At 52.5% G+C, this 131,416-nt stretch overlaps 3 protein-coding genes across 4 annotated transcripts in view; all 3 read left to right on the top strand.

Moving 5' to 3' along the window:
- Positions 1-4,695: 4,695 nt before the first annotated feature.
- pou2f3 (POU class 2 homeobox 3) lies at positions 4,696-22,667 on the top strand (the record flags this gene model as incomplete). The annotated part of the gene is made up of 12 exons (XM_070894609.1): positions 4,696-4,825; positions 5,224-5,258; positions 8,173-8,280; positions 8,682-8,787; positions 10,668-10,750; positions 11,165-11,359; positions 11,958-12,099; positions 14,278-14,423; positions 18,100-18,261; positions 20,070-20,136; positions 20,506-20,623; positions 21,922-22,667. Coding segments are annotated over 12 exons (1,332 nt in total), but the record flags the coding sequence as incomplete, so codon positions are not given.
- Positions 22,668-38,594: 15,927 nt separating this feature from the next.
- Positions 38,595-50,142, top strand: LOC139276501 (TLC domain-containing protein 5-like). Of its 2 annotated transcripts, none has more exons than XM_070894611.1 (3): positions 38,595-38,716; positions 42,024-42,223; positions 44,454-45,381. In XM_070894611.1, exons 2-3 carry the CDS (start codon positions 42,028-42,030, stop codon positions 44,993-44,995), a joined length of 738 nt encoding a protein of 245 aa, XP_070750712.1. In that variant the 5' UTR covers positions 38,595-38,716; positions 42,024-42,027; the 3' UTR covers positions 44,996-45,381. The 2 variants fall into 2 exon arrangements, 1 of the variants encoding a protein (XP_070750712.1); XR_011595938.1 differs by lacking the exons at positions 38,595-38,716; positions 44,454-45,381 and adding exons at positions 44,249-44,387; positions 48,549-50,142 and having other exon boundaries at positions 42,139-42,223.
- A 67,583-nt stretch (positions 50,143-117,725) lies between these two features.
- LOC139275685 (rho guanine nucleotide exchange factor 12-like) overlaps positions 117,726-131,416 on the top strand; it is a 71,421-nt gene continuing 57,730 nt past the window's right edge. Inside the window, exon 1 of the mRNA XM_070892851.1 lies at positions 117,726-117,779. Coding sequence (XP_070748952.1) covers positions 117,726-117,779 — 54 coding nt within the window. The remainder of the gene's footprint in view (positions 117,780-131,416) is intronic.

Here is a 131,416-nt window from a genome sequence, read left to right on the forward strand (position 1 = left end):
GGAGTGTGTGTGGGGAGGGGGAGAGAAGTGTGTGTGGGGGAGGGGCAGGGGAGTGTGTGTGGGGGAGGGGGAGAGGAGTGTGTGTGGGGGAGGGGGGAGAGAGTGTGTGTGTGTGGGGGGGGAGAGGAGTGTGTGTGGGGGGGGAGGTGTGTGTGTGGGGGGGGGAGGGGTGTGTGTGGGGGGGGGGAGGGAGTGTGTGTGGGGGGGAGGGGTGTGTGTGGGGGGGAGGGGTGTGTGTGGGGGGAGGGGTGTGTGTGGGGGGGGAGGGGTGTGTGTGGGGGGGGGAGGTGTGTGGGGGGGGGAGGGGTGTGTGTTGGGGGGGGAGGGGTGTGTGTGGGGGGGGGAGGTGTGTGTGGGGGGGGAGGGGTGTGTGTGGGGGGGGAGGGTGTGTGTGGGGGGGGGGAGGTGTGTGTGTGTGGGGGGGAGGTGTGTGTGTGGGGGGGGAGGTGTGTGTGTAGGGGGGGGAGGAGGTGTGTGTGTGTGGTGGGGGGGGAGGTGTGTGTGTGTGTGTGTGTGTGTGGGGAGGTGTGTGTGTGTGTGTGTGTTGGGGGGGGGGGGAGGAGGTGTGTGTGTGTGTGTGTGTGTGTGGGGGGGGAGGTGTGTGTGTGGGGGGGGGGAGGTGTGTGTGTGGGGGGGGGAGGTGTGTGTGTGGGGGGGGGGAGGTGTGTGGGGGGGGGAGGTGTGTGTGTGGGGGGGGGAGGTGTGTGTGTGGGGGGGGGGAGGTGTGTGGGGGGGGGGAGGTGTGTGTGTGGGGGGGGGGAGGTGTGTGTGTGGGGGGGGGAGGTGTGTGTGTGGGGGGGGGGAGGTGTGTGGGGGGGGGGAGGTGTGTGTGTGGGGGGGGGGAGGTGTGTGTGTGTGTGTGTGGGGGGGGGAGGTGTGTGTGTGTGTGGGTGGGGGGGGGAGGTGTGTGTGTGTGTGGGGGGGGAGAGGTGTGTGGGCGGAGGGGGGAGGTGTGTGTGTGTGGGGGGGGGCGGTGTGTGTGTGTGTGGGGGGGGAGGTGTGTGTGGGCGGAGGGGGAGGTGTGTGTGTGGGGGGGGGGAGGTGTGTGTGTGTGGGGGGGGGGAGGTGTGTGTGTGGGGGGGGGAGGTGTGTGTGTGGGGGAGGGAGGTGTATGTGTGGGGGGGGGAGGTGTGTGTGTGTGGGGGGGAGGTGTGTGTGTGGGGGGAGGGGTGTGTGTGGGGGGGGAGGTGTGTGGGGGGGGAGGTGTGTGGGGGGGGGAGGTGTGTGGGGGGGGGGGGAGGTGTGTGGGGGGGGGCGGTGTGTGTGGGGGGGGGGAGGTGTGTGTGTGGGGGGGGGCGGTGTGTGTGGGGGGGAGGGGTGTGTGTGGGGGGGGGGAGGGTGTGTGTGGGGGGGGGGAGGTGTGTGTGTGGGGGGGGGGGGTGTGTGTGTGTGGGGGGGGGGAGGTGTGTGTGTGTGTGTGGGGGGGGGGAGGTGTGTGTGTGTGTGGGGGGGGGAGAGGTGTGTGTGGGCGGGAGGGGGAGGTGTGTGTGTGTGGGGGGGGGGAGGTGTGTGTGTGGGGGGGGGGAGGTGTGTGTGTGGGGGGGGGGAGGTGTGTGTGTGGGGGGGGGGAGGTGTGTGTGTGGGGGGGGGAGGTGTGTGTGTGGGGGGGGGGAGGTGTGTGTGTGTGTGGGGGGGGGGAGGTGTGTGTGTGTGTGGGGGGGGAGGTGTGTGTGTGGGGAGGGGGTGTATGTGTGGGGGGGGGAGGTGTGTGTGTGTGGGGGGGAGGTGTGTGTGTGGGGGGGGGTGTGTGTGGGGGGGGGAGGTGTGTGGGGGGGGAGGTGTGTGGGGGGGGGGAGGTGTGTGGGGGGGGGGGAGGTGTGTGGGGGGGGGCGTGTGTGTGGGGGGGGGGAGGTTGTGTGTGGGGGGGAGGTGTGTGTGGGGGGGGAGGGGTGTGTGTGGGGGGGGAGGTGTGTGGGGGGGGGGAGGTGTGTGGGGGGGGGGGGGAGGTGTGTGGGGGGGGGAGGTGTGTGTGGGGGGGGGGAGGTGTGTGTGTGGGGGAGGGAGGTGTATGTGTGGGGGGGGGAGGTGTATGTGTGGGGGGGGGAGGTGTATGTGTGGGGGGGGGAGGTGTGTGTGTGGGGGGGGAGGTGTGTGTGTGTGTGGGGGGGGGGGAGGTGTGTGTGTGTGTGGGGGGGGAGGTGTGTGTGTGTGTGTGGGGGGGGAGGTGTGTGTGTGTGTGTGGGGGGGGAGGTGTGTGTGGGGGGGGAGGGGTGTGTGTGGGGGGGGGGAGGGGTGTGTGGGGGGGGAGGGGTGTGTGTGGGGGGGAGGGGTGTTGTGTGGGGGGGGGAGGTGTGTGGGGGGGGAGGGGTGTGTGTGGGGGGGGAGGTGTGTGTGGGGGGGGAGGGGTGTGTGTGGGGGGGGGAGGGGTGTGTGTGGGGGGGGGGAGGTGTGTGGGGGGGGAGGTGTGTGTGTGGGGGGGGGGAGGTGTGTGTGTGGGGGGGGAGGGTGTGTGTGTGGGGGGGGGAGGTGTGTGTGTGTGGGGGGGGAGGTGTGTGTGTGTGGGGGGGGAGGTGTGTGTGTGTGGGGGGGGAGGTGTGTGTGTGTGGGGGGGGAGGTGTGTGTGTGGGGGGGGGGAGTGTGTGTGTGTGTGGGGGGGGAGGTGTGTGTGTGGGGGGGGAGGTGTGTGTGTGTGTGGGGGGGAGTGTGTGTGTGTGTGTGTGGGGAGGTGTGTGTGTGTGTGTGTTGGGGGGGGGGGGGAGGAGGTGTGTGTGTGTGGGGGGGAAGGTGTGTGTGGGGGGGAAGGTGTGTGTGTGGGGGGGGGGAGGTGTGTGTGTGTGGGGGGGGGAGGTGTGTGTGTGGGGGGGGGAGGTGTGTGTGTGTGTGGGGGGGGGAGGTGTGTGTGTGTGTGGGGGGGTGTGTGTGGGGGGGGGGTGTGTGTTGGGGGGGGGGTGTGTGTGGGTGTGTGTGGGGGGGGGTGTGTGTGTGTGTGGGTGTGTGGGGGGGGGGTGTGTGTGGGTGTGTGTGGGGGGGTGTGTGTGGGTGTGTGTGGGGGGGTGTGTGTGGGTGGGGGGGGTGTGTGTGTGGGGGGGGGGGTGTGTGTGGGTGTGTGTGGGGGGGTGTGTGGGTGTGTGTGGGGGGGTGTGTGTGGGGGGAGGTGTGTGTGGGGAGGGGGGTGTGGGTGGGGGGGGGGTGTGTGTGGGTGTGTGTGGGGGGGGGGTGTGTGTGGGTGTGTGTGGGGGGGTGTGTGTGTGGGGGGGGGTGTGTGTGTGGGGGGAGGTGTGTGTGGGGAGGGGGGTGTGGGTGGGGGGGGGGTGTGTGTGGGGGGGGGGGTGTGTGTGGGGTGTGTGGGGGGGGTGTGTGTGTGGGGGGGGGTGTGTGTGTGGGGGGAGGTGTGTGTGTGGGGGGAGGTGTGTGTGGGGAGGGGGGTGTGTGGGGGGGGGGGGTGTATGTGGGGGGGGGGGGGTGTGTGGGAGGGGTGTATGTGGGGGGGGGGGGGGGTCAGGGTGCGGGGCCCAGGCGGTACTGTGGGGAAGCGGACCCTGAGCGCTGCATATGGTGCCGCCTATATATTATATATTATATTATATATATATACACATTATGTACAATCGCGGGCTGAGCGGCCCCGGGTGAGTTTGTCCGGAGCTGGGTGCCCGGGGTCAGGCTCAGGCCCGGGCCCGGGGTCAGGCTCAGGCCCGGGCCCACAGTGCTCACCTTGCCGCCCGGCGGTCAGTGCGGGGGGGGGGGGGGGCGGGGCCGGTTGCCATGACGCCGCGCGGCGCTGATTTGCATATTGCAGCTCATTTCCCTGAGCCGCATTTGCATAAAGCGGGGGCGCCGCGCGGCGCAGCAGCTCATTTGCCTTTTAAATCCGCCCCCCCCCCCCGGGCCCACATCGGCATCCGGGCCCTGCCCCGTGTGGGGGGGGGGGCAGTAAGTCCCCACATTTGGGGGTATTTAGGGGAGGGTGTGGGGGGGCAGTAAGTCCCCACATTTGGGGGTATTTAGGGGAGGGTGGGGGGGGCAGTAAGTCCCCACATTTGGGGGTATTTAGGGGAGGGTGGGGGGGGCAGTAAGTCCCCACATTTGGGGGTATTTAGGGGAGGGTGGGGGGGGCAGTAAGTCCCCACATTTAGGGGAGGGTGTGGGGGGGCAGTAAGTCCCCACATTTGGGGGTATTTAGGGGAGGGTGGGGGGGGCAGTAAGTCCCCACATTTGGGGGTGTTTAGGGGAGGGTGTGTGGGGGGGGGCAGTAAGTCCCCACATTTGGGGGTATTTAGGGGAGGGTGTGGGGGGGGGGGCAGTAAGTCCCCACATTTGGGGGTGTTTAGGGGAGGGTGTGGGGGGGGGGCAGTAAGTCCCCACATTTGGGGGTATTTAGGGGAGGGTGGGGGGGGCAGTAAGTCCCCACATTTGGGGGTGTTTAGGGGAGGGTGTGGGGGGGGCAGTAAGTCCCCACATTTGGGGGTGTTTAGGGGAGGGTGTGGGGGGGCAGTAAGTCCCCACATTTGGGGGTGTTTAGGGGAGGGTGGGGGGGGCAGTAAGTCCCCACATTTGGGGGTGTTTAGGGGAGGGTGTGGGGGGGGGGCAGTAAGTCCCCACATTTGCAAGTGTTGCTGTGCAATGATGAAAGGACAAGACTCGGCTCAAATGCTTTCCACAGTTGAATAGCCCACCAAACTCTGTCTCTGCTCACTGTGGGAAAACAGCCATTTGAGCGAGGTTCCAGAGGAGATAAAATTATTTAATGGCTAAGTGTTGAGACAGAGGTCATCTCTGGCCACCCAAAGGCTGACCTTTGCATCCTCGTCTGAGGCGTTGACACAGAAGGAGGCCCATTTGATTTTGAGGATCAGTCCAGTGCCTCATCCCTGGAACCATTCCGGTAAATCTCTTCTGCACCCAGTCTTCATGTTCTTCCTAAAGTGCAGTGCCCAGAATTTGACACAATACTCCAGTTGAAACAGAACCTGTGTTTTATAAAGGTTTAGTATAACTTCCTGGCTTTCATACTCTATAACCTCTATTTATAAAGCCTAGGATCCCATATTCTTTATCGAATCCTAGAATCAACTGTTTTGTTACCCTGTCCTGCCACCTTCAAAGATTTGTGCGCACACACCCCTCGGTCTCTGTTCATGCACCCCCCATTAAAATTGTGCAGTAACAGCGTGTGTGCTCTGCTGTGCTGCCTGCTGTCCCTGCCCCTGGAGCAGCAGCCCGTGCTCGCTACAGTAAGCGGCGGTGATCTGGATTTTCATTATGTTTAGTTTTTTCCATCAGGTATTGAACGGAATGGCCTGAACTTCACTCGACAGGTGAGTGTTGGATGTGCAGTCTGTACCAAACTCTTAATATTGAAATATTTCATCTTTTTATTCCAACTCAATTATTGAATCTTTTCTTATTAATCTAACAAGTAACAAACTAAAGGCACAAACACTGGGATATTCATTACTGTTAGTGTTGGGTTTGGTTCTACATTAGGGTTATGGTTAGGTTTGTGTCAGGTTGTGAGTTCGAGGTAGAGCTGGGCTAGATTTAGGTCGGGGTTCGAAGCAGAGATTGAGGTTTAGGCACGAGATTAGCTGATCGAGTGATTACTGAGTGCTGTTTGTTATAGTTAATGGTTAGAGATTTAGGGTTGTTGCTGGGCGACGTTCAATGGACAACAGATACCCTCTGGTACCCCGCCTCCCCTCTGGTACCCCGCCTCCCCTACTTCCCCTGGCCCTTCATCCCATGCAAACCCAGATAGTCTGTTAGCAGCTCCATTATCCATTACTATCACAGCCTAGGCTCAGTAATTTCATCTTTAGTTACCTTTCTGTGCTTGAACGAAGAATCTCTTGACTTGGGAGTTATTGACTACATTGGTCGCTTTTGTCTCTGTGTTTGTATCTTTGCCTTTATTCTGGAAGCACTTTAGATTTCCTATGTTACAACTATAACTACGTTTCAAAAAATACTTCATTGGCTTTGGGACGTCTGGCGGTCATGATGGGCGTTATATAAATGCAAGTCTTTTTTGGGGGGTGGGGGTGGTAAGGATTGATGGTTCAGACAGGCAGGAAGCTAACCCTTGTGTCTATCCTCACTGCTCTGACTTATTGCAATTCCTTATCCCCGAGGTTTTTATCACCAAATTTTAGTTGTTCGATCTCGAGTGGAATTCTGATGTACTGGGCTGGGGTAAGTGTGACAAAGGCAGGCCAGAGTTAGGGGTACCAGAGCCAAGGTTACAGCACTCCGAGTCCGGCCCATTCCGGAAACTCCACTGGGATGTGATACACGGATTCGGGGGTTGTTGGTGGGGGGGGGGTTAGTAAAGAGCGAATCAATAATCTCAACTCTCTATATTCGATCCTCAGCTGAGCCTCAAATCCCACATCCTCACGTGACATTGGCTGCCTTGCCCCAAGTCACCCTCACTGCCACTGAAACCCTCCCCCATGCTCCTTTATCTCCAGACTGGACTCAAACATTCTGCTTTTCGCCCTCCCTTCCTCAAGGTCCAAAACTCTGCTGCACGTATCAGTCCCAGACCAAGGTCAGCCCGAGGCAGGCTTCTGGTCTCCCAACGCTTCACCCGTGCTCATCTAGAAATGAGTTAATGGCTTTGCCCTATCTAAACTTCACAGTCTCTTGCCCTATATTCTCCCGACTACTGCATTCCTCTGACTCTGGCATTTGATGGGACAGTGCAGAGAGAGCTTTACTGTGTATCTAACCCTTGCTGGATCTGCCCTGGGAATGTTTAATGTGACAGTGCAGAGGAAACTTTACTCTGTATCAAACCCCCTGTACCTGCCCTGGGAGTGTTTAATGGGACAGTGTAGAGGGAGCTTTACTCTGTATCTAACCCCCTGTACCTGCCCTGGGAGTGTTTGATGGGACAGTGTAGAGGGAGCTTTACTCTGTATCTAACCCCCTGTACCTGCCCTGGGAGTGTTTGATGGGACAGTGTAGAGGGAGCTTTACTCAGTATCTAACCCATACCGTACCTGGGAGTATTTGATGGGGCAGTGTAGCGGGAGCTTTACTCAGTATCTAACCCATACCGTACCTGGGAGTATTTGATGGGGCAGTGTAGCGGGAGCTTTACTCAGTATCTAACCCATACCGTACCTGGGAGTATTTGATGGGGCAGTGTAGAGGGAGCTTTACTCTGTAACCCCGTGCTGTACCTGGGAGTGTTTGATGGGGGTTGTGTAGACTGCAGATGAAATCACCTAGGCTGTGATAGTGTCTGGGGTAATAAAGGTGCTAACAGACTATCTGGGTTTGGAAGCGGGGGGGAGGGGGGAGTTGAGGAGGAGGAATGGGGAGATAGGGAGGATGGAGGGGGCGGTGGGAGAGCGGGAGGGGGTGGGGAAGGGGGATTTGAGGGGGTGGGGCAGTTGGTGAGGAGGAGGAATGGGGAGATTGGGGGGGTTACCACATGGTATCTCTGGTCCATTGAACTACTTTCAGCAGGAATCGGTACCATTGGGAGAGGTGGGCAGGAAATTGGATTTGTGATAGACTCCATAATCACACCTCTGGTACTGTGTCCAATTAATTCAGATATTACTCTAGGCTTGAGGAAGCAAAGTGACATTTGGAATATGTTTAGTTAGCTCTCTGTGCTGAGGGAAGTCTCTCTCCACAGCGGGGGTTAGTGACTACACTGGTTGTGTTTTCTCTCTGGTGTTTTTGCCCTTATTCTGGAATCACTTGCAATGAGCCGGTCATGGTGGTGGATCTCCGTCAGAGGCTGTGGTTAGTCTCAGGAAATGGGTAGCTGTAGGAACTGGAATTTGCATACCGAGAAAAGGTGGGGCTCGTGCCTACCCAGTCCAACCAGTTTGGTTTCTGAGCCTATGACTGCACACCCATTTAACTCAGCTGGAGGCTCCAACACCTTCACTGTGAAGCAAGTATCGGGCAGCAAGAGGTGGACTCTGAAGGGAGATGGAAACCAATCCCAACCCATTAGCTAATGTATGTGGAGGGTTCAGTGTTTCTAAGGGCATCACATGGCTTGGTTCGCAGCCATACGGACAGGAAGGACACCGGTTACGGCACTGAGTTAGTGAGGCAGCAGTGGTGACCGTATATATAGTTAACCATTGTGGCCCTGGACTAGGCAGGAGATGGGTTCCTGCTGTCTGGAATGGTGCAGCCATTTTGTGCACACGCAGCAGCGTATCTTTTGTCGGTGTCTGACGTCAGTTACCTTCCATTTTCTAGATAAAGACTGAGGAGCGGAGCGATTCTCCTCCACCAGTATCAGCAGAGGTCACTCACCTTCGGTCCTCTGCAGCCCCTTCCATTGTGTCGGGGAGCCAGATGTCAGTGGTGAGTTATCGCACATGTCAAAATGGCCGTCGTGTTGACCATCCGTCCAATGGAACATTTATTGCTGTTCCTTTCCTGAACCAATCACAACTGTTTTCCTGCTAACTATCCACTAAAGAAAGTGAGTGTGTGGATGCTGGTTTTACCCAGTGCAGAACGGAACAGAGAGTGGGTTTGGGTCAGGGGGAAATTGGATTGGATTCAAATCACCCACAAAAGGAAACTGTTCCCTTAAAATTGAGATTTGTCATCGTCAGTGACTTGTGCAAGTGTGAACTTTGCACAACTCTTCACACTTATTGCCAGAAAGTCAAAGCAGGTAACTGGGGAGGGGTACTGACTGGGAGCTGGGACTTTTGAGGGGTGTCATCCTCAGATTGATCAACACTGTACATTTTCAGGACCTGCAGCCAATCCATACCTTGCAACAGCTGGTGGTTGTACCTGGGCATCACCTGCAGACTGCGGCAACATTCCTGCTCCCTCAGACACAGCAGAGCCAACAAGGTAAGGTCTATCGCCTCTGCTCACTGCGACTCTGTTACTAACGGACTGTATTTGTAACTCTGAGCCGCTGCCTGAGCTCCTGCCATTCCAATTTGGGCAGAGCAGCTCTGGAGAATCTCCCTTCACCACCTGCCTCTTCGAGATTTCACACTTTGTATTCCAAATCTTCTGCAGCCCAGGGCAGTAATGGGAACAGGACATTGTGAGGACACACCCTGCTGGTGTTTAAATTCAGGTTTAACAATCGATGTGGGAACACCTGCCGGTGGGGGTGAGGTGTATGAACACTTGACAGGAGTGATGTACCTACTGACAGCACCTCTGCTCCCCTTGGTGGATTCGCGATCGGCTCTGTCTCTCTAAACAAGTTCTGAAATGGAAGCCACCTCTTGTCCCAAATGACCATCGCAAGAATGCTGGTTGATTTTTCCCTTTTCCTGATCCGTGGATCGGGTGAATTATCGCACCCCAATTCTGCCCTGACTGAACGTAGCAGCAGCTGTCGATGGAGCTCACAACCTTCATGCTCCGTGCCTCAGTTACTCAGTGAATAAATTAACTGGATCAGTGTATTGCCGTTTATTGGCTCTGGAATTAACCTCAATTGCAATGTGTAAATGTAATCCACGAAGCGAGCAACATAATGACAGAAATTATAACAGGCCATTGAGACCGTCCATTCAATGTTAGTGTTTACCTTGCACTCGAGCAGCATCCTAATTCCATCTTCCTGTCCTGTTCCTCGATCCCTTGTCCCCTTTCCCTCCAGCCTCCTCTCTAACTCACCGTCTCTGCATTCTGCAGACATATAGTGTAAAGCACTTTGCCCTCTGTCCTAAATCTTTTGCATTTAACCTGATACAATGACCCTCGATCCAGACCCAGCGAACTGTGAAACAGAGATATCAATCGCAAAATGAGAAATTATATTTTGATACCCTCAGTTGGTTATTTTTCACTGGTTTTAATGCTGAATTGTTGATTTATACCTTCTGGGTGTTGAACAGAGTGTCAGCCTCACTTCAACAGGGCGGAGAGATAAGAACATAAGAACATAAGAACATAAGAACAAGGAACAGGCCATCGAGCCCCTCGAGCCTGCTCCGCCATTCAATAAGATCATGGCTGATCTGGCCGTGGACTCAGCTCCACTTCCCCACCCGCTCCCCGTTTGTTGTATTGAATCAGTGAGGACATGGAGCAGGATTCTAAGCGAAGCCACACCTGCTGACCATCAGTGCGCTGAGCGTGGGACCAAGCTGTTTTCGGTCTGGATCGCGATGTGTTCTCTTGTTTCTCGCTGTGCGTATTATGGGGATGAAAAGATTTACTTTGTGCAGAGGTGTGGGAAACTCAGCAAATAAATTGCCTCTGTTCTTGACCCTGCTGTGGCACCTGGGATCAGCATTGGAAGCTTGTGGACAGACTGCCAGGAAGGGAGTGGGTGGGGGTGGGGGGGTGTGCTAGATTGGTGGAAATTGTAGTGCTGATGCCCTTTTGTAATGGGGCCATTTTTAAAAATAAAGAGTGAATTCGAGGCCTTGTAATCCACGATCCCAGTGCGGCCACTAGGGTCTGGCCGCTGGTTTCTTGCCCGCTGAGTGGGAATGGGATGAGAACTGTGGAATCGGAGGGGGATCTTGTCCCAGCAACTCCCTGTTACATCACGGGATCCTCCACCAGCCTCAGGTACCAACAGCAATTGGAGCAGTGCTTCCTGGGGGCAAGACCCCCGCCCACATCCCAAATTCACAGTTGGTGTTTTGCAAATTTCATTTCCCATCGGGTGGTTCACGTTGTCTTTGTTTGACCGCCTCTCTGTGATTGTGTTGTGTATTCCTGTGATGGTGTAATTGTATAATTTGTGAATATATTCACAGGCTCGCTGCAATCTCCAAACCTGCTCCCATTGTCTCAGCAATCACCGAACACCCTCCTGCCTGGCATTGGACTTGCTCCACAGGTCAGTGCGCCATGCAAAATGCTCCCTTACATTTTATCCCAAAGCAACTTCTCTCCGAGTTAAAGGGCAGCTTTTGGCCTGCATTTATAAACAGCTGCTCCAACTGTGCACAGCAGACTCTGTACCAGAGAGTGGAAGGTTATGATCGGAATGTATCAGAAAGCAAGGCACCGATGGCCATTGAGAATCGGAGAATGTTGCGGACCAGACCCAGACCCAGGCCAGGCCAGTCTGTCCATCTGGAATTGATTGTAACAGCTGGAAATTTATTGATTGTTGTGAAAACTGTTTCCCGAGGAGCAAAAATGTTATTTGTTGAGAACAGAATTGAAATGTTCCTCTGCATGCCCTAAGTTCCCTGTAAGTTTCTGTAAGAATCAATTACTGATTGAATTTATTTGAATAATTCCACAGGCAGTCAATCGGCCAGGTCTGATGGGCTCATCCCTGGAGTCTCATCTAGAAGCTCTTGCCCCACTCCAGGTCCCAAAGCACATGTCCCCAAAACATGCCACGTCCGTGCAGTCCGATGAACCCAGAGACCTGGAGGAGCTGGAACAGTTCGCAAAAACATTCAAGCAAAGACGGATTAAACTGGGTTTCACTCAGGTAAGAGGACAGGATTCGGCAATGTGAAGGAGCTGTATGTGTTTATATCCGTGTCTAGCCACAACCCCACAACCTGTGGTGGTCAGCGGAACGCTGGAGTCTCTGTGGATATCCGTACTCACTGAGGAATGCTGGGATTCACCTCGGCCAGGGTGACCTGTTGACCACCCATTGCTCTTCAGGTGGGCAGCCCACACCCACATTGACCAGCACCAGAGCCAGTCCCATTGCATTCTGTAATTAGTAACTGGTGAACCTGTCACTGAGTTGACGATAGATCTGAGCCTGGACTGTGTTGGTGCTGAGTGAATGCAGTAAGCGCACAGTGCTGTTGGCTGAAATCACATCTGTCAGGGCACCTCTCCTACTTGGATCTTGTCAGTAACCTCTTGGCTGCCTTTTACACCGGGTCCCTTTGAGAAGCCCACGGGCATGTGGCTGACAGGTAGTGAATGGTGCAGTAAGAGGATTCGATCCGTGTCTCAACCCACTCACTCACTTTATTCAGTGAGGGAGATGATGGCATATTTAAAGGAAATTGTTGATATTTAAGAAAGTGACAGGTCTGTCTGTCCCTAAATCCTTTGCTTCTTCATAGGGTGACGTGGGATTAGCGATGGGGAAACTCTACGGAAATGATTTTAGTCAAACGACAATTTCCCGTTTCGAGGCTTTGAACCTGAGTTTCAAGAACATGTGTAAACTCAAACCGCTGCTGGAGAAGTGGCTGAGTGACGCAGGTACGCCCCCTCCCGCCCCAGAGACGGTGGTCAGGGCTAAGTGACGTTTTTCTCCAGTTAGATCGACTATGTCACCCCCCAGTCCTGTGATTCAGGTTTCACTCCACTCACTTCCTCCAAATAAAAGGTGTCGCTATGGGAACCGTATGGCTCCTCGTTATGCCTGCCTTTCATAGGATACGTGAAGCATTCTTTGTTGCAGTCCTACTCTGGTCCCCTCCCTCACATCTATAATCTGGTACAGGTACATTGATGACTGTATCAGTGCCATTTCCTGCTCTCACCCCGAACTTAAAACATCTAATCAACTTTGCTTCCGATGTCCACCATTTCCTCACCTTCACATGGTCCATCTCCGACTCTTCCCTGCCTCAACTTTTATATCTCCATTTCTGGGGATAGGCTGTCAACCAATGTCCACCATAAGCCTACTGACTCGCACAGCTACCTTGATTATATCCCGCTTCCTGTAATGACTCTATTCCATTCTCCCAGTTTCTCCATCGCATCTGTTCTGACAATGCCACTTTCCATACCAATGCGTCCAATATGTCTTCCTTTTTCCTCAACCGAGGATTCCCCTCCACCATGGTTGACAGGGCCCTCGACCGTGTCTGTCCAATTTCCAGCACTTCTGTCTTCACCCCTTCCCCTCCCTTGTAGAACCATGACAGGGTTCCCCTTATGCTCACCTTTTACCCCACATTCAATGGATCATCCCCCGCCATTTCCACCACCTCCAGCGTGATCCCAGCACCAAACACATCTTCCCCTCCCTTCCTCTTTCAACATTCTGAAGGGCCGTTCCCACCGAGACACCCTGGGCCACTCTTCCATCACCCCCAACACCCCCAACACCCACTCCCCTGCCCATGGCACCTTCCTGTGCAAGATGCAACATCTGTCGTTTCACCTCTTCCCTTCCCACCGTCCAGAGCCCCAAACACTCCTTCCAGGTGAAGGAGCGATTTACTTGTCATTTGTTCATTTTAATGTCCTGCATGTGCTGCTCACGATGCGGGAGACTAAACGCAAATTGGGTGACCGCTTTGCGGAACACCTCCGTTCAGTCCGTAAGCGGATGGAGCTTCCAGTCGCCTGTCACTTTAATTCTCCACTCCACTCCCACTCTGACCTCTGAACTCGGCCTTCACTGTTCCAATGAAACTCATGGAAGCTCGAGGAACAGCACCTCATCTTTCGATTTGGCACTTTACAACTTTCCGGATTCAGTTCAACAATTTCAGATCATAACCACTGCCCTCATTTTTTGGCCAGCAGCTGTTGGTTATGACGTTCCCATTTATACCTCTTCTAGACCTATCTTTTGTTCCTGTTTTTGTCCAATTGCCATCTCCTTTCATCTTACACCATCATCCCGTTAGTGATTTAATCTCTCCTGCTTTGCCTTCTCTTTTGTTCTTTCCTCCCCTCCCCACTTTCTCTGCTCCTGTACTTGCTTAAACCTGTTGCATCTCCAACCTTTTCCAGTTCTGAGGAAAGGTCATGGACCTGAAACATTAACTCTGTTTCTCTCTCCACAAGTGCTGCCTGACCTGCTGAGTATTTCCAGCATTTTCTGTTTTTAATTTCAGACTTTGCTTTACTATTAAGGTGTTTCTCTTTCATTAATATTTGATATCCCTCATAATATTCCCCCTTAATCCTCTCCTGTACAGATTGTGGATTTGAATTGCCCCAATCATTGCTGAGAGCTCACCCCTTTACACGGGGACCTGTCCTGCACGCTCTCCAGGGCTCGGATATGTTTTGTGATGGATTGATCAGATTTAGCAGGAATATATCCAACTTGTGCTCACCATTTGGCCTGGTGATATGACCAGCAAGTGGGCTACATCTGATTGTGGGTGAATTTACACACAGCCTCTAACATGCCTTCCAGGCGAAGGAGCGAATTTACACATACACTGTCGCGCACTCTCACTCACACAGTCTGACTAAAGTAGCATACACCTTATATATTAGCAATTGGATTGGTTAACGGATAGAAAACAGAGAGTAGGAATAAACTGGTCATTTTTGGGAGGGCAGGCTGTAACTGGTGGAGTACCGCAAGGATCAGTGCTGGGGCCTCAGCTATTTACAATCTATATCAATGACTTCGATGACGGGACCAAGTTCACATGCAGTAATGATTCACATTGTTTCTTTGGTTAGAAAACGTCCCCTCTGATTCCGCACTGAGTAGCCTGGCGTCTCTCGCTCCCCAGCTGATCGGGCTGGAGGGTCTCGGCCGTAAAAGGAAGAAGCGGACAAGCATAGAGACCAACATCCGCATGACCCTGGAGAAGCGTTTCCACGAGGTGAGAGTAGCTCAGCAATGTTGTCTCTCTGGCTCAATCAGCAAATGGGCTCCACCACTTGGCTAACTAATGTCTGGGCCCTGGACTTTCCCCCCCTCTCCTTCCCCGGCCCCTTCCCCCCTCTCCTTCCCCGGCCCCTTCCCTCGCCTTTCAGTATCGTGTCTTCTCTCCTTTCTTCACCTCTCCAACACAACATTAGGAACAAGGGTTGGCCATTTTGCCCCTCGAACCTGTTCCTCCATTCAATGAGATCTTGGCTGATCTGTGACCTAACTCCATATGCCCACTTTTACCCCATATCCTTTTAAAATATATTAGCAATTGGATTGGTTAACGGATAGAAAACAGAGAGTAGGAATAAACTGGTCATTTTTGGGAGGGCAGGCTGTAACTGGTGGAGTACCGCAAGGATCAGTGCTGGGGCCTCAGCTATTTACAATCTATATCAATGACTTCGATGAGGGGACCAAGTATAATATATACAAGTTTGCTGATGATACAAAGCTTGTTGAGACAGTAAGCTGTGAGGGGGATGCAAGGGGATATAAACCGGTTAAGTGATTTGGAAGAAGGTGGTAGATGGGGTGTAATGTGGGGGAAGTGTGAAATTATCTATTTTGGTAGCAAGAATGGAAAAGCAGATTATTTTTGAAAAGATGACACGTTCAGAGGGATTTGGAGGTTCTTCTACATGAAATACTGAAAGTTAACATGTAGGTACAGCAAGCAATTGGGAAGGCAAATGGTATGCGGGCCTTTATTGCAGGGAGTTGGGGTACAAGAATAAGGAAGTCTTGCTGAGGTTTATATCGGGCCCTGGTGAGACCACAGCTGGAGTACTGTGCACAGTTTGGGTCTCCTTACCCGAGGAAGGATACACTTGCCTTCGAGGGGGTGCAGCGGAGGTTCACTAGATTGATTCTGGGATGAGAGGGTTGTCCTATGAGGAGAGATTGAATAAAATATTCTCTGGAGTTTAGAAGAATGAGAGGTAATCCAAGGTATAACATTTTTAGAGGGATTAACAAGGTAGATGCTGAGACTATGCCCCCTGGCTGGAGAGTCGAGAACCAGGGGGCATAGTCTCAGGATAAGGGGTCGGCCATTTAGAACTGTGAGATGAGGAGCAATTTCTTCACTCGGAGGGCTGTGAATCTTTGGAATTCACCTCGGAGGGCTGTGGATGCTGAGTCATCAAGGCTGAGATCGAGAGATTTTTGGGCATTAAGGGAATCGAGGGATAGGGCGTGAAAATGGAGTTGATGGAAAAGTTCAGCCATAATCTTAGGTGGATAGCGGAGCAGGCTTGAGGGGCACATGGCCTACTCCTGCTCCGATTTCTTGATCTTGTGTTCGAATACCTTGCTGTGATTTAAAAATTGACGCAGCATCAACTGTCATCTGCAAGAGTTCCAAATGTCTACCACCCTTTGCATGTAGACGTGTTTCCTAATTTCTCTCCTGAAACGTTCCCTAATCCTGAACTCACCATTGGATCCCCTTAAACTTCGATCAAATCACCCCTGAACCATTTAAATTCCAGGGAATACAACGTTAGTTTGTGTAATCTCTCCTCATAACTATACCTTTGGGGTCCAGGTATCATTCTGGTAAATGTACGCTGCAAGGCTTCCTGAGGTGTGATGCTCAGAACTGAACACAGTACTCGAGGTGGGGTCTAACCAGGGCTTTGTGTAGTTGTACCATGACTTCTACCCCCTTGTATTCTAGTCCTCCAGATATAAAGACCAGCATTCCATTTGCACTTTTGATTATTTAACTACCTTTCTATGACATTTTAACAATCTATGTACATGGAGCCCCAAGTCTCTTTGACCCCCATTGTTTCTAGCTTTTCAACATTAAAACTCTGATCTATCCTTTTTAGGTCCAAAGTGGATGACCTACATTGAAATCCTAACCCTAACCCTAAATCTGTTAATATCGTCAGAGTTTTATGCTTCCATCTACATCCCTTACAATGCCACCTAGCTTGGTGTCATCGGCAAACTTGTCTATGTGGCTCTCCATCCTATCATCTGAGTCATTAAAAAATACAGCGAATAGTTGAGGCTCCAACCCAGATCCCTGTGGGACACTAGTCATCCTGCCAATTAGCGTACCTGCCCATTATCCTGACTCTTTGTCTCCTGCCACTCAGCGAAATTCCTAACCAGGTCAATCATTTGCCTTCAATTCCATGGTAACAGTCTCTTTTTGAGGGACTTTATCGTATGCCTTCTGAAAATCCATATAAATAACATCCATTGATGCCTCTTCAAAAAATTCAATTGGATTTGTCAGGCATAACCGACCCTTTATAATTTCATGCTAGCTCTCTCTGATCAGCTGAAAATGTTCAAGGTGTTCAGTCGCTCTATCCTTAATTAAAGGCTCTAGTAATTTCCTGACAACAGAAGTTGGACTAACTGAGTATCATTCCCCAGTTTCCTCCCCTCCCCATTTAAATTAACAGAATGACGTGCAAGGAGGAGGCCATTCAGCCCCTCGAGCCTGTTCCACCATTAGATCATGGCTGATGTGTATCTTAACTCCACCCGCCTTGGTTCTGTAATACTTAATAACTTTTCCTAACCTGTAATACCTTGCCTAACAAAATTCCTCAATGATGCCCTTTGTCACCCTTGCACACCAATAGCTCCCTTGCAATAAATAAATACAAGTTGTGAGCTGCGAGGAGGATGCTGTGAGGCTGCAGAGCGACTTGGATAGGTTAGGTGAGTGGGCAAATGCATGGCAGATGAAGTATAATGTGGATAAATGTGAGGTTATCCACTTTGGTGGTAAAAACAGAGAGACAGACTATTATCTGAATGGTGACAGATTAGGAAAAGGGGAGGTGCAAAGAGACCTGGGTATCATGGTACATCAATCATTGAAGGTTGGCATGCAGGTGCAGCAGGCGGTTAAGAAAGCAAATGGCATGTTGGCCTTCATAGCAAGGGGATTTGAGTACAGGGGCAGGGAGGGCATTGGTGAGGCCACACCTGGAGTATTGTGTACAGTTTTGGTCTCCTAACCTGAGGAAGGACATTCTTGCTATTGAGGGAGTGCAGCGAAGGTTCACCAGACTGATTCCTGGGATGGCGGGACTGACCTATCAAGAAAGACTGGATCAACTGGGCTTGTATTCACTGGAGTTCAGAAGAATGAGAGGGGACCTCATAGAAACATTTAAAATTCTGACGGGGTTAGACAGGTTAGATGCAGGAAGAATGTTCCCAATGTTGGGGAAGTCCAGAACCAGAGGTCACAGTCTAAGGATAAGGGGTAAGCCATTTAGGACCGAGATGCGGAGGAACTTCTTCACCCAGAGAGTGGTGAACCTGTGGAATTCTCTACCACAGCAAGTTGTTGAGGCCAATTCACTAAATATATTCAAAAAGGAGTGAGATGAAGTCCTTACTACTAGGGGGATCAAGGGGTATGGTGAGAAAGCAGAAATGGGGTACTGAAGTTGAATGTTCAGCCATGAACTCATTGAATGGCGGTGCAGGCTAGAAGGGTCGAATGGCCTACTCCTGCACCTATTTTCTATGTTTCTATGTTGCACACCAATATCTCGTTCCCTCTGACCCTCATGGTTGGATTGCAGTGCAGAATGCAGCAACTTTAATTCTGAATCATCTAATTCCATGGCTCTGTTTCACATCAGAACTCTAAGCCCAGCTCGGAGGAAATTGTGATGATTGCAGAGCAGTTGTCGATGGAGAAAGAAGTTGTTCGCGTTTGGTTCTGTAACAGGCGTCAGAAAGAGAAGAGGATTAATTTCCCCGTCACTCACTCCATCAAACCACCAATGTACAGCTCGCGGCTGGTAAGACTCACTCACTACAGGTGACACTTACCAGCGATTGTTTTGTTGTTTGCCTTGTCCCACCTGCTGCGTACACCACCCTCGACCACCACCTCTGCCGATCTTCCTGTATAAGCCCCGTGAACATCGACAGGCTAATCGTTCCAAAAAACCAGTCAATGAATAGCGCCTGCCGCTAGAGACTTTCCATGCCCGTTTAATCGCTGAGACTTTGCCTGACTAGTTACTGCAAGCGGGAGTTGGAAACGACACAGCGTCCTCTACAGGGCAAGCGACTATGTATCTCCTTAACCAATTAGATTGAAGGATTGTGAAATTAGAGCGCACGGTCTGAACAAGGATGTGTAAGTTAGAATGGGTGAATTCATTGTCAAATCGGGTACACAGGGTAAGAGACAAGAAAAGGTTAATCTGGGAGAGGGAGGTGAAGAGAATCTCAAATATCAATTAAAACCTAAAAGAATGAGACGCCATACTTGTAATAGTTAATTCTCAGTGCCGGAGAGGTTGACTGGCAGACATTATTAACACATCACACCATTAAAAGGGGACAAGGCTGAGGGGACACTTAATTGAGGTGTATAAAATTATGAGGAGCCTAGATATAGTGGATAGGAAGGGCCTATTTCCACTAGTAGAAGGGTCAACAACTATGGGGAATAAATTTAAAGTAATTTGTAAGAGGTTTAGAGGGGATTTGAGGGGAAATTTCTTCACCCAGAGGGTGGTGAGGGGTCTGGAACTCACGGCCTGAAAGGGTGGTAGAGACAGAAACCCTCATAGCATTTAAAAAATACTTGGATATGCTCCTGAAGTGCCGTAACCTACAGGGCTACGGACCCAGAGCTGCAAAGTGGGATAGCTCTTTGGCGGCTGCATGGATGTGATGGGCCGAAATGGCCTCCTTCCAAGCTATAAATTTCTATAATTCTGTGAAGGGTACATAGACTTAGAAGGTACTAAGGGTAATTAAGACAAGTTTAAGTTCTTCACGCAAATACAAGAGTTTCACGCCGCTGAATACATTTGACTGGGGAGCCAGACAGCAGGAGATTGGTTTCCCAAAGCTAATGAGTGGTGCATCTTGGATATCAAAGTCTTTATCTTCGTGTTTAATTGCCCTTGCCTGAAGTTGCTGTGACATTTGCACATTCATAACCACTAATGCTATTAGATTCACGGTTATATCAGCAGCAATTTTTTGGGCCATCGATGGGCAGCGGAATATCTGCTGAACTCCATCCTGTTCTCGCCCAACACCCCCACAGTCACTGGGCAGTGATGGCGAGCAGGACCCCCAGCTGATTTTCCTTTTGTCTGGGTCTGTTGAAAACTAATTGTTGAGAGATCGTGCTATGATTAGTCCATTATCGTATCCTGCAACTACCCGACTGATCTTTCCTCCAGCAATTCTTGTCTCCCTACAAGACTCACGACAAAGTTTTGCACCGTTGTCCCACACTGAATTGGTAAAATAGGAAATCTGCTACATTGATTATTGGCTCCGTGTTGCTGCTCACTCCGATACCCCGAACAGGACGCTGGTGGCATGTGGAGGGGTGTCTGGGCATTGGGGAGGGGTGTCTGGGCATTGGGGAGGGGTGTCTGGGCATTGGGGAGGGGTGTCTGGCCATTGGGGAGGGGTGTCTGGGCATTGGGGAGGGGTGGGGGGGGTGGCAGACATTGTGTATATACCAGGAACTCTGTCCAATCCACTGAAGAATCATTTGATAAATGTGTTGGTTTTTGTTACTTGGTACACAGCACGTTTGATCTGTGACCTAATCCTCTCACACTTGCTATTCTAGGTTTCCACGTCGGGATCCCTTGACCCTATGATTGTGACACCGATGCACGGCAGTCTAAGTGTGACAGGTAAGCGCTGCCCCAATGTTATCGGTTTATCTCTGGTCAGGAATTCACGGTGTGACGGCATCACAAGTTTATACTGAACAAAATAGGGGACGACATAAAATTTGAGTGAAACAATCTGATGACTGTGGGGGTAATCGATATTTTTCTGGGTCAGCTCCGAGCAATACGCTTCAGTCATCAGATTTTGGTTAACCTGTTCCATTGCTGCTGGCCTCGAGTCTGACTGCTCTCGTCCCTCCCCTCCACCCCCGGGCAGGGGACATTATCCCGGGTAAAGGGGTGCTGTGGGGTACCCCAGGAGACTGCTCTCCCACATTATAGTGCTTGAATCGAGGGCCTTTCTAAACGTTTTGTTCCTTTCCCTCCCAGGGGTGTCTTCCACCAGTTTATCCGGCTGCTCCAGCAGACCACCATCACCAATCACATCGTCTGCTGGGAGTGTCCACACCTCACAAAGCAGCCAGTCCGGCCTCGGCACTGCCCCAGGGTAAGGAACATGGGACAAGGAACTGTTAATCTTCCCCTTTCGGCCCCATCAGCAGCTGGGCTGTGTGTGTGTGTGAGAGCTAAGCAGTGTGTGTGTGTGTGTGAGAGAGAGAGAGAGAGCTGGGCTGTGTGTGTGTGTGAGAGCTGGGCTGTGTGTGTGTGTGAGAGCTGGGCTGTGTGTGTGTGTGAGAGCTGGGCTGTGTGTGTGTGTGAGAGCTGGGCTGTGTGTGTGTGTGAGAGCTGGGCAGTGCGTGTGTGTGAGAGAGAGAGAGAGAGCTGGGCAGTGTGTGTGTGTGAGAGCTGGGCAGTGTGTGTGTGTGAGAGCTGGGCAGTGTGTGTGTGTGAGAGCTGGGCTGTGTGTGTGTGAGAGCTGGGCAGTGTGTGTGTGTGAGAGCTGGGCAGTGTGTGTGTGTGAGAGCTGGGCTGTGTGTGTGTGAGAGCTGGGCTGTGTGTGTGTGTGAGAGCTGGGCTGTGTGTGTGTGTGAGAGCTGGGCTGTGTGTGTGTGAGAGCTGGGCTGTGTGTGTGTGAGAGCTGGGCTGTGTGTGTGTGAGAGCTGGGCTGTGTGTGTGTGAGAGCTGGGCTGTGTGTGTGTGAGAGCTGGGCTGTGTGTGTGTGAGAGCTGGGCTGTGTGTGTGTGAGAGCTGGGCTGTGTGTGTGTGAGAGCTGGGCTGTGTGTGTGTGAGAGCTGGGCTGTGTGTGTGTGAGAGCTGGGCTGTGTGTGTGAGAGAGCTGGGCTGTGTGTGTGAGAGCTGGGCTGTGTGTGTGAGAGAGCTGGGCTGTGTGTGTGTGAGAGCTGGGCTGTGTGTGTGAGAGAGCTGGGCTGTGTGTGTGAGAGCTGGGCTGTGTGTGTGTGTGTGTGAGAGAGCTGGGCTGTGTGTGTGTGTGAGAGCGAGAGCTGGGCAGTGTGTGTGTGTGTGTGAGAGCTGGGCAGTATGTGTGTGTGTGTGTGAGACAAACCAGAGCTCGAACTAATAGTTGTAGAGATTCCTGCTAATTTCTCGAGTCTTTAGGCGTTTGGTGTTTTTTGCTCTGTGTTACAAGCCCTGACACTTGGTGCTGCCTCGCGAGCACACACACTACGCGGTCCACTCTCATCTTCGTAGAGATGCAAAGCTTTGGAATAGTCGGGGCAGCCACTCTCCTCAATCACACAGTACCGTGGTAGGAGGAGCAGCTTCAATACAGATATGTAGGTAGTCTTGGCAGATATCCCCTCGACCTCGACCAATCTGACCTGACTTACGCCCACAGGCAGCCTGCTGCTCAGTTAGAAACTGCTTATTTACTTTGTTTTGCAGCGCTCGGTTCTGGTGGAATGGCCCCTCCTTCCTGCACTGAGGATTTAACATTCTGATGACTCCATTCTATGATGAGCCTTATCTTCAGCCCTCCACACTCAACGTCCAGTAGGCAGTGTCCAGACACAGTGAGGATAGGCCATGCCAAACCTGCATACATCAGTCCATGTTCTATATCAGAGATTTATAACGAGTTTTGTCGAGAGAATGCCTTGTCAGCAATGATGCTCCCATGGATTGATCAATGTGCTGTCGTCACTGCCAATCAAAGCTAATAGACCGCCACCATCTGCCATTGTGAGCTTTCGATTCCACCCAATGGACTGATTGCTGTCTCCTGTCTGTGCGCAAGATACAATAACAATCTTTCACTGTGTACAGGCCCTGACCTGCAGACTTTGTGTATTGTTGGGAAGCATTTACAGGCACATTGTGTTCCAACGAGATGAACTCCATTTTACTTATTTACAGGTAGAATTTAATACTGAGCACATCAGTGTATTTGACTCTGATTGGCTGTTACAGCATCCACCGTGGTAATGAAGGGTTGGTATCAGCAGTCCGGATTGAGAGGGTGTCTGCACCCTCTCTCAGGTTGCTGTTGACACGCTGAACAGTCACACGAGTAATAGATTGAGATTAACATTTGTGTCTAGGGTTTTTGTGTGTTCTGCCTTATATTTGTCTCTTGAATTCTACATAAATCAATTCAATTAAAGAATGTTAGAAGTCAATGATGAATAAGCCATTTGGCCCATCCATATTCAACCCTCTAACTCCCTATTATAATGTCCAGGATTGCAGCTTGCGCTCTGAAGCTGTAAACACATCAGCTGATGGCCCTGCATGGCTCTGGGCTCGGTGCACAGATAGCAATCTTGCAATTATCGCCATGTCTGCTGTGCCCTAGCCTCTAGACCTCTAGAGTGTAAACAAACCTGGCAGCATCACTAGGATGGGTGACCATCCAAATCCTTCCAATGCTTTCCCTATCTCCATAAATTTGTACTGCAATTATCCTCCCTTTGCTGATTGGAAGGTCCGCTGCTATCTGAATCTACTCCCCTCCAGCAGATGTCTCAGCAGCCTTTGAGTAAGCAAGTTCCTTATGAATATTCACTTTGACTTTATTTTTTCACCAATTTCAGTTTGTATCCTGTGGTTCTATTTTCTCCGCTTTCTTTGAATTAGTGTTCGATTTACCCAATCTATATCATTATGTTCTAAAAATCGCCCAACATTCCTGCTGGAAGCATATCCCAACATTGTCAGTTTATCAATTGCTATTGTCCACATGATAAAAGCAATGCGTAGAGTATCATATTCTTTATGCACTCTGCACAATGTGCAACATTTTACATTTATCAATGTTAAATTTAATTTGTAATTTTACTGAAAGTTGAGTAGCTATTTAATTCTTGCCTTCCCGAAAGAGATTAAGAACTGAATGACACTTATGTACAGCCAATAACCACTTTATTATGCTATTTCTATGTTTTGTAGTTGAAGATAAGATGATTGTAAATAGATTAACTTGATTTGGGAATAACATTATGCAGACATCAGACCCTATAGTACAGGTGCGTCACACCAACAGGCAGGACAATATCCTGTGAACAGTTTGATGGAGGGGCGTGTAAAAAAGGTACTGCAATAATCGTGGGCGACTTTAAATCTTCATATAGATTGGACAAATCAAATTGGAAAAGGTAGCCTTGAGGACAAGCTCATGAGAATGTATGCGGGACAGTTTCTTAGAACAATACGTTGTGGAACCAACCAGGGAACAGGCTATTTTAAAGCTGGTAATGTGTAATTATACGGAATTAATTAATGGTCTCATAGTAAAAGATCCTCTAGGGAAGAGTGATCATAACATGTTAGAATTTCACATTCAGTTTGAGGGTGAGAAACTTGGGTCTGAAACTAGTGTCCTAAACCTAAATACAGGCAATTACAAAGGCACAAAGACAGTTGGCTAAAGTGGACTGGGAAAATAGATCAAAAGGTCAGACGGTAGATAAGCAGTGGCAGACATTTAAGGAGATATTTAATCATTCTCAACAAAGATATATTCCATTGAAAAAGAGTCTACGAGAAGGATGAACCATCCGTGGCTAACTAAGGAAGTTAAGGATGGCATCAAATTGAAAGAAAAGGTAGACAATGTTGCGAAGATTAGTGGTAGGCCAGAAAATTCGGAACATTTTAGAAAGCAGCAAAGGATGACTAAAAAAAAAGAGAAAATACATTTCTGAGAGTAAACTATCAAGAAATATAAAAACAGACAGTAAGAGCTTATAAAGGTATATAAAAAGGAAAAGAGTGGCTGAAGTAAATGTTGGTTCCTTAGAGGATGAGACCGGGGAATTAATAATGGGGAATAAAGAAAATGGTAGAGATTTTGAATAAATATTTTGTATCTGTCTTCATGGTAGAAGACACTAATAATAATAGTAGATCCCAATAATAGTAGAAAATCAGGGGGCAAAAGGGAGGGAGGAAATTAAAACTATTATCATCACTGGAGAAAAAGGGCAGACAAGACCCCTGGACCCGATGGCCTGCATCCTAGGGTCTTAAAACAAATGGCTGTAGAAACAGTGGATGCATTGGTTGTAATCTACCAAAATTCCCTGGATTCTGGATAGGTTCCAGCGGATTGAAAAACCCCAAATGTAACGCCCCTATTCAAGAAAGGAGGGAGCTAGAAAGCAGGAAACTATAGACCGGTTAGCCTAATATCTGCCATTGGGAAAATGCTGGAGTACATTATTAAGGAAGTAGTAGCCGGACATTTAGAAAATCATAATACAATCCAGCAGAGTCAACATGGTTTAATGAAAGGGAAATCATGTTTGATAATTTTATTAGAGTTCTTTGAGGATATAACAAGCAGGGTGGATAAGGGGAAACCAGTTGATGTAGTGTATTTGAATTTCCAAAAGGCATTCGATTAGGTGCCACATAAAAGGTTACTACACAAGATAAAAGCTAATGGTGTTGGGGGTAATATATTAGCATGGATTGGCTAACTAACAAAAAACAGTCGGGATAAATAAGTCATTTTCAGGTTGGCAAACTGTAACAAGTGGGGTGCCACAGAGATCCGTGCTGGGGCCTCAACTATATTAATGACTTCGATGAAGGGATCAAGTGTATTGTAGCCAAATTTGCTGACAGTTCAATGATAGGTGGGAAAGCAAGTTCTGAGGAGGATAGAGTCTGCAAAGGGATATAGACAGGCTCAGTGAGTGGGCAAAAATTTGGCAGATATTGCGGGAAAATGTGAGGTTATCGACTTTGGTAGGACAAATAGAAAAGCAAAATATTTAAATGAAGAGAGTCTACAGAATGCTGCAGTACAGAGGGACCTGGGGGTCCTCGTACTGGAAACACAAACAGTGAGTATGCAGGTACAGCAAGTAATCAGGAAGGCAAAAGGAATGTTGGCCTTTATTACCAATGGAGTATAAAAGCAGTGAAGTCTTGCTACAACTGTACAGGGCGTTGGTGAGACCACACCTGGATTTTGGTCTCCTTATTTAAGGAGGTATATACTTGCATTGGAGGCAGTTCAGAGAAGGTTCTCTAGGTTGATTCCTGGAATGAAGGGGTTGTCTTATGAGGAAAGGTTGAGCAGGTTGGGCCTGTACTCATTGGAGTTTAGAAGAATGAGAGGTGATCTTATTGAAACATAAAATTCTGAGGGGGCTTGACAAGGTAGATGTTGAGGAATTTTCCCCTTGTGGGGGAATCTAGAACGAGGGGGCATAGTTTCCGAATAAGAGTTCGCCCATTTAAAATGGAGATGAGAAGGAATTTCTTCGTTCAGGGTTGTGAATCTTTGGAATTCTCTATCCCAGACAGCTGTGGAAGCTGAATCATTGAATATATTTAAGGCTGAAATGGACAGATTCTTGAACGATGGGGGAGTCGAGTGTTATGGGAAACAGGCAAGAGAGTGGAGTTGAAGTCAAGATCAGATCAGCCATGATATTGAATGGCAGAGCAGGCTCGAGGGGCCATACGACCTACTCCTGCTATTTCTCTACGCAGGCTCCTGGATCATCAACCTCTGAACCGACACTCCGATACCAGACCTCGGAGCTCCAACAGCCTGTCCCTCGTTATCCATAAAATGGCTGCACTGCATAGAGCAGCAATAATGAAGGAATTGTTTCTGCCAGTTAAAGGTGTACTTCCTGCCAGTTCATTGAGGGCAATGCCAGCAGTTCCACGTCACAAAATAGAAACTGACAGGGAGCAGATTGTTTTTTAAACTAACGGAAATGGGCTGGATGGGTCAGAGATGTTTCTTACCACACGGTGCCTTAACACAGGATCGCTGGCATCCTCGCAGCGTGAACGTCAATACTTCAGAGAAGAGTGAAAGAATGTGGGAGGAGTGATTTGGTGTGAAGGAGCCTGCCCTGGGCTGGGTGTTACCCACTCCTTCCTCTGTGCTTGTGTGTGGGCGGAGGGTTGAGAACTTGCTGCAATAATCCTGTACAATAACAATGATTGTTAATGGTTTTAAATGTTTGTTTTCCAATTCTTTCAAGAGTTAATTTAATTTATTCTGCCACTGGGATGTTAGGAATGATGCGCGGGAGTAAATTGCTGAATATGAGAGACCATGCCCGGGACTCCTGCTCAACTTTGTACATTGAAGAAATAAACTTTTTACCAAATCGCCACAATAAACACACAGCCTTGGCTCCGGTCAGTGGCAGCACCGCATGCGCTCTGCTTCACCGCCCCCCCCCCGCACCGAGACCCCCCCCCCCCCGTCTCCCTCTGCTCTACTGCCGAGGTTCAAGACCCTCACCGCCATTCCTCGGAGCAGTGGGCCTGGGCACAATGGGCAGGGCTTGGGCACAGTGGGCGGGGCCCTGGCACACACCAACCTGACTCCATCACACACCACTGCCCACCGGTCATCAAAATCCACGGCACAGCCTTCGACAACGTGGACCATTTTCCATACCTTGGGAGCCTACTAGCAGCAAGAGCAGGTATCATTCGCCTGAGGAAAAGAGTGTTTGAAGACCAGGACCTCAAATCTGGCACAAAGCTCATGGTCTACAGGGCAGTCGTGATACCTGCCCTCCGATATGGTCAGAGACGTGGACTATTATGTAGCAAATGCCTGAAATCGCTGGAGAAATACCTGCGCTGCCTCCGCAAGATCCTGCAAATGCAGTGGGAGGACAGGCGCACCAACATTAGCGTTCTCGCTTAGGCTAACATCCCCAGCACTGAAGCACTGACCACACTCCCAAAGCAAGAGCTCGACTCGAAGCACCTTCACGGTAAGCGAGCCAAAGGTGGGCAGAGGAAATGTTACAGGGACACCCTCAAAGCCTCCCTGATAAAGTGCAACATCCCCACCGACACCTGGGAGTCCCTGGCCAAAGACCGTCCTCAGTGGAGGAAGAGCATCCGGGAGGGCGCTGAGCACCTCGAGTCTCGTCGCGAGAGCATGCAGAAACCAAGCGGAAGGAGCGTGCGGCAAACCTGTCCCACCCTCCCCTTCCCTCAACCACTGTCTGTCCCACCCTCCGCTCCCCTCCCCTCCCTTCCCCTCCCCTCAACCACTGTCTGTCCCACCCTCCCCTTCCCTCAACCACTGTCTGTCCCACCCTCCGCTCCCCTCCCCTTCCCTCAACCACTGTCTGTCCCACCCTCCCCTTCCCTCAACCACTGTCTGTCCCACCCTCCCCTTCCCTCAACCACTGTCTGTCCCACCCTCCGCTCCGCTCCCCTCCCCTCCCCTCAACCACTGTCTGTCCCACCCTCCCCTTCCCTCAACCACTGTCTGTCCCACCCGCCCCTCCCCTCCCCTCAACCACTGTCTGTCCCACCCTCCCCTCCCCTCAACCACTGTCTGTCCCACCCTCCCCTTCCCTCAAACACTGTCTGTCCCACCCTCCCCTTCCCTCAACCACTGTCTGTCCCACCCTCCCCTTCCCTCAACCACTGTCTGTCCCACCCTCCCCTCCCCTCAACCACTGTCTGTCCCACCCTCCCCTCCCCTCCCCTCCTCCCCTCCCCTCAACCACTGTCTGTCCCACCCTCCCCTCCCCTCCCCTCCCCTCAACCACTGTCTGTCCCACCCTCCCCTCCCCTCAACCACTGTCTGTCCCACCCTCCCCTCAACCACTGTCTGTCCCACCCTCACCTCCCCTCCCCTCCCCTCAACCACTGTCTGTCCCACCCTCTCCTCGCCTCGCCTCCCCTCACCCACTGTCTGTCCCACCCTCCCTTCGCCTCGCCTCCCCTCCCCTCAACCACTGTCTGTCCCACCCTCCCCTCCCCTCCCCTCAACCACTGTCTGTCCCACCCTCCCCTCCCCTCCCCTCCCCTCAACCACTGTCTGTCCCACCCTCCCCTCCCCTCAACCACTGTCTGTCCCACCATCCCCTCCCCTCAACCACTGTCTGTCCCACCCTCCCCTTCCCTCAACCACTGTCTGTCCCACCCTCCCCTTCCCTCAAACACTGTCTGTCCCACCCTCCCCTTCCCTCAAACACTGTCCCACCCTCCCCTTCCCTCAACCACTGTCTGTCCCACCCTGCCCTCCCCTCAACCACTGTCTGTCCCACCATCCCCTCCCCTCAACCACTGTCTGTCCCACCCTCCCCTCAACCACTGTCTGTCCCACCCGCCCCTCCCCTCCCCTCAACCACTGTCTATCCCACCCTCCCCTCCCCTCCCCTCAACCACTGTCTATCCCACCCTCCCCTCCCCTCCCCTCAACCACTGTCTGTCCCACCCACCCCTTCCCTCAACCACTGTCTGTCCCACCCTCCCCTCCCCTCAACCACTGTCTGTCCCACCCGTCCCTCCCCTCCCCTCAACCACTGTCTATCCCACCCTCCCCTCCCCTCCCCTCAACCACTGTCTATCCCACCCTCCCCTCCACCACGGTCTGTCCCACCCACCCCTCCCCTCAACCACTGTCTGTCCCAGCCACCCCTTCCCTCAACCACTGTCTGTCCCACCCTCCCCTCCCCTTCCCTCAACCACTGTCTGTCCCACCCTCCCCTCCCCTCAACCACTGTCTGTCCCACCCTCCCCTTCCCTCAACCACTGTCTGTCCCACCCTCCCCTCCCCTCAACCACTGTCTGTCCCACCCTCCCCTTCCCTCAACCACTGTCTGTCCCACCCTCCGCTCCCCTCCCCTCCCCTCAACCACTTTCTGTTCCACCCTCCCCTTCCCTCAACCACTGTCTGTCCCACCCTCCCCTTCCCTCAACCACTGTCTGTCCCACCCTCCGCTCCCCTCCCCTCCCCTCCCCTCCCCTCAACCACTGTCTGTCCCACCCTCCCCTTCCCTCAACCACTGTCTGTCCCACCCTCCGCTCCCCTCCCCTCCCCTCAACCACGGTCTGTCCCACCCTCCCCTTCCCTCAACCACTGTCTGTCCCACCCTCCGCTCCCCTCCCCTCCCCTCCCCTCCCCTCCCCTCCCCTCCCCTCAACCACTGTCTGTCCCACCCTCCCCTTCCCTCAACCACTGTCTGTCCCACCCTCCGCTCCCCTCCCCTCCCCTCAACCACTGTCTGTCCCACCCTCCGCTCCCCTCCCCTCCCCTCAACCACTGTCTGTCCCACCCTCCCCTTCCCTCAACCACTGTCTGTCCCACCCTCCCCTTCCCTCAACCACTGTCTGTCCCACCCTCCGCTCCCCTCCCCTCCCCTCAACCACTGTCTGTCCCACCCTCCCCTTCCCTCAACCACTGTCTGTCCCACCCTCCCCTTCCCTCAACCACTGTCTGTCCCACCCTCCGCTCCCCTCAACCACTGTCTGTCCCACCCTCCCCTCCGCTCCCCTCCCCTCCTCCGCTCCCCTCCCCTTCCCTCCCCTCCCCTTCCCACTCCTCCCCTCCTCTTCCCTCCCCTCCCCTCCTCTTCCCTCCCCTCCCCTCCTCTTCCCTCCCCTCCCCTCCTCTTCCCTCCCCTCCCCTCCTCTTCCCTCCCCTCCCCTCCTCTTCCCTCCCCTCCCCTTCCTTCCCCTCCCCTCCCCTCCTCTTCCCTCCCCTCCCCTCCCCTCCTCTTCCCTCCCCTCCCCTTCCCTCAACCACTGTCTGTCCCACCCTCCCCTCCCCTCAACCACTGTCTGTCCCACCCGCCCCTCCCCTCCCCTCAACCACTGTCTATCCCACCCTCCCCTCCCCTCCCCTCAACCACTGTCTATCCCACCCTCCCCTCCCCTCAACCACTGTCTATCCCACCCTCCCCTCCCCTCAACCACTGTCTGTCCCACCCTCCCCTTCCCTCAACCACTGTCTGTCCCACCCTCCCCTTCCCTCAACCACTGTCTGTCCCACCCTCCCCTCCCCTCAACCACTGTCTGTCCCACCCTCCCCTCCCCTCAACCACTGTCTGTCCCACCCTCCCCTCAACCACTGTCTGTCCCACCCGCCCCTCCCCTCAACCACTGTCTGTCCCACCCGCCCCTCCCCTCCCCTCAACCACTGTCTATCCCACCCTCCCCTCCCCTCAACCACTGTCTATCCCACCCTCCCCTCCCCTCAAACACTGTCTGTCCCACCCTCCCCTTCCCTCAACCACTGTCTATCCCACCCTCCCCTCCCCTCAACCACTGTCTATCCCACCCTCCCCTCCCCTCAACCACTGTCTGTCCCACCCTCCCCTTCCCTCAACCACTGTCTGTCCCACCCTCCCCTCCCCTCAACCACTGTCTGTCCCACCCTCCCCTCCCCTCCCCTCCCCTCCCCTCCCCTCAACCACTGTCTGTCCCACCCTCCCCTCCCCTCCCCTCAACCACTGTCTGTCCCACCCTCCCCTCCCCTCAACCACTGTCTGTCCCACCCTCACCTCACCTCCCCTCCCCTCAACCACTGTCTGTCCCACCCTCACCTCCCCTCCCCTCCCCTCAACCACTGTCTGTCCCACCCTCCCCTCGCCTCGCCTCCCCTCACCCACTGTCTGTCCCACCCTCCCCTCGCCTCGCCTCCCCTCAACCACTGTCTGTCCCACCCTCCCCTCCCTCCCCTCCCCTCAACCACTGTCTGTCCCACCCTCCCCTTCCCTCAACCACTGTCTGTCCCACCCTCCCCTTCCCTCAAACACTGTCTGTCCCACCCTCCCCTTCCCTCAACCACTGTCTGTCCCACTCTCCCCTCCCCTCAACCACTGTCTGTCCCACCCTCCCCTCCCCTCAACCACTGTCTGTCCCACCCGCCCCTCCCCTCAACCACTGTCTGTCCCACCCGCCCCTCCCCTCCCCTCAACCACTGTCTATCCCACCCTCCCCTCCCCTCCCCTCAACCACTGTCTATCCCACCCTCCCCTCCCCTCAACCACTGTCTGTCCCACCCACCCCTTCCCTCAACCACTGTCTGTCCCACCCTCCCCTCCCCTCAACCACTGTCTGTCCCACCCTCCCCTCCCCTCAACCACTGTCTGTCCCACCCGCCCCTCCCCTCCCCTCAACCACTGTCTATCCCACCCTCCCCTCCCCTCCCCTCAACCACTGTCTATCCCACCCTCCCCTCAACCACTGTCTGTCCCAGCCACCCCTTCCCTCAACCACTGTCTGTCCCACCCTCCCCTTCCCTCAACCACTGTCTGTCCCACCCTCCCCTCCCCTCCCCTCCCCTCCCCTCCCCTTCCCTCAACCACTGTCTGTCCCACCCTCCCCTTCCCTCAACCACTGTCTGTCCCACCCTCCCCTCCCCTCAACCACTGTCTGTCCCACCCTCCCCTCCCCTCAACCACTGTCTGTCCCACCCTCCCCTTCCCTCAACCACTGTCTGTCCCACTCTCCACTTCCCTCCCCTCCCCTCCCCTCCCCTCAACCACTGTCTGTCCCACCCTCCGCTCCCCTCCCCTCCCCTCAACCACGGTCTGTCCCACCCTCCCCTTCCCTCAACCACTGTCTGTCCCACCCTCCGCTCCCCTCCCCTCCCCTCCCCTCAACCACTGTCTGTCCCACCCTCCCCTTCCCTCAACCACTGTCTGTCCCACCCTCCGCTCCCCTCCCCTCCCCTCAACCACTGTCTGTCCCACCCTCCCCTTCCCTCAACCACTGTCTGTCCCACCCTCCGCTCCCCTCCCCTCAACCACTGTCTGTCCCACCCTCCGCTCCCCTCCCCTCAACCACTGTCTGTCCCACCCTCCCCTTCCCTCAACCACTGTCTGTCCCACCTTCCCCTTCCCTCAACCACTGTCTGTCCCACCCTCCGCTCCCCTCCCCTCCCCTCAACCACTGTCTGTCCCACCCTCCCCTTCCCTCAACCACTGTCTGTCCCACCCTCCGCTCCCCTCAACCACTGTCTGTCCCACCCTCCGCTCCCCTCAACCACTGTCTGTCCCACCCTCCCCTCCGCTCCCCTCCCCTCCTCCGCTCCCCTCCCCTTCCCTCCCCTCCCCTCCCCTCCCCTCCCCTTCCCACTCCTCCCCTCCTCTTCCCTCCCCTCCCCTCCCCTCCCCTTCCCTTCCCTTCCCTCCCCTCCTCTTCCCTCCCCTCCTCTTCCCTCCCCTCCTCTTCCCTCCCCTCCCCTCCCCTCCTCTTCCCTCCCCTCAACCACTGTCTGTCCCACCCTCCCCTCCCCTCAACCACTGTCTGTCCCACCCTCCCCTCCCCTCAACCACTGTCTGTCCCACCCTCCCCTCCCCTCAACCACTGTCTGTCCCACCCGCCCCTCCCCTCCCCTCAACCACTGTCTATCCCACCCTCCCCTCCCCTCCCCTCAACCACTGTCTGTCCCACCCTCCCCTCCCCTCAACCACTGTCTGTCCCACCCTCCTCTCCCCTCAACCACTGTCTGTCCCACCCACCCACCCCTTCCCTCAACCACTGTCTGTCCCACCCTCCCCTTCCCTCAACCACTGTCTGTCCCACCCTCCCCTTCCCTCAACCACTGTCTGTCCCACCCTCCCCTTCCCTCAACCACTGTCTGTCCCACCCTCCCCTCCCCTCCCCTTCCCTCAACCACTGTCTGTCCCACCCTCCCCTCCCCTTCCCTCAACCACTGTCTGTCCCACCCTCCCCTCCGCTCCCCTCCCCTCCCCTCCCCTCAACCACTGTCTGTCCCACCCTCCCCTTCCCTCAACCACTGTCTGTCCCACCCTCCGCTCCCCTCCCCTTCCCTCCCCTCCCCTCAACCACTGTCTGTCCCACCCTCCCCTTCCCTCAACCACTGTCTGTCCCACCCTCCGCTCCCCTCAACCACTGTCTGTCCCACCCTCCCCTCCGCTCCCCTCCCCTCCTCCCCTCCCCTCCTCTTCCCTCCCCTCCCCTCCTCTTCCCTCCCCTCCCCTCCCCTCCTCTTCCCTCCCCTCCCCTCCCCTCCTCTTCCCTCCCCTCCCCTCCTCTTCCCTCCCCTCCCCTCCTCTTCCCTCCCCTCACCTCCTCTTCCCTCCCCTCCCCTCCTCTTCCCTCCCCTCCCCTCCCCTCCCCTCCCCTCCCCTTCCCTCCCCTCCTCTCCTCTCCTCTTCCTTCCCCTCCCCTTCCCTCAACCACTGTCTGTCCCACCCTCCCCTTCCCTCAACCACTGTCTGTCCCACCCTCCCCTCCCCTCAACCACTGTCTGTCCCACCCTCCCCTCCCCTCAACCACTGTCTGTCCCACCCTCCCCTCCCCTCAACCACTGTCTGTCCCACCCTCCCCTCCCCTCAACCACTGTCTGTCCCACCATCCCCTCCCCTCCCCTCCCCTCCCCTCAACCACTGTCTGTCCCACCTGCCCCTCCCCTCCCCTCCCCTCAACCACTGTCTGACCCACCCGCCCCTCCCCTCCCCTCCCCTCAACCACTGTCTATCCCACCCTCCCCTCCCCTCCCCTCAACCACTGTCTATCCCACCCTCCCCTCCCCTCCCCTCAACCACTGTCTGTCCCACCCACCCACCCCTTCCCTCAACCACTGTCTGTCCCACCCACCCACCCCTTTCCCTCAACCACTGTCTGTCCCACCCTCCCCTTCCCTCAACCACTGTCTGTCCCACGCTCCCCTTCCCTCAACCACTGTCTGTCCCACCCTCCCCTTCCCTCAACCACTGTCTGTCCCACCCTCCCCTCCCCTCAACCACTGTCTGTCCCACCCTCCCCTCAACCACTGTCTGTCCCACCCTCCCCTCCCCTCAACCACTGTCTGTCCCACCCTCCCCTCCCCTCCCCTCCCCTCAACCACTGTCTGTCCCACCCTCCCCTTCCCTCAACCACTGTCTGTCCCACCCTCCGCTCCCCTCCCCTCCCCTCCCCTCAACCACTGTCTGTCCCACCCTCCCCTCCCCTCCCCTCAACCACTGTCTGTCCCACCATCCCCTCCCCTCCCCTCAACCACTGTCTGTCCCACCCTCCGCTCCCCTCCCCTCAACCACTGTCTGTCCCACCCTCCCCTTCCCTCAACCACTGTCTGTCCCACCCTCCCCTTCCCTCAACCACTGTCTGTCCCACCCTCCCCTTCCTTCAACCACTGTCTGTCCCACCCTCCGCTCCCCTCCCCTCCCCTCCCCTCCCCTCAACCACTGTCTGTCCCACCCTCCGCTCCCCTCCCCTCCCCTCAACCACGGTCTGTCCCACCCTTTCCTTCCCTCAACCACTGTCTGTCCCACCCTCCCCTTCCCTCAACCACTGTCTGTCCCACCCTCCGCTCCCCTCCCCTCAACCACTGTCTGTCCCACCCTCCCCTTCCCTCAACCACTGTCTGTCCCACCCTCCGCTCCCCTCCCCTCCCCTCAACCACTGTCTGTCCCACCCTCCCCTTCCCTCAACCACTGTCTGTCCCACCCTCCCCTTCCCTCAACCACTGTCTGTCCCACCCTCCGCTCCGCTCCCCTCCCCTCCCCTCAACCACTGTCTGTCCCACCCTCCCCTTCCCCTCAACCACTGTCTGTCCCACCCTCCCCTTCCCTCAACCACTGTCTGTCCCACCCTCCCCTTCCCTCAACCACTTTCTGTCCCACCCTCCCCTCCCCTCCCCTCAACCACTGTCTGTCCCACCCTCCCCTTCCCTCAACCACTGTCTGTCCCACCCTCCGCTCCCCTCCCCTCCCCTCAACCACGGTCTGTCCCACCCTCCCCTTCCCTCAACCACTGTCTGTCCCACCCTCCCCTTCCCTCAACCACTGTCTGTCCCACCCTCCGCTCCCTCCCCTCCCCTCAACCACTGTCTGTCCCACCCTCCCCTTCCCTCAACCACTGTCAATCCCACCCTCCGCTCCCCTCCCCTCCCCTCAACCACTGTCTGTCCCACCCTCCCCTTCCCTCAACCACTGTCTGTCCCACCCTCCCCTTCCCTCAACCACTGTCTGTCCCACCCTCCGCTCCGCTCCCCTCCCCTCCCCTCAACCACTGTCTGTCCCACCCTCCCCTTCCCTCAACCACTGTCTGTCCCACCCTCCCCTCCCCTCCCCTCAACCACTGTCTGTCCCACCCTCCCCTTCCCTCAACCACTGTCTGTCCCAGCCTCCCCTTCCCTCAACCACTGTCTGTCCCACCCTCCGCTCCGCTCCCCTCCCCTCAACCACTGTCTGTCCCACCCTCCCCTTCCCTCAACCACTGTCTGTCCCACCCTCGCTCCCCTCCCCTCCCCTCAACCACTGTCTGTCCCACCCTCCCCTTCCCTCAACCACTGTCTGTCCCACCCTCCGCTCCCCTCCCCTCAACCACTGTCTGTCCCACCCTCCCCTTCCCTCAACCACTGTCTGTCCCACCCTCCCCTTCCCTCAACCACTGTCTGTCCCACCCTCCGCTCCGCTCCCCTCCCCTCCCCTCAACCACTGTCTGTCCCACCCTCCCCTTCCCTCAACCACTGTCTGTCCCACCCTCCCCTTCCCTCAACCACTGTCTGTCCCACCCTCCCCTTCCCTAAACCACTGTCTGTCCCACCCTCCGCTCCGCTCCCCTCCCCTCCCCTCAACCACTGTCTGTCCCACCGTCCCCTTCCCTCAACCACTGTCTGTCCCACCCTCCCCTTCCCTCAACCACTGTCTGTCCCAGCCTCCGCTCCCCTCCCCTCCCCTCAACCACGGTCTGTCCCACCCTCCCCTTCCCTCAACCACTGTCTGTCCCACCCTCCCCCTTCCCTCAACCACTGTCTGTCCCACCCTCCGCTCCCCTCCCCTCCCCTCAACCACTGTCTGTCCCACCCTCCCCTTCCCTCAACCACTGTCTGTCCCACCCTCCGCTCCCCTCCCCTCCCTCAACCACTGTCTGTCCCACCCTCCCCTTCCCTCAACCACTGTCTGTCCCACCCTCCGCTCCCCCTCAACCACTGTCTGTCCCACCCTCCCCTTCCCTCAACCACTGTCTGTCCCACCCTCCCCTTCCCTCAACCACTGTCTGTCCCACCCTCCGCTCCGCTCCCCTCCCCTCCCCTCAACCACTGTCTGTCCCACCCTCCCCTTCCCTCAACCACTGTCTGTCCCACCCTCCACTTCCCTCAACCACTGTCTGTCCCACCCTCCCCCTCCCCTCCCCTCAACCACTGTCGGTCCCACCCTCCCCTTCCCTCAACCACTGTCTGTCCCACCCTCCCCTTCCCTCAACCACTGTCTATCCACCCTCCGCTCCCCTCCCCTCCCCTCAACCACTGTCTGTCCCACCCTCCCCTTCCCTCAACCACTGTCTGTCCCACCCTCCGCTCCCCTCCCCTTCCCTCAACCACTGTCTGTCCCACCCTCCCCTTCCCTCAACCACTGTCTGTCCCACCCTCCCCTTCCCTCAACCACTGTCTGTCCCACCCTCCCCTTCCCTCAACCACTGTCTGTCCCACCCTCCGCTCCGCTCCCCTCCCCTCCCCTCAACCACTATCTGTCCCACCCTCCCCTTCCCTCAACCACTGTCTGTCCCACCCTCCCCTTCCCTCAACCACTGTCTGTCCCACCCTCCCCTCCCCTCCCCTCAACCACTGTCTGTCCCACCCTCCCCTTCCCTCAACCACTGTCTGTCCCACCCTCCCCTCCCCTCCCCTCCCCTCCCCTCAACCACTGTCTGTCCCACCCTCCCCTTCCCTCAACCACTGTCTGTCCCACCCTCCCCCTTCCCTCAACCACTGTCTGTCCCACCCTCCCCTTCCCTCAACCACTGTCTGTCCCACCCTCCGCTCCGCTCCCCTCCCCTCCCCTCAACCACTGTCTGTCCCACCCTCCCCTTCCCTTCCCTCAACCACTGTCTGTCCCACCCTCCCCTTCCCTCAACCACTGTCTGTCCCACCCTCCCCTTCCCTCAACCACTGTCTGTCCCACCCTCCCCTTCCCCTCAACCACTGTCTGTCCCACCCTCCCCTTCCCTCAACCACTGTCTGTCCCACCCTCCCCTTCCCTCAACCACTGTCTGTCCCACCCTCCCCTTCCCTCAACCACTGTCTGTCCCACCCTCCCCTTCCCTCAACCACTGTCTGTCCCACCCTCCCCTTCCCTCAACCACTGTCTGTCCCACCCTCCCTTCCCTCAACCACTGTCTGTCCCACCCTCCCCTTCCCTCAACCACTGTCTGTCCCACCCTCCCCTTCCCTCAACCATTGTCTGTCCCACCCCTCCCCTCCCTTCCCCTTCCCCTCCCTTCCCCTTCCCCTCCCTTCCCCTCCCTTCCCCTCCCCCTCCCTTCCCCTCCCCCTCCCTTCCCCTCCCCCTCCCCTCCCCCTCCCCTTCCCCTTCCCCCCCCCCTCCCCCTCCCCTTCCCCCCCCTCCCCCTCCCCTTCCCCCCCTCCCCCTCCCCTTCCCCCCCCTCCCCCTCCCCTTCCTTCCCCCCCCCTCCCCTTCCCCCCCCCTCCCCCTCCCCTCCCCTCCCCCTCCCCCTCCCCTTCCCCCCCCCTCCCCCTCCCCTCCCCCTCCCCTTCCCCCCCTCCCCTTCCCCCCCCCCTCCCCCTCCCCTTCCCCCCCCTCCCCCTCCCCTTCCCCCCCTCCCCCTCCCCTTCCCCCCCCTCCCCCTCCCCTTCCCCCCCTCCCCCTCCCCTTCCCCCCCCCTCCCCCTCCCCTTCCTTCCCCCCCCCTCCCCTTCCCCCCCCCTCCCCTTCCCCCCCCTTCCCCCCCCCTTCCCCCCCCTTCCCCCCCCCCTTCCCCCCCCTCCCCCCCCTTCCCCCCCCTCCCCCCCCTCCCCCTCCCCCTCCCCCCCTCCCCCCTCCCCTTCCCCTTCCCCTTCCTCCCCCTCCCCTCCCCCCTTCCCCTCCCCCCCCCTCCCCTTCCCCTCCCCCCCTTCCCCTCCCCCTCCCTCCCCTTCCCCTTCCCCTCCCTCCCCTTCCCCTCCCCCCCTTCCCCTCCCCCTCCCTCCCCTTCCCCTTCCCCTCCCTCCCCTTCCCCTCCCTCCCCTTCCCCTCCCTCCCCCACCCCACCCCCTCCCCCTCCCCCTCCCCCTCCCCCTCCCCCTCCCCACCCCACCCCTCCCCTCAACCACTGTCTGTCCCCCTGTGTGTGGGTCTGTGGCTCCCGTGTTGGACTGTTCAGCCACCTCAGGACTCACTGCAGGACTGGAAACAAGTCTTCCTCCATTCCGAGGGGCTGCGTATGGTGATGGCATGGTGGGCGGGGCCCGGGCACGATGGGCGGGGCTCCTGTCAGAGTGGGCGGGGCTCCTGTCAGAGTGGGCGGGGCCCGGGCCCGGTGGGCGGGGGCACCTGTCAGAGTGGGCCGGGCCCGGTGGGCGGGGCTCCTGTCAGAGTGGGCGGGGCTGACAATCATTCCCGGCAGTTTCCATGGAGACGGGGCCCAGCCTTTCCTTGTCCGGGCCGCCGTGATTTCGGGGGCCGCCGCTGGTGTGCCTGGGCCGCGTCTGTCCCCACCCGCGGCCGCACTGTGCCCGGCGCCGGGGGAGGTTTGCTGAGGTAAGGTGGTGCCGACATTCACAGCCGGCCTCCCGCCCGCCCGCCCGCACCGCGTCGACAGAGGGGCCGGGAGTCAGGGGGTGCGGGGGTTAGACTGGGGGTCAGAGGGTGCAGGGGTTAAGCTGGGGGTCCAGGGGTGCGGGGTCAGAGGGTGCGGGGGTTAAGCTGGGGGTCAGAGGGTGCAGGGGTTAAGCTGGGGGTCCAGGGGTGCGGGGTCAGAGGGTGCAGGGGTTAAGCTGGGGGTCCAGGGGTGCGGGGGTTAGACTGGGGGTCCAGGGGTTAGGCTGGGGGTCCAGGGGTTAGGCTGGGGGTCCAGGGGTGCAGGGTCAGAGGGTGCAGGGGTTAAGCTGGGGGTCAGAGGGTGTGTGGGTTAGGCTGGGGGTCCAGGGGTTAGGCTGGGGGTCCAGGGGTGCAGGGTCAGAGGGTGCAGGGGTTAAGCTGGGGGTCTAGAGGTGCGGGGGTTAGGCTGGGGGTCCAGGGGTGCAGGGTCAGAGGGTGCAGGGGTTAAGCTGGGGGTCAGAGGGTGCAGGGGTTAGGCTGGGGGTCTAGAGGTGCGGGGTTAAGCTGGGGGTCCAGGGGTGCGGGGTCAGAGGGTGCGGGGGTTAGACTGGGGTGCAGGTCAGGGGGTCGCGGGCCGGGCCCTCTGATGGGGGGAAGTGATGAATGGGTTGGGCAGAGTAGATGTGGAGAGTATTCCACTTGTGGGAGAATCCACAATTGGGGCCATAAATCCGACAGTTACTAATAAATCCAGTCGAGGAATGAGGAGAAATGCCTTTGCTCAGAGTGGTTAGTTTGTGGAACTCGCCACCACAGGGAGAGGTTGTGGCAAAACCTTTCAATGTTTTCAAAGGGAAATGAGAGATACATGAGGGAAAAGGGAAGAGAGGGAGATGCTGAATGGCTGAGATGAGGCAGAGGGAATGAGAGGAGGCTGGTGTGGAGTATAAACAGTTGGGCCAAATGGCCTGTATATTCGATGTAATCACCCACTTTACTCATCAGCCCAAGGGGCCAGGACTAAGAGAGGAAGAGCGACAGAGACAGGGTAAAATCCCATTCCAGCTTTGGTCAATGTGTTGCCGCTGATGAGCAGGACTGGCCCAGTAAAGGCTGTGAGTTAGAGTAGCTTCTAATCTCAGCTGCAGTGACAGTGATCACTAAATTACTGAGTGTAGCAGATAAACAGGATTAACCTCAGGGCCTGCCTGATTCACACCAACCTGGAGCTGGCCACTAGGCTCAATGTCACCTCTTCTTTTATTGGATCACAGGACACGTGCACTGCAGGCTGTATAGAATCTGTCGTGTGCAGATAATGTATTGACAATAATAAAGAAGTGGGAGTTACACAGACGTAATGAAAGGCTATGAGCTAATTGAGGGTTTCAATTAGCTCATAGCCTTTCAACTGGCAGGAGTTGTCTACAGACTTCCAGAAAGCAGTGCTGCAGAAATACGGAGATCAAAGCAGTTCTAATGGAAGATTTTAATTTTTCCATCGATGGGAGATGCAGAACAGCTCAAGGAGTAAAGGCATTGAATTTCTTGAGTGCATCCAGGGCAGTTTTCTCAAACAATATGTTTTAGAACTAACAAAGCAACAGGCCAGACTGGATTTAATAACAATAATCTTAAGGCTAAGCCATTTGGGAGTGAAATCAGCAAGCACGTTTTCCACAAAGGATAGTAGAAATCTGGAACTCTCCCCTCCCAAAGGCTGTGGATGATGCGGGACAATTGGAGCTTTCAAGACTGAGATCGATAGATATTTGTTAGGAAAAGGTATTGAGGGATATGGAGAAAATGCAGGTAATTGGTGTAGATCAGCCATGATCTAATTGAATGGGGGAAACAGGCTCGAGGGGCTGAATGACCTCACCCTGGTCCTAATGATCCTATCTCCCTTGGTCAAAATCCTGGCTCTTCCTCCCTTCACCACACGGACTGCAGCGGTTCACCACCTTCTCAGGGCAACTCAGAACGGGCAATAAATGCTGGCCTGGCCAGCGATGCCTACATCCTGGGAATACATTTTAAAATGTGGTATAACATAACCGGAAGTAAATTGCAGGCTGGAATCCAATCGAGGGGTTCGGTGGGGGGGGGGGGTGGGTGGTGGTTTATATATAGAATAACAGATACCCGGGAGTGAGTTACAGACTGGAATCTAATCGAGGGGTTCGGGGAGGTTTATATATAGAATAACAGATACCCAGGAGTGAGTTACAGGCTGGAATCTAATCGAGGGGTTTGGTGGGTTTATTTATAGAATAACAGATACCCGGGAGTGAGTTACAGACTGGAATCTAATCGAGGGGTTTGGTGGGTTTATTTATAGAATAACAGATACCCGGGAGTGAGTTACAGACTGGAATCTAATCGAGGGGTTCGGGGGGTTTATATATAGAATAACAGATACCTGGGAGTGAGTTACAGGCTGGAATCTATTCGAGGGGTTTATATATAGAATAACAGATACCTGGGAGTGAATTACAGGCTGGAATCTAATCGAGGGGTTCGGGGGGTTTATATATAGAATAACAGATACCCGGGAGTGAATTACAGGCTGGAATCTAATCGAGGGGTTCGGGGGGTTTATATATAGAATAACAGATACCTGGGAGTGAGTTACAGACTGGAATCTAATCGAGGGGTTTGGGGGGTTTATTTATAGAATAACAGATACCCGGGAGTGAGTTACAGGCTGGAATCTAATCGAGGGGTTCGGGGGGTTTATATACAGAATAACAGATACCCGGGAGTGAGTTACAGGCTGGAATCTAATCGGGGGGTTTATATATAGAATAACAGATACCCGGGAGTGAGTTACAGACTGGAATCTAATCGAGGGGTTCGGGTGATAAAGATAAAGTGGCTGTGTCGGAATTGCCTGGTAATACATTCACCACAGTATGGGGAGACAGGGAGCCAAGGGAGACCTTGGTTGGACTGTTACTGGAGCAGGGATCTCTGTCCTGCATTTTGAATCCTGATCTGATCGGGTTTGGATCAATCTCATCAGCAGCCTGTTGTAGTGGAACTGACTTTATGGATGGTTTGTAGCTGGTGAGACGGGCAGTTTCTGATATTTCTCTGCCCTGTCGACCTTAGCCGAGTGGGAACCCGACTCCCGACCTGGCATCACGTCATTGCTGCCCTGTAATTGGCTGCTGGTTGCTCTGGGTGATCTTTGCTGATGTGTTTATTGGTTCAATGTATGCGACTTGTGAACATGTCTCTTACTTCACAATCCTGCTCTGATCATACCTGCGTACACGTGTTCTCCTGCTTTTATCCTTTCTAGTGAGATGGCTACTTCTGTGCTCCTGGTGATCTGCAGTTTGATGTGCTGGCTCACACTTTACATCGCCTTCTGTCAGCTCTACAGCCATCACCGCTATGAGTGGAATTGTCGCCTGGTAGCCCTCGTACATGGTGTCCTCATTGTCTGTCTCTCTGCATACGTTGGATTTATCGATGGGCCCTGGCCCTTTAGCCATCCAGGTGGGTTTTGGGATAAGCTGGGTTAGGAAAAGATTCATTCATAAATCAACAAGGTGGATGCCGTCAGCAGTCGAGTGTTTCTGGGACTCTGTCAGACTGGCCGTTCTCCAGAGACTCGGGTTGGTGTTGGGCTTACTGCACTATTTTTGTTGCATTTGTGAGACTCCTGAAGCCAGGATTGCAATCACTACCAGACTGTTTCACTCTGTCTCCAGACCCGTGCTCAGCACCTCACTTGGTTATTTGTACGTGCTGACCCTGGCAAGTGAAGGTTACGTTACAGGTAAAACACTCAGTAACCAAGTAATGACACGTTCTGCCCTTCCATTACTGAGGACTGACCCAGTGGATTACATTGCAATAAGTCTTTCAGTCACAAATTAAGGTTACAATTGAGTCGTGGGTAATCCATTTCTTTCTGTCTGCTGCCGTTCACCTAACTGCACAAAAGGATTCATTTTTGTTTGAAGTGTTAGACTTCGCACTGTGATGAATAGCTCGGTCAGTCTCCAGAGCAGAAGGCATACTTGGTATGTGTAATATCACTAGCCAGCACGGATTCCGATCTTGCCCAGGAAGCAAGTATATCAGGCCCTGATACCAGTGCGATGGGATAAAAAGCAGTTCATCATTCATATCGCCTCTCCAGTGCTCATGTTTATCACAAGACATTCTTGGTTGGGACCTGCGCATTTATTTATTTGAGGATGTGATTTACTCTCTTTCGGGGACATGCGCCCGTTCCTCCCTTTTGGTTATCACTTTTGGAGGAGAGACTGGCTAAAGATCAGAGGTCAGTCAGTCCTTTGGTGACCAGGCCAGATGTACGGGGCAGTGTGAGGTGAGAGGTCAGGGTGTACGCGAGCAGTGTGAGGTGAGAGGTCAGAGTGTACGCGAACAGTGTGAGGTGAGAGGTCAGGGTTTACGGGGCAGTGTGAGGTGAGAGGTCAGAGTGTACGCGAGCAGTGAGAGGTCAAGGTGTACGGGACTAGTGTGAGGTAAGAGGTCAAGGTGTATGGGAGCAGTGTGAGGTGAGAGTGTACGCGAGCATTGTGAGGTGAAAGGTCAGGGTGTACGTGAGAGGTCAAGGTGTACGCGAGCAGTAAGAGGTCAGGGTGTACGTGAGAGGTCAAGGTGTACGCGAGCAGTAAGAGGTCAGGGTATACAGGACTAGTGTGAGGTGATAGGTCAGGGTGTATGGGAGCAGTGAGAGGTCAGGGTGTACAGGACTGGTGAGAGGTCAGGGTGTATGGGAGCAGTGTGAGGTGAGAGGTCAGAGTGTATGCGAGCAGTGTGAGGTCAGGGTGTACGGGAGCAGTATGAGGTGAGAGGTCAGAGTGTACGCGAGCAGTGTGAGGTCAGGGTGTACGCGAGCAGTGTGAGGTGAGAGGTCAGAGTGTACGCGAGCAGTGAGAGGTCAGGGTATACGGGACTAGTGTGAGGCGAGAGGTCAGAGTGTATGCGAGCAGTGAGAGGTCAGGGTGTACGGGAGCAGTGTGAGGTGAGAGGTCAGAATGTACGTGAGCAATGTGAGGTGAAAGGTCAGGGTGTACGTGAGAGGTCAAGGTGTACGCGAGCAGTGAGAGGTCAGAGTTACGCGAGCAGTGAGAGGTCAGAGTTACGTGAGCAGTAAGAGGCGACTCTCCCTCTATTTCCCTCCACCCAAGGGGATTAATCTGGCTTTGGTTCAAGCGTCTCCATGTGGCCGCGGATTCCTGGCTGCGTCCCTGTAGGGACAGCTTCTGGCCGTCACACAGCCGCTGTAATTGGGATCTCCATTTCCTTCGCTACGCAGCTCATTGATGCTCCATTGCACATCAGTGCTGGGCTCGTGTGGTCTAATAATATTGGTTACAAAGCTACACCGGTTCTCAGAGGGTTACATGCAACTCGTGCTTGTAATTTTCAGGCTCTCCAAACAATTCCGATGATAGGTCATCGATTTGAAACGTTAACTCTGTTTCTCTCTCCACAGGTGCTGCCTGACCTGATGACTGTTTCAAGCATTTTCTGTTTTTATTTCAGATTTCCAGCATCCGCAGTATTTTGATTTTTGTATCCTAATTATAACTCCAAGTGGTTTAAGGCCAAGAACATTAAGTAACTGTGATGTGATGTCACTGTGACTGTTGGAAATATCGGTTCAGAGCTAGAGAGGGATTTGGTGAGTGAAAATCTATTGGTTTTAAAGCTGCAAGGGTTAAATGCAATTTGTGTTTATATTTTTCAGGCTCTCCGAACACTGAGATCCAGACCCAGGTGCTGTGCCTGTCACTGGGTTATTTTATATTTGATATGTGCTGGTGTATCTATTTCCAAACAGAGGGTCTGGTGATGCTGTGTCACCACAGCCTCAGTATCCTGGGCATCGTCATGGTGCTAGTTTTGGAACGCTCGGCTACCGAGGTCAATGCAGTCATCTTCGGCAGCGAGGTGACCAATCCGTTCCTCCAGACCCGCTGGTTCCTTCGAGAATCTGGGTGTTACCACACCCTGCTGGGAGATGCCGTCGACCTGCTGTTTGTGTTGCTGTTTTGCAGTGTGCGGATCGGGGTTGGGGGCAGGCTGCTGTACTGTGAGCTATCTTCCCCTGTGCCCCTCCCTATTGTGAAGCTGGGAGGAGTCGCCATGTATGTGGTGTCCTGGGTGTTCATGGTGAGCATTGCCAGGTTTGCCTGGAGGAAGAGTAGTCACAAATACAAGGCATGGAGCGAGCGGAGCAGGTGCACGTTACACCCAGAGACCAATGGACACACAAAGAAAGCTTGCTAGCTGGCGGCAGGCAAGGGCAGTGCTGAGAGGCAGCCAGGCACAGTGACATTACTCGAGCTGCATCATCTCGTCCCCCCTTCTGTTTTCTTCTGCAATGGCTCTGTTTTCAAACCAATTTTTCAAATCACGATCCTGGAGTGCCCTCATCAGTGGGGACTGGTCTCTCAGTAAAGCACAAGTTCCGGCAGCTTCTCTCAGTCACTGGGCTTGAAACCTCTCCTGGACTCTGGTGTCTCCAATATTCTCAGTGGTGTCTGAATCACACAGACCGTGTCTCTGCATCATGTATAATGTCTATCTCGTGCCCTGGTGATGTTAGGTGTGGTACACAGCAACTTTAGTTGAATATTGAAAATGCTGGAAATACTCAGCAGGTCAGGCAGCATCTGTGGAGAGAGAAACCGAGTTAACTTTTAGGTCGATAACCGTTCGTCAGTCACAGACCTGAAAAGTTAACTCTGTTTCTTTCTCCACAGATGCTGCCTGACCTGCTGAGTATTTCCAGCATTTTCTGTTTTTATTTCAGATTTCTAGCATCCGCTGTATTTTGCTTTTGTGTCTGGTTGGATATTTACTGACGAACTGGAATTCTCTTTCCCCTCAGTTTATCTCTCCCTCTCTCTCTCCTGAAGGGGCTGATTTATCCTGGGATGCAGTTCCACGGTTATAGTGATCTCGGTCAAGCACCATTTTTCATGTGCAAATCTAGTCAGTGAGTGTAAGCAGGGGTCACTGGACAGTGATCGGGAGCAGGAACCCTGACTGATTTCTCTTAACTCAGCACAGGTCAAGGGTGGAAGCTGGATCTCCGTGGTCAGTGTGGCTCGACCACTGGCTGAGTGACCTTACTGAGCCATCGGGTAGGCATACTTCGGATTTCCTGGATTATCATTGGCTGTAGGAGGGGGCGGGAATCGCAAACTCTCTCCTTTGTTACACTTTCCTGTATCTACTCGCCTCCGTCAGGAAACTGAGTAACTTGAGAGTCACTGATGGTGCAGTTTGCGACTGGTCTGTTGGAAGGAGGGGCTAATTCCATATTTAATGTTCTCATAAGAACATAAGAACATAAGAATTAGGAACAGGATTAGGCCATCTAGCCCCTCGAGCCTGTTCCGCCATTCAACAAGATCAGCTCCACTTACGCGCCCGCTCCCCGTAACTCTTAATTTCCTTATTGGTTAAAAATCTATCTATCTGTGACTTGAATACATTCAATGAGCTAGCCTCAACTGCTTCCTCGGGCAGAGAATTCCACAGATTCACAACCCTCTGGGAGAAGAAATTCCTTCTCAACTCGGTTTTAAATTGGCTCCCCCATATTTTGAGGCTGTGCCCCCTAGTTCTAGTCTCCCCGACCAGTGGAAACAACCTCTCTGCCTCTATCTTGTCTATCCCTTTTCATTATTTTAAATGTTTCTATAAGATCACCCCTCATCCTTCTGAACTCCAACGAGTAAAGACCCAGTCTACTCAATCTATCATCATAAGGTAACCCCCTCATCTCCGGAATCAGCCCAGTGTATCGTATCTGTACCCCCTCCAAAGCTAGTATATCCTTCCTTAAGTAAGGTGACCAAAACTGCATGCAGTACTCCAGGTGCGGCCTCACCAATACCCTGTATAGTTGCAGCATAAATAAAGTCTATCCAACTTGAGGTTGGACTGGATGGAAGGAAACGGGGCTGGAGGGTTGTAGGAACAGGGCGGGTAAATGTGATGGGACTATTTGCTCGTGTGCAGAGTAAAGGCCGACACGGACTGGTTGGGCCGAATGGCCCGTGTGTTGTGTATAATTCCTGTTTCAGTTCAGTTTGAGGACTTGTCGGTCGATGTGACCAGGGGCCATCGCACCGGAGCTGACACTGATTCCACCATTTCAGCAAATGCCATTTCCCTGCTCTGTCCCCTTTCTCATTAATGTTTTTATTCAAGCGTTTATCTGATTCTGCCTTGAATGTCACAAGTGATTCAGCCGCAGTTACCAGCTGTAGTGAAGCTCCATCCTCTAACGACCCATTGCATGGTAAAGATGTTGCTGCCGTTCCTCTTACACTTTTCCTCTTCCATGGCGAGGGAACCAACAACCCATTTCTTCCACTGCTTTTCACATCTAACAGATCGTGCTCTGGGCTCTTTCTGTAACATGTGGACAGGTAGCGAGTCTGACTCGCAAACTAGAGGAACTGGTTCGATACAATGAATGGTGAGGTGGTGGGGTCGAGGGGGGGGTCAGGGTGGGGAGGGGTCACCCATTGCGAGGACCTCACTAGGCACCAGCCCACTTTTCAGAGACAAGAGTTTAAACTTATGGCATTAATCCTAACTTTCTGTTCACTTGTTACTGATTCACCCAGTGGTGGAAATAATCTTTCACTATTTACCCTTGCAAACCCTGTCATCACTTTTAAGCGCTTCTGTTAGATCTCCTCATAACCCTCTCACCCTAAACAAAGCTTACCATCTCTGACAACATTCTAGTGAATCTTGCTGCATCTGATACATACAGGAGGAGGCCCATTCAGCCCCTCGAGCCTGTTACACAGGAACAGGAGGAGGCCCATTCAGCCCCTCGAGCCTGTTACACAGGAACAGGAGGAGGCCCATTCAGCCCCTCGAGCCTGTTACACAGGAACAGGAGGAGGCCCATTCAGCCCCTCGAGCCTGTTACACAGGACAGGAGGAGGCCTACTTAGCCCCTCGAGCCTGTTACACAGGAACAGGAGGAGGCCTATTTAGCCCCTCGAGCCTGTTACACAGGAACAGAAGGAGGCCCATTCAGCCCCTCGAGCCTGTTACACAGGAACAGGAGGAGGCCCATTCAGCCCCTCGAGCCTGTTACACAGGACCAGGAGGAGGCCCATTCAGCCCCTCGAGCCTGTTACACAGGAACAGGAGGAACCCATTCATCCCCTCGAGTCTGTTCCGTGGCTATCGCATCCTTTCTTTAATCGAGTTCCCAAATCGAGTACTACAACTTTGACCTACACAGGGTCTGGGACAGATTCATCATCACACAATTGCCTTTGTATTCTGTGCCCTGTATATAAAACCCACAATTCCTTTTTCCTCTTTTATGGGTTTGTTCACCCTCCAGTGCTACTTTGCAGGGTCTGTGTATCTGCCCCCCTCCGTCCATCTTTTCTTGCACTCTATTGAGAAGTTTTACCATATTGGATTTCATTCTGATCTCTCTTTTTCCCCCATAGAGAAATGTATTTGCATCAAACCTTGCTCCCTAGCCGTAATCTGTGATCCGATCACTGTGTGCCGTTCCCTCCAAATGTGGTGTTAGCAGCAACTTTTGATATTGTTCCTTCAATGCCCATGCTCAAATCATTGCCAAACAACAGAGATGCCAACACTGACCCAAGGGCTCAGCGCCAGTCTTGTCAATCGCAGAAGCATGCATTTACTTCTAGTCTTCCATCCATCCTTCAGCCATCGCTCTATCTGTGCAGTTACTTTATCTTTAACACCGTGAGTCTTAATCTTTGCATCAAGTAACTTCCGTCGTAACTTATCCAATGTTTTTTGATTTCCTTTACGTAAGAACATAACATAAGAAATAGGAGCTGGAGGAGGACATTTGGCCCTTCGAGCCTGCTCTGCCATTCAACAAGATCATGGTTGATCTTCTACCTCACATCTTCCACCTTCCTGCACTATCCCCAAATTCCTTACTTCCCAAAAATGTATCGACTTCTATCTTGAATATACTCAACAACTGCTCCACCTCACTGTCAACAAGCTCCCCGCTGGAGTGGAACTACACTACAGAATCAGTGGGAAGCTGTTTAACCTACGCCGCCTCCAGGCCAGGTCCAAGATCACCCCAACCTCTGGCATTAGCTGCAGTATGCGGACGACGCCTGCGTCTGTGCACTTTCTGAGGCTGAACTCCAGGAAATCATCGATGTATTCACCGAGACATATGAAAGCATGGGCCTTACGCTTAACATCCGTAAGACAAAGGTCCTCCACCAGCCTGTCCTTGCCGCACAGCACTGCCCTCCAATCATCAAGATTCACGGCGCGGCCCTCGACCACGTGGACCACTTCCCATACCTCGGGAGCCTCTTGTCAACAAAGGCAGACATTGATGCGGAGAATCAACATCGCCTCCAGTGCACCAGTGTGGCCTTCGGCCGCCTGAGGAAAAAAGTGTTCGAAGACCAGGCCCCCAAACCTATCACCAAGCTCATAGTCTACAGGGCTGTAGTAATACCCGTCCTCCTCTATGGATCAGAGGCATGGACCATGTACAGAAGACACATGAAGTCGCTGGAGATATATCACCAACGATGTCGCGCAAGATCTTGCGAATCCCCTGGGAGGACAGACGCACCAACATCAGTGTCCTTGCCCAGGCTAACATCCCCAGGTTTGAAGCACTAACCACACTCGATCAGCTTCGCTGGGCAGGCCACTTAGTTCGCATGTCAGATACGAGACTCCCTTAGCAATTGCTCCATGTGGAGTTCCTTCATGGCAAACGAGTTAAAGGTGGGCAGCGGAAACGTTACAAGGACACCTTCAAAGCCTCCCTAGTGAAGTGCGACATCACCACAGACACCTGGGAGACCCTGTCCGAAGACCGCTCTAGGTGGAGAAAGTGCATCCGGGAGGCCGTTGAGCTCTTCGAATCTCAACGCTGCGAGCGTGAAGAGGTCAGGCGCAGGCAGCGGAAGGAGCATGCGTCAAATCAGTCCCACCCCTTCCCCCGACGAATGTCTGTACCACCAGTGACAGGGTCTGTGGCTCTCGTGTTGGACTGTTCAGCCACCAAAGGACTCACTTTAGGAGTGGAAGCAAGTCTTCCTCGATTCTGAGGGACTGACTATAATGATGATGACTCGACGACTGAGCATCCACAGCTCTCGGGTAGAGAATTCCAAAGACTCGCAACCCTTTGAGTGAATCTCAGTCCTAAATGACTGACCCCTTATTCTGAGACTGTGACCCTCTGTTCCAGATTCCCCAGCCAAGGGAAACATTTTCTCAGCATTAACCTTCGTTGCACTCCCTGTAAGACAAGTATGTCAATCGCAGGACTGTACACCAGGTGTGCCCTCACCAGTGCCCTGTATAATTGTAGTAAGACTTCTTTACTCTAATCCCTTGGTAATAAAAGCTAATATACCATTTGCTTTCCTAATTTTTTGCTGTACCTGCAGACAGTAAGAGATTCTACAGGTATATAAAAAGGAAGCGAGTAGCTAAAATAAACGTTGGTCCCTTCGAGGAAGAGACCAGGGAATTAATAATGGGGAAAACTTTGAACAAAGGTTAACTAGATTGGTTCCTGGGATGAAGGGATTGCCCTATGAGGAGAGATTGAGTAGACTAGGCCTATATTCCCTAGAGTTTAAAATAATGAAAGGTGATCTAATTGAAATATATACAATTCTTAAGGGGCTTGACAAGGTTAATGAAAGGGAAATCATGTTTGACAAATTTGCTGGAGTTCTTTGAGGATGTAACGAGCAGGGTGGATAAAGGGGAACCAGTAGATGTGGTGTATTTGGATTTCCAGAAGTCATTTGATAAGGTGCCACATAAAAGGTTACTGCACACGATAAGAGCTCACGGGGTTGGGGGTAATATATTAGCACGGATAGAGAATTAGCTAACTAACAGAAAATAGAGTTGGAATAAATGGGTCAGTGACTAGTGGGGTGCCACAGGGATCGGTGCTGGGGCCTCAACTATTTACAATCTGTATTAATGACTTGGATGAAGGGACCAAGTGTATTGGAGCCACATTTGCTGATGATGCAAAGATAAGTGGGAAAGCTAGTTGTGAGGAGGATGCAAAGAATCTGCCAAGTGATATAGATAGGCTGAGTGAGTGGGCAAAAATTTGGCAGATAGAGTATAATGTGGGGAAATGTGAGGTTATCCACTTTGGTAGGAAAAATAAAAAAGCAAATTATTATTTAAATGCTGTGGTACAGAGGGACCTGGGGGTCCTTGTACATGAAACACAAAAAGTCAGCAAGTAATTAGAAAGGCAAATGGAATGTTGGCCTTTATTGTAAGGGGGATGTAGTATAAAAGCAGAGAAGTCCTGCTACAATTGTACAGGGTATTGTTGAGGCCACACCTGGAGTACTGCATACAGTTTTGGTCTCCTTATTTAAGGAGGATATACTTGCATTGGAGGCTGATCAGAGAAGGTTCAAGACGTTGATTCCTGAGATAAGGGGTTGTCATATGAAGAAAGGTTGGGCCTATACCCATTGGAGTTTAGAAGAATGAGAGGTGATCTTAGTGAAACGTATAAGATTCTGAGGGGGCTAGACAGGGTAGATGCACAGAGGATGTTTCCTCTCGTGGGGGTATCTAGAACTAGGGGGCATAGTTTCGGAATAAGGCCGATTTAAAACGGAGACGAGGAAGAATTTCTTCTCTGAGAGTCGTGAATCTTTGGAATTCTCTGCTCCCATAAAGCTGGGTCATTGAATGTATTTAAGGTGGAGATAAACAGATTTTTGAATGACAAGGGAGACAAGGATTTTGGGGACAGTAGGGAAGTGGAGTTGAGGCCAAGATCAGATCTGCCATGATCTTAGGCTCGAGGGGCCAAATGGCCTACTCCTGCCCTAGTTCTTATGTTCTTATGTTAACTTTCAGTGATTCCTGTACAAGGACACCCAGGTCCCTCTGAACACCAACATTTCCAGTCTCTCACCATTCAAAAAATATTCTGCTTTTTTATTTTTCCTACCAAAGTGGATAACTTCACACTTCCCCACATTGTATTCCATTTGCCATGTTCTTGCCCACTCAGTCAACCTGTCTATATCTCTCTTTGCACCCTCCTCACAGCTTACTTTCCCACCTAACTTTGTATCATCAGCAAACTTGGATACGTTACATTCAGTCCCATCATCTAAATCATTAATATAGATTGTAAATAGCTGAGGCTCAAATACTGATCCTTGCGGTACCCTGCTAGTTACAGCCTGTCAACCCGAAAAAGTCCCATTTATTCCTATTCTGTTTTCTGTCCATTAACCAATCCTCAATCCCATTTTGTGTAAAAACTTCTTGTGTGGCACCTTATCGAATGCTTTTTGAAAATCCAAATTATTCATCCTACTCGTTTACATCTTCAAAAAGCACGATTTCCCTTTCATAAAACCATGTTGACTCTGCCCAATATTACTATTTTCTAAGCGCCCTGTTACCACGTCCCTAATAATAGATTCTAGCATTTTCTCCATGACTGATGTCAGGCTAGGTGGCCTATAGTTCCCCATGTTTTCTCTTCCTCTTTTCTTAAATAATGGGGTTATGTTTGCTACCTTCCAATCCTTGGGGATTGTTCTAGAATCGAGGGAATTCTGGAAATACCAGTGCATCCACTATCTCTGCAGCTACCACTTTTAAAATCCTAGGATTCAGGTTGCCAGGTCCAAGGGATTTGTTGCCACTTAGTCCCATTAATTTCTCCAGTACTATGCCTTTACTTATACTGATTTCTTTAAGTTCCTCATTCTCGCCAGACCCTTGGTTCCCCATTATTTTCTGAATGTTTTTGTATCTTCTACCGTGAAGATAGATACAAATTATTTGTTTAATGTCTGCCATTTTCTTATTGCCCATTATAATTTCTCCTGCCTCTGCCTCTAATGGGCCCATGTTTAATTAAACTAATCTCTTCCTACTTACATATCTACAGAAATGTTTACAGTCTATTTTTATGTCTGTTGCTAATTTACTCTCATAATTTTTCTCTTTCCTTATCAATTTCTTGGTCCTCCTTTGCTGAATTCTAAAACCCTCCCAATCCTCAGGCTTACTACTTTTTTTTACCAATACTATAAGCCACTTCCTTTGATCTAATCTATCTTTATATAACTTCTCTTGTTAGCCACAGTTGGACCACTTTTCCTGTGGGGGCTTTGTGGTTTAAAGGAATGTATATTTGTTGTAAATGATGTATTAATCCTTAAATACTATCCATTGCTGCCTACCATCATACCTTTTAATGTCGTTTCCCAATCTACCTTGGCCAACTCGCCCCTCATACCTACGTAGTTTGCTTTGTTTAGATTTAAGACCCTAGTTTTAGACTTAACTAAATCACTTTCAAACTCGATATAACATTCTATCATATTATTGTCATTCCTTCCTCAGGGTCCACTTAATACAAGGTTATTAATGAACCCTTTCTCCTTGCACAATACTAGATCTAAAATAGCATGTTCCCTAGTTGGTTCCTCAACATACTGACCAGAAAACTATCTTGTATACATTCCGTGAACTTGTCCTCCACACTATTACTGCAAATTTGGTTTGCCCAGTCTATATGTAGATTGTTGAAACCTCAATGATTTCCTCAGGAAGTTAATTAAATTAAAGTTAATTAAATTCCCGCCCTTTATAAATCTGAGCTGGCTGTCATGAGCTCGGACTGCCTCTGATGGCTCCACACGCTCGTGCCCTCTTCTGTGTTGCTGCAGCACAGTGAAAACTGGCAGTGCAGCTTGAGCAGACTCCAGCAGGTGGCAACGTGTGCCCAGCCTGAACTTCAGATACATTGGCGCTGTTCCTGGTGAGCAGGAACTGAAAATTCTCTCTCTCGTCATTGGGAATTGCACAGCCTCCGAGATTAATAGTCGTTTAAACCATATCCATGCTCCGAGTATGCTTTCATATTCAACTACAATTAAACCTTCTCTCCAAAGGAGGCAGCAAAGAACATTCCCTTTTTATTATATGTTTAAAAAATATTTAGCAATTTTTTTGATAAGACTAAATGCCTTGGAACATTAACATATCATTAAATAACAACAGTTTATAAATTAAGTCATTTAACAGTTTTAAAAAAAAAAAGGAATTTTGCTCCCATGTCCAGATGGGGTTCTGACTCAGTACCATCAAATCTGAGAGGGCAGCTCTGTGCAGGGTGAGGGGTGCGGGGGGCAGCTCTGTGCAGGGCGAGGGGTGCGGGGAGCAGCTCTGTGCAGGACGAGGGTTCGGGGGGCAGCTCTGTGCAGGGCGAGGGTTCGGGGGGCAGCTCTGTGCAGGGTGAGGGGTGCAGGGGGCAGCTCTGTGCAGGGTGCGGGGGGCAGCTCTGTGCAGGACGAGGGGTGCGGGGGGCAGCTCTGTGCAGGGTGAGGGTTCGGGGGGCAGCTCTGTGCAGGGTGAGGGGTGCGGGGAGCAGCTCTGTGCAGGACGAGGGGTGCGGGGGGCAGCTCTGTGCAGGGTGAGGGTTCGGGGGGCAGCTCTGTGCAGGGTGAGGGGTGCAGGGGGCAGCTCTGTGCAGGACGAGGGGTGCGGGGGGCAGCTCTGTGCAGGGTGAGGGTTCGGGGGGCAGCTCTGTGCAGGGTGAGGGGTGCGGGGAGCAGCTCTGTGCAGGACGAGGGTTCGGGGGGCAGCTCTGTGCAGGGTGAGGGGTGCAGGGGGCAGCTCTGTGCAGAGCGAGGGGTGTGGGGGGCAGCTCTGTGCAGGGTGAGGGGTGCGGGGGGCAGCTATGTGCAGGGCGAGGGTTCGGGGGGCAGCTCTGTGCAGGGTGAGGGGTGCGGGGGGCAGCTCTGTGCAGGGTGAGGGGTGCGGGGGGCAGGTCGAGGGTTCGGGGGGCAGCTCTGTGCAGGGTGAGGGGTGCGGGGGGCAGCTCTGTGCAGGGTGAGGGGTGCGGGGGGCAGCTCTGTGCAGGACGAGGGTTCGGGGGGCAGCTCTGTGCAGGACGAGGGTTCGGGGGGCAGCTCTGTGCAGGGTGAGGGGTGCGGGGGGCAGCTCTGTGCAGGACGAGGGTTCGGGGGGCAGCTCTGTGCAGGGCGAGGGGTGCAGGGGGCAGCTCTGTGCAGGACGAGGGTTCGGGGGGCAGCTCTGTGCAGGGCGAAGGGTGTGGGGGGCAGCTCTGTGCAGGACGAGGGTTCGGGGGGCAGCTCTGTGCAGGGCGAAGGGTGTGGGGGGCAGCTCTGTGCAGGACGAGGGTTCGGGGGGCAGCTCTGTGCAGGGCGAAGGGTGTGGGGGGCAGCTCTGTGCAGGACGAGGAGTGCAGGGGGCAGCTCTGCAGAGCGAGGGGTGTGGGGGGCAGCTATGTGCAGGGTGCGGGGTGCAGGGGGCAGCTCTGTGCAGGGTGCGGGGTGCAGGGGGCAGCTCTGTGCAGGGTGAGGGGTGCATGGGGCAGCTCTGTGCAGGACGAGGGGCGCGCGGTGCAGATGTGTGCAGGGTGAGGGGTGCAGGGGGCAGCTCTGTGCAGGGTGAGGGGTGCAGGGGGCAGCTCTGTGCAGGGTGAGGGGTGCATGGGGCAGCTCTGTGCAGGACGAGGGGCGCGCGGTGCAGATGTGTGCAGGGTGAGGGGCGCGCGGTGCAGCTCTGTGCAGGGTGAGGGGCTTGCGTTGTGCAGGGCGAGGGGCTCGCGTTGTGCAGAGTGAGGGTCGCGTTGTGCAGGGCGAGGGGCTCGCGTTGTGCAGGGCGAGGGGCTCGCGTTGTGCAGAGTGAGGGTCGCGTTGTGCAGGGCGAGGGGCTCGCGTTGTGCAGAGTGAGGGTCGCGTTGTGCAGGGCGAGGGGCTTGCGTTGTGCAGGGCGAGGGGCTTGCGTTGTGCAGGGCGAGGGGCTTGCGTTGTGCAGGGCGAGGGGCTTGCGTTGTGCAGAGTGAGGGTCGCGTTGTGCAGGGCGAGGGGTGCACGGTGCAGTCTGTGCTGGGCGATTGGTGCGCGGTGCAGTCTGTGCAGGGCGAGGGGCTCGCGGGGCAGTGGTTATGAGTTCCATACTCTCTCAACTCTGGGTAACGAAGGTTCTCCTCAATTGGATTTATTAGTGACTGTCTGATATTTATGGCCTCTAGTTCTCATCTCCGTAAGTGTCAACTTCTTTCCTGTCAAACCCTTTCATTGTGTTAAAGACCTCTATCTGGTCACCCCTCAGTCTTCTCTGTTCAGCCGTTCCTGATCGTTGTATCCTCTCAGTTCTGGTATCATCCTTGTGAATCTTTTTGTACTTTCTCCAGTGCCTCTATATCCTTTTTGTAACATTGAGTTTCTGTTTGTGTAGTGATGTCGGGCGCAAGGTCGGGAGTAACCACCAGGAGGCCAATCTCCTCAATATATGCATATAAATATACCGACAGTATTAAACGTAAACAGGACATTCGGCCCATCGAATGTGCTGGATGTGAAAAGCAGTGGAAGAAATTGGCTGCTTTGATTCCCTTTCCATGGAAGAGGAAAAGTGTAAGAGGGAGGAAAAGGGTCCTCCTCTAATGACCCTTTACCATGCAATGGGTTGTAGGAGGATGGACTGCTTCGCCACAGCTGGTAACTGCGGCTGAATCACTTGTGACATTTTTTAAAAATTTGTTCCCGTGATGTGGGCATTGCTACCAAGGCCGGCATTTATTGCCCATCCCTAATTGCCCCTTGATAAGATGGTGGTGCAATCCGTGTGGTAAAGGTCCTCCCACAGTGTAGGCACATTCAAGGCAGAATCAGATAAACTCTTGAATAAAAACATTAATGAGAAAGGGGACAGAGCAGGGAAATGGCATTTGCTGAAATGGTGGAATCAGTGTCAGCTCCGGTGCGATGGCCCCTGGTCACATTGACCGACAAGTCCTCAAACTGAACTGAAACAGGAATTATACACAACACACGGGCCATTCGGCCCAACCAGTCCGTGTCGGCCTTTACTCTGCACATGAGCAAATAGTCCCATTACATTTCCCTGCCCTGTTCCTACATCCCTCCAGCCCCGTTTCCTTCATTCATCTCTCGAATCCAATTTTGTTGACCGTTTCTGCCTCAACCACTGACCCTGGTAGTGAATCCCACAGCCTCACAACTCTCTGCATGAAGAGGTTCCCTCTGCCCTCTGCTCTAATCTCTCACATTTAATCTGGTCTCTCTGGCCCCTCATTCTTTACCGCTCAACTACAGGAAACAGTCTGCTTCTATCTAGCATGTAAATGCTTGACATGAGGATTGATCGGTTTTAAGTGTAGCAGATTGGCAGTTCTCCAGTGCGAGTGTCCTCTAGTGCCTGGAGCACTGTAACCCACATAGTTCGAAGGAAGGACACCCTCCGTCTTATACCTCCGTCACCATTCGATTTCTTGAAAGCTGATCCCCTGTTGGCAATTAGCCGGAAGCTCCTAATCCCCTCCCCTCCTCCCCCTCCGCTCCCTCTCAGAGAGCCTGATCCTCACTGAGTCCTTGTTGGCGGGGGGGAATATAACCAGATCCCCAGTCAGTGCAAGGGAGTAATTGATTTGTAATTTGTGAAATAAATGGACTATTTATTGATCGGGTGACAGAAAGCTGCAGCAACTGCTCTGGATCTTCGTGGAACTGACTAGTCGGAGCATTTAGATGTTGTAAAGCACATTAAAAAATTTGTTCCCATGATGTGGGGTTCGCTGGCAAGTCCAGCATTTATTGCCCAACGAAGTACTATTAGTATCTCATCATTCACTACCTTCAGTCTGATATAGTTTCTGCTGCTTTGATTATCAGACTCAGTCACGAGCATTTGTTATTTGGAATTTAAGCGATTTCCTGATTATTAAGCATTATATATTTTTCAACTGCCACTTACTCTAATTTATTACAGATCTGAAGGATAAAACATGGATATATCAAAGGAGATAAACATGTCCCGGTGTGTCGGGGTCCAGTTCTCGGGGTCCCGGAGTTCTGAGGTCTAGTTCTCGGGGACCCGGTGTACTGGGCTCTAGTTCTCGGGGTCCCGGTGTATCAGGGTCTAGTTCTCGGGGTCCCGGTGTATCGGGGTCTAGTTCTCGGGGACCCGGTGTATCGGGGTCTAGTTCTTGGGGTCCCGGTGTATCGGGGTCTAGTTCTCGGGGACCCGGTGTGTCGGTGTATCGGGGTCTAGTTCTCGGGGTCCCGGTGTATCGGGGTCTAGTTCTCGGGGACCCGGTGTGTCGGTGTATTGGGGTCTAGTTCTCGGGGTCCCAGTGTATCGGGGTCTAGTTCTCGGGGTCCCGGTGTATCGGAGTTTAGTTCTCGGTGACCCGGTGTATCGGGGTCTAGTTCTCGGGGTCCCGATGTATCGGGGTCTAGTTCTCGGGGTCCCGGTGTATCGGGGTCTAGTTCTCGGGGTCCCGGTGTATCGGGGTCTAGTTCTCGGGGTCCCGGTGTATCGGGGTCTAGATCTCGGGGTCCCGGTGTATCGGGGTCTAGTTCTCGGGGTCCCGGTGTACTGGGGTCTAGTTCTCGGGGTCTCGGACACCAGCTTACACGGGTTTCACTGCAACAACAAAATAATGGACTGGATCCAGAAATTATGAAAATGAATGTTTTATTGAACAATCTTCACTGACAATTGATAAAGTTTATTCTGTTTCTATATCGTTAAAAAGAGAAAAATACAATTAAGTACACTTGGGTTTTCATTGTTTTAAATAATCTGTTTGAGCTTTAACTTTCTGAGCAGGATTGAAAGGCAATTGGATAAATACTTGAAAAGGAAAGATTTGAGGAGCTTTGGGAAACGAGCAGGGGCGTTGCACTATTAAACTTTCAAAGAGCTGGCACAGGCACGGTGGGCTTGGTGGCCGGCTTCTCTTCTGTAAGATTCTTTGCTTCACTCACAACCCATTACAGTGTCAGAATCTGGCACTTGAGCCACACTCCTGCTCGGGCCTTCAACTATCCGACAATTCCCGAATACTGACAGCAAGAGCTCAAAAATGGATAGGATTAGGTGCTAAATATTCCTGGAATTTAGGTGTTCAGGAAAGATTGGGAAAGAAAGAAAGGAGTTGGGGTGGCCGTATTAATTAAGGAGAATATCACAGTGCTGGAGAGAGGATCTCCTGGAGAGGTTAAGGACAGAATCTATTTGGTTAGAATTAAGAAACAATAGAGGTACCATCACACTACTGGGCCATCACACTACTGGGCCATTACACTACTAAGTGCATTCTATAGATCACCAAATAGTGGGAAAGATATGGAGGAGCAAATTTGCAGAGAAATTACAGAGAGGTGCAAGAATCATCGAGTAGGGATAATGGGGGACTTCAACTATCCGAATATAGACTGGGATAGTAATAGGGTAAAGGGCAGAGAGGGGGAAGAATTTCTGAAGTATGTTCAGGAGAACTTTCTTGATCAGTATGTTTCCAGGGGGGGAGGCATTGCTGGATCTGGTTCTGGGGAATGAGGTAGGTCAGGTGGAGCAAGAGTCAGTCGGGTAACATTTAGGGAACAGTGATCATAGTATCATAAGGTTTAGATTAGCTATGGAAAAGGATAGAGAGCAATCTAGAGTAAAAATGTTAAATGGGGGAAGGCCAATTTCATGGGGTTGAGAACGGATCTGGCCCGGGTAAATTGGAATCAAAGATTGGCAGGCAAAATAGCAATCGAACAATGGGCTGCCTTTAAAGAGGAGATGGTTCTGGTATAATCGAGGTACATTCCCACAAGGGGGAAGGGTAGAACAACCAAAATCAGAGCTCCCAGGTAGATAAGGTGGTTAAGAAGACATATGCAATACTTGCCTTTATTAGCCGAGGCATAGAATAAAAGAGCAGGGGGGTTATGCTTCAACTGTATAAAACACTATTTTGGCCACAGCTGGAGTACTGCGTGCAGTTCTGGTCACATAGAAAACATAGAAACATAGAAAATAGGTGCAGGAGTAGGCCAATCGGCCTTTCGAGCCTGCACCACCATTCAATAAGATCATGGCTGATCATTCACTTCAGTACCCCTTTCCTGCTTTCTCTCCATACCCCTTGATCCTTTTAGCCGTAAGGGCCATATCTAACTCCCTCTTGAATACATCCAATGAATTGGCATCAACAACTCTCTGCGGTAGAGAATTCCACAGGTTAACTACTCTCTGAGTGAAGAAATTTCTCCTCATCTCGGTCCCAAATGGCTTACCCCTTATCCTTAGACTGTGACCCCTGGTTCTGGAATTCCCCAACATCGGGAACATTCTTCCTGCATCTAACCTGTCCAGTCCCATCAGAATTTTATATGTTTCTATTCTTCTAAACTCCAGTGAATACAGGCCCAGTCGATCCAGTCTCTCTTCATATGTCAGTCCTGCCATCCCGGGAATCAGTCTGGTGAACCTTCGCTGCACTCCCTCAAAAGCAAGAACGTCCTTCCTCAGATTCGGAGACCAAAACTAAACTGTACAACAGCAGTAAGACCTCCCTGCTCCTATACTCAAATCCCCTCGCTATGAAGGCCAACATACCATTTGCCTTCGTCACCGCCTGCTGTACCTGCATGCCAATTTTCAATGACTGATGTACCATGACACCCAGGTCTCGTTGCACCTCTCCTTTTCCTAATCTGCCGCCATTCAGATAATATTCTGCCTTCATGTTTTTGCCACCAAAGTGGATAACCTCACATTTATCTACATTATACTACATCTGCCATGCATTTGCCCACTCATCTAACCTGTCCAAGTCACCCTGCAGCCTCTTAGCATCCTCCTCACAGCTCACACCGCCACTCAGCTTAGTGTCATCTGCAAACTTGGAAATATTACACTCAATTCCTTCATCTAAATCATTGATGTATATTGTAAATAGCTGGGGTCCGAGCACTGAGCCCTGTGGCACCCCACTAGTCACTGCCTGCCATTCTGAAAAGGACCCGTTTATCCCGACTCTCTGCTTCCTGTCTGCCAACCAATTCTCTATCCAAGTCAATACATTACCCCCAATGCCATGTGCTTTAATTTTGCACATCAATCTCTTGTGTGGGGCCTTGTCAAAAGCCTTTTGAAAGTTCAAATACACCACATCCACTGGTTCTCCCTTGTCCACTCTACTAGTTACATCCTCAAAATTCTAGCAGATTTGTCAAGCATGATTTCCCTTTCATAAATCCATGCTGACTTGGACCGATCCTGTCACTGCTTTCCAAATGCGCTGCTATTTCATCTTTAATAATTGATTCCAACATTTTCTCCACTACTGATGTCAGGCTAACCGGTCTATAATTACCTGTTTCCTCTCTCCTTTTTTAAAAAGTGGTGTTACATTAGCTACCCTCCAGTCCATAGGAACTGATCCAGAGTCAATAGACTGTTGGAAAATGATCACCAATGCATCCACTATTTCTAGGGCCACTTCCTTAAGTACTCTGGGATGCAGACTATCATGCCCCGGGGATTTATCAGCCTTCAATCCCATCAATTTCCTGACTATTAAGGATTTCCTTCAGTTCCTCCTTCTCGCTAGACCCTCGGTCCCCTAGTAGTTCTGGAAGGTTATTTGTGTCTTCCTTCGTGAAGACAGAACCAAAGTATTTGTTCAATTGGTCTGCCATTTCTTTGTTCCCCATTATAAATTCACCTGATTCTGACTGCAAGGGACCTACGTTTGTCTTTACTAATCTTTTTCTCTTCACATATCTATAGAAGCTTTTGCAGTCAGTTTTTATGTTCCCAGCAAGCTTCCTCTTGTACTCTATTTTCCCCCTCCTAATTAAACCCTTTGTCCTTCTCTGCTGAATTCTAAATGTCTCCCAATCCTCAGCTTTGCTGCTTTTTCTGGCCAATTTAAATGCCTCTTCCTTGGATTTAACACTATCCCTAATTTCCCTTGTTAGCCACGGTTGAGCCAACTTCCCCGTTTTATTTTTACTCCTGATAGGGATGTACAATTGTGAAGTTCATCCATATGATCTTTAAATGTTTGCCATTGCCTATCCACCGTCAACCCCTTAAGTATCATTTGCCAGTCTATTCTAGCCAATTCACGCCTCATACCGTTGAAGTTACCTTTCCTTAAGTTCAGGACCCTAGTCTCTGAATTAACTGTGTCACTCTCCATCTTAATAAGAAATTTTAGCAAATTATGGTCACTTCCCCAAGGGGCCTCGCACATCAAGATTGCTAATTAGTCCTTTCTCATAGAGTCTATGGCGACTGTGCGGCCTGTGTGGGTGTGCCCGGGCTCGTCGCCCTCCGACCGCTGCCCTGACCGCACGGACCCCGGAACTGGCAGCTCCGCACGCCGACCACAGGCCCGCGCTCACCCGCCGGCTCCACCTCCATCCCGTTGGTGGCCATCTCTTCGCGGGCCGCCGCGCGCGTGTGTGCGTGATCCGCCAAGCCGGGGACCAGATCGTCGGTGACGTCATCGGGACGGTGTGTAGCCCACCAATCAGAAGACGCGTCGCGCGCCCGCCATCTTGGTAAAGGGGGTTGGACCGGATGTGGCGCCGGGTATGGGCGGAAGTGGTGCCCACTTGCTTGTCCAGGTTGCCAACTCTGGCTGGTGGTCATTCCTGGAGGTTTGATCATGTAATGTGCTGACCACATGACATCTGATCACATGACCTGCCAATGGTGTTTCAATCAGTTGGCTCCCCTGTGGTTGAACAAGGGATCTCAAATTTTAAAAGGGAAATTAGGAGGAATTTCTTCTCTCGAGATGGTTCTGGGTCTGTGGAATTTTCTGCCCCGGAGAGCTGTGGAGGCTGGGACATTGAGTGTATTTAGGGCCGAGATAAACAGATGCAGGAAGAATGTTCCTGATGTTGGGGAAGTCCAGAACCGAGGGTCACACTCTAGGGATGGGGGGTAGGCCATTTGGGATTGAGATGAGGGGAAACTTCTTCACTCAGAGAGTTGTTAACCTGTGGAATTCCCTGCCGCAGAGAGTTGTTAATGCCAGTTCATTGGATATATTCAAGAGGGAGTTAGAAATGGCCCTTACGGCTAAAGGGATCAAGGGGTATGGAGAGAAAGCAGGAAAGGGGTACTGAGAGAATGATCGGCCGTGGTCTTGGTGAGTGGCGGTGCAGGCTTGAGGGGCCGAGTGGCCTACTCCTGCACCTATTTTCTATGTTTCTATGTTTGAACGATAGGGGAGTCGAGGGTTATGGGGAGCAGGCCGGGAAGTGGAGCTGAGTCCATGATCACATTAGCCATCACAGTCAGTCCCTCAGAATCGAGGAAGACTTGCTTCCACTCCAAAAGTGAGTTCTCAGGTGGCTAAACAGTCCAATACGGGAATTGCAGTCTCTGTCGCAGGTGAGACAGACAGTGGTTGGAGGAAATTGTGGGTGGGGGAGTCTGGTTTGCTGCACGCTCTTTCCGCTGCCTGCGCTTGGTTTCTGCATGGTCCCGACGACGAGACTCGAGGTGCTCAGCGCCCTCCCGGATACTCTTCCTCCACTTACGGCGGTCTTTGGCCAGGGACTCCCAGTTGTCGGTGAGGATGTTGCATATTATCAAGGAGGCTTTCCGTGTCGGAGTTCCGAGTAGAGCGCTTGCTTTGGAGTCTTGTGTCCGGCATGCGGACAATGGGGCCCGCCCAACGGTCGAGTGTGGTCAGTGCTTCAATCAGCCATGGTCTTGTTGGGTGGTGGGACATCGAGGGGCCGAGTGGCCTACTCCTGCTCCTATTTCTTATGTTTGTGGTTTCTACCTAGCAGCTGTTGTGCGAGGGGGTGGCTGAGATACTAAATGAGTATCTCCCATTCGGAACAATATGCCACGAATGTTGCACTAAGGGAGGAGACATTAGCAATATTCAATAACATAAAAGATGGATAAAGAGTCCGGATGGGGGGCATCCTGCGTTACTGAGGCAAGTAAAGGTGCAAATCGCAGAGCCTCGGGCCACAATCTTCGAATCTTGGGGATGGGGTGATGCCAGGGGACTTGGAGCATTGCAAATTTTACACCCCTGCTGAAAAAAGCGGAGCAGGATAAAGCCGAGAACCACAGGCCAGTCAGCCTGACATCGGTCCTGGTGAAACCTTTGGAGACAATAATCCAGGACAAAATTAATTGGAACGTGTTAAAGTTTGGGCTAATGAATGAAAGTCAGCAATGAGTTGTTAAAGGCAAATCATGTTTCATAGCAGCTTACCTCGTTGGGCCTGTGCCGGCTCCTTGAAAGAACAGTTGTGCTTAGTCCCACCCCCCCACCCCACACTTTTTGTTTGTAACCCTGTCCATCATCCTCTAGTACCTGCCCAACTCCCTTTTTAAAAATATTTATGGAACCGACTTCCACCACCTTTTTAGATACAGTGCAATTTTGCCCAAGCAGAAATAATGCAGTATAATGTGGATAAGTGTGAGGTTATCCACTTTGATGGCAAAAACGTGAAGGCAGAATATTATCTGAATGGTGGCAGATTAGGAAAAGAGAAGGTGCAACGAGACCTGGGTGTCATGGTTCATCAGTCATTGAAAGTTGGCATGCAGGTACAGCAAGGGGTGAGGAGGGCGGGTGGCATGTTGGCCTTCATAGCTGGGGGATTTGGATATAGGAGCAGGGAAGTCTTACTGCAGTTGTACAGGGCCTTGGTAAGGCCTCACCTGGAATATTGTGTTCAGTTTTGGTCTCCTAATCTGAGGAAGGACGTTCTTGCTATTGAGGGAGTGCAGCGAAAGTTCACCAGACTGATTCCCGAGATGGCAGGACTGACATATGAGGAGAGACTGGATCGACTGAGCCTGTATTCACTGGAGTTTAAAAGAATGAGAGGAGATCTCATAGAAACATATAAAATTTTGACGGGACTGGACTGGTTAGATGCAGGAAGAATGTTCCCAATGTTGGGGAAGTCCAGAACCAGGGGTCACAATCTAAGAATAAGGGGTAAGCCATCTAGGACCGAGATGAGGAGAACTTTCTTCGCTCAGAGTTATTAACCTGTGGAATTCTCTACTGCAGAGAGTTGTTGATGCCAGTACATTGGATATATTCAAGAGGGAGTTAGATGTGGCCCTTACGGCTAAGGGGATCAAGGGGTATGGAGAGAAAGCGGGAAAGGGTACTGAGGGAATGATCAGCCATGATCTTATCGAATGGTGGTGCAGGCTCGAAGGGCCAAATGACCTACTCCTGCACCCATTTTCTATGTTTCTATATCACATCACCCAGTCTAGGATGGCCAGCCTTCTAGTTGGTTCCTCGACCTATTGGTCTAGAAAACCATCCATAATACACTCCAGGAAATCCTCCTCCACCGTATTGCTACCAGTTTGGTTAGCCCAATCTATATGTAGATTAAAGTCGCCCATGATAACTGCTGTACCTTTATTGCACGCATCCCTTATTTCTTGTTTGATGCTGTCCCCAACCTCACTACTACTGTTTGGTGGTCTGTACACAACTCCCACTAGCGTTTTCTGCCCTTTGGTATTCTGCAGCTCTACCCATACAGATTCCACATCATCCAAGCTAATGTCCTTCCTTACTGTTGCGTTAATTTCCTCTTTAACCAGCAATGCTACCCCACCTCCTTTTCCTTTTATTCTATCCTTCCTGAATGTTGAATACCCCTGGATGTTGAGTTCCCAGCCTAGGTCATCCTGTAGCTATGTGTCCGTAATCCCAATTATATCATATTCGTTAATAGCTGCCTGCGCAGTTAATTCGTCCACCTGATTACGAATACTCCTCGCATTGAGGCACAGAGCCTTCAGGCTTGTCTTTTTAACACACTTTGCCCCTTTAGAATTTTGCTGTAATGTGGCCCTTTTTGATTTTTGCCTTGGGGTTCTCTGCCCTCCATTTTTACTTTTCTTCTTTCTATCTTTTGCTTCTGCCCCCATTCTACTTCCGTCTGACTCCCTGCATAGGTTCCCATCCCCCTGCCATATTAGTTTAACCCCTCCCCAACAGCACTAGTAAACACTCCCCCTAGGACATTGGTTTACGGTCCTGCCCAGGTGCAGACCGTCCGGTTTGTACTGGTCCCACCTCCCCCAGAACTGGTTCCAATGTCCTAGGAATTTGAATCTCTCCCTCCTGCATCACTCTTCAAGCCACGTATTCATCTTAGCTATCCTGATATTTCTACTCTGACTAGCACGTGGCACTGGTAGCAATCCTGAGATTTCTACCTTTGAGGTCCTGCTTTTTAATTTAACTCCTAGCTCCCTAAATTCAGCTTGTAGGACCTCATCTTGTTTTTTTACCTATATCGTTGGTACCTATATGCACCACGACAACTGGCTGTTCACCCGCCCCCTCCAAAGTGTCCTGCAGCCGCTCTGAGACATCCTTGACCCTTACACCAGGGAGGCAACATACCATCCTGGATTTTCGATCGCGGCAGAAACGTCTATCTATTTTCCTTACTATCGAATCTCCTACCATTATAGCTTTCCCACTCTTTTTCCTGCCCTCCTGTGCAGCAGAGTCACCCATGGTGCCATGAAGGTGGTGTATCTGTTTTGGAGGGGAATGAATGCAGGGGACCCCTGCACTACCTTCCTTCCTTCCTCTGCTCTGCCTGATATTCACCCATTCTCTATCTGCCCAAGTAACCTTTACCTGCGGTGTGACCAACTCACTAAACGTGCTATTCACGACATCCTCAGCATGGATGCTCCAGAGTGAATCCATGCGCAGCTCCAGTGCCACAATGCAGTCTGTCAGGAGCTGCAGTTGGATATACTTCCTGCACATGTCGTCGTCAGGATCACTGGAAGCGTCCCTGACTTCCCACATAGCACAGGAGGAGCATGACACAGGTCTGGGCTCTCCTGCTATGACTTAACCCTTAAGTTAATTTAATTTGGCAACAATGCCAAAGGTTTCTTACTGATAAAGGAAAAGGAAAAGAAATAAAACTACTCACCAATCACTTACCCCGTTGGCTGTGACGTCACACTTCGATTTCTTTTTTGCCTTCTCTCCCTGCTACAGCTGCACCTGCTGGCTCGCTCCTCGACGCTGCCGCTCCCTCCGACTGCTGGGCCTTTTGTGGGCCTCCCCTGGACTCCTGCTCCCTCCTCGACGCTGCCGCTCCCTCCGACTGCTGGGCCTTTTGTGGGCCTCCCCTGGACTCCTGCTCCCTCCTCGACGCTGCCACTCTCTCCTTGACGACTGCTGGGCCTTTTGTGGGCCTCCCCTGGACTCCTGCTCCTCCTCCGACGTCACCACATTACAGGAAAGATGTGATTGCACTGGAGAGGGTACAGAGGTGATTTACGAAGATGTTGCCTGGACTGGAAAATGTTAGCTGTGAGGAAAGATTGGATAGGCTGGGTTTGTTTTCTTTAGAACAGAGGAGGCTGAGGGGAGACCTGTTGAGGTGTATAAAATTATGAGGGGCCTAGATAGAGTGGATAGGAAGGACCTATTTCCCTTAGCAGAGGGGTTAACAACCAGGGGGCGTAGATTTAACATAATTGGTAGGAGGCTTCGAGGGGATTTGAGGGAAAATGTCTTCACCCAGAGGGTGGTGGGGGTCTGGAACTCACTGCCTGAAAGGGTGGTAGAGGCAGAAACCCTCACCACATTTAAAAAGTACTTGGATATGCTCCTGAAGTGCAGTAACCTGCAGGGCTATGGACCTAGAGCTGTGGAGAGTGGGATTAGGCTGGGTAGCTCTTCGTTGGCCTCTTTCCGTGCTGTAAATTTCTATGATTCTATGATGAAAGAGCTGTAGAGTAAGATGAAGCAAAAAAGGGGGGGCATATAACAGATGTCAAATTGAGAATACATGTGAGAACAAGTGGGCAAGGAACCCTCCTGCTGATTACCACCTACCGCCCTCCCTCAGCTGATGAATCAGTACCCCTCCATGTTGAACCCCACTTGGAAGAAGCACTGAGGGTAGCAAGGGCACAGAATGTACTCTGGGTGGGGGATTCAACGTCCATCACCAAGAGTGGCTCGGTAGCACCACTACTGACCGAGCTGGCCGAGTCCTAAAGGACATAGCTGTCAGACTGGGCCTGTGGCAGGTGGTAAGAGAACCAACACGAGGGAAAAACCTACTTGACCTCGTCCTCACCAATCTACCTGTCGCAGATGCATTTGTCCATGACAGCATTGGTAGCAGTGATCACCGCACAGTCCTTGTGGAGACAAAGTCCCGTCTTCACACTGAGGAAACCCTCCATCGTGTTGTGTGGCACTTACCACCGTGCTAAATGGGATAGATTCAGAACAGATCTAGCAGCTCAAAACTAGGCATCCATGAGGCGCTGTGGGCCATCAGCAGCAGCAGAACTGTATTCTACCACAATCTGTAACCTCATGGCCCAGCATATCCCTCACTCTACCATTACCATCAAGTCAGGGGACCAACCTTGGTCCAATGAGGAGTGCAGAAGAGCATGCCAGGAGCAGCACCAGGTGTACCGAAAAATGAGGTACCAACCTGGGGAAGCTGCAACACAGGGCTACATGCATGCTAAACAGCGGAAGCAACATAGTCAGAACTAAATGATCCCACAATCATTGGATCAGATCAAAGCTCTGCAGTCCTGCCACATCCAGTGGTTAATGGTGGTGGACCATTGAACAACTAACGGGAGGAGGAGACTCCAGGAATATCCACATCCTCAGAGCCCAGCACCCAAGTGCAAAAGACAAGGCTGAAGCGTTTGCAACCATCTTCAGCCAGAAGTGCCGAGTGATGATCCATATCGGCCTCCTCCTGAGGTCCCTTACAGAAACCAGTCTTCAACCAAACAAACTCATTCACTCCACGTGACATCAAGAAGCGGCTAAGCATACTGGATACAGCAAAGGCAACATCCCGGCTGTCGTGCTGAAGACATGTGCTCCAGAACTAGCCGCGCCTCTAGCCAAGCTGTTCCAGTACAGCTACAACATTGGCATCTACCCAACAATGTGGAAAACTGCCCAAGTAAGTTCTGTCCACAGAAAGCACAAAGGAAGGTGGTTGTGGTTGTTGCAGGTCAATCATCCCAGCCCCAAGACATCGCTGCAAAAGTTTCTCAGGGCAGTGTCCAAGGCCCAACCATCTTCAGCTGCTTCATCAATGATCTTCCCTCCATTATAAGGTCAGAAGTGGGGATCTTCACTGATTGCACAGTGCTCAGCGGCCCCCCGGCCTGCAAGCACCATCGGAGCAGGCTGGGAAGCGGAAGGAGCAGTGTGGCGGCCTAGTCCAGCAGGCTGAGTGGCCCCCGGCCTGCGAGCACCATCGGAGCAGGCTGGGGAGCGGAAGGAGCAGTGTGGCGGCCTAGTCCAGCAGGCTGAGTGGCCCCCCGGCCTGCGAGCACCATCGGAGCAGGCCGGGGAGCGGAAGGAGCAGTGTGGCGGCCTAGTCCAGCAGGCTGAGTGGCCCCCCCGGCCTGCGAGCACCATCGGAGCAGGCCGGGGAGCGGAAGGAGCAGTGTGTCTGCCTAGTCCAGCAGGCTGAGTGGCCCCCCCGGCCTGCGAGCACCATCGGAGCAGGCCGGGGAGCGGAAGGAGCTGTGTGGCGGCCTAGTCCAGCAGGCTGAGTGGCCCCCCGGCCTGCGAGCACCATCGGAGCAGGCCGGGGAGCGGAAGGAGCAGTGTGTCTGCCTAGTCCAGCAGGCTGAGTGGCCCCCCCGGCCTGCGAGCACCATCGGAGCAGGCCGGGGAGCGGAAGGAGCTGTGTGGCGGCCTAGTCCAGCAGGCTGAGTAGCCCCCCGGCCTGCGAGCACCATCGGAGCAGGCCGGGGAGCGGAAGGAGCTGTGTGGCGGCCTAGTCCAGCAGGCTGAGTGGCCCCCCGGCCTGCGAGTACCATCGGAGCAGGCTGGGGAGCGGAAGGAGCAGTGTGGCGGCAACCACTCCAGGCTGGAGCAGGAGAGCAACGGCAACGAAGAGGGACGTCCCCAAGATCCAGGTCGGTGATTGGAGCGTGGGCAGATACAGCAGGAGTGGCGAGGTCGGGACGAAGAAGTGGCGAGAGATTGTAGAGGGATATGATCGGGGCCCGGAGAGGCGTGAGTTCGGGGCCAGGGGCCCAGGGGCAGCACAGGCCAGCCCACACTGTGCGATATGTGTGCACACTAGGCCCGAGCAGCAGAGCTGGTCTCCAGTCGTCTTGGTTAACCCTTGCTACTGGACCAAGACCTAACTCTGTCAAGCCCGTGTGGTGGCTGGTGTGCAACGGTCACCCCACGTTAAAAAAATCCACACACAGGCATCTTCCACCCTTCAAGATTTAGTTTGGGACCTGGAATTTTAGGTCCTTCATTGAAACAGCTGTGAACTTTTTGACGTGGAAGCAAGTCATCCTCGATTCAAGGGACTGCCGATGATGATGAGTGTTCAGTTCCATTTGCAACTCCTCAGAAAATGAAATGAAGCAGTCCGTGCCTGCATGCAACAAGACCTGAATGACATTCAGGCTTGGGCTGATGAGTGGCAAGTAACATTCGCGCCAGGCAATGACCATCTTCAACAAGCGAGAGTCTAACCACCTCCCCTTGATATTCAACGGCATTACCATCGCCAAATCCCCCACCATCAACATCCCGGGGGTCACCATTGACCAGAAACTTAACTGGACCAGCCGCATAAATACTGTGGCTACAAGAGCAGGTCAGAATGTCTCTCCTGACTTCCCAAAGCCTTTCCGTCATCTACAAGGCAAAAGTCAGGAGTGTGATGGAATACTCTCCACTTGCCTGGATGAGTGCAGCTCCAACAACACTCAAGAAGCTCGACACCATCCAGGACAAAGCAGCCGCTTGATGCACACTCCCTCCACCACCGGCGCCCCCTGGCTGCAGTGTGTACCATCTACAAGATGCACTGCAGCAACTCGCCAAGACTTCTTGGCAGCACCTCCCAAACCCGCGACCTCTACCAGGGGCAGCAGGTGCATGGGAACACCACCACCTCCACGTTCTCCTCCCAGTCATACACCGCCCCGACTGGGAAATATATCGGCCGTTCCTTCATCGTCGCTGGGTCACAATCCTGGAACTCCCTCCCTAACAGCACTGTGGGAGCACCTTCACCACACGGACTGCAGCGGTTCAAGGCGGCTCACCACCACCTTCTCAAGGGGCAATTAGGGATGGGCAATAAATGCCGGCCTTGTCAGCCATGCCCACATCCTGGAATGAATTTTTAAAAACGGTGAATATAAAAAAACTTCAGGGGGGAAGTGAAAAAGAAAATAAGGGGGGCAAAGAGAGAGAGTATGAGAATAGACAGGCAGCGAACATGAAAGGGAACCCAAACGGTATAAATAGTAAACCGGTAGTAAGGGAGGGGTGGGGCTGATTAGGGACCAAAATGGAAACCTACACACGGAGGCAGAGGGTACGGCTGAGGTACTAACTGAGTACTTTGCATCAGTCTTCACCAAGGAAGAGGATTCTGCCAAAGTCACAGTGAAAGAGGAGGTAGTTGAGATACTGGATGGGATAAAAATTGATAAAGAGGAAGTACTAGAAAGGCTGCACATACCTAAAATAGATAAGTCACTGGGACCGATTGGGATGCACCCTAGGATGCTGAGGGATGTGAAGGAAGAAATCGCAGAGGTACTGGCCATAATCTTCCAATCCTCCTTAGATACAGGGGTGGTGCCAGAGAATTGGAGAATTGCAAATATTACACCCTGTTCAAAAAAAGTGCAAGGATAAACCCAGGAACTACAGGCCAGCCAGTTTAACCTCTGTTGTGAGGAAGCTTTCAGAAACGATAATCCTGGACAAAATTATCAGTCACTTCAAAAATGTGAATGAATTTTAAAAAGCCAGCACGGATTTGATAAAGGCAAATCATATTTAACTAACTTGATTAGATTTTGTGATGGGGTAACAGAAAGGATTGATGAGGGCAATGCGGTTTTTGTGCTGTGCATGAATTTCCAAAAGGCGTTTGATAAAGTGCCACATAATAGGCTTGCAGCAAAGTTCAAGCCCATGGAACAAAAGGGACAGTGGCAGCATGGATATGAAATTGGCTCAGTGATAGGAAACAGAGAGTAGTGGTGAACGGTTGTTTATCGGGCTGGTGTTCCCCAGGGGTCGGTACTGGGACCACTGCTTTTCTTGATATATATTAATGACTTGGACTTGGGTGTACAGGGCAAAATTTCAGATGACAGAAAACTTGGAACAGTGAGGAGGATAGTGATAGACTTCAGGAGGACACAGACAGGCTGGTGGGATGGGCGGGCACGTGGCAGATGAAATTTAATGCAGAAAAGTGCGAAGTGATGCATTTTTGTACGAAGAAGGAGGAGAGGCAATATAAATTAAAGCAGGTGCATCAACAGAGAGACCTGAATTTGTTGAAAGTGGCAGGGCAAGTTGAGAAAGCAGTTATAAAAGCATGCAGGACCCTGGGTTTCATAAATAGAGACAGAGAGTACAAAAGCAAGGACGTTATGATGAACTTTTATAAAACACTGGTCCGACCTCAACTGGAGAATTGTGTCCATTTCTTGGCATCACACTTTAGGAAGGATGTAAAGGCCTCAGAGAGGGTGCAGAAAAGGTGTACAAGAATGGTTCCAGTGATGAGAGACGTCAGTTATGTGGATAGACTGGACCATCACCAGGCCGGAGCCACCAGAGGGAGCAATGCGTGGTGGCCCCGCCCCGAAATTGGCATGGTCCCAGCCCACAAAACCACCAGGACTGCAATCCCAGTGTGTAGAGCATGGGCTGCAGGCGTACTGCTTGCAGGATTCTGGGCCGGGCCTCCTTCTGGTGGCCTCGGCCTGCTGGTGGTCTTGCGGGCGGGCTGCCGCACGTTGCATCGGTGGGCCGGAGCAAGTAGAGGGAACAATGTGCGGCGACATGCCAATGCAGGGAGCAGCGCGTGCTGCCGCAGGAGGACGATGCTGTGAAGAGGCCAACTGTGTTGTGTATCTGTAAAGCATGCACTCCCATGTTCTGCCACCAGGGAGCTCATACCCTGAAGTCCCAAGGAATCCCAGCATCCTCACTCTGGAGTGTCTTATTAAAGACTGAGGTCACTGTTACTTTAACCTCCCTGTGTGCAGCCTCATCTGTGTTAGGAACACAATAACTGGCGACGAGTATACGAATCCAACGCAAAGATGCAGCAAACTGTGGGCATCCTGGAGAAGTTCTCGGATGGTGAGGACTGGGAAGCCTATGTTGAACGGCTAGACCAGTACATTGTAGCCAACGAGCTGGACGGAGAAGGAAGCACTGCAAAAAGGAGAGCGGTCCTCCTCACAGTCTGCGGGGCACCGACCTACAGCCTCATAAAGAATCTTCTGGCTCTGGTGAAACCCACAGATAAGTCGGATGAGGAGCTGTGTACACTGGTTCGGGAGCATCTTAACCCGAGGGAGAGCGTGCTGATGGCGCGGTATCGGTTCTACACGTGCCAGCGATCTGAAGGTCAGGAAGTGGCGAGCTACGTCGCCGAGCTAAGACGACTTGCAGGACAATGTGAGTTTGATGGCTACCTGGAGCAAATGCTCAGAGACTTTTTTTGTACTGGGCATTGGCCACGAGACCATCCTACGAAAACTTTTGACTGTAGAGACACCGACCCTCAGTAAGGCCATTGTGATAGCACAGGCGTTTATGTCCACCAGTGATAACACCAAACAAATCTCTCAGCACACAAGTGCTAGCAATGTTCATAAATTAACTGAAACTGTTTGCGAGCAGAAATGTACAGGGCAGAAACCATGAGTTTGCAACTGCCAGTAGGCTTCGAGTGACCCACATGACTGAGTCCCCAACAAAGGATGAATGCAAGGCCATTCATACCTTGTTGGCGTTGTTGTGGCTTCCATTCAGCCTATTCATGCCGCTTCAAAGAGTATGTTTGCAAAAGCTGTGGAACGATGGGACACCTCCAACGAGCTGCAAGCTCTGCAAAACCTGCTAACCACCACGTGGCAGAGGAAGATCAGTCCATGGTGGATCAAAGCAATTTCGAGCCTCAGAGAGAGGAGGCAGATGCTGAAGTACACGGGGTGCACACATTTTCGATGAAATGTCCACCTATAATGCTAAACGTAAAATTGAATGGCTTACTCGTAGCCATGGAACTGGACACTGGCGCTAGCCAATCCATCATGAGTAAAATGATGTTTGAGAGACTATGGTGCAACAAGGCACTCAGACCAGCCCTGAGCCCCATCCACACGAAACTGAGAACGTACACCAAAGAGCTTATCACTGTCCTGGGCAGCGCCATGGTCAAGGTCACCTACGAGGGCTCGGTGCACGAACTGCCACTCTGGATTGTCCCGGGCGATGGCCCCACACTGCTTGGAAGGAGCTGGCTGGGCAAAATCCGCTGGAACTGGCATGACATCCGAGCGCTATCACATGTTGATGAGGCCTCATGTACCCAGGTTCTTAACAGATTTCCTTCCCTTTTTGAGCCAGGCATTGGAAACTTTTCCGGGGCGAAGGTGCGGATCCACTTGGTCCCAGAGGCACGACCCATTCACCACAAGGCGCGAGCGGTACCTCACAAGATGAGGGAGAGAGTGGAAATCGAGCTGGACAGGCTGCAACACGAGGGCATCATCTCCCCAGTGGAATTCAGCGAGTGGGCCGGCCCGATTGTTCCAGTACTCAAAAGTGATGGCACAGTCAGGATTTGCAGCAATTATAAAGTAACTATTAATCATTTCTCGTTACAGGACCAATACCCGCTACCTAAGGCAGACGACCTATTTGCGACGCTGGCAGGAGGCAAGACGTTCACCAAGCTCGACTTGACTTCAGCCGACATGATGCAGGAGCTGGAGGAATCTTCGAAGGGGCTCATCTGCATCAACACGCACAAGGGACTGTTCATCTACAACAGATGCACATTTGGAATTCAGTCGGCTGCAGCGATCTTCCAGAGAAACATGGAGAGTCTACTCAAGTCGGTACCACACACGGTGGTCTTTCACGATGACATATTGGTCACGGATCGGGACACCGTCGAGCACCTACAAAACCTGGAGGAGGTCCTCCAGCGACTGGATCGCGTAGGGCTGCGGCTGAAGAGGTCGAAAAGCATCTTCATGGCAACAGAAGTGGAGTTTTTGGGGAGAAAGATCGCGGCGGACGGCATTCGGCACACAGACACCAAGAGACTATCAGGAACGCGTCCAGGCCACAGAACGTCACGGAGCTGCGATCGTTCCTGGCACTCGTCAACTATTTTGGTAACTTCCTACCGGTGTTAAGCACCCTCTTAGAGCCCCTACATGCGTTATTGCACAAAGGTGAGAAGTGGGTATGGGGAAAAAAAGCCAAGTAATTGCTTTTGAGAAAGCTAGAAACATTTTATGCTCCAACAAGCTGTTTGTATTGTATAACCCGTGTAAAAGACTTGTGCTAGCATGTGACGTGTCGTCGTACGGAGTCGGGTGTGTATTACAACAAGCTAACGTTGCGGGGAAGTTGCAACCTGTCGCCTATGCTTCCAGGAGTTTGTCGAAGGCCGAGAGGGCCTACAGCATGATTGAGAAAGAGGCATTAGCGTGTGTGTTTGGGGTAAAGAAAATGCATCAGTACCTGCTTGGCCTCAAATTTGAGCTGGAAACCGATCTCAAGCACCTCATATCCCTGTTCGCTGAAAACAAGAGGATAAATACTAATGCCTCAGCCCGCATACAAAGGTGGGCACTCACGCTATCAGCATATAACTATACCATCCGCCACAGGCCAGGCACCGAAAACTGTGCAGATGCTCTCAGTCGGCTACCATTGCCCACCACGGGGGTGGAAATGGCGCAGCCTGCAAACTTGTTGATGTGGCGCAGCCTGCAGACTTGTTGATGGTCATGGAAGTGTTTGAACATGATAAATCACCTGTCACGGCCCGCCAGATTAGGACTTGGACCAGCCAAGATCCTCTGCTGTCCCTAGTAAAAAAACTGTGTACTGCACGGGAGCTGGGCCAGCATCCCCGTTGAAATGCAAGAGCCAATCAAGCCATTCCAGCGGCGAAAGGACGAGCTGTCCATTCAGGCAGACTGCCTGTTGTGGGGTAACCGCTTAGTGCTACCAAAAAAGGGCAGGGAGACGTTCATCTCGGATCTCCACAGCACATACCCGGGTACAGTAATGATGAAAGCGATAGCCAGATCCCACGTGTAGTGGCCCGGTATCGAATCTGACTTAGAGTCCTGTGTACGGCAATGCAGTGTATGTGCTCAGTTGAGCAACGTGCCCAGAGAGACACCACTAAGTTTGTGGTCCTGGCTCTCCAGACCATGGTCGAGGATCCATGTCGACTATGCGGGCCCGTATCTCGGTAAAATGTTCCTGGTGGTGGTGGATGCTTTTTCAAAATGGATTGAATGTGAAATAATGTCGGGAAGCACCGCCACCGCCACCATTGAAAGCCTGAGGGCCATGTTTGCCACCCACGGCCTGCCTGACATACTGGTCAGTGACAACGGGCCATGTTTCACTAGTGCTAAATTTAAAGAATTCATGACCTGCAATGAGATCAAATATGTCACCTCGTCCCGTTTAAACCAGCCTCCAATGGGCAGGCAGAGCGGGCAGTACAAACCATCAAACGGAGCCTTAAACGAGTCACAGAAGGCTCACTCCAAACCCGCCTGTCCCGAGTACTGCTCAGCTACCGCACGAGACCCCACTCGCTCACAGGGGTGACCCCGGCTGAACTACTCATGAAAAGGACACTTAAAACCAGACTCTCGCTGGTTCACCCCAACCTGCATGATCAGGTAGAGAGCAGGCGGCAGCAACAAAATGTAAACGATGGTCGCGCCATTGTGTCACGGGAAATTGATCTGAATGACCCTGTGTATGTGCTAAACTATGGACATGGTCCCAAGTGAATCGCGGGCACGGTGATAGCTAAAGAAGGGAGTAGGGTGTTTGTAGTCAAACTAGACAATGGACAAATTTGTAGAAAGCACCTGGACCAAACGAGGCTGCGGTTCACAGACTGCCCTGAACAACCCACAGCAGACACCACCTTTTGTGAGCCCACAACACGCACCCAAAGGATCAACGACACCACCCCGGACCAGGAAATCGAACCCATCATACCCAACAGCCCAGCAAGGCCAGGCTCATCCAGCAGCCCTGCAGGGCCAACAACACGCCAGCCCAGTGAGGGCACAGCCAACACACCAGAACAGACATTTGTACCGAGGCGGTCCACCAGGGAAAGAAAGGCTCCCGACCGCCTCACCTTGTAAATAGTTTTCACTTTGACTTTGGGGGGTGGAGTGATGCTGTGTATCTGTAAAGCATGCACTCCCATGTTCCGCCACCAGGGAGTTCATCCCCTGAAGTCCCAAGGGATCCCAGCATCCCTTGGGGGCAATGTATATAAGCCGGCCCCTAAGGCCTGTTCCTCTGGAGTGTCTTATTAAAGACTGAGGTCACTGTTACTTTAACCTCCCTGTGTGCAGCCTTATCTGTGTTAGGAACACAATAGACTGGATCTGATATCACCCAAATCCAGGTCGCTGATTGGAGTGTGGGCAGGTACAGCAAGAGCGGCGAGGTCGGGATGAAGGAGCGGCAAGGTCGGTAAGGAGCAGCAGCGAGAGTTCGTAGAGGGACGTGATTGGGGCCCAGAAGTGGCGTGAGTTTGGTGCCCAGAAGAGGCGAGGGCCCAGATGCAGCACAGGCCAGCCCACACTGCAATATGTGTGCGCACAGGGTCCATCAGCAGAGCTGGTCTCCAGTCGTTCTGGTTAACCCTTGCCACTGGACCAAGACCTAACTCTGTCAAGCCCGTGTGGTGGCTGGTGTGCAATGGCCACCACACGTTAAAAAAATCCACGCACAGGCATCTTCCACCCTTCAAAATGTAGTTCGGGATCTGGAATATTAGGTCCTTCATTGAAACACCTGTGAACTCATCCCTTTTTGGCATGGAAGCAAGTCATTCTCGCTTCGAGGGACTGCCTATGATGATGATGGAAACATAGAAAATAGGAGCAATAGTAGGCCATTCGGCCCTTCGAGTCTGCACCGCCATTCAATATGATTATGGCTGATCCTCTATCTCAACATATTCTTTTTCCCCATACCCTTTGATGCCTTTTGTGTCTCTTAATATATTCAGTGACCTGGCCTCCACAGCCTTCTGTGGTAGAGAATTCCACAGGTTCACCACCCTCTGAGTGAAAACATTTCTCCTCATCTCGGTCCTAAATTTCCTACCCCGTATCCTGAGACTGTGACCCTTTGTTCTAGACTTTCCAGCCCGGGGAAACATTCTCCCCGCATCCAATCTATCCAACCCCGTCAGAATTTTATACATTTCAATGAGATCCCCTCTCATTCTTCTAAACTCCAGTGAATACAGGCCCAGTCGACCCAATCTCTCCTCATACGACAGTCCTGCCTTCCCAGGAATCAGTCTGGTGAACCTTCGCTGCACTCCCTCTATGGCAAGTATATCCTTTCTTGGGTAAAGAGACCAAAACTGCACACAATACTCCAGGTGCGGTCTAACCAAGGCCCTGTATAACTGCAGTAAGACATCCTTGCTCCTGTACTCAAATCCTCTTGCAATGAAGGCCAACATACCATTTGCCTTCCTAACTGCTTGCTGCACCGGCATGTTTGCTTTCAATGACCGGTGTACAAGGACACCCAGGTCCCTCTGTACATCGACACTTCCCAAACCATCACCATTTAAATAATACTTTGTCCTTATGTTTTTCCTACCGAGTGGATAACTTCACATTTATCCACGTTATACTGCATCTGCCACTCACTCAACCTATCTAAATCACTTTGCAGCGTCTTTACATCCTCCTCACAACTCACAATCCCACCTAGTTTTGTGTCTCAGCAAACTTGGAAATATTACATTTGGTTCCCTCATCTAAATCATTTATATATATTATATTGTGAATAGCTGGGGCCCCAGCACTGATCCCTGTGATACCCCACTAGTCACTGCCTGCCACCCCGAAAAAGACCTGTTTATTCCTAAGAGAAGCTGGGATTATTCTCCTTCGAGCAGAGAAGGTTGAGAGGAGATTTGATAGAGAGGTTCAAAGTCATGAGGGATCGGGACAGAGTAGATAGAGAGAAACTGTTCCCATTGGCAGAAGGGTCGTCAACGGTCCTGAGCTGGGCAGTTAGTTATACTGACCCTGGGGATGGGGGCAGGGTGGGGGGTGAGTTCGGCCGAGGGAATGGGTCGGGCTGAGTCTGGAGCTGGGGGAGGGGGGAGGTCAACCCCTGGTCTGGGGAGGGGGGAGGTTAGCCCCTGGTCTGGGGAAGGGGTGGGCTCGGCCCCTGGTCTGGGGGAGGGGGGAGAAACATGGAAAATAGGTGCAGGAGTAGGCCATTCGGCCCTTCTAGTCTGCACCGCCATTCAATGAGTTCATGGCTGAACATTCAACTTCAGTACCCCATTCCTGCTTTCTCGCCATACCCCTTGATCCCCCTAGTAGTAAGGACCTCATCTAACTCCTTTTTGAATATATTTAGTGAATTGGCCTCAACAACTTTCTGTGGTAGAGAATTCCACAGGTTCACCACTCTCTGGGTGAAGAAGTTCCTCCGCATCTCGGTCCTAAATGGCTTACCCCTTATCCTTAGACTGTGACCTCTGGTTCTGGACTTCCCCAACATTGGGAACATTCTTCCTGCATCTAACCTGTCTAACCCCGTCAGAATTTTAAATGTTTCTATGAGGTCCCCTCTCATTCTTCTGAACTCCAGTGAATACAAGCCCAGTTGATCCAGTCTTTCTTGATAGGTCAGTCCCGCCATCCCGGGAATCAGTCTGGTGAACCTTCGCTCCACTCCCTCAATAGCAAGAATGTCCTTCCTCAGGTTAGGAGACCAAAACTGTACACAATACTCCAGGTGTGCTCTCACCAATGCCCTGTACAACTGTAGCAACACCTCCCTGCCCCTGTACTCAAATCCCCTTGCTATGAAGGCCAACATGCCATTTGCTTTCTTAACCGCCTGCTGTACCTGCATGCCAACCTTCAATGACTGATGTACCATGACACCCAGGTCTCTTTGCACCTCCCCTTTTCCTAATCTGTCACCATTCAGATAATAGTCTGTCTCTCTGTTTTTACCACCAAAGTGGATAACCTCACATTTATCCACATTATACTTCATCTGCCATGCATTTGCCCACTCACCTAACCTATCCAAGTCGCTCTGCAGCCTCACAGCATCCTCCTCGCAGCTCACACTGCCACCCAACTTAGTGTCATCCGCAAATTTGGAGATACTACATTTAATCCCCTCATCTAAATCATTAATGTACAGTGTAAACAGCTGGGGCCCCAGCACAGAACCTTGCGGTACCCCACTAGTCACTGCCTGCCATTCTGAAAAGTACCCATTTACTCCTACTCTTTGCTTCCTGTCTGACAACCAGTTCTCAATCCATGTCAGCACACTACCCCCAATCCCATGTGCTCTAACTTTGCACATCAATCTCTTGTGTGGGACCTTGTCGAACGCCTTCTGAAAGTCCAAATATACCACATCAACTGGTTCTCCCTTGTCCACTCTACTGGAAACATCCTCAAAAAATTCCAGAAGATTTGTCAAGCATGATTTCCCTTTCACAAATCCATGCTGACTTGGACCTATCATGTCACCTCTTTCCAAATGCACTGCTATGACGTCCTTAATAATTGATTCCATTATTTTACCCACTACCGATGTCAGGCTGACCGGTCTATAATTCCCTGTTTTCTCTCTCCCTCCTTTTTTAAAAAGTGGGGTTACATTGGCTACCCTCCACTCTATAGGAACTGATCCAGAGTCAATGGAATGTTGGAAAATGACTGTCAATGCATCCAATATTTCCAAGGCCACCTCCTTAAGTACTCTGGGATGCAGTCCATCAGGCCTTGGGGATTTATCGGCCTTCAATGCCATCAATTTCCCCAACACAATTTCCCGGCTAATAAGGATTTCCCTCAGTTCCTCCTCCTTACTAGACCCCCCGACCCCTTTTATAACCGGAAGGTTGTTTGTGTCCTCCTTCGTGAATACCGAACCAAAGTACTTGTTCAATTGGTCCGCCATTTCTTTGTTCCCCGTTATGACTTCCCCTGATTCTGACTGCAGGGGACCTACGTTTGTCTTTACTAACCTTTTTCTCTTTACATATCTATAGAAACTTTTGCAATCCGTCTTAATGTTCCCTGCAAGCTTCTTCTCATACTCCTGCCCTAATCAAACCCTTTATCCTCCTCTGCTGAGTTCTAAATTTCTCCCAGTCCCCAGGTTCGCTGCTATTTCTGGCCAATTTGTATGCCACTTCCTTGGCTTTAATACTATCCCTGATTTCCCTTGATAGCCACGGTTGAGCCACCTTCCCTTTTTTATTTTTATGCCAGACAGGAATGTACAATTGTTGTAGTTCATCCATGCGGTCTCTAAATGTCTGCCATTGCCCATCCACAGTCAACCCCTTAAGTATCATTCGCCAATCCATCCCAGCCAATTAACGCTTCATACCTTCAAAGTTAGCCTTCTTTAAGTTCTGGACCATGGTCTCTGAATTAACTGTTTCATTCTCCATCCCAATGCAGAATTCCACCATATTATGGTCACTCTTCCCCAAGGGGCCTCGCACAACGAGATTGCTAATTAATCCTCTCTCATTACATAACACCCAGTCTAAGATGGCCTCCCCCCTAGTTGGTTCCTCGACATATTGGTCTAAAAAACCATCCCTTGTGCACTCCAGGAAATCCTCCTCCACCGTATTGCTTCCAGTTTGGTTAGCCCAATCTATGTGCATATTAAAGTCACCCATTATAACTGCTGCACCTTTATTGCACGCACCCCTAATTTCCTGTTTGATGCCCTCCCCAACATCACTACTACTGTTTGGAGGTCTGTACACAACTCCCACTAACGTTTTTTGCCCTTTGGTGTTCTGCAGCTCTACCCATATAGATTCCACATCATCCAAGCTAATGTCCTTCCTAACTATTGCCTTAATCTCCTCCTTAACCAGCAATGCTACCCCACCTCCTTTTCCTTTTATTCTATCCTTCCTGAATGTTGAATACCCCTGGATGTTGAGTTCCCAGCCCTGATCATCCTGGAGCCACGTCTCTGTAATCCCAATCACATCATATTTGTTAACATCTATTTGCACAGTTAATTCATCCACCTTATTGCGGATACTCCTTGCATTAAGACACAAAGCCTTTAGGCTTGTTTTTTAACACCCTCTGTCCTTTTAGAATTTTGCTGTACAATGGTCCTTTTTGTTCTTTGCCTTGGGTTTCTCTGCCCTCCACTTTTCCTCATCTCCTTTCTGTCTTTTGCTTTTGCCTCCTTTTTGTTTCCCTCTATCTCCCTGCATTGGTTCCCATCCCCCTGCCATATTAGTTTAACTCCTCCCCAACAGCACTAGCAAACACTCTCCCGAGGACATTGGTTCCGATTCTGCCCAGGTGCAGACCGTCCGGATTGTACTGGTCCCACCTCCCCCAGAACCGGTTCCAATGCCCCAGGAATTTGAATCCCTCCCTGCTGCACCATTGCTCAAGGGAGGGGTGAGTTCGGCTCCTGGTCTGGGGGAGGGGTGAGTTCGGCCCCTGGTCTGGGGGAGGGGTGGGTCTGGCCTCTGATCTGGGGGAGGGGTGGGTTCGGCCCCTGGTCTGGGGGAGGGGTGGGTTCGGCTCCTGGTCTGGGGGAGGGGTGGGTTCGGCCCCTGGTCTGGGGGAGGGGTGGGTTCGGCTCCTGGTCTGGGGGAGGGGTGGGTTCGGCCCCTGGAGTTGGGGAGAGTGGGCAGTTCGGACGCTGGGCTGTGGGGAGTTCAGTCCTTGGGGCTGGGGGGAGTTTGGCTCCCGGGTTGGGGGGGGGGGGAGGAGAGGGTGACGGGGTGGGGGGGGGGAATGTTCAGCCCCTGGATTTCAACGTACGTAAATGTGTGAACCCACAAAGGACGGAACGAGGTACTTTCTAAATGGTGAAAAACTAAAAACAGTGGGAAGGGGGAGTTTACCTGGGCGGAGGGGATGAGTTTGGCCATTGGGGAGGGGGAGAGTTTGGAGGGGGGAGGGGGGCGGGGGGCAGGGGGCAGTTTAGCTGAGGAGGAGGGGGAGTTTGGCTGGGGGCGAGAGGGAGGGGTGAATTTGTCCCTGGGGCGAGGGGGAGGGGTGAATTTGTCCCTGAGGCTGGGGGGAGGGGGAGGGGTGAGTTTGGCCCTGGAGGTGAGTTTGTCCCTGGGGGAGTGGGGGGAGTTCGGCCCGGGGGGGGAGGGGTGAGTTTGGCCATGGCGGGGGGCGGTGAATTTGGCCCTGGGTGGAAATTTGTTGCGGGGGGAAGGGGGAGGGGGAGGGGGTGGGGGTGAGATCTATCCGAGGGGGAGGGGGAGAGGGAGGGGGTGGGGGTGAGTTCGGGCGAGGGGGAGAGTTGGGGCCGAGGGGGAGAAGGAGAGGAAGAGTTGGGCCCGAGGGGGAGGGGGTGAGTTGGGCCCGAGAGGGAGAGGGAGAGTTGGGCCCGAGGGGGAGGGGATGGGGGTGAGTTGGGCCCGAGGGGGAGGGGTGGGGGTGAGTTGGGCCCGAGGGGGTGAGTTCGGGCCGAGGGGGAGGGTGAGGGGGTGAGTTGGGCCCGAGGGGGAGGGGGTGGGGGTGAGTTCGGGCCGAGGGGGAGGGGGAGGAAGTGAGTTCGGCCCGAGGGGGAGGGGGTGGGGGTGAGTTGGGGCCGAGGGGGAGGGGGTGAGTTGGGCCCGAGGGGGAGGGGATGGGGGTGAATGGGCCCGAGGGGGAGGGGGAGTGGATGAGTTGGGCCCGAGGGGGAGAGGGAGAGTTGGGCCCGAGGGGGAGGGGATGGGGATGAATGGGCCCGAGGGGGAGAGGGAGAGTTGGGCCCGAGTGGGAGGGGATGGGGGTGAGTTGGGCCCGAGGGGGAGGGGTGGGGGTGAGTTCGGGCCGAGAGGGAGGGTGAGGGGGTGAGTTGGGCCCGAGGTGGAGTGGGTGGGGGTGAGTTGGGCCCGAGGTGGAGTGGGTGGGGGTGAGTTCGGGCCTAGGGGGAGGCGGAGGAGGTGAGTTCGGGCCGAGGGGGAGGGGGTGGGGGTGAGTTCGGCCCGAGGGGGAGGGGGTGAGTTGGGCCCTGGGAATGGAGGAGGGTGAGTTGGAGACCCTGCTCATGTGTCCCTTCATGTTTTGTAGCAGCTACTTTGGGTGTTGTTAACGTTTTGGGGGAAGGTACTGTGGATGTGCATCAAGGCCATGACTTCCCACTTTGTTCACTGCCTCTGTTCTGGTCTTTGAATTCCTGGCCTGTGTTTATTGAAGAGCTCAGTGTAATGAGGTTTCGGAGTGCTGCTTCAAGGAGCAGTCTAAAGAAGTGAATTGCTGGGAAGCAGAGATTGATATAACCTGTAAGGAGCGGTCTCGTCAGGGAACCTAACCTTTGCTGCACTGCTCTTCACACCGTGGATTGGGGGTTGCATGTGAATCAGTCACTGCGTAGTTCTGAAGGCAGGATTTTGACAATGTCATTCACCTGAGATGGATTGATTTTTAGATGTCAAATTACATCTGCTTTTAAAGCCTCTGAGAATGCAGTCCCAAGGTCTGCTGATTCTGTCTATCTGTACTCATACCTGCCGATCTTAGACTGAACATTTCGATGTTATATATCTCACCTTAAATGAGCAGTCTGTGGTATCTCAATGTTAGAGATTAGCACCAATAGTTCGGCAGTAGCAGTTTGTTGGCAGTTTAGCAATAATTATCACATGAGCGAGCATATCTTGTGTTACATTGAACAGATTAATTTACCCTCATCAGTAAATGACCAGGTGTACAGCCTGGTGAATAACTAATGGTACATTAAAGGAAGCTTGCAGGTTCAGTGCTCAGTCTGCTCTCGGCTCTCAGTAAGGATGCTACAATTAGAACCAGTACCCTATTACTCGGGAGGGCAAAGCAGCCAGTGTCACTGCTCCTGATCTCTGCCCAATGATCCCTGGTGGAATGTGTACATGTGCAGTCATTGGATGAACACAGGAACAAGCTTGGCTCTGATAGAATCATAGAATCCTTCAGCACAGAAGGAGGCCTTTCGCCCCGAAGTGCCTGTGCTGGCTCTTTGAAAGAGCTGTCGATTAGTCCCACAGACCCACTCCAGTCCCCATCTTTTTCCCCATAACCCTGAAAATTAGTCCTCTTCAAGTACATGTCCAATTGCCCTTTGAAAGTTCCTACGAATCTGATTCCACCACCCTTTCAGATAATGCGTTCTGATTCTTAAAAACCCTGTGTGAAGAAATTTCTCCTCATTTCCTCTCTTGAAAGAAAGACTTGCATTTATACAGCACCTTTCACAACCACCGGATGACCGAAAGCACTTCACAGCCAATATAGTAACATAGAAACATAGAAAATAGGTGCAGGAGTAGGCCATTCGACCCTTCGAGCCTGCACCGCCATTCAATAAGATCATGGCTGATCATTCACCTCAGTACCCCTTTCCTGCTTTCTCTCCATACCCTTTCATCCCTTTAGCCGTAAGGACCATATCTAACTCCCTCTTGAATATATCTAACGAACTGGCATCAACAACTCTCCGCAGAAGAGAATTCCACAGGTCAACAACTCTCTGAGTGAAGAAGTTTCTCCTCATCTCGTTCCTAAATGGCTTACCCTTTATCCTTAGATTATGACGCCTGGTTCTGGACTTCCCCAACATAGGGAATATTCTTCCTGCATCTAACCTGTCCAGTCCTGTCAGAATTTTAAATGTTTCTATGAGATCCCCTCTCATTCTTCTAAACTCCAGTGAATACAGGCCCAGTCGATCCAGTCTCTTCTCATATGTAAGTCCTGCCATCCTGGGAATCAGTCTGGTGAACCTTCGCTGCACTCCCTCAAGAATGTCCTTCCTCAGATTAGGAGACCAAAACTGAACACATTATTCCAGATGAGGCCTCACCAAGGCCCTATACAGCTACAGCAAGACATCCCTGCTCCTATACTCAAATCCCCTAGCTATGAAGGCCAACATGCCATTTGCCTTCTTCACTGCCTGCTGTACCTGCATGCCAACCTTCAATGACTGATGTACCATGACACCCAGGTCTCGTTGCACCTCCCCTTTTCCTAATCTGCTGCCATTCAGGTAATATCCTGCCTTTGTGTTTTTGCCACCAAAGTGGATAACCTCACATTTATCCACATTATACAGCATTTGCAGTCCCAGCACTGAGCCCCACTAGTCACTGTCTGCCATTCTGTTAATCCCGACTCTCTGCTTCCTGTCTGCCAACTAGTTCTGTATCCACATCAATACATTACCCCCAATACCATGTGCTTTAATTTTGCACACCAATCTCTTGTGTGGGACCTTGTCAAAAGCCTTTTGAAAGTCCAAATACACCACATCCACTGGTTCTCCCTTGTCCACTCTACTAGTTACATCCTCAAAAAATTCTAGAAACTTTGTCAAGCATGATTTCCCTTTCATAAATCTATGCTGACTGGGACCGATCCTGTCACTGCTTTCCAAATGCGCTGCTATTTCATCTTTAATAATTGATTCCAACATTTTGTCCTCTACTGATGTCAGGCTAACCGGTCTATAATTACCCGTTTTCTCTCTCCCTCCTTTTTAAAAAGTGGTGTTACATTAGCTACCCTCCAGTCTAGTACTTGTATTGTGATTCTTTTGCCAATTATTTTAAATTTGGGTACAGACCCACTTGCCAAAGGGAATAGTTTCTCTCTAATTGCTCTATCAAAACCATTATAATTTTGAATACCTGTACTTGTATTAGGTCTCCCCTTAATCTTCTCTGCTCTAACGAGAACAAGCCCAGCTTCTCCAATCACTCTCCATAACTGAGCTCCCTCATTCCTGGTATCCTCCTCTGTACCCTCTCCAGACCCATGACATCCTTCCTTAGGTACGGTGCCTCTCCATGTTGTTGCTCCCAAGGTGCATCACTTCACACTTATCCGGATTAAATTGCATCTGCCATCTGTCTGCCCATTTCACCAGTCTGTCTATGCCCTCCTGAAGTCTGCTAGTATCCTGTTCACTATTTACTACACTGCCAAATTTTGTATCATCCGCAAACTTCAAAATTGTACTCCCTATACCCAAGTCATTCATATATCAAAAGAAAAGCAATGGTCCCTGGTGAAAAGCCACTGCATACTTCTCTCCAATCAGAAAAACATTAGTTCACCACTACTCTCTGCCTCCTATCCCGCAGCCAATTTCATATCTAATTTACCACCATCCTGTTTATATCATGCGCTTCTTTTTTCCGAATAAGTCTGTTATGTGGTACTTTATCAAATGCCTTTTGAAAGTCCATATATACAACATCTACAGTAGTACTTTCATCAATCCTCTCTGTTACTTCATCAAAGAACTCAATAAGGTTGGTCAGACATGATTTGCCTTTAACAAATCCATGCTGACTGTCCCTTATTAACTCATGCTTCTCCAAGTGAGAATTAATTTTGCCCTTGACACTGTTCTCCAGTATTATTCCCACCGCTGACGTTAGACTGATTGGCCTGTAGTTACCTGGTTTATCCCTCTCCCCATTTTTTGAACATGGGCGTAACATTTGCAGTCCTCCAGTCCTCTAGCACCACTTCCATATCCAAGGAGGATTGAAAGATATCCTGTGATTAAGTGGCCTACTGAAACTCACTTGCACAAACCACTTAAATGTCTGCCCAGCTTAAAGCGCAGGTGGAGAATCTCATCCCAACTACCTGAACTGGAAATAGCAGCCAGAAAATTAGATGAGAACCTGACAGAAATTGATTCTGCCCAATTTACTGCTGTTAATGATTGTGCATTCTCTCCTGAACATATTGACACGCTGGATAAATAACCACTTGTCCTCACAATAATAGGCTGTTTGTCTATGCAAGGCATCACAGTCAAGCTGGATTCAGTCTTTGCCTGATGTCAACGTATTCACTTTCCAGGATAGGTAATGGGACAGCGAATCAGGAGGAGGAAACCTGGCTAGTTTTCCTTCATTGGCCGAAGGGCACTGAGGCTTACTGCAATGCTAGGCTCTGTACAACAACAATAGGCATTTATATAGCGTCTTTAGTAAAACATCTTAAGGCACATCACAGGAGCATTATCAAAAACAAATTGACACCGAGCCACATAAGGAGATATTAAGATAGGAAGAGTTAGGTTTTAAGGATAGTCTCAGAGGAGAAGCGCGAGCTAGAGAGGCAGAGTAGTTTACAGAGAGATTTCCAGAGCTTAGGCAGCTGAAGGCCGCCAATGTTGGAGTGAGGAAAATCGAGGCCAGAATTGGAGTAGTGCAGATATCTTGGCGGGTTGTAGTGCTGGAGGAAGTTACAGATAGGGAGGAATTTTAAAAAACGGATGAGAATTTAAAAAAAAGAAAGACTTTCATTTATATAGCGCCTTTCACGACCACCGGACGTCCCAAAATGCTTTACAGCCATTGAAGTACTTTTTAAGTGTAGTCACTGTTTTAATGTAGAAAACGCGGCATCAATTTGTGCACAACAACCTTCCTCAAACAGCAATGTGATAATGACCAGATAATCTGTTTTAGTGATGTTGATTGAGGGATAAATATTGGCCCCAGGACACCAGGTATAACTCCCCTGCTCTTAAAAGCGGCATGTGAGCAGGAAGAGAAGCCATTGCAGGTGATTCTCTGGTACAATTGGACAGACATGAACAGAGCCAGTTGGGGGCAATTCAACCCAACTGGACGACAGTGGAGAGATGTTGGAGGAGCATGTTGTTTTCAACCGTGTCAAAGGCTGAGACACGTTGAGAAGAAAAGGAGGTATAGTTTATCATGGTCAGAGTCACATAGGATATCAGTTGGGGGCGATTTCAGTTCTATGGAAGGGGAAGAAACTTCATTGGAGGGATTCAGACATGGAGTTGTGGGTATGGATTTGGGAGGCGATAACATGTTCAAGGACTTTGGAGAGGAAAGGGATCTGTTGGGCTCTGTTAAGGTCTTCGACTTTGCACTGTCCCATAACTGCTGGCTTATTTTTTAAATTTTAATTATTCGTTCCGGGATGTGGGTGTCGCTGGCCAGGCCGGCATTGATTGCCCATTCCTAATTGCCCTTGAGAAGGTGGTGGTGAGCCGCCGCCTTGAACCGCTCCCACAGTGCTGTTAGGGAGGGAGTTCCAGTATTTTGCCCCAGGAACGGTGATATATTGCCAGGTCAGGATGGTGTGTAACTTGGAGGGGAACTTTCAGGTGATGGTTTTTGTTATGTTCATAATGAGTACTGTAGACATGAGTAAGTGTGATCTTAGCTCCTTTATTCTAACTCCAGAGTACTGGTACAACATGGGAGGCCTGCTTATATACAGTGCTCCCAAGGGATGCTGGGATCCCTTGGGACTCCAACAGGTACGCCCTCTGGTGGCGGTATGTTACTGGTTACATAGTGTTGCATACATAACATCACTCCCTCCCAAAGTCAATAGTGCACTTATTTACAGGGCGAGACGATCTGGGGCTTTTCGCTCCCTAGTCGATCGTCTCGGTACAAATGCAGGTGCAGGTGAGTTGGTTGGGCCTTCGCTGGACTGCTGGGCAGTTGACCTTGCTGGGCTGCTCGGGATGGTGAGTTCAGCTTCATGGTCAACCGTGATGTCGGTTGCCACTTGTGTGTGTGTCGGAGAGTCGAAGTTTGCTTGTGGCTGTCTGTGAATCGTAGTTTGGTTTGGTCCAAATGCTTTCTGCAAGTTAGTCCATTAGCAAGTTTGACCTGAAACACCCTATTCCCTTGTTTGCGCGATCATGGTACATGCTTTGTCGATGCCGCCTGTCCTTGACATGATCATAGAGATCAGGGTGGACAAGAGAGAGCCTGTTTTGAGCGGCCTTTTCATGAGCAGCTCGGCTGGGGGAACCCCGGTGAGTGACTGGGGTCTGGTCCGGTAGCTGAGCAGGACTCGGGATAGGCGGGTCTGCAGAAAGCCTTCCGACACGTGTTTCAAGCTTTGCTTGATGGTTTGGATTGCCCGTTCTGCCTGGCCGTTGGATGCAGGCTTGAACGGGGCAGATGTGACGTGCTTGATCCCATTGCGGGTCATGAATTCCTTGAATTCAGCACTGGTGAAACACGGCCCATTGTCGCTGACAAGGACCTCAGGCAGGCCGTGCATGGCGAACATGGCTCGTAGGCTTTCGATGGTGGCAGTGGACATGCTTACAGTCATTGTTACATACTCAATCCATTTTGAATAAGCATCCACAACAACCAAAAACATTTTGCCTAAAAACGGGCCAGCAAAGTCAACGTGGATCCTCGACCACGGTTTGGAGGACCATGACCACAAACTCAGCGGTGCCTTCTTGGGTGCATTGCTCAGCTGAGAGCAAGTGTTGCATTGGCGTACGCATGACTCCAAATCTGAGTCGATGCCGGGCCACCACACATTGGATCTGGCTATAGCTTTCATCATTACTATGCCTGGGTGGGAACTGTGTAGGTCATGTATGAATGTTTCCCTGCCTTTCTTAGGCAAAAACCACGCGATTACCCCACAAAAGACAGTCTGCCTGTATGGACATTCCGTCTTTGCGCTGCTGGAATGGCTTGATCTCTTCATGCATCTCCGCTGGGATGCTGGACCAGCTCTCATGGAGGACACAGTTTTTTTTACAAGGGACAGTAAAGGATCCTGGCTGGTCCAAGTCCTGATCTGGCAGGCCATATCGCATGACTTTTTGTTTTCAAATGCATCCATCACCAAGAGCAAGTCTGCAGGCTGTGCCATTTCCACCCCGGTGGTGGGCAATGGTAGCGACTGAGAGCATCAGCACAGGTCTCTGTGCCTGGTCTGTGGCGGATTACATAGTTATCATCATCATCATAGGCAGTCCCTTGGAATCAAGGAAGACTTGCTTCCACTCTTAGCATGAGTCCTTAGGTGACTGAACAGTCCAATACGCGGACCACAGTCCCTGTCACAGGTGGGACAGATAGTCGTTGAGGAAAAAAGGTAGGCAGGGAGCTTGGTTTGCCGCACGCTCCTTCCGCTGCCTGCGCTTGATTTCTGCATGCTCTCAGCGACGATACTCGAGGAGCTCAGCGCCCTCCCAAATGCACTTCCTCCACTTAGGGCGGTCTATGGCCAGGGACTCCCAGGTGTCAGTGGGGATGTCGCACTTTATCAGGGAGGCTTTGAAGGTGTCCTTGTAACGTTTTCTCTGCCCGCCTTTGGCTCGTTTGCTGTGGACGAGTTCCGAGTAGAGCGCTTGCTTTGGGAGTCTCGTGTCTGGCATGCGAACTACGTGGCCTGCCCAGCGGAGCTGGTCGAGTGTGGTCAGTGCTTCAATGCTGGGGATGTTAGCCTGGACGAGGACGCTAATGTTTGTGCGCCTGTCTTCCCAGGGGATTTGCAGGATATTGCGGAGACATCGCTGGTGGTATTTCTCCAGCGACTTGAGGTGTCTGCTGATACGTCCTTACTACACAGTATAAATGCACACGAGGCCCATGCTTGAGAGAAGGTCAGTCTGTGACCTGTCCTTTATTTCATAGCACTCAAGTGATGGAAGTGGGTGGAGCTTCCCCGTTTATATCTGAAGGTCCAGGTTAGGAGTGTCTCCCACAAGTTCACCACCTAGTGGTCATTGTTCTCACAGTGTACAACTTAGGTCAGATTATACATGGGTTACAATGCTGGTTGAATACATGACATCTACTGTTCATGGTCCACGTCTCTGAGCCATACAGGAAGGCTGTAGACCATGAGCTTGGTGACAGTTTTGAGGGACTGATCTTCAAACAATCTTTTTCTCAGGCGGCTGAAGGCTGCACTGGCGCACTGGAGGCGGGGTTGGATCTCATTGTCAATGCCTGCTCTTGTTGATAGGAGGCTCCCGAGATAGGGGAAGTTGTCCACGTTGTCCAGGGCCATGCCGTGGATCTTGATGTCTGGGGGGCCGTGCTGTGTGGTGAGGACAGCAGATATGCAGACAGCGTAAGCGCCCATCTTTGGAGGCGGACAGAGGCATTGGTATTAATACCTTTGCTCTCTGAGAATAGCGATATGAGCGGCTTTTGGTCAGTTTCTAACTCATACTTAAGACCAACCAGATACTGGTGCATTTTTTTCACCCCGTAAATGCATGCCAGAGCTTTTTCAATCATGCTGTAGGCCCTTTCGGTCTTGGACAAACTCCTGGACGCATAGGCGACCGGTTGCAATGTTCCCGATTCATTTGCTTGTTGTAACACACACTCTGACCTCGGCCTACATGATGCAGGAGCTGGCGGAATCTTCGACAGGCCTGGAAAACCACGGTGCGCGGAACCAACTTTAGCAGGCTCTCCATGTTCCTTTGAAACTTAGCCGCGGCCGATCGAATCCCAAACGGTCATCTATTGTAGATGGACAGAACTTTGTGCGTGTTGATGCAGGTGAGGCCTTTCGAAGATTCTGCCAGCTCCTGCGTCATGTAGGCCGAGGTCAGGTCCAAGGTGAACGTCTTTATCCAGCCAGGGTCGCAAATAGGTCATCTACCTTGGGTAGCGGGTACTGGTCCTGTAGCGAAAAATGGTTAATCGTTACTTCTGACCGTGCCATTGCCTTTGAGGACCGGAACAATCGGACTAGCCCACTCGTTGAATTCCATCGGCGTGATGATGCCTTCTCGCTGCAGCCTGTCCAGCTTGATTTCACTCGCATCATATATGGCACCGTCCGTGCCTTGTGGTGGATGGGTCGTGTACCGGGAGCCAAGTGGATCTGCACCTTCGCCCCTGAGAAACTTCCGATGCCTGGCTCAAACAATGACGGAAACTTGCTCAGAACCTGGGCACATGAGGCATCGTCGACGGACGAGAGCACTCGGATGTCGACCCAGTTCCAGCGGATTTTTCCTAGCCAGCTTCTACCGAACAGTGTGGGGCCATCTCCGGGTACAATCCATAGTGGTAGTTCGTGCAGCGCCCCATCATAGGAGACTTTTACTGCTGCGCTGCACGTACTACCACGAATTACAGAGATCAGCTCTTTAGTGTAAGTTCTCAGCTTGATGTGAATGGGGCTAAGCTTGGGCCTGTGTGCCTTGTTGCACCACAGCCTGTCGAAGGCCTTTTTGCTCATGATGGACTGCCTCGCACCCATGTCCAGCTCCATGGATACTGGAATTCCTTCCAGTTCGACATTTAGCATGATCAGTGGACATTTCGTGGTGAAGATGTGTACCCCGTACACTTCTGCCTCCTCGGTTTGAGTCTCTAGTTCAGCCTGATCCACCATGGATCGATCTTCCTCTGCAACATGGTGATTTGCAGGGTTTAGATCTCGTCTGCACATTCGCTGGAGGTGTCCCATTGTTCCACAGCCTTTGCACGGATGGGCTCTGTAAAGTCCTGACTCAAAACCCACACGAGGCACATTCTATGGACAAGGTCACTCTATGACCTGAACCTTTAATCACAGGACCAAGAAGTGATGACCCTGCGTGGGATCTCCCTTTATATACCTGGATGACCAGGTAAGGAGTGTCTCCCACAAGTTCATCCCCTGTGGTGAAGGTGTGCATTGCTTAAGTATATACAGTATTGCAGTGTTGTACATAGAGGTTACATACATGACATCACCTCCCCCCCCCCCCCCCCAAAGTCTTATTGGGATCATGGGTTAAGTCTTTCAGGTGGTCTACGCTCCGTCGTGGAGCGCCGCAGTTGGGGCTTTGGTTGTTGAGCCTTGGCGAGAGTGTCTGTCACCTGTGGTGATTCCGGCCTGTCCAGGCTGACCGCAGGGACTGTGCATGCTGCTGAATGTTCTTGTTGCTCGTTCACTGGCGGTGGTGTGAGCTCCATCTCATGATCTTCCTCGGGTTCCTCAGTGTCCATGCTGAACCTTTTTTTTTTACTTGGTCCATATGCTTACGGCATATCTGCCCATTGTTAAGTTTAACCACGATGACTCTGTTCCCCTCTTTGTCTATTACAGTACCCTCAAGCCATTTGGGCCCCACGGCGTGATTGAGGACAATACGGGGTCATTTATTTCTATACATCTCCCCCTTGAATTTCGGTCATGGTACTCGTTTTAGGACAGGCGCTTGCCCTCAACTATGTCAGTCAGGACTGGGTGAATGAGGGACAACTGAGTTTTGAGTGTTCGTTTCATAAGTAGCTCAGCAGGCGGGACCCCCGTCAGCGAGTGCGGTTGGGACCTATAGGCCAGCAGGATGCGTGATAGGCGGCATTGTAGGGAGCGTCCTTGAATCCTGAGTATGCCTTGTTTAATGATTTGGACCGTACGTTCCGCCTGGCCATTGGAGGCCTGCTTGAATGATGCTGTCCTGACATGGTTGATGCCATTGCCCGACATGAACTCCTGGAATTCGTAGCTCGTGAAACATGAGCCATTATCGCTAACAAGAATGTCCGGCAAGCCGTGGGTTGCAAAGACCGCACATAGACTCTACACAGTGGTGGATGTCGTGCACGAATTCAAAATGATGCACTCGATCCATTTCGAGTACGCATCTACCACAATGAGAAACATTTTTCCCATGAACGGGCCTGCGTAGTCTACATGAATACGTGACCATGGCCTGGTGGGCCAGGGCCACGGGCTGAGCGGGGCCTCCCTGGGAGCATTACCCAGCTGGGCACACGTCGTGCATCTGCGAACACACTGTTCCAGGTCTGAATCAATTCCCGGCCACCAAACATATGACCGGGCAATGGCCTTCATCAGAACAATGCCTGGATGCTCACTGTGGAGTTCCCTGATGAATGCCTCCCTGCCCCTCTGGGGCATGACTACCCAGCTGCCCCATAGTAGGCAGTCAGCTTGGATGGAGAGCTCATCCATCCACCTGTGAAACGGTCTGGCCTCCTCAGGGCATGCTCGGTGTGCGGGCGCCCAATCCGCAGTCAGGGGATTGGGCGCCCGCAACTAGGGGGGAGGCCATCTTAGACTGGGTGTTGTGTAATGAGAGAGGATTAATTAGCAATCTTGTTGTGCGAGGCCCCTTGGGGAAGAGTGACCATAATATGGTGGAATTTTACATTAGGATGGAGAATGAAACAGTTAATTCAGAGACCATGGTCCAGAACTTAGAGAAGGGTAACTTTGAAGGTGATGAGGCGTGAATTTTCTAGGATAGATTGGCGAATGATACTTAAGGGGTTGACAGTGGATGGGCAATGGCAGACATTTAGAGACCGCATGGATGAACTACAACAATTGTACATCCTTGTCTGGCCTAAAAATAAAAAAGGGAAGGTGGCTCAACCGTGGCTATCAAGGGAAATCAGGGATAGTATTAAAGCGAAGGAAGTGGCATACAAATTGGCCAGAAATAGCAGCGAACCCGGGGACTGGGAGCAATTTAGAACTCAGCAGAGGAGGACAAAGGGTTTGATTATGGCAGGGAAAATAGAGTACGAGAGGAAGCTTGCAGGGAACATTAAGACAGACTGCAAAAGCTTCTATAGATAAGAGAAAAAGGTTAGTAAAGACAAACGTAAGTCCCCTGCAGTCAGAATCAGGGGAAGTCATAACGGGGAACAAAGAAACGGCAGACCAATTGAACAAGTACTTTGGTTCGGTATTCACTAAGGAGGACACAAACAACCTTCTGGATATAAAAGGGATCAGAGGGTCTAGCAAGAAGGAGGAACTGAGGGAAATCCTTAATAGTCAGGAAATTGGGGAAATTGATGGGATTGAAGGCCGATAAATCCCCAGGGCCTGATGGACTCCATCCCAGAGTACTTAAGGAGGTGGCCTTGGAAATAGCGGATGCATTGACAGTCATTTTCCAACATTTCATCGACTTGGATCAGTTCCTATGGAGTGGAGGGTAGCCAATGTAACCCCACTTTTTAAAAAAGGAGGGAGAGAGAAAACAGGGAATTATAGACCAGTCAGCCTGACATCGGTAGTGGGTAAAATGATGCAATCAATTATTAAGGATGTCATAGCAGCGCATTTGGAAAGAGGTGACATGATGGGTCCAAGTCAGCATGGATTTGTGAAAGGGAAATCATGCTTGACAAATCTTCTGGAATTTTTTGAGGATGTTTCCAGTAGAGTGGACAAGGGAGAACCAGTTGATGTGGTATATTTGGACTTTCAGAAGGCTTTCGACAAGGTCCCACACAAGAGATTAATGTGCAAAGTTAAAGCACATGGGATTGGGGGTAGTGTGCTGATGTGGATTGAGAACTGGTTGTCAGACAGGAAGCAAAGAGTAGGAGTAAATGGGTACTTTTCAGAATGGCAGGCAGTGACTAGTGGGGTACCGCAAGGTTCTGTGCTGGGGCACCAGCTGTTTACATTGTACATGAATGATTTAGACGAGGGGATTAAATGTAGTATCTCCAAATTTGCAGATGACACTAAGTTGGGTGGCAGTGTGAGCTGCGAGGAGGATGCTATGAGGCTGCAGAGTGACTTGGATAGGTTAGGTGAGTGGGCAAATGCATGGCAGATGAAGTATAATGTGGATAAATGTGACGTTATCCGCTTTGATGGTAAAAACAGAGAGACAGACTATTATCTGAATGGTGACAGATTAGGAAAAGGGGAGGTGCAACGAGACCTGGGTGTCATGGTACATCAGTCATTGAAGGTTGGCATGCAGGTACAGCAGGCGGTTAAGAAAGCAAATGGCATGTTGGCCTTCATAGCGAGGGGATTTGAGTACAGGGGCAGGGAGGTGTTGCTACAGTTGTACAGGGCCTTGGTGAGGCCACACCTGGAGCAATGTGTGCAGTTTTGGTCTCCTAACTAGAGGAAGGACATTCTTGCTATTGAGGGAGTGGAGCGAAGGTTCACCAGACTGATTCCCGGGATGGTGGGACTGACATATCAAGAAAGACTGGGTCAACTGGGCTTGTATTCACTGGAGTTCAGAAGAATGAGAGGGGATCTCATAGAAACGTTTAAAATTCTGACGGGTTTAGACAGGTTAGATGCAGGAAGAATGTTCCCAATGTTGGGGAAGTCCAGAACCAGAGGTCACAGTCTAAGGATAAGGGGTAAACTATTTAGGACTGAGATGAGGAGAAACATCTTCACCCAGAGAGTGGTGAACCTGTGGAATTCTTGACCACAGAAAGTTGTTGAGGCCAATTCACTAAATATATTCAAAAAGGAGTTAGATGTAGTCCTTACTATTAGGGGGATCAAGGGGTATGGGGAGAAAGTAGGAATGGGGTACTGAAGTTGCATGTTCAGCCATGAACTCATTGAATGGCGGTGCAGGCTCGAAGGGCCGAATGGCCTATTCCTGCACCTATTTTCTATGTTTCTATGTTTCTAGGACACATTTCTTAATCAGAGATAGGAGGGGATCTCTGTTTGTCCAGATTTTGATCTGGCGGGCTGTGATGGGGAAGTCTGTGCTGTCAAAGGCATCGACAGCCATGACCATCTCAGCGCTTTGTTCCGCTGCCCCCTCGGTGGTGGCCAGTGGAAGCCTGCTGAGTGCGTCAGAGCAATTTTCGGTGCCAGGCTGGTGCCGGATGAAGTAGTCATAAGCAGCCAGCGTGAGAGCCCATCGCTGTTTGCGGGCTGACGCGTTGGCATTGATAACCTTGCCGTCTGACAACAGGGATGTTAACGGCTTGTGATCCGTTTCTAATTTGAACCTCCTGCCAAAAAGGTACTGATGCATTTTTTTTACACCATAGACACACGCGACTGCCTTCTTCTCAACCATCCCATATCCCCGTTCTGCTTGAGAGAGCGACCTGGAAGCATAAGCTACAGGTTGTAGTTGACCCTCAGCATTGTCCTGCTGCAACATGCACCCAACCCCATAGGACAATGCATCACATGTCAGAACCAATTTCTTACAGGGGTCATACAGGGTCAATAACTTATTTGAACAAAGTAGGTTCCGCGCCCGATTGAAAGCCAGTTCCTGACAGTCCTCCCAAAACCAATCACAACCCTTACGCAGGAGCACGTGAAGCGGCTCCAACAACGTGCTTAAGTTCGGCAGAAAATTCCCGAAATAGTTCAAGAGTCCCAGAAATGAATGCAACTCCGATGTGTTGCTGGGCCTGGGCACTCGTCGAATCGCCTCTGTTTTGGATTCGGTGGGCCGAATCCCATCTGCAGCAACCCTCCTGCCTAGGAACTCAACCTCAGGAGCCAAAAACACACATTTAGACTTCTTGAGTCGCAGGCCTACCCGGTCCAGTCGGCGTAGCACCTCCTCCAGGTTGTGGAGGTGTTTCTCGGTGTCTCGACCCATGATGAGATGTCGTCCTCGAATACGATCGTTCCAGGAATGGATTTAAACAGGCTTTCCATGTTTCTTTGAAAAATCGCGGCTGCTGATCGACTGCCAAACGGGCACCTGTTATAAACGAACAGTCCCTTGTGCGTGGTGATGGTGGTCAGTAGTTTAGATTCGTCGGCCAGTTCTTGGGTCATGTAGGCTGAAGTGAGATCCAACTTGGTAAACAGCTTGCCGCCTGCCAGCGTGGTGAAAAGATCCTCCGTTCTTGGGAGCGGGTATTGATCTTGTAGGGACACCCGATTGATAGTGGCCTTGTAGTCGCCACAGATCCTGACAGAACCATCCGCTTTTAGGACGGGAATGATGGGGCTCACCCAGTCGCTGAATTCAACGGGCGAGATGATGCCCTCTCTCAGCAAACGGTCCAATTCGCTCTCAGTTTTCTCCCGCATCACATACAGCACCGCTCTGGCTTTGTGGTGCACTGGTCTGGCGTTCGGGGTGATGCGTATCACTACTTTGGTACCTTTGAACGTCCCGATGCCAGATTGAAATAGTGACTCAAATTGTTGTAGGAATTGTGAGCACGAACTTCGCTCCTCAGATGACATTGTGTGCACATCCCCCCATTTCCAGTTCATCCCAGCTAACCAGCTCCTTTCCAACAGTGTGGGACCATTACCCGGGACAATCCAGAGCGGCAGCCGGTTCACTGATCCATTGTGTGTGACCGCCAATATTGCACTGCCTAGTACTGGAATGATTTCTTTGGTATACGTCCGTAGTTGTGTCTCAATGCGTTCTAGTTTGGGTCTTCTGGCTTTGAGCGGCCATAGCTTTTCGAATTGTTAAACGCTCATGAGTGACTGGCTGGCCCCCGTGTCCAGCTCCATGCGTGTAGGGATGCTGTTTAATAAAACCTTCATCATCATTGGTGGCGTTTTGGTATATGAGCTGTGAATGTTTACCACATGAACCCGCTGAACTTCAGCGTCCATTGATTTGCCCCAAGAGTCATCCTGCATAACAGACCCCTCTTCTGGTCCATCCGCCTCATAAATTAGCCTGGTTACAGGCTTCCTGCACATTCGAGTTAAATGGCCACTGAGGTTGCAATTTCTGCAGACAAATTGTTGAAACCTGCAAGTCCTGGCAGAGTGTTTGCCCCCACACCTCCAGCATGAGCTGAGATTCCCATTGTTGTGAACAAAAGAGCTATGACACGGCATTCCTCGCTGATTGTCCCTTTGACTGCCCTTGAGTACCCTGTTAGTGGTGTCAATGGCCCCATCCCGGACCACATTGTCCACTGTGATGGCGTAAATGTCCGTTCAGCCTGCCATTGTCTCTGTTGAAAACCTACTCTGGGGTCTCTTGCTGCCTGGGGTGTTTCGAACTGCCCTTGCCTGCCTGCGGGGCTCTGAGTCGCGTTTATGATATTGACTCCCTGATCCCCCGCCGCGTTGGAGGCAGAATTGCGCGCGTATATTATTTTGGTTTCCTCCTCCCCCGCCATGAAAGTCTGAGCCATCAACGCTGCCGCTTCTAAAGTCAAGTCCTTAGTCTCAATTAACTTTCGGAAAATCCCCGCATGACCGATGCCCTCAATAAAGAAGTCCCTTAACATCTCCCCCCTGCAGGCGTCTGTGAACGCGTAAGTCTTAGGTCCGCAGCTGGTCAGCAGATGGGCCCTTCGCTTGTCGGCCGCTGCATCTCCCAGCCATTCTTTCGTGACAAAGCTTTGCTGGAGCCTCTCAATGAAATCGTCCCGGTCCTCACCAACACAGTACCGTTCCTCTGTGCTACCAGTGGCCATTCTCGTGGGTCGTTGATTCCTGTTTCTCGTCGCCAATGTAAAGTCCTTACTCAATGGCGCAAAACCCACACGAGGCACATTCTATGGGCAAGGTCACTCTATGACCTGAACCTTTATGCACATGACCAAGAAGTGATGATCCTGCGTGGGACCTCCCTTTATATACCTGGATGACCAGGTAAGGAGTGTCTCCCACAAGTTCACCCCCTGTGGTCAAGGTGTGCATTGCTTAAGTATATACAGTATTGCAGTGGTGTTACATAGAGGTTACATACATGACAGGCTCGATGATCACCTCCGTAGCGCCAACAAGGTGTTAACTGCCTCGCATTAACGTTTGATGGCGGACTCTTGGTCATCTGAGGTCATGCAGGTGCAGGTGTGTACTTTCTGCCTTATGCTTTCCTGCCTGAAAACGACATTACTTTGTATACAGTACTTGCTGAAACCTTTTTAATGCTGTGAAATTTGTTTGGTGTTGTCGCTGGTGGACATAAATGCCTGGGCTATCGTTATGGCGTGCTCAGGTTCGGTGTTTCAACAGTCAATAGTTTGCGAAGGATAACCTCATGGCCAATGCCAAGCACAAAGAAGTCTCTTAGTATTTGCTCCAGGAATCCATCGAATTCGCAATGTCCTGCAAGGCGCCTTAGTTCAGTGACGTAGTTCGCCACTTCCTGGCCTGCAGACCGTTGACATGTGTAAAATCGATACCTTGCCATCAGAACGCTTTCCTTCGGATTTAGGTGCTCTCGGACCAGCGTACACAGTTCTTCGTACGATTTGGTCGTTGGTTTCACTGGAGCTAGAAGATTCTTCATGAGGCCATAGGTTGTTGCCCCACAGACGGTGAGGAGGATCGCCTCCAGCTCGCTGGCCACGAAGTATTGGTCGAGTCGCTCCACGAAGGTCTCCCAATCGTCCCCTTCTGAGAATTTCGCAGGATACCAACAGTTCTCTGCATTTTCTGCATAATAAATTAATGTAACTGAGTACTGAGACATGAGTAAGTGTGACCTTAGCTCCTTTATTCTAACTCCAGAGTGCTGGTACAGCATGGGAGACCTGCTTATATACAGTGCTCCCAAGGGATGCTGGGATCCCTTGGAACTCCAACAGATACGTCCTCTGGTGGCGGCATGATACTGGTTACATAGGGTTGCATACATAACAGTTTTCCCATGCGCTTGCTGCCCTTGTCCTTCTAGGCGGTAGAGGTCGTGGGTTTGGGAGTTGCTGCAGTGCATCTTGTAGATGGTGCACACTGCAGCCACGGTGCACCGGTGGTGGAGGGAGTGAGTGTTGAAGGTGATGGATGGGAACCAATCAAGCGGGCTGCTTTATCCTGGATGGTGTCGAGCTTCTTGAGTGTTTGAGCTGCAACTCATTCAGGCAAGTGGAGAGTATTCCATCACACTCCTGACTAATGCCTTGTAGATGGTGGAAAGGCTTTGGGGAGTCAGGAGGTGAGACACTTGCCACAGAATACCCAGCCTCTGACCTGCTCTTGTAGCCACAGTATTTATGTGGCTGGTCCAGTTAAGTTTCTGGTCAATGGTGACCCCCGGGATGTTGATGGTGGGGAATTCGGCGATGGGAATGCCATTGAATATGAAGGGGAGGTGGTTAGACTCCCACTTGTTGGAGATGGTCATTGCTTGGCATTTGTGTGGCGTGAATGTTAATTGCCACTTACCAGCCCAAGCCTGAATGTTGTCCAGGTCTTGCTGCATGCGGGCATGGACTGCGTCATTTTCTGTGGAGTTGCGAATGGAATTGAACACTGTGCAGTTATTAGTGATCATCCCCACTTCCTACCTTATGATGGAGGGAAGGTCATTGATGAAGCAGCTGAAGATGGTTGGGTGAAGACATTGCCCTGAGGAACTCATGCAGTGATGTCCTGGGACTGGGATGATTGACCTCCAACAACCACAACTATCTTCCTTTGTTCTGGGTATGACTCCAGCCAATGGAGAGTTTCCCCCGCTGATTGCCATTGACTTCAGTTATACTAGGGCTCCTTGATGCCACACTTGGTCAAATGCTGCCTTGATGTCCATGCTAATCATTCTCACCCCTCCTCTGGAATTCAGCTCTTTCTTTGGGGGGGGGGCGGCAGTGTCCGGGCAGCACCAGGGGGCAGTGTCTGGGGTAGGGGGGTTCAGTATCTGGGGTAGGGGGGTTCAGTGTCGGTGGGATTTCAGTATCGGAGGGGGGCAGTGTCCGGGCAGTGTGGGGGGGTTCAGTATCTGGGGGGGGGCAGTGTCCAGGCAGTGTGGGGGGGTTCAGTATCTGGGGGGGGCAGTGTCTGGACGAGGGGAGGGGGTTCAGTCACTGTGTGTGGGGGGGTGGATCAGTCACTGTGTGTGTGGGGGGGAGATCAGTCTGGGGGAGTTCAGTATCTGGGGAGGGCAGTGTCTGGGGGGGGCAGTGTGGGGGGGTTTCAGTATCTGGGGGGGCAGTGTCTGGGGGAGGGGGGGTTCAGTATCTGAGGGGCAGTGTCTGGGGAAGGGGGGGGTTCAGTATCTGGGGAAGGGGGGGGGTTCAGTTTCTGGGGGGGCACTGTCTCGGGGAGGGGGGGTTCAGTTTCTGGGGGGGCAGTGTCTCGGGGAGGGGTGGTTCAGTATCTGGGGGGGGAGGGGAGGGGAGGGGCGGTTCAGTATCTGGGGTGGAGAGGGGGGGGGTTCAGTATCTGGGGGGTGGGTTCAGTATCTGAGGGGGGGGGTTCAGTATCTGGGGGGGGGGGGGTTCAGTATCTGAGGGGGGGATTCAGTATCTGAGGGGGCAGCGTCTTGGGGAGGGGGTTCAGAATCTTGGGGGGGGCAGTGTCTGGGGGAGGTGGGGTTCAGTATCTGGGGGGCAGTGCCTGAGGGAGAGGGGTTCAGTATGTGGGTGGGGGGGCAGTGTTTGGGGGAGGGGCTTCAGTATCTGGGGGGGTTCAGTATGTGAGGGGGGCAGTGTCTGGGAGGGTTCAGTATGTGAGGGGGCAGAGTCTGTGGAGGGGGGGTTCAGTATGTGGGGGGCAGTGTCTGTGGGGGGGGTTTCGGTATGTGGGGGTTCAGTGTCTGGGGGAGGGGTTTCAGAATCTGGGGGGGGTCAGTGTCTGGGGGAGGAGGGGTTCAGTATCTGGGGGTCAGTATCTGGGGGCAGTGTCTGGGGGAGGTGGGGTTCAGTATCTGGGGGGGAAGTGCCTGAGGGAGGGGGGGTTCAGTATGTGGGGGGGCAGTGTCTGGGGGTTCAGTATGTGGGGGGCAGTGTCTGGGAGAGTGGGTTCAGTATCTGGGGGGGTTCAGTATGTGTGGGGGCAGTGTCTGGAGGGGGTTCAGTATGTGGGGGGCAGTGTCTGGGAGAGGGGGTTCAGTATCTGGAGGGGGTTCAGTATGTGGGGGGCAGTGTCTGGGAGAGGGGGTTCAGTATCTGGAGGGGGTTCAGTATGTGGGGGGCAGTGTCTGGGAGAGGGGGTTCAGTATCTGGAGGGGGTTCAGTATGTGTGGGGGCAGTGTCTGGAGGGGGTTCAGTATGTGGGGGGCAGTGTCTGGGAGAGGGGGTTCAGTATCTGGAGGGGGTTCAGTATGTGTGGGGGCAGTGTCTGGGAGAGGGGGTTCAGTATCTGGAGGGGGTTCAGTATGTGTGGGGGCAGTGTCTGGAGGGGGTTCAGTATGTGGGGGGGCAGAGTCTGGGGGTTCAGTATGTGGGGGGGCAGTGTCTGGAGGGCTTTCAGTATGTGGGGGGCAGTTTGTGGGGGAGAGGGGGTTCAGTATGTGGGAGGGCAGTGTCTGAGGGGGGGTTCAGTATGTGGGAGGGCAGTGTCTGAGGGGGGGGTTCAGTATGTGGGGGGGGCAGTGTCTGAGGGGGGTTCAGTATGTGGGGGGGGCAGAGTCTGGGGGTTCAGTATGTGGGAGGGCAGTGTCTGAGGGGGGGTTCAGTATGTGGGGGGGCAGTGTCTGGGGGAGGGGGTTCAGTATCTGGAGGGGGTTCAGTATGTGTGGGGGCAGTGTCTGGAGGGGGTTCAGTATGTGGGGGGGGCAGAGTCTGGGGGTTCAGTATGTGGGAGGGCAGTGTCTGAGGGGGGGTTCAGTATGTGGGAGGGCAGTGTCTGAGGGGGGGGTTCAGTATGTGGGGGGGGCAGTGTCTGAGGGGGGTTCAGTATGTGGGGGGGGCAGAGTCTGGGGGTTCAGTATGTGGGAGGGCAGTGTCTGAGGGGGGGTTCAGTATGTGGGGGGGCAGTGTCTGGGGGAGGGGGTTCAGTATCTGGAGGGGGTTCAGTATGTGGGGGGGCAGAGTCTGGGGGTTCAGTATGTGGGAGGGCAGTGTCTGAGGGGGGTTCAGTATGTGGGGGGGGGCAGAGTCTGGGGGTTCAGTATGTGGGAGGGCAGTGTCTGAGGGGGGGTTCAGTATGTGGGGGGGCAGTGTCTGGGGGAGGGGTTTGAGTTTGTGGGGGGGGGCAGTGTGGGGGAGGGGAGGGGAGGGGAGGGGAGGGGCCCCCTCCCGCGGGACTGTAACCCGGGATTACTTTGCGCGGAGGGAGAGAGGGAGCGGGCGGGGGTGAGGCGGCGAAGGCGGAGGGAGCGGCGCCGAGCGGCCGGAGGTGAAGCGGTCCGAGCAAAGTAACAAAGTAACAACCGGAGCGGAGCGGGAGCGGACCCGGAGCCGGAGTGTAACCGGAGCCGAGCGGAGTGTGGCCGGAGCCGGAGCCGGAGCAGCGCGGCGCCCGGAGCCCAGCGGCCGAGCCGGGCCCAGACATAGCAGGCGCCCCCGCACCGGGACCGGGACCGGGAGTGCAGCCAGGCCGGGCTCGGCATGGAGCCGGGACACTGAAGCACCGAGCGGGCCCGACACACACCGCAGCCCGGGGCACAGCAGGCCCAGAGCCCGAGAGGCCGGGGCCCAGAGCCCGAGAGGCCGGGGCCCAGAGCCCGCAGCGCAGGCCGATCCTGTGCCGGATACAGTCCCGATACTTTGCCGATACTGAGGCTGAATCGATTCTGCCGGACCGGCGACAAGACCAGATCGATAGCGAATCAATATCGCCCTGGATCAAGTAATGAGATTGAACCAATAAGTATCAATCGCGGATCGATACTGCTCGCTCTCTGGGATGGGCTGCACTCCTGGAGTCGCCCCTGAGTCCCGATAAACACCCGGAGCGGAGCACTGGGCCAGCAATCGTGCCGGATTATCGATCAGTATCACAACCCGGGGGAGAAAATGCCAATTGGGTAAAGTGTGAGAGCAGCAGTCAGTGAGAGGAGCCAAATGAGCGTTACACCGTCCGGGCTGAGCGAGAGGTAAGGAGCCACAGTAACACAGTGCCCCAGCAGTGGGGTGCGTGGGGCTCGGGGCAATATCTTGCAGGGAGGTCGGTGAGTCTAGGGTGCAGATGGTGACTGTACAGTGCAGTCACCCCCCTCCCCCTGGGGTATTGGCACAGTGATACCTCCGGTATTGGAGCACATAATCGTGCCCCGTATCAATTGTGTACATATTCTGGTGATATTCAGTTAAGACAAAGCCTTGGAGAGGGTGCAGAGGGGATTTGCCAGAATGGTACCAGGGATGAGGGACTTCTGTTGTGTCGAGAAGCTGGGATTGTTCTTCTTCGAGCAGAGAAGGTTAAGAGGTGATTCAAAATGGAGGTATTCAAAATCATGAAAGGTTTTGACAGAATAAATAAGGAGAAACTTTTTAGAGGCAGGAGGGTTGGTAACCAGAGGACACAGATTTAAGGTGATTGGCAAAAGAACTGGGGGAACGATGAGAATTTTTAGCATGGCGAGTTGTGATCTGGAATGTGCGACCTGAAAGGGCAGTGGGAGCATATTCAATAATAATTTTCAAAAGGGAATTAGATAAATACTTGAGGAGAGAAATTTGCAGGGCTGTGGGGAAAGAACAGGGGAGTGGGATAAATTGGACAGCTCTTTTAAAGAGCCAGCACAGCCACAATGGGCTGAATGGTCTCCTGTACTGTATGAAGCTGACATCTCCTTACCCCAGGAAGTTTGCAGTAATAGTGATAGCTGCCTTATGGTGACTGAATCTGTCAATTTTGGTTTTAATTATATGGGACTCTGGGATTCTTACTGATGCTTTGGAAATTACAGTCCAAGTCTCCATCTGTTTTTCCAAGTAAAGCCTCATCCATTGTCCTTCTCCATGTAGTGACCACAGCTCAGTGAACAATGGCATCCCAGAGGGGTTAGACCATGGTATAACTGTAATGCCAGGAGTAGAATGGCATTCACAAATTAAGGACCGCCACTCTGGGTTAGGAATTGCTATAACTGGTGCTTCATGCTGTACAGTTATACACACCATACTCCCAGCAGTCAGTATCACGCCACCAGGATATGCAGGGTGAGGCCCATTGGGAGAACTTCTGATATAGGGAGCCTGTTGTACTGAATGCAAACTCCATGGGTTCACTGACCACGGGTGGTGAGAGCAATCAGTTGGACACGCCACACTCCAGGGATTAGTAAAGAGACAGTTGAGGTTTTACTGAAAAGTAATAAAATTGCTGGGAGATAAGGTGAGGCTATCTTGATTGTGTAGGTCCTGTTGGGGAGTAATTTCAAAAACCAGTGTATGAGGGGAAGCCCCCTGTCAGAGCAGAACCCCTGTGGCAGTTTATAGAGACAGCTGAAGTGGGGTTCACTTGTTTCACTTCATGTGTTCATCACTTTACGCAATCAAAGCCATTCTCTGATTTTTATATTGTGCATCTATGAACTTGCATCCACAGAACGTTTGGTTCCGCATCCATTGGGACCGAGTGTAATGCAGCCAAGTTTGCTAATGATACAAAGAAGGAAAGCAAATTGTGAGGAAGATACAAATAATCTGCAAAGGGATATAGACAGGCTAAGCGAGTGGGCAAAAATTTGGCAGGTGGAGTATAATGTGGGAAAATGTGAGGTTATCCACTTTGGCAGAAAAAAAATAGAAAAGCAAATTATAATTTAAATGGAGAAAAATTGCAAAGTGCTGCACTACAGAGGGACCTGGGGGTCCTTGTGCATGAAACACAAAAAGTGAGTCTGCAGGTACAGCAAGTAATCAGGAAGGCAAATGGAATGTTGGCCTTTATTGCAAGGGGGATAGAGTATAAAAGCAGAGAAGTCCTGCTACAACTGTACAGGGTATTGGTGAGACCACACCTGGAGTACTGCGTACAGTTTTGGTCTCCATATTTGCATTGGAGGCTGATCAGAGAAGGTTCACTAGGTTGATTCTGGAGATGAGGAGGTTGACTTATGAAGATAGATTTGAGTAGGTTGGACCTATACACATTGGAGGTTAGAAGAATGAGAGGTGATCTTATTGAAACATATAAGATAATGAGGGGGCTCGACAAGGTGGATGCAGAGAGGATATAGTCTCAGAATAAGGGGCTGCCCATTTAAAACTGATAACATAAGAACATAAGAAATAGGAGCAGAAGTAGGCCATACGGCCCCTCGAGCCTACTCTGCCATTTAATACGATCTTGGCTGATTCTATCATCTTGGATTCACTTTCTATCTTGGATTCTATCTTGGATTCACTTTCTTGCCTGCTCCCCATAACCCCTTTTTTCCCTTTATTCCCTTATCGGTTAAGATGAGGAGGAATTTCTTCTCTGAGGGTTGTAAATCTATGGAATTCTCTGCCCCAGAGAGCTGGGTCATTGAATATATTTAAGGCGGAGATCGACAGATATTTGAGCGATAAGGAGTAAAGGGATGAAGCTGAGTCCATGATAAGATCAGCCATGATCTTATTAAATGGCGGAGCAGGCTCGAATGGCCGACTCCTGCTCCTATTTCTTATGTTCTTAAGACAGAGGTCCTGCGGTGAAATGAATTGTACCCACTCTCTGGTGTATCTCCCGTGAGGTGGCTGTTGTTCCATCAAATGCAGTCTAGGATTGTGCAAACTGGTGCGGAATGCTGGCAAATTGTGAAGTCCGTTCAAGGCTGTCTGGGCCATCCCGAGGGATGGGATTTTCTGTTCCGGGTTGTTGTGTAGATTGGGAATGGTAAAGTGGCAGATTTGTCGCAAAACCTTTATAGACCAATGGATTAAAAATTCTAGTTTGCAGGGAATGGTCACGGGCCACTCTGGAGCAGGAGCAGGTTCTCAGCAGCATGTGAAACAATCATTGAACACAATCAGAATATGAGCGTTTGATCAGGATAATGATCTGGAAGGAACAAAATGAATTCACAGAAAACCATAGGATGCGGAAAATAAAAGCAGGTGATTGCAGTGACGGAGGCTGATCAGGGGTTGTCACTCTGTGTGTGATGGGAGCATTCTGGGTAAGGAACACGGAGCTGTTGTCCAGGTGATTACATCACTGCGTATCAGGAACTGGAGTGACCGTCTCTCTGGCTGCCCCAAGTTACAACACCAACCTGCTCACATCCATCTCCCGTCTGCCTCAGTAATGCAGCTTTTTGGGGGTTAGAAGATGGTGACTGGTGTGTCGCTGCATCGTGGGTGGGCCATGCAGTGTGTCTGTGTACCTGGAACACCTTGAGTGGCCTCTCTGTAGGGATGGACTCAGCTATAGATTTCAGGGACAGGGGCCATTTCTACGAGATCTGGATCTGGAAGATTCTGCCCTTCAGTTGACCCATTCCCCGAAGGGAATTGTTCAAACTGCATTAGCACTAAAATGATGTGTAGGAAGGTTTTCAGGATTGAATGCAGGGATGTATAACCAAGCAGCAGGGAGTGTAGAAGCAGGTCCCCAATCTGCTGCTCTGTCTCAGGGTCCAAATTTCACACTTTGTAAGAAATGTCTATGGGTTAGTAGCATTGAACAGTCTCTGGTTTTACTCACTGCTCTCAATACGGAGTGATAGATGAGAAGAGGCTTTTACGGGGGCTGTATTCAGAGGTGTGTCGATTTTGCATGAATCTGATGGGATGGGTGTTTATACAGCACCTACCATACCTCAGTAACTTATTACGCAGCCTCTTTTGTGCACAGCAAGATCCTACAGATAACGATGACACGAGTGACCAGTTAATCTGTTTCTGGTGGTGGTGATTGAGGTGGCTCACCGGAAGAACTCCCTGCTCTTCCAGTAGTGATATGGGATCTTTTACATCCACCTGAGCAGGCCGATGGGGGCCTTGGTTTAACGTCTCATCCGAAGGACGGCGCTCTGACAGTTCACCATTCTCTGTGTCAGCCGGGATCATGTGCTTCGATCCTGGAGTGGGGCTTGAGTCCATGGTCTTCTGGTGTCACGTGGCTCAGTGTGACTCAGCCTCTGAGTCAGAAGGTTTGTGGGTTCAAGTCCCATTCCAGAGACTTGAGCACAAAATCTAGACTGACACTTCAGTGCAGAGGGACGTTAAACCGAAGTCTGCTCTCTCAGGTGGATATAAAAGATCCGGAGACTATTTTGAGAGAGCAGGGTAGTTCTCCCCAGTGCCCTGGGCAGTATTTATTCCTCAATTAATATCTTGGAAAAAACAAAAAACAAATTATCTGGTCATTATCACATTGCTGTCTGTGGGAGCTTGCTGTGCACACACTGACTGCCGCATTTCCTACATTACAACAGTGACTACACTCCAAACGTGCTTCATTATCTGTAAGGCACACTGGGACGTCCTGTAGTTGTGAAAGGCGCTATATAATTACAAGTCTGCCTTCCTTCTGACTGAAAGGTGAGAGTGCTAAAATTGAACCAACCTGACATTTTAATTATTTACAGTAACAGCTTAATCAGTAGAGTGTGCACCAACACACAGTAGTTGTGGGTGTGTCGCACGTACATGGCAACTGCCCAGGGAATGGCTCTTGGGATTTTTGATTAGGCGAAAGGTGCTATTTAAATGTAATGTGATATTTTGCAGTCAGACCTGGTAGATATCTCTGGTCTTCAAGTGAAACTGTTGGAATCTCATCGGGAATACGGTGAGGAAGTGCCTTTACTATAGGCATGGAAAACTCTAATCCCCAACACCGCCCTTTAATATACTCCCTAACCCGAACACCGACCTTTAATATACTCCCTAACCCGAACACCGACCTTTAATATACTCCCTAACCCGAATACCGCCCTTTAATATACTCCCTAACCCGAATACTGACCTTTTAATATACTCCCTAACCCGAACACCGACCTTTAATATACTCCCTAACCCGAATACCGCCCTTTAATATACTCCCTAACCCGAATACTGACCTTTAATATACTCCCTAACCCGAATACCGCCCTTTAATATACTCCCTAACCCTAACACTGCCCTTTAATATACTCCCTAACCCGAACACCGACCTTTAATATACTCCCTAACCCGAATACCGCCCTTTAATATACTCCCTAACCCGAACACCGACCTTTAATATACTCCCTAACCCTAACACTGCCCTTTAATATACTCCCTAACCCGAATACCGCCCTTTAATATACTCCCTAACCCGAATACTGACCTTTAATATACTCCCTAACCCGAACACCGACCTTTAATATACTCCCTAACCCGAATACCGCCCTTTAATATACTCCCTAACCCGAATACCGACCTTTAATATACTCCCTGACCCTAACACCGACCTTTAATATACTCCCTAACCCGAATACCGCCCTTTAATATACTCCCTAACCCGAATACCGACCTTTAATATACTCCCTAATCCAAATACCGACCTTTAATATACTCCCTGACCCTAACACCGCCCTTTAATATACTCCCTGACCCGAACACCGCCCTTTAATATAATCCTTGAACCTAAGCTTGCTAAACTCCGGGAAAACCCTAAACCTGTCCCGTGTGGCGATGTGACGTTGCTGACACTGAAGGCTGAGTCTCGCCTGTGCAGAGTGGCCGCTGGAGTGCAGGGTGACCAGTGTTTGTGGAATTGAACCTCAGCAAGTGTCAACACTTGTAGCAGGTGAAGCTGTGCACGCGGCTGGTGGAATGGATCTGTGTCGTGCTGACAGCTCTTTGTGGCCCAGAGTTGGGGTATTGGGGAGTATATTAAAGGGCAGGGTTAGGGAGTATATTAAAGGTCGGTATTCAGGTTAGGGAGTATATTAAAGGGCAGTGTTAGGGTCAGCGAGTATATTAAAGGGCAGTGTTAGGGTCAGCGAGTATATTAAAGGGCAGGGTTAGGGTCAGGGAGTATATTAAAGGTCGGTGTTAGGGTCAGGGAGTATATTAAAGGGCAGTGTTAGGGTCAGCGAGTATATTAAAGGGCAGTGTTAGGGTCAGCGAGTATATTAAAGGGCAGGGTTAGGGTCAGCGAGTATATTAAAGGGCAGGGTTAGGGTCAGGGAGTATATTAAAGGTCGGTGTTAGGGTCAGGGAGTATATTAAAGGGCAGTGTTAGGGTCAGCGAGCATATTAAAGGGCAGTGTTAGGGTCAGCGAGTATATTAAAGGGCAGGGTTAGGGTCAGGGAGTATATTAAAGGTCGGTGTTGGGGTCAGGGAGTATATTAAAGGGCATTGTTAGGGTCAGCGAGTATATTAAAGGGCAGGGTTAGGGTCAGGGAGTATATTAAAGGGCAGTGTTAGGGTCAGGGAGTATATTAAAGGTCGGTATTCAGGTTAGGGAGTATATTAAAGGGCAGTGTTAGGGTCAGCGAGTATATTAAAGGGCAGTGTTAGGGTCAGCGAGTATATTAAAGGGCAGGGTTAGGGTTAGGGAGTATATTAAAGGTCGGTGTTAGGGTCAGGGAGTATATTAAAGGGCAGTGTTAGGGTCAGCGAGTATATTAAAGGGCAGTGTTAGGGTCAGCGAGTATATTAAAGGGCAGGGTTAGGGTCAGGGAGTATATTAAAGGTCGGTGTTAGGGTCAGGGAGTATATTAAAGGGCAGTGTTGGGGTCAGCGAGTATATTAAAGGGCAGGGTTAGGGAGTATATTAAAGGTCGGTATTCAGGTTAGGGAGTATATTAAAGGGCAGTGTTAGGGTCAGCGAGTATATTAAAGGGCAGTGTTAGGGTCAGCGAGTATATTAAAGGGCAGGGTTAGGGTCAGGGAGTATATTAAAGGGCGGTATTCGGGTTAGGGAGTATATTAAAGGGCAGGGTTAGGGTCAGCGAGTATATTAAAGGGCGGTATTCGGGTTAGGGAGTATATTAAAGGGCAGTATTCAGGTTAGGGAGTATATTAAAGGGCGGTATTCGGGTTAGGGCGTATATTAAAGGTCGGTATTCGGGTTAGGGAGTATTTAAAGCGCAGTGTTAGGGTTCGGGAGTATATTAAAGGGCGGTGTTCGGGTTAGGGAGTATATTAAAGGGCAGGGTTAGGGTCAGCGAGTATATTAAAGGGCGGTATTCGGGTTAGGGAGTATATTAAAGGGCAGTATTCGGGTTAGGGAGTATATTAAAGGGCAGTGTTAGGGTTAGGGAGTATATTAAAGGGCAGTATTCAGGTTAGGGAGTATATTAAAGGGCGGTATTCGGGTTAGGGAGTATATTAAAGGGCAGTGTTCGGGTTAGGGAGTATATTAAAGGGCAGGGCTAGGGAGTATATTAAAGGTCGGTATTCGGGTTAGGGAGTATATTAAAGGGCGGTATTCGGGTTAGGGAGTATTTAAAGCGCAGTGTTAGGGTTAGGGAGTATATTAAAGGGCAGGGTTAGGGAGTATATTAAAGGTCGGTATTCGGGTTAGGGAGTATATTAAAGGGCGGTATTCGGGTTAGGGAGTATATTAAAGGGCGGTGTTCAGGTTTGGGAGTATATTAAAGGACAGGGTTAGGGAGTATATTAAAGGTCGGTATTCGGGTTAGGGAGTATATTAAAGGGCGGTATTCGGGTTAGGAAGTATATTAAAGGGCAGGGTTAGGGAGTATATTAAAGGTCGGTATTCGGGTTAGGGAGTATATTAAAGGGCAGTGTTAGGGTTAGGGAGTATATTAAAGGTCGGTATTCGGGTTAGGGAGTATATTAAAGGGCAGGGTTAGGGAGTATATTAAAGGTCGGTATTCGGGTTAGGGAGTATATTAAAGGGCAGTGTTAGGGTTAGGGAGTATATTAAAGGGCGGTATTCAGGTTACGGAGTATATTAAAGGGCGGTATTCAGGTTAGGGAGTATATTAAAGGGCGGTATTCGGGTTAGGGAGTATATTAAAGGGCGGTATTCGGGTTAGGGAGTGTATTAAAGGGCAGTGTTAGGGTTAGGGAGTATATTAAAGGTTGGTATTCGGATTAGGGAGTATATTAAAGGTCGGTATTTGGGTTAGGGAGTATATTAAAGGGCGGTATTCGGGTTAGGGAGTATATTAAAGGGCAGTGTTAGGGTTAGGGAGTATATTAAAGGGCGGTATTCAGGTTAGGGAGTATATTAAAGGGCGGTATTCAGGTTAGGGAGTATATTAAAGGGCGGTATTCGGGTTAGGGAGTATATTAAAGGGCGGTATTCGGGTTAGGGAGTATATTAAAGGGCGGTATTCGGGTTAGGGAGTATATTAAAGGACGGTATTCGGGTTAGGGAGTATATTAAAGGGCAGTGTTAGGGTTAGGGAGTATATTAAAGGTTGGTGTTGGCGATTAGAGTTTTCCAGGTCTATCGTAAGGTTGGTGACACTTCCTCACCCTATTCCCAATGAGACCCCAACAGCTTCACCTAAAGACTTAAGATAGTGTATATTTGCAGACTATTGGGCGAACATGGAGAGTTGATGCACATGGGCACTTGCTCCACTCTGTAAACACTGGAGGGCAGTGAGCTGGGGACCCGATCCTGAGAGTCAGACTACAGACACCAAATGTACACATTGAGTGTGGGTGTGTCACGCATACATGTCAACTGCCCGGGAAAAGCCCCTTGGGAGTTTTCATGAAACCTGGCTGAAGAGATGGGTGGTGTGGCAAGACATTTTAATAAATACTCATGGTTGGAATCGGATTGTGCCCTACCCTCTCAGCCTTGGGGTAACCTCTCCACTCCCTCAATGAGAGGAAGCTGAATGAGTGGTTGTGACCTGGACCCGTCCCAAAAACACCCCTCCCCTCTGCTGAGCCCAGTTTATGGCAGAGTCTGATCAGAAAATAATTACAGGTCATTTAATCATTGCTCTTCCATCCAATGGCCTCTACGTTCTTTCCCATCCCCTTGCTAAATGATTGTCGGTGTTTGCCTACACTCCTCTACCTGAAGTCGATCCCACGTATTGATCAGTACTGTACCCAGTACTTCCACACTTTGCTAATTCCCCTTTCTCTGGTTTGACCCAGTGCCCCACTCAGTCTGGTTGGGGGTGTTGCTCTCTCTTTTCTTCTCTCCTCTCGGGTCTATGATTGAACTTGTTTTCATTCTCATGCTGAGGGGATTGCCTCACGGGTAAGATTGCAATATGCGGTTCGATTCCATTATCCACCAGGCCACCTCTTGTGTTCTGATGATAGTTGGGAGGAATTGTCATTCGGCATTTATTAATTGGAGATTTTAATAAGTGGAACCTTCAGATCTTGATGGTAGATTTGTAAACCAAGTATTAATGTTAGATTAATGCTGAAGATTAGTTTAATGGAAAATAATTTTAGCTGAAAGTCAACTGATCAAGAGAAATGATGATGGAAGGGATGCTGCTGCCCCAAGTCATCAGCCAGCTTTTGTCTTACAGACAGCAAGAAGTAGACAGAATAGCTGGGGTTTTGTGGTGAAAAAGCAGTGAGCTATCAGCACTCACCGTTATTATGGAGTAAATCGGACAGCAACCTTCCGGCGTCCACACATGGGCAGTTAAACGCAGATATCGAGAGGTTGCTGTCCGAGTTGCTTCTCCACAAGCTTCGCTGCATGGTACCTTGCCGAGGGACTCTGCATTGAAACACACGAAGGGCTTGAAGTTACAGCAGTTACCCACTAAACACACCAGAAAAAGTTGGGGCTTTTGCATTCAGGAGTAAGTGAATTTTTAACGGTGTGATTAATCTTAATTACTGTCCAACAACCTCTCTGGCCCTGAAATGTAAATTTTACAAGTGTGGAATTCATTCTTTCAGATTTGAATTATTGTAGAGATTTTAAAAAAATTTAAAAACATATAAATATTTTTAACTTATTTTTCTTTGCCTCTTTTATCTCTCAATCCAATCTTTCTTTCATAGAAACATAGAAAATAGGTGCAAGAGTAGGCCATTCGACACTGAGCCTGCACCACCATTCAATAAGATCATGGCTGATCATTCAACCTCAGTACCCCTTTCTTGCTTTCTCTCCATACCCCTTGATCCCTTTAGCCGTAAGGGCCATATCTAACTCCCTCTTGAATATATCCAATGAACTGGCATCAACAACTCTCTGCGGCAGGGAATTCCACAGGTTAACAATTCTCTGAGTGAAGAAGTTTCTCCTCATCTCAGTCCTAGATGGCTTACCCTTTATCCTTAGACTGTGACCCCTGGTTCTGGACGTCCCCAACATCGGGAACATTCTTCCAGCATCGAACCTGTCCAGTCCCATCCGAATTTTATATGTTTCTATGAGATCCCCTCTCATCCTTCTAAACTCCAGTGAATACAGGCCCAGTCGATCCAGTCTCTCCTCATATGTCAGTCCTGCCATCCTGGGAATCAGTCTGGTGAACCTTCGCTGCACTCCCTCAATAGCAAGAACGTCCTTCCTCAGATTAGGAGACCAAAACTGAACACAATATTCCGGGTGAGGCTTTACCAAGACCCTGTACAACTGCAGTAAGACCTCCCTGCTCCGATACTCAAATCCCCTAGTTATGAAGGCCAACATACCATTTGCCTTCTTCACCACCTGCTGTACCAGCATGCCAGCTTTCAATGACTGATGTACCATGACACCCAGGTCTCGTTGCACCTCCCCTTTTCCTAATCTGCCGCCATTCAGATAATATTCTGCCTTCGTGTTTTTGCCACCAAAACCTCACATTTATCTACATTATACTACATCTGCCATGCATTTGGCCACTTACTTAACCTGTCCAAGTAACCCTGCAGCCTCTTAGCATCCTCCTCACAGCTCACACCACCATCCAGCTTAGTGTCATCTGCAAACTTGGAGATATTGCACTCAATTCCTTCATCTAAATCCCAGCACTGAGCCCTGCGGCACCCCACTAGTCACTGCCTGCCATTCTGAAAAGGACCCGTTTATCCCGACTCTCTGCTTCCTGTCTGCCAACTAGTTCTCTATCCACATCAATACATTACCCCCAATACCATGTGCTTTAATTTTTCACACCAATCTCTTGTGTGGGACCTTGTCAAAAGCCTTTTGAAAGTCCAAATACACCACATCCACTGGTTCTCCCTTGTCCACTCTACTAGTTACATCCTCAAAATTCTAGAAGATTTGTCAAGCATGATTTAATCCATGCTGACTTGAACCGATCCTGTCACTGCTTTCCAAATGCGCTGCTATTTCATCTTTAATAATTGATTCCAACATTTTCCCCACTACTGATGTTAGGCTAACTGGTCTATAATTCCCTGTTTTCTCTCTCCCTCCTTTTTTAAAAAATGGTGTTACATTAGCTACCCTTCAGTCCATAGGAACTGATCCAGAGTCGATAGACTGTTGGAAAATGATCACCAATGCATCCACTATTTCCAGGGCCACTTCCTTAAGTACTCTGGGATGCAGACTATTATGCCCTGGGGATTTATCAGCCTTCAATCCCATCAATTTCCCTAACACAATTTCACGCCTAATAAGGATTTCCTTCAGTTCCTCCTTCTCACTAGACCCTCCGTTCCCTAGTATTTCCTGGAGGTTATTTGTGTCTTCCTTCGTGAAGACAGAACCAAAGTATTTGTTCAACTGGTCTGCCATTTCTTTGTTCCCCATTATAAATTCACCTGAATCCGACTGCAAGGGACCGACGTTTGTCTTCACTAATCTTTTTCTCTTCACATATCTATAGAAGCTTTTGCTGTCATTTGTTATGTTCCCAGCAAGCTTCCTCTCATACTCTTATTTTCCCCCTCCTAATTAAACCCTTTGTCCTCCTCTGCTGAATTCTAAATTTCTCCCAGTGCTCAGGTTTGCTGCTTTTTCTGGCCAATTTATATGCCTCGTCCTTGGATTTAACACTATCCCTAATTTCCCTATTAGCCACGGTTGGGCCACCTTCCCCGTTTTACTTTTACTCCAGACAGGGATGTACAATTGTTGAAGTTCATCCATGTGATCTTTAAATGTTTGCCATTGCCTGTCCGCCGTCAACCCTTTAAGTATCATTTGCCAGTCTATTCTAGCCAATTCACGCCTCATACCATCGAAGTTACCCTTCCTTAAGTTCAGGACCCTAGTTTCTGAATTAACTGTGTCACTCTCCATCTTAATAAGGAATTCTACCATATTATGGTCACTCTTACCTAAGGGGCCTCGCACAACAAGATTGCTAATTAGTCCTTTCTCATTACACATCACCCAGTCTCGGATGGCCAGCCCTCTAGTTGGTTCCTCGACATATTGGTCTAGAAAACCATCCCTAATACACTCCAGGAAATCCTCCTCCACCGTATTGCTACCAGTTTGGTTAGCCCAATCTACATGTAGATTAAAGTTGCCCATGATAACTGCTGTAGCCTTATTGCACGCATCCCTAATTTCTTGTTTGATGCTGTCCCCAACTTTACAACTACTGTTTGGTGGTCTGTACACAACTCCCACTAGCATTTTCTGCCCTTTGGTATTCTGCAGCTCCACCCATACAGATTCCACATCATCCAAGCTAATGTCCTTCCTTACTATTGCATTAATTTCCTTTTTAACCGGCAACGCAACCCCATCTCCTTTTTCTTTCTGTATATCTTTCCTGAATGTTGAATAGCCCTGGATGTTGAGTTCCCAGCCTTGGTCACCCTGGAGCCATGTCTCTGTGATGCCAATTGTACCATATTCATTAATTGCTGCCTGTGCTGTTAATTCGTCCACCTTATTACGAATACTCCTTGCATTGAGGCACAGAGCCTTCCCTCTCTCTTGCTTTCTGTACATGATTTGAATTCAATATTCTAGCTATCACTTCCTGGTTCAGACTCAGTGCTGCTCATTAACCATTCTTCAATCTGGTTGGTTGAGGAGACACAGCTTTGCTTGTCCTATTCACACAGGTCCCAGATTCCACGTAGAGGGTGCTGCGCCGAAATGGCTTCTAATAACCATAAGTTCCAGTGTAAAACCCTACAGAAAGCCCTGTGGGCAAGTGTAATGACTGCAGAATCTGGGCCACTGTGTGTTTAAAATGAAACTGATTATGTGAGGAAAGAACTGAATGTTGAAATACAGTCTAGTTATCGGGATATTGGCATCACAGGTAGATGTGTGCCAGTGATGTTCGGTACAGTGTGTTGGAATCTCTACTTTCCAAAGATAAGGGGACATGAGCCTAGGAGAGCAGGCCCTCCGCGGGCAAACTCCCACCTGCCCCCTTCACGCAGGAATTATTTGTGGCCTATTTGTTGGGTTTTGCTTTTTGTTGTTGACTGTGCGCTCGAACGATTAATGGAACTGGGACAAACGGTGGCTGGAGTGGACCGATCGCTGTGTTGTGGTCGGACTGTCACTGAAAGCTTGAGGTGGAATCTGCCGCTGTGGGACCTGGTCTGCGATGTGTTACAGAAAGCCCTGTCACCCAGGCGGGCTGCCGAAAAGCAGAGTCAGGAGAGGCTGTTACAAGTCTGAACAAAGCTTGAATCAGGAACGATGAGCTGTCTGCTCTCGGGGTGTAACCAAAACAGCGCGTTCCACCAGCACCCAGGCCCTGAACACGGCACAGCCGGGCCCTGAACACGGCACAGCCCGGAGCAGCCGGGCCCTGAACACGGCACAGCCCGGAGCAGCCAGGCCCTGAACGCGGCACAGCCCGGAGCAGCCAGGCCCTGAACACGGCACAGCCGGGAGCAGTGAGAATCCCAGTTTTAAGTTATGACTGGCGTTTTTGAAAACAAAATGCTTCATTTGTTAAAATAGGTGCAAACACTTGATTTATTTCTGGGTTGCTGAGTGAGTAAAACAGGTTTTTCTAAGGGGGAAACAAGATGAAAAATGTGAAGTGTTTACTCTGTGGGAGGAACTGCTAATTATCAACATATTTCTCACTCGGGGATTTACCAGCAGGAGGAGAGTTTGTGCTAAACAGGAATTATTTAGAATTCTAAATGTGGCACGGGCCTGCTCACCTCCCCCTGTCCGCACACGGCACCCGGTGCAGTCCGGCTGTAAACATTGATGCTTCCCACACTCGGCAGAAAGATTCCGGCTTCTTGGTGAGGGACTCACCGCTTAAAGATCTCAATCCCAGCTCAGCCGAGTCTGTCACTGACACTGACTGGGGGGGGGGGGTTACCCCACTGACTGGAGGGCCTTACCCTCTGACCCTCAAATTTTCCATCCTCGACTGTCTCTACACGAACTGACTACTATACTCTAACCTGGGCTTTGTGCTGCTTGTGTTTCGAGATATGTGAAGCGTGTGGTGAGAAGCAAAACCCGAGTGGTTTCCGGGCGGGAAGTCATTGAGATTTATTTGAGGTTAGGAAACCCACAGCGCGAGGCAGAGAACCTGCAGTGCTCTCACTGCACCATCCCATCCCTTCCCCGTCCCCCGCGCCCCCCCTCCCCGTCCCCCGCGCCCCCCCTCCCCGTCCCCCGCGCCCCCCCTCCCCGTCCCCCGCGCCCCCCCTCCCCGTCCCCCGCGCCCCCCCTCCCCGTCCCCCGCGCCCCCCCTCCCCGTCCCCCGCGCCCCCCCTCCCCGTCCCCCGCGCCCCCCCTCCCCGTCCCCCGCGCCCCCCCTCCCCGTCCCCCGCGCCCCCCCTCCCCGTCCCCCGCGCCCCCCCTCCCCGTCCCCCGCGCCCCCCCTCCCCGTCCCCCGCGCCCCCCCTCCCCGTCCCCCGCGCCCCCCCTCCCCGTCCCCCGCGCCCCCCCTCCCCGTCCCCCGCGCCCCCCCTCCCCGTCCCCCGCGCCCCCCCTCCCCGTCCCCCGCGCCCCCCCTCCCCGTCCCCCGCGCCCCCCCCTCCCCGTCCCCCGCGCCCCCCCTCCCCGTCCCCCGCGCCCCCCCTCCCCGTCCCCCGCGCCCCCCCTCCCCGTCCCCCGCGCCCCCTCTCCTCCCCCCTCGCTCTCCTCCCTCCCCCCCCCCTCGCTCTCCTCCCTCCTTCCCCCCCTCCCTCGCTCCCCCCTCCCCCCGCTCTCCTCCCCCCCCCCCCCCCTCGCGCGCTCTCTTCTCTCCCCCCCCCCCTCCCCCCCGCGCTCTCTCTTCTCTCCCCCCCCTCTCCCCCCCTCGCGCTCTCTCTTCTCTCCCCACACCCCTCTGTTTCTTGCTCTCTCGCTCTCTGTTGCTTGGATGGGATGCAACATGCACCTGGCAAGGCAGTGATTTCAGCTGATCACAAGATTGGTTGACACAATGCCTTGTGTGTGTTCCAGTCAATCTTTAATTTGAAAAGGTAAGTGTTTCAGCAAAATAAGTTCAATTCATTATGACTCTGGGATTTGAATGTGATCAGCGAAGCCTCGATACTCTGTGTACATCCGTGCCTCTCGTCGCTGCACACATTCTCCTCTCTCTATCTGCAGACTATCAAACCAATAATCCCCTCTGATCCCAACACAGTGCATTCCTTTCCTGTCACAGCAGCCAATAAGATGGCTTACATCCTAGGGTCTTAAAAGAAGTGGCTGCAGAGATAGTGCATGCATTGGTTGTAATCTACCAACATTCCCTGGATTCTGGGGCGGTCCCAGCGGATTGGAAAACCGCAAATGTAACGCCCCTATTTAAAAAAGGAGGCAGACAAAAAGCAGGAAACTATAGACCAGTTAGCCTAACATCTGTCGTTGGGAAAATGCTGGAGTCCATTATTAAGGAAGCAGTAGCGGGACATTTGGAAAATCATAATTCAATCAAGCAGAGTCAGCATGGTTTTATGAAAGGGAAATCATGTTTGACAAATTTGCTATAGTTTTTTGAGGATGTAATGAGCAGGGTGGAAAAAGGGGAACCAGTGGATGTGGTGTATTTGGATTTCCAGAAGGCATTCGATAAGGTGCTACATAAAAGGTTTCTAAACTATTATAAAACATGTGACTGGCATCCAATTAGCACTGAACAATAGCGGAGAGAGTGCTGTAATAGGGTTCAGGAACAGATTGAGTCCCACAGTGAGGGACTCAGACGGGTATGTCAGTTGATCTGCCAGCAAAACCTAGCAGAACAGATTGGTATGTTCGTTCCCAGGATATATACACACTGTTTCTAATCAATCTATCATAAAATTTATTTTACATTTGACTCAGCCACACAATCAATGGCATAGTGACATCCATCATTAATGATATGCTAGGTCAGCCAATCAATGGAAGAATGATTTCCATCATCGACAGTCCCTCGGAATTGAGGAAGACTTGTTTCCACTCCTGAAGTGAGTTTTTTGGTGGCTGAACAGTCCAATACGAGAACCACAGACTCTGTCACAGGTGGGACAGATAGTTGTTGAGGGAAGGGGTGGGTGGGACAGGTTTGCCGCACGCTCTTTCCGCTGTCTGCGCTTCATTTCTGTATGCTCTCGGCGTTGAGACCCGAGGTGCTCAGCGCCCTCTCGGATGCACTTCCTCCACTTAGGGCGGTCTTAGGCCAGGGACTCCCAGGTGTCAGTGGAGATGTCACACTTTATCAGGGAGGCTTTGAGGGTGTCCTTGTAGCAGTTCCACTGCCCGCCTTTGGCTCGTTTGCCGTGAAGGAGTTCCGAGTAGAGCGCTTGCTTTGGGAGTCTCGTGGCTGGCATGCGGACAGTGTGGCCTGCCCAGCGGAGCTGATCGAGTGTGGTCAGTGCTTCAATGATGGGGATGTTAGCCTGAATGAGGATGCTAATGTTGGTGCGCCTGTCCTCCCAGGGGATTTGTAGGATCTTGCGGAGACATCGCTGGTGATATTTCTCCAGCAACTTGAGGTGTCTATTGTACATCACTAATGAGGTGCTGGGCCCCCAATCAATGGAAGTGTGTGACTTCCATCACTCAGTAGGGTAAGTCCATAGACCTTCCAGTAAAAGCAAGCTGAAAATTGGTGTTGGTTCCCACTGGCAATGAGAATCCTTCTACTCAATCTGTTAAAATGTACACCATTCATTTTCTTCCAAGTTTCCTCTCTCCTCCTCTTAGGGCCCTGACTCATGCTGGGGTATGGATCTATAAGTTCCAGCAGGGCTATCAAGGCTGTCGAGCAAGTGAGGTGTATTAACCCTACCAGTAATTGCAGGATTCACAGGTTTAAATAAAGAAACTACATTTCCCTAGTGCCTTTCATCACCTCAGGACGTCCCAAAGCACCTTACAGCCACCGAAGCACCCCCGAGGTGCAGTCACTGTTGCAATGTGGGAAACACAGCAGCCAACTTGCACACAGCAAGCTCCCACAAACAGCAATGTGATAATGACCAGATAATCTGTTTTCAGTGACATTGATTGAGGGATAAATATTGGCCAGGACACCGGGGAAAATTTCTTTGAAATAGTGTCAAGGGATCTTTTACATCCACCTGAGAGAGCAGATGAGGTCTCGGTTTAACATCTCATCTGAAAGACGGCACCTCCAACAGTGCAGTGCTCCCTCAGCACTGCACTGGAGTGTTAACCTAGATTTTTGTGCTCAAGTTTCTGGATATGAGAATTTTTAAACATGTTTTTGCAGCATTATCCATCACTCTTCATATTTAACCCAGGAAGTGGGATCAAGGTTGTCTCTTCCTGTTGGGAGTTGGGAATTCTGTCCTTTCAACCCTAGGATTGGGCTTTAAATCCAGATCAGAGAGAAATTGACACCAGAATATTGGACCTATTTAAGCTAGATTCTGCAATGCGCAGAGGGTAGGTTTCTTGTCCTGGAAGGATGAGGTCAGATAGCCTAAAGGACATTATTCATATAAACCAATCTTATTAAGGTCTTTTCTCCCATTGTAAGTTAGTGTCGCTATATTTTAGAACATCTCTCTCAGCTCATCCACCCCGACCTTCCGCTCCTCTGTCGTACCTGGGCCCCGCCGATGTTCCTGCCCATGCTCCAAACGGCGACCTGGGTTTTGATGACGTCACCCAGTCGCCCACCTCAAAGCCGTTGGAGCAGCTCGCGTGGAAGTTGTAGTGGCCCGCGCTCCAGCCCTTTTATCCTCCGACCTGCAGTGTCGGGGTGGCCCACAATGTTGCAGGGGCCCGCGCTCCAGCCCTTTTATCCTCCCGACCCATGGCAGAGATGCGACGAATGATTGAGAAGCAGCAAGAGATTGAGGCAGAAATACGGCGGATGATCGGGACGGAGGAGCGGTGAGGGATCGTGGCGGAAGTGTGGCAAATGTTTGTGGCTGAGGTTCGGCGAGTGATCGTGGCGGAAGTGCGGCAAATGGGGGTACGGGGCCCAGAAGAGCCGAGTGCCCGAGGCAGCACGGGCCAGCCCACACTGCGATATGTGTGTGCACTAGGTCCATGCAGCAGAGCAGGTCTCCAGTCGTCCTGGTTAATCTTTGCCACTGGATAAAGACCTAGCTCTGACAAGCCCGTGTAGTGGCTGATGTGCAATGGTCACCACACGTTAAAAAAATCCACACACAGGCATCTTCCACCCCTGGAATATCTGGCCCTTCATTGAAACAGCTGCAAACTCATCTTTTAGTGTGGAAGCAAGTCATCCTCGTTCGAGGGACCGCCTAGGATGATAATGTAAAAGGTTACTGCACAAGCTAAAAGTTCACGGGGTTGGGGATAATAACTTTTATTTATATAGCGCCTTTAATGTAGTAAACTGTCCCAAGGTGCTTCACTCCAGTGTTACAGACAAACAGATAAATTGGACACTGAGCCACAGAAGAAATTGAGGCAGATGACCAAAAGCGTGTTTAAAGAGGTAGCTTTTAACGATCCACCAATGGTTGAGTAGTTATAATGAGGGATGCTCAAGAGGGCAGAATTTGAGGAGATAGGGAGGGGAAGGTCTATGGAGTGAATTTTGAAATCGAGGCATTGTTTAACTGGAAGCCAATGTAGGTCAGAAAGCACAGGGTGTGATGGGTGATCGTGACTTGGTGCGGGTTAGTGCACGGGCTGCTGAGTTTTGGATGACTTCAAATTTCCGTAGTGTGGAATGTGGGAGGCCGGCCAGGAGTGAGTTGGAGTAGTCCAGTCTAGAGGTAATAAAGGCATGAATGAGGGTTTTAGCAGTAGAAGAGCTGAGACTGGGGCGGAGGCGGGCAATGTTACGGAGGTGGGAAAAGTCAGTTTTAGTTATGCCACAGATATGTGGCTGGAGACTCATTTCAGGGTCAAATATGACACCTGGGTTGCGAACAGTCTTGTTCACCCTCAGATTGATGTTAGGGAGAGGGATGGAGTCAGTGGTTAGAGAACGCAGTTTGTGGCGGGGACCAAACATCATGGGTTCGGTCTTCCCAATAATTAATTGGAGAAAATTACTGCTCATCCAGTAGTCAATGTCGGACAAGCAGTCTGACAATCTAGATATCAAGCAGGGGTCGAGAGAAGTGGTGGAGAGATAGAGCTCGGTATTATCTGCATACACGTGGAAACTTACTCCGTGATTTTGGATGATATCGCCAAGGGGCAACATGTAGATGAGAAATAAGAGGGGTCCAAGGACAGATCCTTGGGGGACACCAGAGGTAACGATACGGGAGTGGGAAGAAGCCATTGCTGGAGATTTTCTAGAAATAATATATTAGCATGGATAGAGGATTGGCTAACTAACAGAAAACAGAGAGTCGGGATAAATGGGTCATTTTCTGGTTGGCAAACAGTAACCAAGTGGTGAGCTGCAGGGATCGGTGCTGGGTCCTCAACTATTTACAATCTATATTAATGACTTGGATGAAGGGACCGAGTGTAATGTAGCCAAGTTTGCTGATGATACAAAGATGGGTGGGAAAGCAAGTTGTGAGGGGGACAAAAAATCTGCAAAGGGACATAGACAAGTGGCCAAAAATTTGGCAGGTGGAGTATAATGTGGTAAAATGTGAGGTTATCCACTTTGGCAGAAAAAATAGAAAAGCAAATTATAATTTAAATGGAGAAAAATTGCAAAGTGCTGCAGTACAGAGGGACCTGGGGGTCCTTGTGCATGAAACACAAAAAGTGAGTCTGCAGGTACAGCAAGTAATCAGGAAGGCAAATGGAATGTTGGCCTTTATTGCAAGGGGGATAGAGTATAAAAGCAGAGAAGTCCTGCTACAACTGTACAGGGTATTGGTGAGGCCACACCTGGAGTACTGCGTACAGTTTTGGTCTCCGTATTTAAGGAAATATATATTTGCATTGGAGGCTGTTCAGAGAAGGTTCACTAGGTTGATTCTGGAGATGAGGAGGTTGACTTATGAAGGTAGATTGAGTAGGTTGGGCCTATACATTTTGGAGTTCAGAAGAATGAGAGGTGATCTTATCAAAACATATAAGATAATGAGGGGGCTCGACAAGGTGGATGCAGAGAGGATATTTCCACTCATAGGGGAAACTAAAACTAGGGGACATAGTCTCAGAATAAGGGTACTACCATTTAAAACTGAGACGAGGAGAAATTTCTTCTCTGAGGGTTGTAAATCTGGAATTCTCTGCCCCAGGGAGCTGTGGAGGCTTGGGTCATTGAATATATTTAAGGCGGAGATAGACAGATTTTTAAGCGATAAAGAAGTGAAGGGTTATGGGGAGCGGGCAGGGAAGTGGAGCTGAGTCCATGATCAGATCAGCCATGATCGTATTGAATGGCGGAGCAGGCTCGAGGGGCCAAATGACCGACTCCTGCTCCTATTTCTTATATTATTAGAATGCTGGCCTTGTGTTGACCACTCCCTGTGGTTAGTTTAATTCGCTGCTGGGCCTTTTAGCTGCTTGATCCCATCCTAGCGATGGCCAGAGAGCAGAGCAGGATCTTTGCAAAGGGCCGCCCTTCAACCTGGGCCAACTTTGCCAAAGCAATTGCTGGTCAGCCTCCCACCTTCCACCCTCTGTAAACTTCAGATCATCCATGCCACCCTGTATCCTGACTTGCACCATCACCCCTGTGCTCGCTGATCTACATTGTTCCCTGTCTGGCAACATCTCAATTTTAAAATTCTCATCCTTGTCTTCAAATCCCTTCGTGCCCTGGCTCCTTCCTACCTCTAATCTCCTGCAAACGTACAACCCTCCGAGATCTCTGCACTCCTCCAATTCTGGCCTCCTGAGCATCCCTCGATTTCAATCTCCACCTGTGGCAGCCGTGGAATTCTCTCCCTAAACTTCTCTGCCTCTCTACCTCCTCCTTTTAAGATGCTCCTTAAAACCTATCTCTTTGACCAAGCTTTTGGTCACCTGCTCTAATATGTCCTTATGTGGCTCAGTGTCATATTTTGTTTGATAACGCTCCTGTGAAATGTCTTGGAACGTTTTACTATGTGAAAGGCGCTATAGAAATGAAAGTAGTTGCTGCCAGTTAAGCAGCATGTCGCTGGCTGGAGTGTGCTGGCGGGTTATTGGCTGGAGTGTGCTGGCGGGTTATTGGCTGGAGTGTGCTGGCGGGTTATTGGCTGGAGTGTGCTGGCGGGTTATTGGCTGGAGTGTGCTGGCGGGTTATTGGCTGGAGTGTGCTGGCGGGTTATTGGCTGGAGTGTGTTGGCGGGTTATTGGCTGGAGTGTGCTGGCGGGTTATTGGCTGGAGTGTGCTGGCGGGTTATTGGCTGGAGTGTGCTGGCGGGTTATTGGCTGGAGTGTGCTGGCGGGTTATTGGCTGGAGTGTGCTGGCGGGTTATTGGCTGGAGTGTGCTGGCGGGTTATTGGCTGGAGTGTGCTGGCGGGTTATTGGCTGGAGTGTGCTGGCGGGTTATTGGCTGGAGTGTGCTGGCGGGTTATTGGCTGGAGTGTGCTGGCGGGTTATTGGAACTGATTGGAGGTCTTGATGCGGTCTCGCTGGCAGTGATCTGTTACTGTGACACTGGTTGGACGGGTGGTAGGGAGTCTGTCGAGGCTCTTTCACCAACAAGCCGTTCTCGGCTGCACCCAGCAGTTTATGTTAGCAGTTTGGAATGGGAGAGTTTGTGAGTTTACCGGGATAGGCTCACATTCCATCGGCCCATGGTAGGTCAGTGTGCAAAGAGAACAGGAGCAGATTTCAGGGAGTCTGAGTGAAGGAGCACTGCCAGAGGTTGGAATGCTGATGGCAAGAATTCTTCTTGCCGACGGTATGTCTTTAATTGTGACTCAGTGTTGTCAAAAACTTGCACTGTCTCGACGCTACAGCTTCACATTCTGTGCGGGAGTTGAGACTCCCTCAGCCTGTTAATTACTGTGCAGAGCTGCTGACTGGCAGTCTGGGTGTGGACCCAGTCTGACTGCATCAGGATTCTATAAATAGGTGTGTGGGCCGAGGCAGAGACGGGCCGTGTAATTACTGTGCGAGCTCCCAATGTGCTGGCCTCTCATTACATGCACATTCACCCTTTCATTGCTGCTGTGTTAATGAGTGCTCAAAGCCAGTCTGCACAACATCCTCCTGCTGAACCTGTGCAGCTTCTCGATTACCAACGCACTAGAAACCTGCCAATGCCTCGCCCCCCTCCCCCCTCCCTCCCGCCTCGCTCCCCCTCCCTCCCGCCTCGCTCCCCCTGCCTCCAGCCTCGCTCCCCCTGCCTCCAGCCTCGCTCCCCCTGCCTCCAGCCTCGCTCCCCCTGCCTCCAGCCTCGCTCCCCCTGCCTCCAGCCTCGCTCCCCCTCCCTCCAGCCTCGCTCCCCCTCCCGCCTCGCTCCCCCTCCTCCCGCCCCCCTCCCCCCTCCTCCCGCCTCGCCTTCGCCCCCCTCCTCCCGCCTCGCCCTCGCCCCCCTCCTCCCGCCTCGCCCTCGCCCCCCTCCTCCCGCCTCGCCCTCGCCCCCCTCCTCCCGCCTCGCCCTCGCCCCCCTCCTCCCGCCTCGCCCTCGCCCCCCTCCTCCCGCCTCGCCCTCGCCCCCCTCCTCCCGCCTCGCCCTCGCCCCCCTCCTCCCGCCTCGCCCTCGCCCCCCTCCTCCCGCCTCGCCCTCGCCCCCCTCCTCCCGCCTCGCCCTCGCCCCCCTCCTCCCGCCTCGCCCTCGCCCCCCTCCTCCCGCCTCGCCCTCGCCCCCCTCCTCCCGCCTCGCCCTCGCCCCCCTCCTCCCGCCTCGCCCTCGCCCCCCTCCTCCCGCCTCGCCCTCGCCCCCCTCCTCCCGCCTCGCCCTCGCCCCCCTCCTCCCGCCTCGCCCTCGCCCCCCTCCTCCCGCCTCGCCCTCGCCCCCCTCCTCCCGCCTCGCCCTCGCCCCCCTCCTCCCGCCTCGCCCTCGCCCCCCTCCTCCCGCCTCGCCCTCGCCCCCCTCCTCCCGCCTCGCCCTCGCCCCCCTCCTCCCGCCTCGCCCTCGCCCCCCTCCTCCCGCCTCGCCCTCGCCCCCCTCCTCCCGCCTCGCCCTCGCCCCCCTCCTCCCGCCTCGCCCTCGCCCCCCTCCTCCCGCCTCGCCCTCGCCCCCCTCCTCCCGCCTCGCCCTCGCCCCCCTCCTCCCGCCTCGCCCTCGCCCCCCTCCTCCCGCCTCGCCCTCGCCCCCCTCCTCCCGCCTCGCCCTCGCCCCCCTCCTCCCGCCTCGCCCTCGCCCCCCTCCTCCCGCCTCGCCCTCGCCCCCCTCCTCCCGCCTCGCCCTCGCCCCCCTCCTCCCGCCTCGCCCTCGCCCCCCTCCTCCCGCCTCGCCCTCGCCCCCCTCCTCCCGCCTCGCCCTCGCCTCCCGCCTCGCCCTCGCCCCCCTCCTCCCGCCTCGCCCTCGCCCCCCTCCTCCCGCCTCGCCCTCGCCCCCTCCTCCCGCCTCGCCCTCGCCCCCCTCCTCCCGCCTCGCCCTCGCCCCCCCTCCTCCCGCCTCGCCCTCGCCCCCCTCCTCCCGCCTCGCCCTCGCCCCCCTCCTCCCGCCTCGCCCTCGCCCCCCTCCTCCCGCCTCGCCCTCGCCCCCCTCCTCCCGCCTCGCCCTCGCCCCCCTCCTCCCGCCTCGCCCTCGCCCCCCTCCTCCCGCCTCGCCCTCGCCCCCCTCCTCCCGCCTCGCCCTCGCCCCCCTCCTCCCGCCTCGCCCTCGCCTCCCGCCTCGCCCTCGCCCCCCTCCTCCCGCCTCGCCCTCGCCCCCCTCCTCCCGCCTCGCCCTCGCCCCCCTCCTCCCGCCTCGCCCTCGCCCCCCTCCTCCCGCCTCGCCCTCGCCCCCCTCCTCCCGCCTCGCCCTCGCCCCCCTCCTCCCGCCTCGCCCTCGCCCCCCTCCTCCCGCCTCGCCCTCGCCCCCCTCCTCCCGCCTCGCCCTCGCCCCCCTCCTCCCGCCTCGCCCTCGCCCCCCTCCTCCCGCCTCGCCCTCGCCCCCCTCCTCCCGCCTCGCCCTCGCCCCCCTCCTCCCGCCTCGCCCTCGCCCCCCTCCTCCCGCCTCGCCCTCGCCCCCCTCCTCCCGCCTCGCCCTCGCCCCCCTCCTCCCGCCTCGCCCTCGCCCCCCTCCTCCCGCCTCGCCCTCGCCCCCCTCCTCCCGCCTCGCCCTCGCCCCCCTCCTCCCGCCTCGCCCTCGCCCCCCTCCTCCCGCCTCGCCCTCGCCCCCCTCCTCCCGCCTCGCCCTCGCCCCCCTCCTCCCGCCTCGCCCTCGCCCCCCTCCTCCCGCCTCGCCCTCGCCCCCCTCCTCCCGCCTCGCCCTCGCCCCCCTCCTCCCGCCTCGCCCTCGCCCCCCTCCTCCCGCCTCGCCCTCGCCCCCCTCCTCCCGCCTCGCCCTCGCCCCCCTCCTCCCGCCTCGCCCTCGCCCCCCTCCTCCCGCCTCGCCCTCGCCCCCCTCCTCCCGCCTCGCCCTCGCCCCCCTCCTCCCGCCTCGCCCTCGCCCCCCTCCTCCCGCCTCGCCCTCGCCCCCCTCCTCCCGCCTCGCCCTCGCCCCCCTCCTCCCGCCTCGCCCTCGCCCCCCTCCTCCCGCCTCGCCCTCGCCCCCCTCCTCCCGCCTCGCCCTCGCCCCCCTCCTCCCGCCTCGCCCTCGCCCCCCTCCTCCCGCCTCGCCCTCGCCCCCCTCCTCCCGCCTCGCCCTCGCCCCCCTCCTCCCGCCTCGCCCTCGCCCCCCTCCTCCCGCCTCGCCCTCGCCCCCCTCCTCCCGCCTCGCCCTCGCCCCCCTCCTCCCGCCTCGCCCTCGCCCCCCTCCTCCCGCCTCGCCCTCGCCCCCCTCCTCCCGCCTCGCCCTCGCCCCCCTCCTCCCGCCTCGCCCTCGCCCCCCTCCTCCCGCCTCGCCCTCGCCCCCCTCCTCCCGCCTCGCCCTCGCCCCCCTCCTCCCGCCTCGCCCTCGCCCCCCTCCTCCCGCCTCGCCCTCGCCCCCCTCCTCCCGCCTCGCCCTCGCCCCCCTCCTCCCGCCTCGCCCTCGCCCCCCTCCTCCCGCCTCGCCCTCGCCCCCCTCCTCCCGCCTCGCCCTCGCCCCCCTCCTCCCGCCTCGCCCTCGCCCCCCTCCTCCCGCCTCGCCCTCGCCCCCCTCCTCCCGCCTCGCCCTCGCCCCCCTCCTCCCGCCTCGCCCTCGCCCCCCTCCTCCCGCCTCGCCCTCGCCCCCCTCCTCCCGCCTCGCCCTCGCCCCCCTCCTCCCGCCTCGCCCTCGCCCCCCTCCTCCCGCCTCGCCCTCGCCCCCCTCCTCCCGCCTCGCCCTCGCCCCCCTCCTCCCGCCTCGCCCTCGCCCCCCTCCTCCCGCCTCGCCCTCGCCCCCCTCCTCCCGCCTCGCCCTCGCCCCCCTCCTCCCGCCTCGCCCTCGCCCCCCTCCTCCCGCCTCGCCCTCGCCTCCCGCCTCGCCTCGCCCCTCCTCCCGCCTCGCCCTCGCCCCCCTCCTCCCGCCTCGCCCTCGTCCCCCTCCTCCCGCCTCGCCCTCGCCCCCTCCTCCCGCCTCGCCCTCGCCCCCCTCCTCCCGCCCTCGCCCCCCTCCTCCCGCCTCGCCCTCGCCCCCTCCTCCCGCCTCGCCCTCGCCTCCCTCCTCCCGCCTCGCCCTCGCCCCCCTCCCGCCTCGCCCTCGCCTCGCCCTCGCCTCCCGTCTCGCCCTCGCCCCCTCCTCCCGCCTCGCCCTCTCCCCCTCCTCCCCCCTCGCCCCCCTCCTCCCGCCTCGCCCTCGCCCCCCTCCTCCCCCCTCGCCCCCTCCTCCCGCCTCGCCTCGCTTCCCCTCCTCCCGCCTCCGCCCTCGCCCCCTCCTCCCGCCTCGCCCTCGCCCCCTCCTCCCGCCTCGCCCTCGCCCCCCTCCTCCCGCCTCGCCCTCGCCCCCCTCCTCCCGCCTCGCCCTCGCCCCCCTCCTCCCGCCTCGCCCCCCTCCTCCCGCCTCGCCCTCGCCCCCCTCCTCCCGCCTCGCCCTCGCCCCCCTCCTCCCGCCTCGCCCCTCGCCCCCCTCCTCCCGCCTCGCCCTCGCCCCCCTCCTCCCGCCTCGCCCTCGCCCCCCTCCTCCCGCCTCGCCCTCGCCCCCCTCCTCCCGCCTCGCCCTCGCCCCCCTCCTCCCGCCTCGCCCTCGCCCCCCTCCTCCCGCCTCGCCCTCGCCCCCCTCCTCCCGCCTCGCCCTCGCCCCCTCCTCCCGCCTCGCCCTCGCCCCCCTCCTCCCGCCTCGCCCTCGCCCCCCTCCTCCCGCCTCGCCCTCGCCCCCCTCCTCCCCGCCTCGCCCTCGCCCCCCTCCTCCCGCCTCGCCCTCGCCCCCCTCCTCCCGCCTCGCCCTCGCCCCTCCTCCCGCCTCGCCCTCGCCCCCTCCTCCCGCCTCGCCCTCGCCCCTCCTCCCGCCTCGCCCTCGCCCCCTCCTCCCGCCTCGCCCTCGCCCCCCTCCTCCCGCCTCGCCCTCGCCCCCCTCCTCCCCGCCTCGCCCTCG

This window comes from Pristiophorus japonicus, chromosome 11 (assembly GCF_044704955.1).
Source record: "Pristiophorus japonicus isolate sPriJap1 chromosome 11, sPriJap1.hap1, whole genome shotgun sequence".
Classification (NCBI taxonomy): domain Eukaryota; kingdom Metazoa; phylum Chordata; class Chondrichthyes; family Pristiophoridae; genus Pristiophorus; species Pristiophorus japonicus.

What these genes read in the sequence shown, in the direction of transcription:
- LOC139276501 (XM_070894611.1), top strand. Translation starts at nt 42,028, where the DNA reads ATGGCTACTTCTGTGCTCCTGGTGATCTGCAGTTTGATGTGCTGGCTC. An exon ending in CTGGCCCTTTAGCCATCCAG is followed by an intron (nt 42,224 to 44,453) that starts GTGGGTTTTGGG and finishes TATATTTTTCAG; the next exon opens with GCTCTCCGAACACTGAGATC.